The sequence below is a fragment of the Serinus canaria genome, chromosome 25 (assembly GCF_022539315.1).
Source record: "Serinus canaria isolate serCan28SL12 chromosome 25, serCan2020, whole genome shotgun sequence".
Taxonomy (NCBI): domain Eukaryota; kingdom Metazoa; phylum Chordata; class Aves; order Passeriformes; family Fringillidae; genus Serinus; species Serinus canaria.
In genome coordinates, this window is record NC_066338.1 from 12,560,188 (window position 1) to 12,695,779 (window position 135,592).

The 135,592-nt window shown below is 54.4% G+C and overlaps 10 protein-coding genes across 18 annotated transcripts; 3 read left to right on the plus strand and 7 right to left on the minus strand.

Annotated features, from left to right (window-relative positions):
• Nucleotides 1–7,381: 7,381 nt before the first annotated feature.
• TXNIP (thioredoxin interacting protein) lies at nucleotides 7,382–10,558 on the minus strand. The gene is given in 9 exon segments (XM_018924268.3): nucleotides 7,382–7,967; nucleotides 8,049–8,197; nucleotides 8,291–8,447; nucleotides 8,538–8,627; nucleotides 8,629–8,795; nucleotides 8,886–8,988; nucleotides 9,265–9,412; nucleotides 9,504–9,576; nucleotides 10,100–10,558. Coding segments are annotated over 9 exon segments (1,359 nt in total). The 5' UTR covers nucleotides 10,350–10,558; the 3' UTR covers nucleotides 7,382–7,745.
• An 11,597-nt stretch (nucleotides 10,559–22,155) lies between these two features.
• On the minus strand, nucleotides 22,156–26,330 carry HJV (hemojuvelin BMP co-receptor). The gene is made up of 4 exons (XM_009099216.4): nucleotides 26,023–26,330; nucleotides 25,186–25,329; nucleotides 23,562–24,067; nucleotides 22,156–23,058 (listed from the first exon to the last, which is right to left on the minus strand). Exons 2-4 carry the CDS (start codon nucleotides 25,283–25,285, stop codon nucleotides 22,432–22,434), a joined length of 1,233 nt encoding a protein of 410 aa, XP_009097464.3. The 5' UTR covers nucleotides 25,286–25,329; nucleotides 26,023–26,330; the 3' UTR covers nucleotides 22,156–22,431.
• A 2,606-nt stretch (nucleotides 26,331–28,936) lies between these two features.
• On the plus strand, nucleotides 28,937–30,406 carry BOLA1 (bolA family member 1). Of its 2 annotated transcripts, none has more exons than XM_050984605.1 (2): nucleotides 28,937–28,999; nucleotides 29,968–30,406. In XM_050984605.1, the coding sequence occupies exon 2, from the start codon at nucleotides 29,978–29,980 to the stop codon at nucleotides 30,389–30,391; it is 414 nt and encodes a 137-aa protein (XP_050840562.1). In that variant the 5' UTR covers nucleotides 28,937–28,999; nucleotides 29,968–29,977; the 3' UTR covers nucleotides 30,392–30,406. The 2 variants fall into 2 exon arrangements, with proteins under 2 accessions (XP_050840562.1, XP_050840563.1); XM_050984606.1 differs by having other exon boundaries at nucleotides 28,989–29,039.
• Nucleotides 30,407–32,750: 2,344 nt separating this feature from the next.
• SV2A (synaptic vesicle glycoprotein 2A) lies at nucleotides 32,751–42,074 on the minus strand. Its single transcript, XM_050984412.1, is given in 13 exon segments — nucleotides 32,751–32,934; nucleotides 35,577–35,736; nucleotides 36,303–36,362; nucleotides 36,365–36,505; nucleotides 37,138–37,271; nucleotides 37,366–37,530; nucleotides 38,061–38,149; nucleotides 38,229–38,339; nucleotides 38,736–38,825; nucleotides 39,283–39,416; nucleotides 39,494–39,645; nucleotides 40,656–40,836; nucleotides 41,495–42,074. Coding segments are annotated over 13 exon segments (2,181 nt in total).
• A 4,729-nt stretch (nucleotides 42,075–46,803) lies between these two features.
• Nucleotides 46,804–53,015, minus strand: SF3B4 (splicing factor 3b subunit 4). The gene is made up of 6 exons (XM_050984460.1): nucleotides 52,909–53,015; nucleotides 52,391–52,519; nucleotides 50,773–51,315; nucleotides 49,156–49,350; nucleotides 47,671–47,841; nucleotides 46,804–47,113 (listed from the first exon to the last, which is right to left on the minus strand). The coding sequence occupies exons 1-6, from the start codon at nucleotides 52,940–52,942 to the stop codon at nucleotides 46,929–46,931; spliced, it is 1,257 nt and encodes a 418-aa protein (XP_050840417.1). The 5' UTR covers nucleotides 52,943–53,015; the 3' UTR covers nucleotides 46,804–46,928.
• A 282-nt stretch (nucleotides 53,016–53,297) lies between these two features.
• MTMR11 (myotubularin related protein 11) lies at nucleotides 53,298–58,438 on the minus strand. The gene is given in 18 exon segments (XM_050984821.1): nucleotides 53,298–53,603; nucleotides 53,923–54,092; nucleotides 54,095–54,182; nucleotides 54,398–54,513; nucleotides 54,516–54,588; nucleotides 54,777–54,947; nucleotides 55,017–55,192; nucleotides 55,259–55,329; nucleotides 55,528–55,591; nucleotides 55,681–55,802; nucleotides 55,884–55,972; nucleotides 56,055–56,142; nucleotides 56,226–56,473; nucleotides 56,573–56,715; nucleotides 56,804–56,876; nucleotides 57,233–57,424; nucleotides 57,572–57,761; nucleotides 58,362–58,438. Coding segments are annotated over 18 exon segments (2,247 nt in total). The 3' UTR covers nucleotides 53,298–53,507.
• A 330-nt stretch (nucleotides 58,439–58,768) lies between these two features.
• Nucleotides 58,769–82,282, minus strand: OTUD7B (OTU deubiquitinase 7B). Of its 3 annotated transcripts, XM_050984397.1 has the most exons (12): nucleotides 82,172–82,282; nucleotides 76,423–76,546; nucleotides 75,474–75,644; nucleotides 73,682–73,900; nucleotides 69,169–69,270; nucleotides 68,206–68,333; nucleotides 67,304–67,416; nucleotides 65,286–65,413; nucleotides 64,539–64,688; nucleotides 63,987–64,101; nucleotides 63,231–63,315; nucleotides 58,769–62,710 (listed from the first exon to the last, which is right to left on the minus strand). In XM_050984397.1, the coding sequence occupies exons 2-12, from the start codon at nucleotides 76,493–76,495 to the stop codon at nucleotides 61,421–61,423; spliced, it is 2,574 nt and encodes an 857-aa protein (XP_050840354.1). In that variant the 5' UTR covers nucleotides 76,496–76,546; nucleotides 82,172–82,282; the 3' UTR covers nucleotides 58,769–61,420. The 3 variants fall into 3 exon arrangements, with proteins under 3 accessions (XP_050840354.1, XP_050840356.1, XP_050840355.1); XM_050984399.1 differs by lacking the exons at nucleotides 73,682–73,900; nucleotides 75,474–75,644; nucleotides 76,423–76,546; nucleotides 82,172–82,282 and adding an exon at nucleotides 73,621–73,661; XM_050984398.1 differs by lacking the exons at nucleotides 73,682–73,900; nucleotides 75,474–75,644; nucleotides 76,423–76,546; nucleotides 82,172–82,282 and adding an exon at nucleotides 73,438–73,555.
• Nucleotides 82,283–86,002: 3,720 nt separating this feature from the next.
• VPS45 (vacuolar protein sorting 45 homolog) lies at nucleotides 86,003–99,736 on the plus strand. 5 transcript variants are annotated; one of them, XM_050984431.1, is made up of 16 exons: nucleotides 86,003–86,044; nucleotides 86,075–86,216; nucleotides 86,312–86,446; nucleotides 86,748–86,808; nucleotides 87,252–87,331; nucleotides 87,987–88,055; nucleotides 88,819–88,956; nucleotides 89,713–89,823; nucleotides 91,069–91,203; nucleotides 91,486–91,599; nucleotides 91,848–92,015; nucleotides 94,264–94,437; nucleotides 95,387–95,494; nucleotides 95,717–95,838; nucleotides 96,815–96,946; nucleotides 99,250–99,736. In XM_050984431.1, the coding sequence occupies exons 2-16, from the start codon at nucleotides 86,124–86,126 to the stop codon at nucleotides 99,338–99,340; spliced, it is 1,731 nt and encodes a 576-aa protein (XP_050840388.1). In that variant the 5' UTR covers nucleotides 86,003–86,044; nucleotides 86,075–86,123; the 3' UTR covers nucleotides 99,341–99,736. The 5 variants fall into 5 exon arrangements, with proteins under 5 accessions (XP_050840388.1, XP_050840389.1, XP_050840390.1 ...); XM_050984432.1 differs by having other exon boundaries at nucleotides 86,005–86,014; nucleotides 86,076–86,216; XM_050984433.1 differs by having other exon boundaries at nucleotides 86,021–86,216; nucleotides 99,253–99,736.
• A 2,182-nt stretch (nucleotides 99,737–101,918) lies between these two features.
• On the plus strand, nucleotides 101,919–112,016 carry PLEKHO1 (pleckstrin homology domain containing O1). Its single transcript, XM_030232607.2, has 6 exons — nucleotides 101,919–102,290; nucleotides 103,056–103,202; nucleotides 109,380–109,520; nucleotides 109,767–109,871; nucleotides 110,646–110,747; nucleotides 111,039–112,016. Exons 1-6 carry the CDS (start codon nucleotides 102,264–102,266, stop codon nucleotides 111,807–111,809), a joined length of 1,293 nt encoding a protein of 430 aa, XP_030088467.2. The 5' UTR covers nucleotides 101,919–102,263; the 3' UTR covers nucleotides 111,810–112,016.
• An 11,142-nt stretch (nucleotides 112,017–123,158) lies between these two features.
• ANP32E (acidic nuclear phosphoprotein 32 family member E) lies at nucleotides 123,159–132,193 on the minus strand. 2 transcript variants are annotated; one of them, XM_050984569.1, is made up of 7 exons: nucleotides 131,942–132,193; nucleotides 130,299–130,448; nucleotides 129,721–129,843; nucleotides 128,970–129,132; nucleotides 128,149–128,303; nucleotides 127,241–127,292; nucleotides 123,159–125,758 (listed from the first exon to the last, which is right to left on the minus strand). In XM_050984569.1, the coding sequence occupies exons 1-7, from the start codon at nucleotides 131,993–131,995 to the stop codon at nucleotides 125,694–125,696; spliced, it is 762 nt and encodes a 253-aa protein (XP_050840526.1). In that variant the 5' UTR covers nucleotides 131,996–132,193; the 3' UTR covers nucleotides 123,159–125,693. The 2 variants fall into 2 exon arrangements, with proteins under 2 accessions (XP_050840526.1, XP_050840525.1); XM_050984568.1 differs by having other exon boundaries at nucleotides 123,159–125,761; nucleotides 131,942–132,191.
• Nucleotides 132,194–135,592: the final 3,399 nt, after the last annotated feature.

Genomic DNA, 135,592 nt, shown 5'->3' on the forward strand with positions numbered 1-135,592 from the left:
CCTGTGCCCTCCCTGTGTCCCCCTGTGCCCACCCTGTGCCACCCCTGTGCCACCCCTGTGCCACCCTGTGCCCCCCTGTGCCACCCTGTGTCACCCTGTGCCCACCCTGTGCCACCCTGTGCCACCCTGTGCCCACCCTGTGCCACCCTGTGCCACCCTGTGCCCACCCTGTGTCACCCCTGTGCCACCCTGTGCCACCCCTGCCCACCCTGTGCCACCCTGTGCCCCCTGTGCACCCTGTGCCCACCCTGTGCCCCCCTGTGCCACCCTGTGCCACCCTGTGCCACCCTGTGCCCACCCTGTGCCACCCTGTGCCCCCCTGTGCCCCCCCTGTGTCCACCCTGTGCCCTCCCTGTGCCACCCAGTGCCACCCTGTGTCACCCTGTGCCACCCTGTGCCACCCTGTGCCCTCCCTGTGTCCCCCTGTGCCCACCCTGTGCCACCCCTGTGCCACCCCTGTGCCACCCTGTGCCCACCCTGTGTCACCCCTGTGCCACCCTGTGCCACCCTCTGCCCACCCTGTGCCCCCCTGTGCCCCCCGTGTCACCCTGTGCCACCCTGTGCCACCCTGTGCCCACCCTGTGCCACCCTGTGCCCCCCCTGTGCCACCCTGTGCCCACCCTGTGTGACCCCTGTGCCCCCCCTGTGCCACCCTGTGCCACCCCTGTGCCCCCCTGTGCCCACCTGTGCCACCCCTGTGCCCACCCGTGCCCCCCTGTGCCCCCCTGTGCCCCCCTGTGCCCACCCTGTGCCACCCTGTGCCCACCCTGTGCCCCCCTGTGCCCCCTGTGTGTCCACCCTGTGCCACCCTGTGCCACCCTGTGCCCCCTGTGCCCACCCTGTGCCACCCCCCCCCTGTGCCCACCCTGTGCCACCCTGTGCCACCCCTGTGTCACCCTGTGCCCACCCTGTGTCACCCTGTGCCACCCTGTGCCCACCCTGTGCCCCCCTGTGCCACCCTGTGCCCACCCTGTGCCACCCTGTGCCACCCTGTTGCCCCCCTGTGCCCCCCTGTGGCCACCCGTGCCCCCTGTGCCCCCCTGTGCCACCCTGTGCCCCCTGTGCCCCCCTGTGCCCCTGTGTCACCCTGTGCCCCCTGTCCCCCTGTGTCACCCTGTGCCCACCCCTGTGTCCACCCTGTGCCACCCTGTGCCACCCTGTGCCCACCCTGTGCCCACCCTGTGCCCCCTGTGCCCACCCTGTGCCCCCCTGTGTCACCCTGTGTCACCCTGTGCCCACCCTGTGCCACCCTGTGCCACCCTGTGCCCCACCCTGTGCCACCCTGTGCCACCCCTGTGGCCCACCCTGTGTCACCCTGTGCCCCCCTGTGCCACCCTGTGCCACCCTGTGCCACCCTGTGCCACCCTGTGCCCCCCTGTGCCCCCCTGTGCCCCCCCTGTGCCCCCCTGTGCCACCCTGTGCCCCCCTGTGCCCCCCCTGTGCCCCCCTGTGCCACCCTGTGCCACCCTGTGTCACCCTGTGCCCCCCTGTGCCCCACCTGTGCCACCTGTGTCCCCCCTGTGCCCCCCTGTGCCCCCCCTGTGCCACCCTGTGCCACCCTGTGCCCCCCTGTGCCACCCTGTGCCCCCCTGTGCCACCCTGTGTCCCCCTGTGCCCCCCTGTGCCCTCCCTGTGTCACCCTGTGCCACCCCTGTGCCCACCCTGTGCCCCCCTGTGCCCCCCCTGTGCCACCCTGTGCCACCCTGTGCCCACCCTGTGCCCCCCTGTGCCCCCCCTGTGCCACCCTGTGTCCCCCTGTGCCCCCTGTGCCCACCCTGTGCCACCCTGTGCCCCCCTGTGCCCCCCCTGTGCCCCCCTGTGCCACCCTGTGCCCACCCTGTGCCCACCCTGTGCCCCCCTGTGCCCACCCTGTGCCACCCTGTGCCCACCCTGTGCCACCCTGTGCCCTCCCTGTGCCCACCCTGTGCCACCCTGTGCCACCCTGTGCCACCCTGTGTCCCCTGTGTCCCCAGGAGCCCGACTATGTCCTGTCCTACTTCGACAACGGCGAGAGCTTCGCGCCCGACAGCGACGGCGACGGCGACGAGGCCGTGTACTGACCCCGTGGGCACCCCAAACATGGGCACCCCAAACATGGGCACCCCAAACATGGGCACTGACCCCTTGGGCACCCCAAACAAACATGGGCACCCTAAATGGCCACTGACCCTAAATGGCACCCCAAACATGGGCACTGACCCCAAATGGGCACCCCAAACATGGGCACTGACCCTAAATGGGCACCCCAAACATGGGCACTGACCCCAAATGGGCACCCCAAACATGGGCACTGACCCTAAATGGGCACCCCAAACATGGGCACTGACCCCATGGGCACCCCAAACATGGGCACTGACCCTAAATGGCACCCCAAACATGGGCACTGACCCCGTGGGCACCCCAAACATGGGCACCCCAAACATGGGCACCCTAAATGGGCACTGACCCTAAATGGCACCCCAAACATGGGCACTGACCCCAAATGGCACCCCAAACATGGGCACTGACCCCAAATGGGCACCCCAAACATGGCACTGACCCCAATGGGCACCCTAAATGGGCACTGACCCCAAATGGCACCCCAAACATGGGCACTGACCCCAAATGGCACCCCAAACATGGGCACTGACCCCAAATGGGCACCCCAAACATGGGCACTGACCCCAAATGGCACCCCAAACATGGGCACTGACCCCAAATGGCACCCCAAACATGGGCACTGACCCTAAATGGCACCCCAAACATGGGCACTGACCCTAAATGGGCACCCCAAACATGGGCACTGACCCTAAATGGCACCCCAAACATGGGCACTGACCCTAAATGGGCACCCCAAACATGGGCACCCCAAATGGGCACCCCAAACATGGGCACCCTAAATGGGCACTGACGAGGCCGTGTACTGACCCTAAATGGGCACCCCAAATGGGCACCCCAAACATGGGCACCCTAAATGGGCACCCCAAAAATGGCAGTGACCCTAAAATGGGCACTGACCCCAAAAATGGCATTGCCCCACAGCCCTGGCACAGCAGGGGTGCCCTCACTCCCAAGGGGACACCCTGATACCCCTTGGGGACACTGGGGTGACATCGGGGTCCGTGCCCCTCCCTTGAGGACATTGGGGTCCCTGTGCCCCCCATTGGGGTCCCTGTCCCCCCCTTGGGGTCCCTGTCCCCCCCCTTGGGGACACTGGGGTGACATTGCGGTCCCTGTCCCCTCCATTGGGGACACAGGTGGCATTGGGGTCCCTGTCCCCCCTTGGGGACACTGGGGTGACATTGGGGTCATTGGGGTCCCTGTCCCCCCCACTGGGGTCCCTGTCCTGCCCTTGGGGACACTGGGGTGACATCGGGGTCCCTGTCCCCCTCATGGGTCCCTGTCCCCCCCCTTGGGGACACTGGGGTGACATCGGGGTCCCTGTCCCCCCCATTGGGGTCCCTGTCCCCCCCATTAGGGTCCCTGTCCCCCCCATTGGGGACACTGGGGTGACACTCGGGGTCCCTGTCCTCCTTGGGGTCCCTGTCCCCCCTTGGGGACACTGGGGTGACATTGTGGTCCCTGTCCCCTCCATTGGGGACACAGGTGGCATTGGGGTCCCTGTCCTCCCCATTGGGGTCCCTGTCCCTCCCATTGGGGACACTGGGGTGACATTGGGGTCATTGGGGTCCCTGTCCCCCCCATTGGGGTCCCTGTCCTGCCCTTGGGGACACTGGGGTGACATCGGGGTCCCTGTCCCCCCCTTGGGGTCCCTGTCCCCCCCTTGGGGACACTGGGGTGGCATTGGGGTCCCTGTCCCCCCCTTGGGGACACTGGGGTGACACTGGGGTCCCTGTCCCCCTCATTGGGGTCCCTGTCCCCCCTTGGGGACACTGGGGTGACACTGGGGTCCCTGTCCCCCCCATTGGGGTCCCTGTGCCCCCCATTGGGGTCCCTGTCCCCCCCTTGGGGACACTGTGGTGACATTGGGGTCCCTGTCCCCCCCTTGGAGGTCCCTGTCCCCCCTTGAGGACACTGGGGCGACATTGGGGTCATTGGGGTCTCTGTCCCCCCCATTGGGGTCCCTGTCCCCCCTTGAGGACACTGGGGTGACATTGGGGTCATTGGGGTCCCTGCCCCTCCATTGGGGTCCCTGTCCCCTCCCTTGGGGTCCCTGTCCCCCCATTGGGGTCCCTGTCCCCCGCATTGGGGTCCCTGTCCCCCCTTGGTGACCCCGCTGTCCCTTCCCTGTCCTTCCCTTTGTCACCACCAGGTGGCGCCGGTGCTCCAGGCCCGGCCCCCCCCGGGACCCCCCCCCCAAATTTTGGTTTTTTTTTTTTTTTTTTGGGTGGATTTTGTGTAAATTTAAAATTATTTTTGGTATTTCTGGGTCCGTTTTTGGTGTTTTTTAGCGCGGGGGGGTTGGAGGAGGGCGGGGGTGTTCCAAATGGGGAAGGGCTTTGGGGGGGGGTATTAATAAAATGGGATTTTTGAGGTGAAAAATGGTGTTTCTATAAGAGAAAAAAAAAGCGATATTTTGGGGGGAAAGGATTTATGGGGAGGGGAAAGTGGCGGGTTTTGGGTGGAAAAAATTGGATTTGGGACATAAAGTTTATTTTTTTGGGAAAAGGGATTTTTGGGGGTGGGAAGGTGGGATTTTTGGGGAGTAAAAGTGGAGTTTTGGGGAGGGAAAAGTAACTTCTTGTGGGTCAAGATGCCTCTTTTTGGGGAGAAAAAATGTATTTTTAGGGTGGGAAAAATATTTTGGGTGGAAGGGGAATTTTTGAGAGAGGAAATTTTGGTTTATTGTGGAAACTTTGGAGGGGCAAGATGAATTTTTAATGAATATTTTAGGGCATAAAATGGATTTTGAAGGCCGGAACATTCCAGCAATTCTGCATTCCCAAAGCTTTGTTTATCCTTTTTTTATCCTTTTTTTATCCTTTTTTATCCTTTTTTTATCTTTTTCAGATATCAATCTGCACCTTTTGGGGGTGGGATTTATCCCCCAGCTGCGTGCCTCAGTTTCCCCAGGGTTTTGGGGGAAATATCAACAATTTCAGGGGAAAATCAACAAATTTCAGTGGAAAATCAGCAATTTCAGGGAAAAATCCATCATTTCAGGGGAAAATCAATAAATTTAGGTGGGAAAAATCAACAATTTAAGGGGAAAATCATCAAATTTCAGTGGGAAAAACCATAATTTAGGGGGAAAAGCAATAATATAGGGGGGAAAATCAACCATTTAAGGGGGGAAAAAACAACAAATTTTAGCGGAAGGGAAATTCAATAATTTCAGGGGGGAAAAAATAATTTAAGGGGGAAAGTCAGTAATTTCAGGGGAAAAATCAACAATTTAAGGGGGAAAATCAACAATTTTAGGGGGAAAATAAACAATTTTAGGGGAAAATCAATAATTTCAGGGGGGAAAATCAGCAATTTAGGGGGAGGAAATCAAGAATTTCAGGGGGAAAAAATCGATAATTTCAGGGGGTGGGGTGGCCAGCAGGGGACTGGGAGTGTCTCCCTCATTTTTTGGGGCTCTCTGGGAATCTCTCTGTATTTTTTGGGAATCTCTCTGTATTTTTTGGGGCTCTCTCTGTATTTTTTGGGAGCTCTCTCTGTATTTTTTGGGGCTCTCTGTATTTTTTGGGAGCTCTCTCTGTATTTTTGGGGCTCTCTCTGTATTTTTTGGGGGCTCTCTCTGTATTTTTTGGGGCTCTCTGTATTTTTTGGGGTTCTCTGTATTTTTTGGGGGCTCTCTGGGAATCTCTCTGTATTTTTTGGGAATCTCTCTGTATTTTTTGGGGGTCTCTCTGTATTTTTTGGGGCTCTCTCTGTATTTTTTGGGGCTCTCTGTATTTTTTGGGGTTCTCTGTATTTTTTTGGGGCTCTCTGGGAATCTCTCTGTATTTTTTGGGAATCTCTCTGTATTTTTTGGGAATCTCTCTGTATTTTTGGGGGGCTCTCTGTATTTTTTGGGGCTCTCTGTGAATCTCTCTGTATTTTTTGGGAATCTCTGTATTTTTTTGGGACTCTCTGTATTTTTTGGGGGGTTCTCTGTGAATCTCTTTGTATTTTTTGGGAATCTCTCTGTATTTTTTGGGAATCTCTCTGTATTTTTTGGGGTTCTCTGTATTTTTTTGGGGCTCTCTGTATTTTTTGGGGGGTTCTCTGTGAATCTCTCTCTGTATTTTTTGGGCTCTCTGTTCCCCCTTTGTCCCTTTCTCCCAGCCCAGCCCATCCTGGCCCAGCCCGGGGTGACCTTTTCCCTCCTTGGCCAGGACCCAGAACGGCTCCAATTCCAAAAATAAAAAAAACCTCGGGATAAAGCGGAGGTGGGGGAGGGGCTGGGCCAGCGATTTTTGGGGGGGCTCCAAGTGGGGGAGAGGGTGAGGAGCAGAGCCAAGGTCGTGGCCTCGATTTTGGGCAGCGGGACCTTTCCCCCAGATCCCAAAACTGAGCCAGGGCTGCTCCAGCAGGGCCAAAAAAAGGCAGGAAAATTAGGAATACTCCCCTGCCTGCCTCAGTTTCCCCTCTCTTCCTGTTTTTATTTCTGGGCCTCAGTTTCCCTGCTTTACACTGGTTTTTTTTTTGTTTTTTTTTTTTTTTTCCTGTTTTTTTTTTTTGCTTTTTTTCCCTGGAAAAACCACAAAAAGCCCAGGAGTCCCTCAAAAAAAAAAAAAAAAAAAAAAAGGAAAAGCAGTTCCTGCCTCAGTTTCCCCTCTCTGCCTGTTTTCATCTCTGTGCCTCAGTTTCCTTTCTTTGCACTGATTTTTGCTCCATTTTTTTGCTTTTTTCCCCTGATAAAAACAGGAAAACCCTTCCAGGGCTGATCCCAGAAAAAAGGCAGGAAAAGCAATCCCTGCCTCAGTTTCCCCTCTCTGCCTGTTTTCATCTCTGTGCCTCAGTTTCTCTTTTTGCACTGATTTTTGTTCAGTTTTTTTTGCTTTTTTTCCCATGGAAAAACCAGGAAAAGCCCAGGAGCCCCTCAAAAAACAAGGCAGGAAAAATAGGAATAGGAAAAAGGCAGGAAAACAGGAGCACTCCCCTGCCTGCCTCAGTTTCCCCACTCTGTTTTCATCTCTCTGTGCTTCAGTTTCCCTTCTTTGCACTGAGTTTTCTGCTAATTTTTTGCTTTTTTCCCCTGAAAAAAACAGGAAACCCCCTCCAGGGGTGCTCCCAGAAAAAAGGCAGGAAAATAAATTCCTGCCTCAGTTTCCCCACTCTGCCTTTTTTAATCTCTCTGTGCCTCAGTTTCCCTTTTTTACGCTATTTTTGTGCTTTTTTTCCCCCCTGGAAAAACCCTCCAGAAAAACCAAAAATGAGAGAAAATAAATCACCTCCACCCCGATTCCCAGGGGGTTCCTGCCATGCCCCCACCCCCAAGACAGACAAGAGATAAAGGAATAATTTCATTTATTTATTACAATTTTATTACAAATTTCGCCCCCCAGGGGCCACGAAAAAGTACAAAATTTGCATTTCTGTGCTTTTCCCCCCACCCCCCTCCCCGAAACGCTATGTACAAAACAAAGAGTACAAAAGGTCGTGACACCGATTTGTGTCGCGACAGGACGGATCCACCGCGGTCACAGCGCCCCCTCCTCCCTCGGCGGGATCGCCCAAAGTCACCAAAATCCAGATGGAATTGATTAAAAACCACAACTCCCTGCCTGGCCCCTGTCACGACAGAGCAAGGACCACGACAGCCGAGGGTCCCCAGCCGGATCTGCCTCATCTCCCCCCAGTGCTTGAGGGGTTTTTTATCCTCCAGATTTGGGATGGGGAGTGCAGGAATCCCTGGGGAAATGCAGGAACCCCTGGGGATGCAGCAGCTCCTCGGGAATGTGGCATTGTTCATTTTCCCTCTGCAGATGCGCTGCGGGTTTGTGGCACAGCGAGCCCAGTCCAGAGCCCGCGGCTGCGGAGCTCACTGGGTGATGCTGGTGGTGTTTGTTGTTGTTGTTGGACACGCAGGGATCCACCTGGGAGCAGGAGGAGGGTGAGGAATCCGGGCAGGTGATCCCAGATCCACCTGGCCCCTGCCCCGGAGCTGCCGTGCTCACCTCCGTGTAGGTGGGGGGAGGCATGAACTTGAACTCGGGAGCGTACATGAAGATGGGGCTGTCGAAGCCGTCGGGATCGTCCAGCAGGGGCGTGGTGGGGCTCTCCAGCCGGTGATCCTCGGGAACGATGTCCAGGTAGCACGGGGGAGCTGCGGGGAGGAAGCGAGGGATGGCTGAGCTCAGCTGGGCCGTCTCTGAGGGGCACCGAGCCCGGCCCACCCTGCACATCCCACCCCACTCACCCTCGGGAGCGTCGGGGAGGTTCAGGTCCACCCAGCTCATCTCGGAACTGGTCTGACTGGCCATGCTGGAGCTGCGGCTGCCGATGCCAGAGCGGCTCCCGATCACCAGGGGCAGCTCCAGGATGATTTTCTTGGAGCCTGGCACGCTGACGTAGATCTGCAAAAACAACCGAGGTTTAGTGGAGTGTGGAACACAACCCCAAGGTGAGGAGGATCCCAGAGGAGGATGAGGAAGACGAAGGCTCACCTGCAGGAAATACTCCACCCTGAGGATGTTGCAGCCCAGGATGGAGGGTTTGAGCTTCTTCACACGGATGGTTTTGCCTCGCCAGGACTCAGGAGGTGCCAGAGATGATGTGGTTGCCCCGAACACAGGAGAGTTTTTGGGAGAACACCTTGGTCTGCCCGTTGGCCAGGTAGGTGTGCTTGGCCACGATGGCTGCCTTGGGCACCACGATGCGTGAGCAGGTGTTCTCAAAGTCGGCGTTGATGCAGATCTCATCACCTGCAGAATAAAAAACCCCACTTGTTAAAGGTGTTGGGGGTTTCCTCACTGGTTCCCCCACCCCAGTTCCCTGCTCCCAGCAATCCTCACCTTCACAGAAGCCCTTCCTGTCGATCTGGGCGCTGACAGACACGCGGCCATCAGGGATGAACATGCACGACACTTTCTTCTCCTTTTTGGCCGCCACTGGAGACTGTGGGGAGAGGGAACACAGGGTCAAACACTGGCCCTATCCTGTCCTTCCCACCCTTCCTTCCTCCTTTTCTTCCTTCCTTTTTTGCAACCCAGCCTCAAATTCCCCTGGAGTACACAACACGCCCCACCCAGTGTCAGTTTCTGGAATTATCCACAACTCCTTAATCCCACCCTTAATCCCACTCAGCCCAAATCTGATTAAAGATACCACTGGTTTAGGCTGATCCTCCCCAAGGACTTTTGTCCCCAAGTTTTAGAGAAACCAGGGGCTCACCAGCAGTTCTGGGGTGTTCACATCCACAGGATCCATCACCTCGAAGCGTTTCTTGATCTGCTGAGCGGGGCAGGATGGGCGCTCCAGGGACGCCTGCACCCAGTAATCCACAGAGCCGTACTTGCCCTTGAAGGTGGTGCCCAACGGCCTAGAGACACACAGGGGGTCACTCCAGAGCCAAAACACGCATTTTCCAATTTAATTCCACCCTCCAGTGGCAGCTGCTGCCTCACACTCACCCCTGGGGCAGCTCGAAGCCGAATTTGTACTCGTACTTGTTGCCAGGTCTCAGGATGACTGAGCCGTCCTCATCTGGAGGAGGAAAGGGCAGGGAAATCATCAGGGTGGATCCTGAGCTCCAAGGGTGTTGGCCAACACCTGTCCACACCCCGGGAACCCTGTGTTCTCTCCCTTCACCTCACCAACAGCCCGCGGCACAACAGGGTGGCTCAGCGGCTCCACCCCAGCTCCAGCTCCCCCTTTATCTGCCAGCTCCAGCCCCAGGGTGTGATCCTGTCCCTGACCGTGTCACCAATGTGCCCAACCCCTGTGGAGTCACAACACCACAGCACCTCCCCAGGCTCTGATTTTGTCCTTTTTGCTCCCAAACTTCGAATTGGCTTGGCTGAGTTTTCTTGGATTTGGTTATTTATTCCAAGCTCCAAACACAGCATGAATGCTGTGCTGGTGATCAAGGGTTTCAGGGGTGCCCTTCCCAAACCCCCTACCCCAATCCAGCCCCACCACACCCCCTCTGTGCCAACCCCTGACTTGGGCTGGGTTTATAACCGGATATTTAAGGCCACTCTCTCCTTTCCCAGCCCTTTGCCCTCACCTGTGGGCTGCTCCTCCAGGGCCAGCACGTCCTCGAAGCGCAGGTACTCCATCTCCTGCCGGCACTGCGCCGGGCCCTTGGCCCAGGTCACCCTGGCCACGCCACACGCCAGCACCTTGACGGCGGTGACACGGGTCACCTCGGCCACCTCCACCAGCACTCGCCCGGCCACCTTGTCCCCGCTGAAATAAACCTTGTCGGGCTCGCTGAAAGCCACAGCGAAGTTCTTCACTTTCTTGAACATCACCATGGCTGAGGCGGGATGAGGACGAAGGGGTTGATCAAGCAAGGGCTGCAGGGTTTTATCCCCGTAGGGCAACAAAAATCCAAAAATCCGCCCGAGGCAAAAAAAAAAAAAAAAAAAACAACTAAGCGAGGGAAGGCTTTGTTGAGAAACGCTGCGAAGTTCCCACAGGAGCGGCTGCCCCGGGACCTCAGCGCTCTGAGGGTGCAGCTGCCTCCGCTGCCTTTTATAGGCTCGGGGCCCCGCCCACCCCCGCCCGCGCCTGTTGCTGCTCGGGGCCGCCACGCCGAGGGCGCGTGGCCGGGCGTGCTGCTCGCGTGATCAGCGCGCTCATTGGCTGCCGCTGCCTTGTTTACGGCAACACTGACCAATCAGAGCAGCGTCCGGGGAGCGTGGACAGCGTGTGAAGGAAAGCCGCGCGTGTTCAGCGGGGGCGGGACGGATGGGGGTGGAGTGACAGCTCGGGTGGCCAATGGGGAGCGAGGACGGGCGGCGGCTCTGGCCAATGGCGAGCTCGGAACACGATGTCATGTTCCCAGGCTGGGAGGGGGGGGGCGCGGGGGTGTCGGTCCCAGTTTGGGACGGGCCGCGCTGTACTGGGAACACTGGGAGCGGCCCCGAGGGGCCCTGAGGGCCGGTGGGGCTTCACCTCCTTCCTCAGAATCCTCCTCCCCACCCAGGGCAGCCTGGGGGCGCCTCCATTGCCCTCCTTCAACCCCCCCCTCCCCCACCCCGGGTGAACTCTCCCCTATTAATTTGGGGTTAATTAGGGCGGATTTGGGGTACGGATGGAAATGGGGGGATGCCTCTGGTGCTTCCATCCCCTGGAATCCTTCAGCTGGGTCTGAGGGGTCCCCTCAGCCCTCTGGGTGGTATTTTTTTTTTATTTGTTTTCCTCCCCCCCTGCACCACCCCCGCCCCCCCCCATATTGGGGTCAATAAAGGAAAAGGTGAATTGGGGGTCAAGCAGCAAAACCTGGACGTGTGGGGGGTGCCCTCTCCCGGTCCCCGTGTCCGGGTGTCGGTTTGGGAGTGGTTGTTTACTTCTCACTCGGGGGCCTGGAGACACTGCCCCTTCCTTGGCCCCAAACATCGCCCAACCCTCCCACAAACCCGAGCTCCAGCGCGATTTCAAACCCCCCCAGTTTCAGCCCGAAACCAGAATGCTCAACCCAGAATTGTCGGTTCGCGGCTTTTCTCTTTCTCCTCCCGTCCAAAAGAAGATTTTGACTTTCCCAGAAAACACATCAGTTTCCCTGCCGGGCCGCCCGTCATCGGATTGTACCGCCACAGCACAGGAATTGTCCCCCCCCTGCCTCCCCCTCCCCCCTTCCCCTTCATCATGGTTTGTGTTTTTTCTCCTCCCTAGTCCTCATGTTGTTGTTTTTTTCTGTTGGGTTTTTTGTTTTTTTTTTTCTTTTTTTTTTTTTTTTTTTTTTTCCACCTTTTTTTTTTTTTTTTTTTTTTTTTTTTTTTTTTTTTTTTTTTGTTTTTTTTTTTTTTTTTTTTTTATTTTTTTTTTTTTTTTTTTTCCCCTTTTGTTTTTTTTTTTTGTTTTCCTTTTTATTTTTTTTTTGGGTGTTGTTTTTGTTGGTGTTTGCCCAAAGTGGGGGGTGCTGGCCGCCCCCCCCAGCTCAGGAAAACACAGAGGAAAGGGAACAACACCCAAGGAGCCCTGGCCCTGATTCCAGCAGGGATTTGAGGAGTAAAACAGAATTTCTCCTCCCTCCAAAGGAGACTTTCATTTCCAAGAAACCCTCAGATTTCCCTCCCTGCCTCAGCATTACTCCACAACAACAATTTGCTTTTTTTCCTCTTTTTTTTTCCCCAATTTTTGGTGCTTTCCCGGCTCGGGAAGGAGCAGAGGAAGCGGAACAATGTCCAGCAGCGGGAGCGGGAGGGGCCGCCCTTGCCAGGGCGCTCTTGGTGCTGCCTCTGCTGGCGGTCTGTCCGTCCCGCAGGGCTGTCTGTCTGTCCTGCAGGGCTGTCTGTCCGTCCCGCAGGGCTGTCTGTCCGTCCCTCAGGGCTGTCTGTCCGTCCCGCAGGGTTGTCTGTCTGTCCCTCAGGGCTGTCTGTCCGTCCCGCAGGGCTGTCTGTCCGTCCCTCAGGGCTGTCGTGTCCGGCCTCAGGCTGTCTGTCCGTGCCGCAGGGCGGTCTGTCTGTCCTCAGGGCTGGCTGTCCGTCCCGCAGGGTTGTCTGTCTGTCCCTCAGGGCTTGTCCTGTCCGTCCCCGCATGAGCTGTCCCTGTCCGTCCCTCCGGGCTGTCTCGTCCCTGTCCCGCAGGGTTGTCTGTCCTGTCCCTCAGGGCTTGGTCCCTGGTCCGTTTCCCCGCGGGGCGGTCTGGTCCGTCCCGAGGGCTGTCTGTCATGTCCCTCAGGGTTGGTCCGGTCGGTCCCGCAGGGGCTGTCTGTCCGCCCCTCCAGGGCGTGTCCTGTTCCGTTCCCCATAGTTGTCTTCCCGTCCCAGGGCTGTCCTGTCCGTCCCTAGGGGATTTCCTGTCTGTCCCTCAGGCTGCTGGCCGTCCGCAGGGCTGGTCTGCTGGTCCGGCGGGCGGTCTGTCCGTTCCCGCATGGTTTGTCTGTTCCGTCCCTCAGGGCTGTCTGTCCGTCCCGTCCGGGCTGTCTGTCGTCCTCAGGCTGTCTGGGCCGTCCCGCAGCGGCCCCTGTCTGTCCGTCCTCAGGGCTGTACTGTCTGTCCTCGGCTGTCTGTCCGTCCCTCAGGCTGTTCGGTCCGTCCCCTCATGTTTTGTCTGTTCCGTCCCGCAGGGCATGTCTGTCGGTCCCCAGGCTGTCTGTCTGTCCCGCAGGGTTGTCTGTCTGTCCCGCAGGGCTGTCTGTCTGTCCCGCAGGGCTGTCTGTCTCGCAGGGCTGTCTGTCTGTCCCGCAGGGCTGTCTGTCTGTCCCTCAGGGTTGTCTGTCTGTCCCGCAGGGCTGTCTGTCTGTCCCGCAGGGCTGTCTGTCTGTCCCGCAGGGCTGTCTGTCCCGCAGGGCTGTCCGGTCTGTCCCCGCAGGGGTTTCTGTCTCCCGTCCCCCGCAGGCGTGTCTGTCTGTCTGTCCCGCAGGTTGTCTGTCCGTCCCGCAGGGCTGTCTGTCCTGTCCCGCCCTATTAATTATATTATTAATTATTATTATATAAATATTAGATTATATTATCTTATATTCTCTTCTCTTTCTCTTCTCTTATTTAATTAGAATTCAGTTATCTTATTCCTTATCTTATCTTCTATTACTCTTCTCTTCTCTTCTCGCTTCCTAATTCACGTATCTTACACTTATCTCCTATTACGTTCCGATGTCTCCTCTTCCCTTATATTCTATCCTCTTCCATTATATTACTTATCTTCTCTTATTATTTATTCTATTGCTATATTCATACGCATCTACTACTATTTTTAATAGAGGAAAAGAGGGGGAAGGAGAGAGACAGAATGCAGTGAGTGTTAGGTCTATGAGATGGGGGTAAGATTATAGTCCATTTATATTAAGGAGAGTAGAGAGTAGAGTGATAGTTTATTTAGAGATAGCTTCTCTCTCTCGGTTTGATTTACAGGCTATGAAATAGAAATGTGTAAATAAAATAAAAATAAAAATAAAAAATATATAAAAAAAAATATAAAAAGAAGCATAAATATAAATCTAAATTGTTTGGTGTTTGTAATATGAAAATGAATATGATGACTATGAATATGAATATAAAATATCTATCAATAAGAATAAAAGAATATAAATATAAAATATAAAAAGTAAATATCAATAGAAATATAAATATAAATATACTAAATATAAAAACAAAAAAATATAAATAAAATATAATTATTGTGTCTGTATATAAATATCAATATAAATATAGAGCAAAAATAAATAAAATATAAAATTAGGTAAAATATCAATCAACCTCTCCCTCTCCCTTCTCTCCTCCCCTCCCTTCATCACTCTTCCCCTTCCCCCTCCCCTCCCATCCTCGCTCTACCCTCTCCCCTCCCTCTCCCTCGCCCTCTCCCTATCCCTACTCCCTATCCCTCCCTCCCTCTCCCCATCTCCCCACCCCTCTACCCCTCACTCTAACTTCTCGCTCTCGCTTTCGCTCTCGCTTCGCTCGCCCCTCCTCCCCTCCCTCTCCCTTTCCCTCCCCTCTTCCCTCTCAGCCTACATCTCCCTTACCCTCCTAATATCCTCTCCCTCATTTTGTGGTCTTCTACTCTCCTCCCTCTCCCCTGTTGGCGCGTGCTGTCTGTCCCCCCACACCCACCCTCCTCGCCCCCTGCCCAACACCTCACCCCCCCCCTCCCTGCGCCCTCAGGAGGGTTTGTGGAAAAAAGAAAAGGAATGGAATTGGGAAAAAAAAAAATTGCTCCGAATTCCGCGGGGATTTGCAACTCCCGCCGGGAAAAGGGACAAGGGCGAAATGTTTCCACAATCCCAAACCCAAGAAAATCAGGAGAGTGGAATCACGGGCAAAGCAACGAAAATTTATTTTATGTATATTTTCCTTTTTCAAATTTTATATTTTTTATTTAAAATTTATTTAATTTATTTTAATTTTCCAAATTTTTGTTTTTTAAATTTTTATTCTTTAAATTTTATTAATTTTATTTTATTTTTATTCTATTTTCCAAATTTCGCACATTCAGTTTTTATTTAAAATTTTTTTTTCAATTTTTATTATATTTTGCATTTCATTTCAATCTCTACCAGCGCTAAAATTTTATTTTTAATGTCTGTTATTTATAATTCTATTTTATATTCGCATTTTAAAATTTTATTTTTATTAGTGTTTAAATTTTATATTATATCTATATATTCTACTTTATTTTTTTATTTTTAAAATTTTGAATTTTATTAAAAATTTTATTTTATTTAATTTTTTTTTTAATTTTATTGTATTTTATTTTATCTTGGCCGCTCTCAATTTATTTTACTTTTTTATATTTTAATTTTAACCCCCCTCCTCGCCCATGGGCTCCAGGGGGTCCCCGGTGGATTTTGCATGGGCACAAAATGAGAGGATCCCAGAATTTTTTTTTCCTGGAGGCCTCCTAAAGAAGAGGAAGAGATTTGGGCCAAGAAATTTGGATGATCTGGGCTTGGGGAAATATCAGGATTTTTCCAACAACTTGAAACTCCCAATTTTTCCCCCCCCATTATCAAACCCAAGAAACAAAATAAATCATGAGAGGGATCACCAACCAATGGCAAAAGCACTGAAATTTTATATTTTATTTATTTTAAAAGAAATTATTTTTTTATTTATTTTCTTTTAAAATTTTCTTAAATTATATTTTCATTTACAATTTTTATTTTATTTAATACTTTTTTTTTAAAAAAAAAAATAAAATTTTTAGTTATTTTTTAATCTTGCCATCACTAAAATTTTAATTCATTTCATTTAAACACTTTCCCACCCCTTACCCTCCCATGGGCGCAAGGGGTTTCCCCCATGGTGGGGGCATGGGCACAATGAGAGTATCCAGAATTTTTTCCTGGAGCCTCCCCTAAAGAAGGAGAAAGAAACCCCAGGTGGCTGTGAGGTTTCCCTTGAGACCCCTCCCCACCTCCCAAATTGCATGGTCAATCTGGAAATTCACCCCTCGAGGGGGTCAAGATTTCTAACTTATCCGGAAATTTCTGGGAATGTATTTGGGGGAGGTTGGGATTTTTCACTGGGAAAAGTGAAATTTTTTCCCCAATTTTCATAATTTTCTTTCCAAACAAGAAAATCAAGGAGAGAGGGGGGGAAAATCCACCAGGGGGGCAGGGACAAGCACGGATTTAAAAAAAAATTTTATTATTTAACATTTTAATTAATAAACATATTACAAACTTAAAATTTATTACAAACAACCCTAACCCCCCCCCCTCCATGGGGCTCAATTCAGGGTCCCCAGGTGTATGCATTTGGGCACACAAAAAAGCACGGATAAGAAAAACAATGAGAGAGCCAGATTTTTTTTTCCTGGAGCTCCTAAGAAGTAAGAAGAAGAATCCCAGGTGGCTGTTGAATAAAAATCCCTGAGGTTTTTTTCCTGGAGTGCTGTATAAAATCCCTGAGCTTTTTTTTTTTTTTTTTCTTTTTTTTTTCCTGGTGCCTGATAAATAAACAATCCCCTGGGGTTTTTTTTTTCTTTTTCCTATTTCTTGCCCCAGGGTCTCAGGGGTTGGTTTTTGCCAGCAGAAAGCAGGGGGCCGCAGCCCAGAGCCCCGGCGCCCCCACCACAACCATCCATCCTGGCCGTTTTGGTCCTTGCTCTGGTACAAAAAAAGCAGAATTTAGGATTCAGCTTGGGCGTAGGATAATTCCTCCCCCGGGTCCCTGCAAAGCTTCTCCGGTATGTTTTAATATCCATCTATAAATTTGTTATATCTTGCCCTGATTATTGTCCCCGAGTCCAGCGCCAATTTTATATCATCTATATTATTTATAAATTATAGAGCATTCTCAATTTATCATTTCGCCCCCCCACAAATCTATATACTCATTATATCATAATCATAATCTATCCCCCGGAGATTCATTTTATATCGCCAACGATATTTATTATCATATTTATATTATCCCCCGCCTATTATCTTAATATATTATCCCATATATTACATTTCCCGCCCCCGTTTTTCCTCACCTTATTATGTGGGGATCTATTCTTTTCCCACCGCCAACCGCTTACTCCCATTCTGTCCCTTTCTTTTGTTCTCATCCTCTTTCCCCTTTCGTTCACTTTTTCTTTTACACAACCCCCCCCGCCCTCCAACCCCACACACCCCCCCCCCCGACCGCCCACCCCCCCCCAAAAACCCCCTTTCCTCCCCACGCCTGCCTGTTTGGTTTTCCTTAACTGCCCCCCCCAGCCCCCCCACCCGCACCACAAACCCACCAACCCCTAGGCAAACGTGTTTGGGGAACGAGCCCCTGGGGGAAAAAAAAAAAAAAAAAGGGGCTCCTGGGACTGTGTTTTGGCTCCTGAAAGCAGCTGCTTGTCCCACAGTACTTAATAGAATTTATTATATTATTTTATATTTATTTATATTATATGAAATATATAAGATATATAGTAAGATATATAGAATTATTATATATATCCCATTACACGTATAAATATTGTTTTATTTCTACATTATAATATAATATATTATTTATTATATTAAATTTTATATTTATATTTATATTTATTTTACTCTTTCTCTTTCTCTTTCTCTTTCTTCTCTTTCTCCTCTGTTTTCCGTTATGCTTTCTCTTCTCTTCTCTTCTCTTCTCTTCTCGTCTCTCTACTCTTCTAATTCTCTTCTATTCTCTTCCCTTCCCTTCCTTCCTTCCCTTCCCCTTCTCTTCTCTTCCCTCCCCTCCCCCTTCCCTTCCCTTTCCTTTCCGTACCTTCCCTTCACTTCCTTCCTTCCTTTCCTTGCTTCTTCCTCCTCCCCTCTCTCCCATATCTCCTCTTCTCTCTTTCTGTCTATCCTTCTTCCTCTTTCTCTCCCTTTTCCCTCCATTCCCTCTCCCCTTTCCTTTTCCCCCCCCCTCTCCAGCGCGGGGTTCTCAGCACCCTGCGCGAAAAAGAAAAAGAAAGCGAATGTTAAGTAGAACAACACCCTCGCGGAAGGTGCGGGGGGGAGAGGGGTGTGTAAAACAACCTCGCAAAAACTAAAATCAAAGAAAATCAAAAGGGTTGAGAAACACCTCGCAAAATGGGGCCCAAACGCGAAGCCAAAAAAAAAAAAGGCAAGGGCCCGGGGGGGGGGGGGGCTGGGGGGGGGGGTCCCCACAAAGCCGGAAAAAGAAAAAACCCCACGTTTGTGAAAATCTGCAGGGTCAGGGGCCGGGTTCCCTCCCCTCCTCCCCCGGTGCCGCCCCGCCGCTCAGGGCTGGCCCTGGAGCATTTTTTCCTGTGCAATCCCATTTTCCCAGCTCCCGCTGGACACTGGGATGTGGAAGTTCTCCATCCAGCTGGGATTTCTCCCCTCCTTTCTGCCCAGAGGTTGTTTGTGTGGAGCAGGGAGGGGCAGAGAAGGTTCCAGAAGAGCCCAGCCGTCCATAAACAAGGAGGAGCTCAGATCTCTGGTCTGCACATCCCGTTTGGCATCAGTGACATCAGAGAGGGCCTTCCCCCCCAGGCAGCAAAAATGGGGAATTTTCCCTCCTTGTCAGCAGCAAAAACTGCTCCGAGCTGGGAGTGCCGAGCTGGAGGAAGAAAAGTGTGACTTGGAGCCATCTGGTGTCCAGAAGGTGCCATGAGCAAAATGATCCCGATCCTGCCTTGAGCGAGATCAGCTAGAAGGGATTTTCCAGCCAGAAGCAACCTGGAATTCTGTGATTCCTTGGTGGTGGGGGTGAGGAGGGAAATCCTGGGACGCCGGAGCTCTGAGTGTGCTGGAGTGCGGGTTCTGTGGACATCTGGAGGCTTTCCCAGGAGTAGCAGAGGATTCTTCATCTGTCCATCCATCCATCCATCCATGCATCCCCCATCCATCCATCCATCCATCCATCCATCCATCCATCCATCCCTCCATCCAGCATCCATCCAGCCAGCCATCATCCATCCATCCATCCAGCCATCCCCCATCCATCCATCCATCCAGCCATCCATCCAGCATCCATCATCCAGCCATCCACCCATCATCCATCCAGCCATCCATCCATCCATCCATCATCCATCCATCCATCATCCATCCATCCATCATCCATCCAGCCATCCATCCCGCATCCATCCATCCATCCATCCATCCATCCAGCATCCATCAGCCATCCAGCCAGCCATCCAGCCATCCAGCCAGCATCCAGCCATCCATCCATCCATCCAGCCATCATCCATCCATCCAGCCATCCATCCATCCATCCAGCCCATCCATCCATCATCCATCCATCCATCCATCAGCCAGCCATCCAGCCATCAGCCATCCATCCATCCACCTCCATCCACCCAGCATCCATCCAGCCATCCATCCATCCATCCATCCATCCAGCCATCATCCATCCATCCATCCAGCCATCCAGCCATCATCCATCCATCCATCCAGCAGCCATCCAGCCAGCCATCCATCCAGCCAGCCAGCCAGCCATCCAGCCAGCCATCCAGCCATCCAGCCAGCCATCCATCCAGCCATCCAGCCATCCATCCAGCCAGCCAGCCAGCCAGCCAGCCATCCATCCAGCCAGCCAGCCAGCCAGCCATCCAGCCATCCAGCCAGCCAGCCATCCAGCCAGCCAGCCAGCCAGCCAGCCATCCAGCCAGCCATCCAGCCATCCAGCCAGCCAGCCATCCATCCATCCATCCATCCATCCATCCATCCATCCAGCCATCCAGCCATCCATCCAGCCATCCATCAGCCAGCCATCCAGCCAGCCAGCCATCCATCCAGCCATCCATCCATCCATCCAGCCATCCAGCCATCCATCCACCATCCATCCATCATCCATCCATCCATCCATCCATCCATCCATCCATCCATCCATCCATCCATCATCCATCCATCCATCCATCCATCCATCCATCCATCCATCCATCCATCCATCCGTCCGTCCGTCTGTCCATCCCTCCTCTGTGTCACAGAGCCACCACCTCCTCGGGACACCCTGCAGAGCCTCAAACCCGAGCCGTAGCCAGGCAGGGATCCATCTAAACGGGGGAAAAGTGCCAAGCATGGGGTGGTCGTGGCCCGTTCCCAAATTATTCCACCCTGCTCCTCCTCAGAGCCACCTGGGGCAGGACTTGGCCTCTTCCCCACCCCAAACTCAGGAGCAGAACGTCGGCGCCAAGCCGAGTTGTTGATGTCAACAAAATTGTTTCCATTGACGTCAGCGGACTTTGGATCGACCCTTCCCCTCCCTGGCTGGTGTCACCTGCTAAAAAACTCCTCAGCCAGCTCCAAGAGGAGCCCACCTGGGGGAATTCACCATCCAGCTGGAGCTGAGGGGGCTCAGGGTGGTCTCCCTGAGGTTTGGGGTGGGTATTTTGGAGATTGTGTTCGTGGCGAGGGAGGTTGGACCTTGGAACCGTGGTGGATGTGTTCAAAACCAGGTGGATGTGGTACCTGGGGTCACAGGTCAGGAGTGGCCTTGGCAGAGCTGCGGAGAGTTAATGATTATTGATCTCAGAGTTTCTCCGACCTTAATGAGTCCATAATTCATCAACAACAGCAACTTCTCCACGCTGTAATCCAGTTGTCAGCAGTGTCCACGTTGGGCCACTCCTGGTGTAACTCTGGGCTGGGTGGAGCTGCTGAGCCTCCAAGGTGGAACCAGAGCTCTCCAAATCAGAATTCCTGGAACCAGAGCTCTCCAAATCAGAATTCCTGGGCATTTTCAGTTTGGGAGCTGCTCTCTAAATTTCAGAGGTGGCTCCTGAGAAAGGGCTGGCAAGGAAAGCTGCAGGCCCAGTCCTGGTGGTGCAGGTGATGGGCTGGCTGTTCAGGGGGAGGGAAGGTCTGCTTCCACTGGGAACCCTCCTTTCCCCATGGAATTCCCGTTGAGTGGCTCCACAGGCCAACAGCTAAAGGACAATCAGGTTCTGCACCATCAAATCCATCCCATTCCCACCAGGAGCTCCAACGCTGCTCCTGAGGATTTATCCCTACAGAGGATTTCATCCCCATGGAGAACATTCTCCCCACGGAGGATTTCATCCCCCAAGAGGGTTTTATCCCTCCCCAGATGATTTTCCTCCCAAAGGGACGCGTGGAGCACATCAGGAAGCAGATTGCTTCCCCTCCGTCCACCCAAAGTTCCAGGGGAGGAAGGAGATATTCTTATCCTCCTCTGCCACTGCTGCCCAAAGACATGCAGAGACAGATGACAGGAAACAGGGACTCAGAAATAAACCCTTTATGTCAAACCCACCAGGATTACCAGGAGCAGGGTAAAAAAACATGGAGCAGGTCTCCTGCTCCTCACTGCGTGCTCCGAGCCCCCCTCTGAGGGGGAACTCACCGTGATGTCCACGAAATTATTTCCTGTGTGTTCTTTGTGCTCTTGGCACAACAGAGTAAAGAGAGAGAAAACCCCGTGGATGTTTTGAAACTTGAATTGCAGAACCTCCCTCGATGGAGCCTCCGTGCCTGGAGGGACGGAAATTCCCTTTTCCCCCACGTCCACAAGCCCTTCCTGCAATTCTGTGGGACAGGGATGGCCAAGTCTTTAACACTTTATTAAAAATAAAGGAAAAGATTTCTGCTGTCGAGCTCCATCTGCTTTACTGAAATCCTCTGAAATAGCTGAAATTTGCCCTCCCCTCTGCAGTCCTGCACCTTCCACGGGGCAAACCCTGCCCCTCCGTGTGCCCAGCTGACTCTGCCATCAGGAATTCTGTTTTTTCCAAACAAAAAGCTCCAGTTTGGGTGGGATTTGAGCAGCGACAGAGAATCCAGACCCAAGGGAGAGAATTCCCAAGGGGTGTTTTGTCCTCCCTAAAACATGACACCGGTTCCCAAGTCCAGACCCGGCTAAGCTGAGTCCACAACAGGTGCCAAGAAAACAAGGAAAAACAGCAACAGTGGCCTGGGATAGAGGAGATCTCAAGCTCCACAGCTCCCACTGCTGGAGATTCGCTTGTTATTTATCCTGGAAGAGGAGCACATGGACAAAACCGGCTGATTTCTACTCAAAATTTCTCTCTTGGTCACAACGCTCCCCAAAATTATTTGTGGCCTTGCTGTGCTTTGGGAGCAGCTGAGTGAAGGGTCCCAAATCCATTTAAATAAAAAAAATTACTGCTAAAAATTGGGCTTTGGGCTCCGAGTCTGTTATTTCTGGATCTGTCGGGTTCCTGAGTGGAATTCTGCTGGATTAACAGGGGGAGAAAGGTGGGAAGTGATTTATGGAAAGGCTCTGAGGGACAGAGGGGGTTGCTAACCCTGGGGGTTTATTTTTCTTCGATGCACCGCAATGCCAAATCCTCAGGGGAAAAGGAACATGTCAGAATGGAACAGAGAAATCTGGAACTGCCTTCAGGAGAGGAGCTGGGAGCAGCTGCACCATCCATGTGAGACCGGCGGGTGCAAACCAGGGGTGCCTCTCTTGGGTCTCTGAGACACCTCCTTCAAGGTGAGGAACCTCCAAGGTGGAGCCAGCATCTCTCACAGGTTCCCTACGGAGCAGGCAGGGCTTAAAAGTGCAACAAAACAGCCCAAAGTCCACACGGGAGGAAGAAGAGGAGGAGGAGAAGCGATGGAGAGCTGAGCCGGCAGCCTCCCCCAGCCTGGAAGATGTGGAGCTTCTCAGCATCGGGCAGGAAGAGCCGAGCATCCTCCAGCGCCCCGTGCGCTGCCATGGTGAAGTTGGCATCCCCTGAGGTGACCACGTCGAAGACACACGACTGGAAGTAGACGTCCTCCACGGGCAGCATCTCCCGGCAGAGCGCCCGCGCCGTCTCCGCCGGGACGCGGCCGCGCCCGCGGGGGCTGCGGGACATGCGCTGGCTGCGGGGACAGCCACCCACGCAGAGCTGCAGGTCCTGCTCCTCCGTGAAGGCCCTGGCCACCTCCTCGGCGGCGCGGATGGAGAAGGAGAGCTGGCGGCCGGCCTGGCGCACGGCGATGGTGGTGCCGATGTAGCCGGCGCGGATCTCCACGTGCCGGCCGGGGCTGCGCTCCCGGATGGACAAACTGCTCCCGCCGGGACGCGCGCCGCCGTCCACCGAGCCGTCCTGGAAGGCTGCGGGGAGGTTGTCCAGCTCGGCCTGGTAGACCTTCTGGTCAATGCATTCCTTCATGTTTTTGAAGATGATGGTGAGCTGTGGGGAGTGGGGTGGGAGGGGGGTGAGTGTGGTGGGTGTGGTTCCATCCCAGGGGTTGGGGGTATCTCAGGATGGAGGTCCAACCTCACCTATCCATCCTCAAACCACCCCTGCCACAGTCCTCCCTTCCTCCCTATGGAAAACTCAGGTGGAGCCAAACCCAGCAAGATTCCTCCAGGCACCCCATGCACCACAAGATTCCTCCAAGATTCCTTTGGGCACCCCATGGACCCCAAGATTCCTTTGGGCCCCCCATGGACCCCAAGATTCCTCCAGGTACCCCAAGATTCCTTTGGGTGCCCCTTGCACCACAAGATTCCTCCAGGTACCCCATGCACCACACAGTCACCTGGCAGCAGCAGGAGCTTTTGAGGGTCCCCTCAACAACCTTCACCACTGTTGTCCCTCCTTCCTCATCCCCCCTCAGGGCATGAAGTGTTTCCAAGGATTTTGGAATCCCGACCCTGGATTTGCCCCCCATGCCTGTGCGCTGGCCTCACCTTGCTGGTGACCGTCGCGTTGGACCCCTTGGCCACCGGCGAACTGGTGGCTTGCACAAACAAGTAATCATTGTCCAAGAGCGGCCAGGAGCCCTCCACCCGGCAGGTGTGGAAATCGTGGTGAAAGGTTCGGATGTGGGGGTCCCCAAAAGCAGCGCAGTGCTGGAAACCGGGGGGCCGGCCGTGCTTGTAGAGGAAACTCCTCTCGTAATCGCAGATGTCGAGCGCCTCGAAGCCGTGCGCGGCGTTGGGCGCCGCCGGCCGTGGCCGTGGCGGTGCCGTGGGCCCTTCCTTGGAGCAGTTGTTCTGGATCATGAGGTCCTCGATGCCGTGCACGGCCGAGTGGAAGGCCAGGTCGCCGCGGCAGGTGCGGGCGGTGCGGCGGGTGCACAGCGAGTAGGAGCGCAGCGCGGTGCAGAAGGCGGCGCCGCGCTCGGGCCCCCGCAGGTGCAGCGTGGCCGCCACGTACTCCGAGTTGCAGCGGAGGATTTTGCACTGGGAAGAGACTGGGAGAGAAGGGATGGGGTGGGGAAGGGCAGCCTGTCCTCCCCTGGTCTGTCGCCATCTGCGTGGCAGTTGGCTTTGGTCCAGTGGGAAGTTTTTCCGTATCTCTTCCACAATTGTGGGGATGTTCCTCACTCGGGGTTCACCCAATGTGGAATTTGCAGGCAACCCCAAGATGGGAAGAGATGAAATCTCCACTCCATGTTTCTGAAGGCTGATTTATTATTTTATAACATATATTGTCACCAGGATATTTTCTGAAATTCCCTTTGCCAAGATTTTTCTCCTGAGAAGCTGAGAAGCCTCAGAGGGAAAAGAAAAACAATAATTATCTGCTGCTGTAAAATGTAACAGGTGCATCTTTGATTGGTGCATGTTGGTTGTTTTTAATTAACGGCCAATCAAAGTCCAACTGTCTCAGACTCTCTGGTCAGTCACAAAATTTTATTGTCATTCCATTCCTTTCCTTTTCAAGCCTTCTGATGAAATCCTTGCTTTTATTCTTTGAGTACAGTTTTAATATAATATATATCATAAAATACTAAATCAGCCTCCTGAAACACAGAGTCAAGATTCTCATCTCTCCCCTCGTCCTGGGACCCCTGTGAACCCCAGCACACCTTATCTCTTCCACAATTGTGGGAATGCTCCTCCCTTGGGGTTCACCAAATCTGGGATTTGCAGGCAACCCCGACATGGGAGGAGATGAGAACGAGGGGAGAGGAGTGATCCATCTGATTCCATCTTACCAGAAGGCTAATTAATTACTTTATTATGCTATTATTCTATATTATGTTACACTGTAGGACTTTACATCCAAACTGAATCTGTCTGCAAATAAACAGACAACAAGACAGAACTCTCCTCTGTTTTAATGACTTTTAACTAGCTAAAACAATAAAATTCCCTAAACTATAGGGTTTTTTCCCCTTTTCTTTAAACCTATTTAAACCTGCTCTAAACTAAACACCCAAAAACCACCGACAGCTCACACCTATAACCCCCCAAAATAAACCTAAGCCACAACATTCCCCCCACCATCCAGCTCCAGATTCTCATGGAGATTGGATTTTTTCTCCTGATTTTTACAGGGAACAACCCTGCCCATGCTGGTCCTTACCATGCCTGAGGAGGAAGAGGAGCAGGAACGCTCGGAGGAAGAGGTCGGGGTTCTCCAGCTGCCCTGAGCTCCTACTGTGGGCAGCTCTCCCCATTCCCATCCATGCAGAGCTTGGGGGGGGTCTCTCACCCACCAGCAGCTCCCCTGGAAGCAGAGGGTGGGATTGGAGAGGTGGGACTGAGAGGGGCCCTTCTTTAACACCATGGAAAACTCAGGTGGAGCCAAACCCAGCAGGATTCCTTCAGGTACCCCAAAATTCCTTCAGGTACCCCATGGACCACAAGATTCCTCCAGGTACCCCGAAGATTCCTTCACGTACCCCAGCAAGATTCCTTCAGGTGCCCCTTGGACCACAAGATTCCTCCAGGTACCCCAAGATTCCTTCACGTACCCCAGCAAGGTTCCTTCAGGCACCCCTTGGACCACAAGATTCCTCCAGGTGCCCCAAGGTTCCTCCAGGTGCCCCCAAATTTCCTCCAGGTACCCCATGGACCACAGGAGCAAGTCCAACCCAGCGCTCCCAAGGCCACCACTTGTCCCCAGGTGGCTTTGAACACCTCCAGGGACGTGACTCCACCTGGGCAGCCTTTGCCACACCTTGACCACCCTTTCCATGAGGAAATTTCATCACCCTGAAATTTTATCACCTTAATTTCCAACCGAACCCCCCCTGGTGCTGCTTGGGCTGTTTCCTCCCAGGGGTGGCTGTTGAGAGTGTCACTCTGTCCTCACTTTGGGGGACACCACCCCAAAGTGGTGGGATCAGAGCCTGGAGCATCCCTGGGTGCCAAGGACACCCTTGGACCTCTCATTCCTGCTTTCCCACCGCCCCCTCACCTGGATCAGCCTCCTCAGGGAGCTCCTTCCCCGCGTCCTTGTCACGAGCTCTGCCCCGAGTGGCGGCCACAGAAACCCGTGGCACGACCCAGGAAAATTCCAGCCCCCCTGGGCTCCTCCATGGTCCTGCTGATGGATGAATTTGGGGTCCCACGAGCCCCTCCAGGGGACAGAGAAGGGAGCCCCCCGTGGCTCCTCGTCCCCGGCCACCTTTGCTCTGTCCTTTCCCCCCGCGGGGCACAGGCGAGGGGTTGAAATCGATCCCTCTAAATTTAGCTGGGCTCTGCTCCAGCCCGGAACAACGGCCAGAGAGGTGGAGAAGTGGGGCACGGCAGCTCCAGGTTTGGGGAGCCCCCAAACCCTGAGCAATGAGGGAGCTTCCCTGGATTTTCCTCCTTGGAAACTCCTGGGCACCACCGGGGGTGAATCCCTGTGGAAAAGCTTTTCCCCGTGGGATGTGTCCAGCAGGGAAGGGGATGTTCCCTGACAGGGAGCACTTTTCCAGCGTTTTATCTCCTGGGACACAGCCAAGTCCTGAAGGCAAACATGGCACGGGCCAAAGTTGGCCAATGTCCCCAGGGGTCGATGGCCAGTGTCCCCAGGGCTGGTGGCCAATGTCCCCAGGGGTCAATGACTGCCAGGCCGTGCTGGCTGCGCTCCTGAAATCCCGAAATCAGGATTTGAGCACCAGCCCCTGCTCCCTGCAAGGAGAAGGAAAGGGCAGGAATGGTCAGGAATGATCAGGAATGGTCAGGAATGGTCAGGAATGGTCAGGAATGGTCAGGAATGGTCAGGAATGATCAGGAATGGTCAGGAATGTCCAAACTGGGATTTTCCAGGTCCATTCCCACCTGAAATCCCACCTACACCTGCAGGAAGGGCTGCACCAACCCCTGCAAGGAGAAGGAATGATCAGGAATGGTCAGGAATGATCAGGAATGGTCAGGAATGGTCAGGAATGGTCAGGAATGGTCAGGAATGGTCAGGAATGTCCAAACTGGGATTTTCCAGGTCCATTGCCACCTGAAATCCCACCTACACCTGCAGGAAGCGCTGCACCAACCCTCCAGAAATAAATTAAATAATCCCATCTCTCCATAATAAATAAAGGAAATAAATCCCATCCCTCCAGAAATAACGGAAATAATCCCATCCCTCCAGAAATCAAGGAAATAAACTCCATCCCTCTAGAAATAAAGGAATTAAATCCCATCCCTCCAGAAATAAAGGAATTAAATCCCATCCCTCCAAAATAAATAACAGAAATAAACCCATCCCTCCAAAATAAATAAAGGAAATAAATCCTGTCCCTCCAGAAATAAAGGAAATAATCCAGTCTCTCCAGAAATATAGGAAATAAATCCCAGTCCTCCATAATAAATAATGGAAATAAATCCTGTCCCTCCAGAAATAAAGGAAATAAATCCCATCCTTCCAGAAATAAAGGAAATAAACCCCATCCCTCCAGAAATAAAGGAAATAAATCCCATCCTCCAGAAATAAAGGAAATAAACCCCATCCCAAGCACAAATAAAGGAAATAAAAATATGAAAAATCCCATCCCAAGCCCAGATCCCATCCCTTCACCCCACACCTCATCCCAGCCCTCCTCTTACCCCCGAAAATGCCCCGGGATGGGCACCAAATCCCCCCAGGTCCAGAGGAAATTCCCGGTCCCTGCCGGGGTGGGGATGGGGAGGGAATCCCGGCTGTTGCCACCCAGGCTGGGAGGGCAAAAAACAGCTGAAGATCGTGAGAGGGGAGAGCAGGAGCTGAGTGGGCTCCGAGAGCACTTTAAAAATAGCCAGGGGGGGGAATTTTGGATCCCAAAAGGCGAATTCCAGTGGGGAGGGGGAGGGAGAAGGGAGGGAGTGGGGTGAGGTGGGCAGGGGGTCCCTGGGAGCTGCCCACCCTGGGGGGTTCTCCAGGTGTGGAAGGAATTTTAGAGGGATTTTTGGGAGCTGTGGAAGTTTGAGATCCAGGTTCAACCCCCTGAAAGGATTTCCTACCCAGGTCCTGGATACAAAAACCAAGGAAAAAAAAAAAAAAAATAAAATCAAAATATTTTATCTGCAGCTCTCTGTTCCAATGAGCAATTTTTTGTTTCTTGCGAGCCATAATTGTAAATTTACAATTTGTAAGAAGGTATAAAAAGCATAAATAGAATAAAAACAGGTTTGGAGGCTACTGAAAATGGAGTGTTGCTTGGTGTGGTGGCCATCTCAGCTAGGACAGGGATTTTTTGGGAGTTTGGGGATTTGGGGAGAGGTTTTACAGAGTCGGAGAGAAGTTTGAGAAGAGGATCCGTGCCACGAGGTGGCAGCAGGAGTGGCAGGAACCCCAAAAAAGTAAAAAAAAAAGTAAAAAAGGGCGAAAAGAACCCCCTTGTTTTAGTATTTAGGGCATCTCATAAGGGAGAAATTGGAAAATGAGGGTGAACCTGGAAAATTAAGGATGGTCTGGGGAAAATCAGGGTGAAAATGGGAAAAGGATAAGGGAAAAAATGAGGAGAAATAAAAAATGAGAGTGAATTTTGAAAATATGAGGGCGGTGATGGGAAAAATAGGGGTGAATATGGAAAAATCAGGGTAAAAGAAGGAAAATTAAGGATGAACCGGGAAAAATCAGGATGATCTGGGAAAAATCAGGATGAAAATAGGAAAAAAATGAGAAGAAATAAAAAATGAGAGTGAATTTTGAAAATATGAGGGCGGCGATGGAAAAATAAGGGTGAATATAGAAAATGAAGGATGAACCTGGAAAAATCGGGGTGAAATTAGGAAAAGAATAAGAAATAAAAGGAGAAATAAAAGCACGCCTGGCCCCGCCCCCACACCGCAGGCTCCGCCCACATAACCATATAAGGATAACTGGGGGCGTGGTTTATGTTTATGGGCGGTGCCTACGCCGCCGGCGGGGATTGGGCGGGTTGAGTCACGTGGGGTGGCTGCGGCGGTGTCACGTGACGGCGGGAGCGGTGAGGGCCGTGAGGGGAGCGTGAGGGGAGCGGGGGCACCGTGAGGGGACCGGGGGTACCGGGAGGGCACCGAGGGCACCATGAGGGGATCGAGGGCTTTGGGGACTCCGGCAGCATCTGCCGGTGCCGGGGGGTGCCCTGTGGGAGGATCGCGGGGTACCCTCGGAGGACAGGGGGGTTCTGAGGGGGCTCAGGGCCTTCCCGAGAGCTCCCCGGGACACCCCTGTGCTGCCCCAGACTCGCCTGTCCCCAGCACCGCCTTATTCCCCCTTCTGTCCCCTCAGCACCCCCTTATTCCCCACCCCAGCCCCCCCTTATTTCCCCTTCCGACACCCCCAATAACCCGGCAGAGCCCCCCCAAGTCACCCTTACGTGTTCCCCCCTCTTGAGACCCTCAATCCCCATCCCTTTCCCCCCAACCCCGCCCTCTCCTCGAGCCTCTTCTCCCTCTCAACCCCCCCCCAAAATCCTCAAATCCCTCCGGTGCCGTGTGGGGACTGGGTGGGGGGCATCTCCTCCTGTACCCCCCAAATTCCCTCTCCCTCTTTCAGTCCTTCCCCGATGCTGGGGGTCGGGTGGGGGGCTCTCCCCCTGCACCCCCCCTCTCTCTTGAAGTTCTTCTCCAATGTGGGGTCCTCTCCTGGGGTCTGGAGGGGGGGGGGGTTCTCTCCCTGCACCCCCCAAATCCCCCTTCTCTCTTCCAGCACTTCCCATATCCTGGGGGTCTCTCCATGCACCCCAAACCCCCTCTCTCTTTCAGCCCTTCCCCTCTCCTAGGGGTCTGGGGGTCTCTCCCCCTGCTCCCCCCCAATTCCCCTCTCTCTTCCAGCCCTTCCCCTCTCCTGGGGGTCTGGGGGTTCTCTCCTGCCCCCCCCAATTCCCCCCTCTCTCTTGCAGTCCTTTCTCTCTCCTGGGGGTCTGGGGGTCTCTCCCCCTGCCCCCCCTGAATTCCCCCCTCTCTCTTGCAGCCCCTCCCCGATGCGGGGTCCCCTCCTTGCGGCCGCCGGCGCTGCCATGGGTGGCACGGGCGGTCCCTTGGCCCGCACCATCCGTGCCAAGCTGACCGCAGCTCTCCAACCCACCCACCTGGAGATTCGGGATGATTCCCCCCTCCACGGGGGTCCCCCCGGAGCCGAGACTCATTTCGGGGTGCTGGTGGTGAGCGGGCGTTTCGCGGGGCTGCCGCCGCTGCAGCGGCACCGCCTGGTGCACGAGGCGCTGCGGGCCGAGCTGGCCGGGCCCCTGCACGCCCTGCAGGTCACCGCCCGCACCCCCGAGCAGTGGCAGAGCGACCCCCAGAACCCCCCCGCGCCCCCCTGCCTGGGGGGGTCCAAGAGGGACAAGAGACGCGGGGCTAAGGAGGAGCAGGAGGAGGAGGCGGGGAAGCAGTGAGGGCTCTGGGAGAGCCTCGGGAGCAGCGTGGGGCTGCCGGGACCCCCCCCCCAAAAACTGTGGGGAGCTCACGGGACCCCCCCAGGAACAGCGTGGGACTGCCGGGACCCCCCCCCAGGAACAACAGGATCCCCCCCAGGAACAGCGTGGAGCTCACGGGACCCCCCCCAGGAACAACAGGATCCCCCTAGGAACAGTGTGGGACTGCCAGGACCCCCCCAGGAACAGCAGGACCCCCCCCCCAGGAACAACAGGGGACTGCCAAGAACAACGTGGGGCTGCTGGGACCCCCCCCACTAAGAACAGTGTGGGGATTCCAGGACCCCCCCAAGAACAACGTGGGGCTCATGGGACCCCCCCCAGGAACAGCAGGATCCCCCCCAGGAACAGCGTGGGACTGCCAGGACCCCCCCCAAAAACTGCGTGGAGCTCATGGGACCCCCCCCAGGAACAACAGGATCCCCCCAGGAACAGCGTGGGGATTCCAGGACCCCCCCAGGAACAGCAGGACCCCCCCCAGGAACAACGTGGGGCTCACGAGACCCCCCCAGGAACAGCAGGACCTCCCCAGGAACAGCGTGGGGTTCACAGGAGCCCCCCAGGAATAATGTGGAGCTGCCAAGACCCCCTCTAGGAACAGTGAGGGGGGGGCTCCTGAGACCCCCCCCCAAGGAACAACATGGGGCTCATGGGACCCCCCCCAGGAGAAACAGGACACCCCCAGGAACAGCGTGGGGCTGCCAGGACCCCCCCAAGAACAACATGGGGCTCCTGGGACCCCCACCCCGGTGTCAGCATTGGGAGGGGGCAAAAATAAAGGGGGTCACCCCCTCCCCCACCTCCCACAGCCCCCCCAGGCTGGACCCACCCAGCAGCCCCTCCCTGCTCCCACCCTGGTGGAGATTTTTGGGGTGTCCCTCCCATTGAATCTGAATTAATTTAAATAAATGTGTTCTGTGGGCAGCAGGGGCTGGAGAATCCTTTTCTTTTTTTTGGGGGGGGGGGGGTTGGTAAATATTTTTTTGCCTTTTTTTTTTTTTTTGGATGGGTTTGTTTTGTTGGTTTTTTTTTTTTTTTTTTTCCATTTTAATTAATTTACAAACACCTGAAACTACAGCACGGCACGACAGAGCTACAGGGGGGGGCCGGGGGGGGCCCCCCAAGGACCAGCTACACCAAGGAGGGGACAAAGCACACGGGGGGGGCTGCTTGGAATTGGGGGAGGGGGGCTGCCCTGGGGCTGGGGGGGCTCCCCAGCTCTGCCCAACCCTGTGGGAAAGGGGGCAGAGCATGGGGGACCCCCCCAAGCCCCAAATTAGGAGGGGGCAGAGCACTGGGACCCCCCCTGAACCCCGATTTGAGCACTGGGGACCCCTTGTACCCCAATTTTTGTTTTTTGGGGGGGTTTAGGGGCTGTTTGTGCTTTGCAAACCGCTGGTGGTTTTGGGGTGGGGGGAGGTAAAAGGGTGGGGGGGCAGGGGATTGTGAAGGGGGGGGATTGGGGTGCAGGGAGGGGGAAAAGGGGGTGCGGGGAGCCCCCCCAACCCCCCCTCACCCACAGCCTCAAACAGGGGAAAATCCTTTAAAAATCAGTTAAAAATCCCAAACTGGCAGTTTTGGGGGTCCCCCGCTGCTGCACCCCAAATGAGACCATTGGGGGGGAAGGGGGGGGGGGGCTGTGCTTTGCACCCTGAAAATTGGGGGGGGGGTCACCCAAAATGGGGCATCCTGGGGGGGGGGTATGTGCTTTAAGGGGGGGCACCCTAAAATTGTCGAGGGGATTCTGCACCCCCCAAAGGGACCTGCACCCCAATATTCTCTGCTCCCCCCCACCCCCACCCGAGGCACCCCAAGGGCTCTAACCCCCCCCCCCCCCAAAAAAAATCTGCTGGGGATGGGGAAACTGAGGCACAGGGGGTTCCCCCCCTGCTTCATCCTCCTGCTCCTTGGCTCAGCAGGGATTTGGGGGTTCACAGAAATGGGGGGGGGGGGGGTCAGAGGGTCGGGACCCCCCCTAAATCCTGTCCCACAGCCCCCCAGGAATGAGCAGCAACTCACACAGGGGGTGACACCAAGAAAAGAAACTGGGGGGGCTCTGAGGGGGAGAATTGGGGGTCAGGGGGGGATTTTAGGGGGGGGGGTAAGGAGGTTTTGGGGGCACAGAGGGATTTTTTTTTGGGGGGGGGGGGAGGGGTCCAAGTGCAAATGAAAAAGATCCCAAATGCTCCAAGAAGACGTTTCACAGTGTCTAACGCAGAACTAACCCCGGGGGCACGAGGAGATGGAGGGTGGGGGGGGAAATGCTGGAGTTTGGGGGGTACCCCAGGGAAGGGGGGGGTCCCTCTCCCCCAGCCCCCCATCACTGCAGGACCTGCCCCCTCGTCTCGGGCAGTTTGAGGGCCAGGGAGCTGCCGAGGGCCAGAGCAGCTGAGGCAAAGAGGATGGGCACGGCCTTGGTGATGCCCACGAAGGAGGTGAAGATGCTGATGCCCAGCACGGCTGCCAGCTTGCACAGAGCGTTCAGGAAGCCAAAAGCTGTCGTCCTGGGGAGGATGAGGAGGGTTGGGGTTGGTGGGAGAACCCCCCGGGGGTAAGGGTGGGTGCTCAGCCTCGGGGGGGGCACCTGCAGAGGGGCAGGTGGTGCCATGAAATTGGCACCTGGAGGGTGGAAATGGGCACCCGGCACTCCGAAATGGGGATTCAAAATTCTTAAATTGGCACCCAGCACCCCAAAATGGGAACTCCAAACCCTGAAATGGGCACCCACCACCCCAAAATAGGTACCAGGGCTGGCAAGCAGCACCCAAAAACAGCTGGGAACTCACAGCTGGCACCCAGCACCCCAAAATGGGAATTCAAATTCTTAAATTGGCACCCAGCACCCCAAAATGGGAATTCAAATTCTTAAATTGGCACCCAGCACCCCAAAATTGGAACTCAAACCTGAAATGGGCACCTACCACCCCAAAATGTGTCCCAGGACTGGCAAGCAGCACCCAGAAAACAGCTGGGAACCCACAGCTGGCACCCAGCACCCCAAAATTGGAACTCAAACCCTTCAATGGGCACCCAGCACCCCAAAATGGGAATTCAAAATTCTTAAATGGTCACCCAGCACCCCAAAATTGGAACTCAAACCTGAAATGGGCACCTACCACCCCAAAATGTGTCCCAGGGCTGGCTAGCAGCACCCAGAAAACAGCTGGGAACCCACAGCTGGCACCCAGCACCCCAAAATGGAACTCCAAATCCTTAAATTGGCATCCAACACCCCAAAATGGGAACTCAAATCGTTAAATGGGCACCCAGCACCCCAAAATGGGAACTCAAAATTGTTAAATTCACACCCAGCAGCCCAAAATGGGAATTCAAAATTCTTAAATGGGCACCCAGCACCCCAAAATTGGAACTCAAACCCTTCAATGGGCACCCAGCACCACAAAATGAGAATTCAAAATTCTTAAATTGGCACCCAGCACCCCAAAATGGGAACTCAAACCCTTAAATGGGCACCCAAGCACCCCCAAAATTACAGGGCTGGAAAACAGCACACCCAGAAACAGCTGGGAACCCACAGCTGGCACCGCACCCCAAATTGGAACTCAAACCTGACATGGGAACCTACCACCCCAAATAGGTCCCAGGGCTGGCAAGCAGCACCCAGAACACAGCTGGGAACCCACAGCTGGCACCCAGCAACCCAAAATGGAACTCCAAATCCTTAAATTGGCATCCAACCCCCAAAATGGGAACTCAAATCGTTAATGGGCACCCAGCAGCACAAAATGGGAACTCTTCCCTTGGCCCCCCGCCCCCCAAAATGGGAAACTCCAACCCCTTTCTTTAAATGGGCACCAGCACCGCAACCCAAAATAGGTACCAGGGCTGCAAGCAAAACAGCCACCAGACAGAAAACAGCTGGGAACCCACAGCTGGCACCCAGCACCCCAAAATTGGAACTTCAAACCTGAAAATGGGCACCTACCACCCCAAAAATAGGTCCCAGGGCTGGCAAGCAGGAGCCCCAGAGGAAACAGGTGGGAACCCACAGCTGGCACCCAGCACCCCAAAATTGGAACTCAAACCCTTCAATGGGCACCCAGCACCCCAAAATGGGAATTCAAAATTCTTAAAATGGTCACCCAGCACCCCAAAATTGGAACTCAAACCTGAAATGGGCACCTACCACCCCAAAATGTGTCCCAGGGCTGGCTAGCAGCACCCAGAAAACAGGCTGGGAACCCACAGCTGGCACCCAGCACCCAAAATGGAACTCCAATCCTTAAATTGGCATCCAACACCCCAAAATGGGAACTCAAATCGTTAAATGGGTACCCAGCAGCACAAAATGGGAACTCAAAATTGTTAAATTCACACCCAGCAGCCCAAAATGGGAATTCAAAATTCTTAAATGGGCACCCAGCACCCCAAAATTGGAACTCAAACCCTTCAATGGGCACCCAGCACCACAAAATGAGAATTCAAAATTCTTAAATTGGCACCCAGCACCCCAAAATGGGAACTCCAAACCCTTAAATGGGCACCCAGCACCCCAAAATAGGTACCAGGGCTGGCAAACAGCACCCAGAAACAGCTGGGAACCCACAGCTGGCACCCAGCACCCCAAAATTGGAACTCAAACCTGAAATGGGCACCTACCACCCCAAAATAGGTCCCAGGGCTGGCAAGCAGCACCCAGAAACAGCTGGGAACCCACAGCTGGCACCCAGCACCCCAAAATGGGAACTCCAAATCCTTAAATTGGCATCCAACACCCCAAAATGGGAACTCAAATCGTTAAATGGGTACCCAGCAGCACAAAATGGGAACTCAAAATTGTTAAATTCACACCCAGCACCCCAAAATGGGAATTCAAATTCTTAAATGGGCACCCAGCACCCCAAAATGGGAACTCCAAACCCTTAAATTGGCATCCAACATCCCAAAATGGGAACTCAAAATTGTTAAATTCACACCCAGCACCCCAAATTGGGAATTCAAAATCCTTAAATGGGCACCCAGCACCCCAAAATGGGTCCCAGGGCTGGCAAGCAGCACCCAAAAAACAGCTGGGAACCCACAGCTGGCACCCAGCGCCCCAAACCTCCCTCCTTGCACCCAAATCCTCCACTCAGCACCCAAAATTTCACTCCTTGCACCCAAAATCCCCCTGCCCGGCCCCCACCTCTTGTCAGAGGGGTAGAGCTCCACGGTGAGCACGTCGAGCGCGTTCCAGGAGGCGATGCTGACCCCCCCAAAGAGGCAGAGCAGGGCGATCATGGCAGACTCGCTGTTCCCAAAGGACAGGAAGAAGCAGCTGATGCAGGACATGACACTGGAGCCAGCTGGAGGACACGTGGACACGTCAGAGTGCGGGGAAACTGAGGCACGGGGTGGGACTTGGGGGGCTGACAGTCCCAAAAGGGAGAGGGAGGTGGGGGGGACCAGGAGGTCACCAGAGATGGAGGTGACGGGTGGGAGGAGGATCAGGAAAGTCCCCAAGGGGTGATGGATGGAGATGGGGTGGCCCACCAAGGTAAAGGTGATGGTGGTGGGTCAAGAGATGGGGGTGACCTATCAGGAGGTCCCCAAGAGGTCACCAGAGGTGGAGGAGGATCAGGAAAGTCCCCAAGGGGTGATGGATGGAGATGGGGTGGCCCACCAGGATAAAGGTGATGGTGGTGGGTCAAGAGATGGGGGTGACCCACCAGGAGGTCACCAGAGATGGAGGTGACCAACAGGTGGGAGGAGGATGAGGAAAGTCCCCAAAGGATGATGGAGGTGGGGTGACCCCCCGGGGCAGAGGTGATGGTGGTGGGTGAAGAAGACCAAGAGCCTGGTTTGGGCTGGAAGGCCCCTCCAGGACCCCCCAGCCCCACCAAGGCTGCCCCAAGCCCCTCCTGTTGCCCACCCAGCATGCGCAGGCGGCCGATCTTGTCCATGAGCAGGGCCGAGACGATGTTCCCGGGAGCACGGCCAGGGTGCCCAGGAAGCTGACAAAGTAGATCATGTAGGCGTTGTTGTCGTCGCTGAAGTCCAGCTGGCAGCCCTCCTTGTTGTGCAGGAACGTGCTGTTCACCACCCGGCTGTTGATGAACTTGTACTCGAACAGATCTGGGGGGACAGTGGGGCCACGGGGTCACCCCATCTCCGTGCGCACCTGCTGGCCCCTCCCACCCCACCTGGTGGGTCCACCACCCCCTTGGGGACCACCCTGGTCCTTATCTCTGCCACCCCAACTCTGTCATGACACTGGGGACCTTCCTCCAAGCTGCCGGCCCACCCGCATCTCCACCAAAATCCTGGGGGCCACCCTGGTGGGCAGGTTATCTCTGCCAGCCCCCCAACTCCATCGTGTCACTGAGGGCTTTCCTGACCTTCTTCCACCCTGGTGGGCCAGGTTATCTCTGCCAGCCCAACTCCATCATGCACTGAGGGCTTTCCTGATCTTCTTCCACCCTGGTGGGTCAGGTTATCTCTGCCACCCCAACTCCATCGTGTCACTGAGGGCTTTCCTGACCTTCCTCCACCTTGGTGGGCCAGGTTATCTCTGCCACCCCAACTCCATCATGCACTGAGGGCTTTCCTGACCCTCCTCCACCCTGGTGGGCCAGGTTATCTCTGCCACCCCAACTCCATCGTGTCACTGGGGGCTTTCCTGACCTTCCTCCAAGCCGCTGGCCCACCCTCATCTCCACCAAAATCCTGGGCCCACCCTGGTGGGTCACCCCCTCCCATTGCCCCACCTGTGTTGTAGAAGACGGTGGAGATGAAGGTGCAGTTCTTGAAGAAGGTGTTGCTGGAGGTGATGTCCTCGAAGTAACACTCCTCAAAGAGCGAGTCCTCGAATATCACCGACTTCATCTTCAGCCCGATGAACCTGCACGGGGTTGGGGGACAGGAGGGAGACCCCAGGTGCCCCCCAAGCTCAGCCCCGAGCTCAGCAGTGCCAGGCTCAGCCTGCCCTGACTCACTTGTCGTTGAAGTACTCCCCACCGCGGTGCACTTGGTTCTCCAGGGTGAAGTTGAAGGTGAAGTGCCGAACCTTCTCGCGCGTGAAGAGCTTCGTGCGCGACGCGTACTCGATGCTCTGCAGGTGCTTGATCATGTCCGGGAACCACACGGTGAGCCCGTAGTAGCTGCGGGGACAGGGGTGAGCGGGCACCACACACCTGGGCTTGCCAGAGCTGCCCCGGGGCTCCCAGGGCTATGCCAGGGATGCTCGTTCCATCCCATCCCACTTGGTGCTGCCCCATCCCATCCCATGGATCCCATCCAATCCCATTCCATCCCATCCTCACTGATCCCATCCCATCCCATGGATCCCATCCTCTCCCATCCCATACAATCCCATCTCACTGATCCCATCCCATCCCACTGATCCCATCCCATCCCATGGATCCCATCCTCTCCCATCCCATCCCATCCATCCCATCCCATCCAATCCCATCCCATGGATCCCATCCTCTCCCATCCCATCCCATGGATCCCATTGATTCTATTCCATTGATCCCATCCCATGGATCCCATCCCATCCCACTGATCCCATCCCATCCCATCCCATCCAATCCCATCCCATCCCATCGATTCTATCCCATCCCATTGATCCCATCCCATCCCACGGATCCCATCCCATGGATCCCACGGACCCCACCCCACCCCGCAGCACCTGAAGGACATGGTGAACCACACCGCCATCATCATCAGCGTCACCCGCCGGTACTCGGGCACGAAGCACTGCTGGAAGTTGCTCCAGACCTGCGCAGGGACACGGGAGGTGACAAGGACACCGGCGGTGACAGGGGGCACAGGGAGCCCTGGGCGGCCCCGGCCTCACCTGCTGGGACAGGTTGAGACATCGGACCAGCCAGCGCCGGTACCACGTCCCGGTGTCCGACTGGATCTCGATCAGCTCGTCCTCCCTCTTGATGGTCTTGATGTGGGTGACCTGTGGGTGGCACAGATTGGGGACACCAGGAAGCCACCAAGAACTTCACTCCTTGCACCCAAAACCTCACTCCTTGCACCCAAAACCTCACTCCTTGCGCCCAAAACCTCACTCCTTGCACCCAAATCCTCCACCCAGCACCCAAAACTTCACTCCTTGCACCCAAAACCTCATCCTTGCACCCAAAACCTCCACCCAGCGCCCAAAACCTCATCCTTGCACCCAAAACCTCCCCCCAGCGCCCAGCTGTGCCTCAGTTTCCCCACCTGTCACAGCAGCATTCCCCTGGTGGTGCTTTTCCCAGAGGTGGGAATTGCACCCCTGCTCCAGGAGGACACCCCACCCTCACTTGGGGTGCTGGGGACCCCAGGAGGGTCATCCCTGGGGGGTCCTTACCGAGAAGACCCTCTCGGGGTGGCCCTTGGCCCTCATGTTGGTGTCATGGACCTGCTTCAGCACCATCCAGGCCTCGTCGTGCTTCCCATTCTGTGAGGGCAGGGACAGGTCACCCCGGGACACCCCAAACCTGGACCCTGACCCCCATCAACGGTGCCTGCCTGGGTTCCACCACCCACCTGGGAGCCTCCCACCATCTTCATCACCTTCTCAGGGTTCCCCCCATCCGTCTGGGTCCCACCATCCACTTGGGGGGTTCCTGCTCAGTTCCACCCCTCTCCAAAACCCACTGGGGTCCTGCCACCTACCTGGGGATTCCTCCATCATCTTCATCTTCATCCCCTCCTCATGGTCTCCCCATCCCTCTGGGTCCCACCATCCACCTGGGGGGTTCCTGCTCAGTTCCACCCCTCTCCAAAACCCACCTGGGGCTTCCTGTCCAGGCCTCACCACCCCCTGTGTGTCCCTTCCTGGGGACCCTCAAGCCACCCCCCACTCCAGGTCCCCGATGCAGCCCAGGTTCCCCCCATGCCCCCCCAGAGCCCACCTCCAGGTAGAACCGCGGGCTCTCCGGCATGGTGGTGAGCGCCCCGATGGCGAAGACCGAGGGGAAGGCGCAGACGAGGACGAAAACCCTCCAGCTGTGGAATTGGTACGCAGAGCCCATCTGGAAGCTCCAGCCTGGACAGGGGACAGGACACGGTGGTGGGGCCGAGCCCCGGCTGACCCCCCGTGTGCCACCAGCCCAGGGCTCCTACCGTAGTGGGGGATGATGGCCCAGGCCATGGCGGAAGCGTAGATGCCCCCGATCATCCAGAACATGCAGAGCCAGCTCAGGTGCTCCCCGCGCTTCTCCTGCGCCAGGAACTCCGAGAAGTAGGAGAAGACGATGGGGATGGAGCCGCCGATGCTGGGGATGGAAGGGAGGGAGCAGCATCACCCCCCGCCCCACCACGCACGGGGGGGAGATCAGCCCCTGCTCTGGGGGTCCCTGCGTGGCTGGTGTGGTGTTCCCATTCCCTGGGAAAATCCCTTGGCCCGGGATTTCCTCTGAGAAGGCTCAGAGGAAAAGGAAAACAAGAATTCCCTGATTTGCTTCTGCTGTGTTTTGCTGCTCTGGAATGTGGTTGGAGGTTGATTACCCCCAGGTGGTTGTTTCGTTGGATTTGCTGTGAGTTGTTTTGACTCTTTGGGCAACTGGGGCCAACTGGGGACTCTGGAGAGAGCCACGAGTTTTTCATTATTATCTTTTTAACCTTCTGTGAGTGTCCTTTCTGTATTCTTTAGTATAGATAGGTTAATATTAATGTAATATAGTATAATATAATATAGTATCATAAAATAACAAATTAGCCTGAGAGCACGGAATCAGATTCATCATTCCTTCCTTCATCTGGGGGGGAAAACAAATGCAACAGCTGAGCCACCCCTGCCAGTGTCCTTTCTGTATTCTTTAGTATAGTTAATATTAATATAATATAGTATCAAAATATAATATAGCATCATAAAATAATAAATTGGCTTTATGAGAACATCGAGTCAGATTCATCCTTCCTTCCTTCCTCTTGGGGGCACACAAATACAACAGCTGGGCCCCCCCTGCCAGTATCCTTTCTGTATTCTTTAGGATAGTTGATATTAATATAATATGGTATCATAAAACAACAAATTAGCCTTCTGAGGACACGAAGTCAAATTCATCCTTCCTTCCTTGTCTTGGGGGCACACAAATTCAACAGCTGAGCCCCCCCCGCCAGTATCCTTTCTGTATTCGTTAGTATAATATAGTTTAACATTCTTTAACATAATATAGCATCATAAAATAATAAATTAGGTTTATGAGAACACAGAGTCAGATCCACCATTCCTTCCTCAGTCTGGGGGCCGAAGGAAGCAAACCCAAAGCTGGCCCCCCCTTACCCCACGCCCGAGAGCAGGCGGCAGAAGAGGAAGGTGCCGTAGCCCTGGACGAAGGAGGAGAAGAAGGCGAAGACGCTGTTGACGGAGAGGGAGATGAGGAGGCACTGCCTTCGGCCCAGCCGGTCGGCCAGCCCGCCCCACACGAACGCGCCCACCATCATGCCCAGGTACACGATGAGCCCTGGGGAGGGGGGGACACACAGCCAGGTCAGTGCTGGGGGACACAGGGACCTGCACCCCGAGTCAGCCGGAGGAGGGGGAGCACCCTCGGGTCTTGGGCAGGGACCCTCTCCTCAAAACGTTGGGTGGCCTTGAGGGGAGGGGACACAGTCCACTGTTGTCCCCCTGCTCTGCTCAGGGTCTGTGGGACATGTGTCCCCTCACCCCTGTCCCAAGAGTGTCACATCTCAGGGACGAGGGGTGTCCCCTGGGGTTTGGGGGGTGTCAGGCTCTGGCAAGCATCGCAGAGAAGGGGGAAGCCATGGGACAAAGCCCCCCACAGCCCCCCAAACCCAGCCTCAGCATCCACTGCCCAAATTTCAGCCATTGCTCATGTGGGGACCTGTGTGGGACTGGGAGGAGGACGGTGGGAGCCCTCACCAGGGGATCCTCGTCCCCACATCCCTTCCTGGACCCCACACCCCGCGGCCTCGTGGCCTCCCAATTCTTCCTGTGCTCCCCCATAGCCCCTGTGACCCCCATGTCCTTCCCCATCCCCACCCTCCCGTGCTCCTCAATGTCCCCCTACATTCCACGTGTCTCTCTGCACCCCCACACCTCCCAGTGCCCCTCCACGACCCCCAGCCCCCCTCCCTGCCCCCCCGTGCCCCTCTCCTCACCCAGCATGCCCTTGTTGGAGTCGGACAGGCACATGTCCTTCTCGGCGCTGGGCAGGACGAAGCCCACCACAAAGATCTCCACGCCATCAGCCATCAGGGCCAGGCCCAGGACAAAGTAGAGGGTCCACTGGAAGCGGCCATGGCCACACTCCTGCAGGATGAGCTCGTACTGCTGCGCCAGCTCCTCCCTGTCCTTCCTCCGCTGCCCCTCGCTGTCGTCGAAGGCTCCGGCGGCCGCCGCGGCCCCCAGGCGCTCCCCCCCCTTCAGCGACTCCTGCCGGGGGATCCCTTGGTATTCGCCCTCGTAGATCTCATCCTCCTCATCGTGGCCTTCCGTGGCGTCGCTGGACACCCCCTCCTCCTCGTTGGCCCCCTCGCCCCCCCGGTAGTAGCCGTCCTGGGGCGCGTAGTCTTCATCATCCTCCTCCTCCTCGAAGCGGGTGTAGGAGCGGCGGGTGTACTCGTCCTGCACTCGGTCCATGCCCCTGCTCACCTTCTTGGCCGCGTGTTTCTTCACCTCCTTGGCGATGTCCTTGGCGCCGCGGATGAAGGCGGTCCGGTCCCGGAACGACTCCTCCATGGTGCCCTCGGGGCTGGCACGGGGCTGCTGGAGGTGCTGGGGGGTCTCTGCTTCAGGGGCTGCGCCCTCAGGCCCGGGGTGAGGGGAGAGGGGTGGTGGAGACACCCATCCGTGGAACGGGGGGTGGGAGGACCCTGGATGCCAGCCTGGACCTGGGAAGGCCAGACAAAAGCAGGCTGAGGTCAGCGGGGGTGGCCCTGAGGGTCACTTTGCACTTTTTCTCCGTCTCGGATGGAAACAGGAGGATTAGAGGACACAGGCTCAAGCTGCGTCAGGGAAGGTACAGGCTGGATATTAGGGAAAAAATTTTTCACTGAAAGAATAATAAAGTACTGGAATGCTCTTCCCAGGGAGGTGGTGGAATCACCATCTCTGGATGTGTTTGAAAAGCCTGGCCATGGCACTGGGTGCTGTGGTCTGGTGGAGGTGTGAGGGCACAGGTTGGATGATGATCTCAGAGGTCTCTTCCAACCTCATCATTCTGGGATTCTGGGATTTGGGGACCCCTCAGTGAAGCAGCAGGTGGGGGCTGGGGTGGGGACATGCTGAGAGAGGCTGGCTCCATGACAGCCCCCTTCCCCTCACTCAGGGGGCTCCAGCTGCCACAGCTCCCTGGGACCCCCCAGTCCCCCTGGGTCCATCCCTCCTGCCCCCATCCCAAAGCACAGGGGAGCTGGGGGGACAGCAGGGACACTGAGCACCCCCAGGACTGCGAGTCACCCCAAAAACAAGGCCATGATCAGCTCTGGACCAAAGCTCCTCATTCCCCTGGGTGCCACAGGGAGGATGAGGGGGTCAGGAGGTCCCCAAACCCTCCCAGCACTGCCCTGGCTGGGTGGCTCAGGGTACAGGAGCCCCTCAGAGGATCCCTGGGGGAGTCCCTCGAGTGACAGTGACCCGAGTGTGCCAGGCCATGCTCACTGCAGGAGCTGCCAGGCAGGATTTGCTGCAGGAGATGCCAGCACTGGCAGATGCTGACCCGGCCAAAGTGGGCTGGGGGCTACCACGAGCTCCCCGGGGGGAGGAGAGGGACATTCAAATACCTGGGGGTGGCATCTCCTTGTCCCTTCACATCCCAGCATCCCACCCCCTCTTCCCCACACCCACTGCACAGAGCCCGGCTCAGCTCGTGACAGGGACGGACCCGCAGCCCCCAGCCCCCGATGCTGCTGCTCCCCCACCCTCGGGGGCCATCGTGACCCCTCCCCAAGCGCTATTTTTATCTCTGGCCGGGCTGGAAGGAGCTGAGAGCAGAGGGACGCAGCCGGCGACGTGTCCCCCCCTGGCCAGGCGAGGGGACAGGGCACGCAGGGACGCTAAATTTAGAATGGAGCGATTTGGGAAGCCTGCAGGGAGGGGGGCTGCGGCACAGCACGGGCCCCCACTCTCGAGCAGAGGCAGGCGGGTGGTTTGACAGGATTAAAATGGCAAATTCCCCCCCCCCGGCTGCAGGGAGACCCCAGTCCCCACCCCGGGGCTCCTGGATCCATGACCAAGGTCATTTTGCTCCAGCCAGGCTGGAGGTTCCCATTGGAATCTCCCCGTGTGGGGCCGGCATTGCACAGCCCGGGAGGTGTTTGGGGCTGGGGGAGGAATGAGGGAGCAGGGAGAGGCTGGGAGCACGGTGAGGATGAGGATGGGCTGGAGGAGCAAGGTCACGGCTGGCTCCGTGATAGAGAGCGGCCGTACAAACCGGGGGGAGCCTCGAGCGGCCGAGCCGACGCCAGGAGCCGGAGCTGGCTGAGATCGGGGGTTTGATCCCACAAGAGAGCCAGAAATCCCCCAGAGCACCATCCCTGAAATGCGGGAGTCAGGGAGATCCCCAAAAAATGCCCGTCTGGGGGCCGAGCACGCCGCTGGCCCTGCAGCCCCGCCGTGGCGTTGGACAGCTCTGCACAAGGTTATCGGCGCTGGCTCTGTCTCCTCCTGCCACGCAGCCGAGAGGAGCCGAGGATGGATGGAACCGCGCACCCCAAAACCCCGGGAGTCCCACACTGGGGGGGCTGCATCCCCCCTCCACACCATCCCCCCCATCCCCCGCAGCCCCCAGCCTCCCTGCGGAACGCCAGGAACATGGCGACAAGGGGGAAGAATTGGGAATAGCTCGTGTCCAAGGTCACCCCCCAAAATCACCCCCCGCTACCCCTTCCCCAGAAACCCCCCGGTTCCCCCCTCCCATCCCTGCGGAGAATCCCGATCCCCTCCGTGCGGCCACAGGCGCGGGGGGGGATGAGGGCAGCCCCCCAAAAACGCACATCCAAAGGCAGAGCCGGGCTCCGGAGAAGGTTTTCCAGGACAAAATGGCCACAGCAAGTGGGGAAGGGGAAGCCGAACCCCGAATCCATCAGCGCCTCCGAGGACGCCGATTAACGCCGCGGGGAGGGGGGGATGCGGGGTATAAACCCATTTTTTGTTGCCCCTTACCTGGCTCAGCGCTCGCCCCGCTCCAGCTCCTTCCCGAGGGATGCTCCGGTGAGGAAGGATGCTCGGGAAGGGATACGGAGATGAAGGAGGATGCTCCGGCAGCGCCGGCAGCTCCCGGGTACCAGCGCTAGCGCCGCAGCCTCCGCCGCGCACACGGAGCGCTGGGAGAGTCCATCGGCGCAGCCCCGGGAAGGGAGGGATCAACCACGGCACGCGGAGAACCGGGGGGGCTCGGCGGGGGCGGGGGGCTCGGCCCACCGTGGGGGGAGAGCGGCGGAGCTCCCGGGATGCGCAAGCGGAGCTCCCCGGGATCGGGGTTGCCGTGATGGAGCTGCCGGGATGGAGCCGCTCCGGAGGCTGCGGGTGGAGGGGAGCGGAGGGTGGGGTGGGGGGCACCAACCCGGGGCCCCCCCGGAGCTCTCGGTGAAGCTCAGCCCGCCCCTACCCCGCGCTGCCGCCCCCCGCCCCCGTCACGGCTGAGTCACGGCCTCCGCGGGGCTGGATTGGGAATTTTTGGGATCAAATCGTCCCCGCCTGGGCTGGTCAGACTCGGCCCCGAGGCGACAACGCGACACAAAAAACCCCCGATGGATTTTTTTAGGGAATTTTTAGGGCTGGAGATGCACGCTGCAGCACGGGATGTCCAAAGCCACCCTCATTTCCCATGGATGGATTCCCGAGGGTGGGAAATTGGGAGCTGCAGCTCTCCAAGCCCCAAACCCTCCCGAAAAAAAGGCTGTGGGGTGCTCCTGGGACTGGCTGAGCTCAGAGTGGGGGGAGTTTGGGGTGACCCCACAAGCAAGATCCTCTCTGACCCCCTTCATCCTGCACCCCAACTTTCCCTGAGCCCCCCTCCTCCTGCATCCCTCCCCAATTTCCAGGGTGCCAACCCCAAAGCCTCACACTCTGTCAGGATCCAAGATCAGCATTTCCACCCCTGAGACTGGAAAAACAGCGATGGGAACCTGCACTGGGAAGGATTTAGAAATCCACTGAGAAGCAAATTGTGACATTGATAGTTGGGAAAAAAAATCCTAAAAGAGGGGTGGAAGTGCAGGGCAAGGCTGGCAGTGGAGGAAATGGGAAGCACCAGGATCCAGGCTGTGCCCTCCAGGGATCACAGGGGAGGGGACAAGGAGTGCCACAGCCTCAGGCACCTGGTGACTCACGTGCCACTGTCACCACAGAGCACCCGGGGAGTTTTTGTGGATCATCGGAGGGAACAGGCTTGGCAGAAGGACAGAGAATGGCTCCTCTTGTCCTGAGAGCCCCAATCCAGCCCAAAACGTGGGAAAGGGATAAAAACATGGATAAAATGGGAGGAAAGGGGAGAAAATCAGGGCTGACAAAGGATTGTAGTCAGGGGGAAGAGAGGATGTCACTGGGAATGACAGGAGAACACAGGGATGAGGGGATAAAATGGGGTGACAGTGGATTCCTCCAGGGGAGAAGGGGATGACGATGATGATGATGATGATGATGATGATGATGATGGTGTCCATGCAGGGAGATTGGCTGCCCTGGGGGGATCCTGGTGGTTTCCAGAACTGAGGAGCAGGGAAATGCCACCCTGGGGCTCTCTGCATCCAGACAGGAATCTCTGGATACCGGAGATTCTTCAGCCCCTTGGCTCAGCACCACAGGGAACCCCCACTGCCAGCTCTGACACCTAAATCCACTCACTCCAGCAGTCCACGTGGGGCTCTCCCCACATTTCTGCATGTGAAGGATCAGGAAGGAGTTCCAACCTTCCCTTCTATCCCATCCAGACCCAGGGCTCCCACCTGGCTGTAAAATGAAGAGATGAAGAAGGAAGGAAGCAGCAAATTCCCACTTCTGTGTCCCCCCACAAACTCCCAGCTCTTGGAGTTTCTGGCACTGCCCAGGGGCAGAGAATTTTGAAGATCTCCCAGGGGAATGTTCGACTTTGGCTAAACCTTGGCACCAAAATATTCCACAGTCCAACCTCAGCTCCCTGGATTTGGGCAGCTCAAGAATGGGAATGCAGACATTCCTTGGAGCAGCTGAAGAGAGCACACTGTTCCAGGCTTACAGGCAGAGCAGGGATCAGAGCATGGCTCAGCTCTGCCCCAAATCCCTCCAGCCTGGTTCTTCCCAATGGTCCAAGCAGGGAAGAGATCTCAATCCCAATCCAAAAAGCCTTTTGGTTCCTAAATCCTTTATTTGCAGGTGGTTGGCCACTGCTTTCCATATAAAACCAACAAAATCCAGTAAAAAGGAGCTTGGGAAAGCTTCCAGGGGAAGAGAACCAGGAGGAGATGGGGAGAGGGAGGAAAATTAACACTATAAAAACAAATGGGGGGAAGAAATGGGGAGGGAAGGGAGGAGCAGGGGATGGCCCCCAGCCCTTTGCAGGAGTGGGAATGTTGAGGGCTGGAGAAGGATGGGGAGCAGAGAGTCCCCCCCCTCTCAGGGCAGGGGTCCCCGCAGGGGCCCTCGGGGGGGGACTCCAGGGGGTCTCTGAGCTGGTCGAGGGGGCAGAGGGACCCTCTGGTAGCCGTAGGGGGGGGGCCTGGGGGGCCCGTTGTAGCCGTGGGGTGGCATCAGCGGGGGAGGCCCGCGGAGCCCGTGGTGCGGCAGCGGCCCGGGGTGACCTGTGGGGGACAGGGGGGGTCAGTGCCAGGGGGAGAGGACAGAGCCCCCCAAAACCCCTGGAGGAACGTGATCCACCTCCCAAAATTCCCCGGCAGTGCCCACCTACCCAGGGTGGCCACATGCAGCAGGTGCCCCCTCCCAGCTTGGCAAACACTCCCCCGGATCAGGAACAGCTCCAAAAACAGGGGGCAGGGGGGGGTCAGTGCCAGGGGGAGAGGACAGAGGCCCCCAAAAACCCCGTAGGAACATGATCCAAACCCACCTCCCCCCAAAATTCCCTGGAGGTGCCCACCATACCCCGCCCCCATCCAGCTTGGTGCCCCCCCTCCCAGCTTGGCAAACACTCCCCAGGATCAGGAATTTCTCCCAAGACCCCCATGGGCACAAAGGGCATCCAGAACCACCCCAAATCTCCCCATGGGGGGGTTGCAGGGTCCCAAATAGGAAGCCCAGTGAAGACCCCAAAGTGGGGAGGGTGCCAGATCCCCCAGGTTTGGCTTCACACCCCTCCTCCTCCTCCCCCAAAGCAGAGCCCCCCAAAGCAGACCCCACTCACCCATTGGAGATCCAAAATGTGGCCCCCGAGGGGGGAGCCCCATGGGGGGGGGTCCTGGGTGTGGCATTCCTGGGGGGGGCCGGGGGGGTGGCTGCCCTCCAGAGCCTGGTGGTCCTGGGTGGTGCTGCCCCATGCCAGGTGGGCCGTGGTGCACCTGCATGGGTGGCATTCCTAGGGGGGAGGAGGGAATTAGGGGAAGGAAGCCCCCCCAAGAACCAAAATTCCAGCTGGGTCTGGAAATCATGGGGGCAGAGGGGGCTTCTGCTGCCAAGAAGGGGTGAAAGAGAAAGGAACACCGAGTTTACAGCAAGAGGAAAAGGCTTGGATGCAAGTGGGTGAGAAAAGAGATGGGACAGAAGAGTGTGTGCAGTCCTGGGACAGAGAGGAATCCCCATCCCTGGAGAATTTGGACAAGTTCCCAAAGCAATCCAAAGCTGGAGGCTGCCCTGCTCTGACTGGGGCAGCCAGGGTTCCCCCAAAGTTCCCTTTCTCCCAATTATCCCATTAAAAAAAAATCCCAAATAAATGATTATTTCCTCCTGAGCCTGGTTTTCCCTGGCCAGGTGTAATTGGCTCTGCTCAGGCCCTGCAGCATCTGTTCCTGGCATGGCCAGAGCAGGATCACACAAAGCTCCCTAATTAGGGTGGCTCTGGAGCTACAGGATCAAACAAATCCCAGAGAATCATTAAACTGCACATTTCACAACATTTGTGCTTTTGAACCCAGGGCTGAGCTGCAGACACAGCTCCTTTCCAGGACCACAGGGCCAAAAGGTAGGGAATAAGGGAAAAAATGGTTTAATTTAATTATTAATGCCAAAATCAGCTCTTGCCTTCCTTCTCTGCATCACTGCCTCCCACACCTCCCTGCCCAGCTGCCTCCCAGACAGCACCAACCTTCTGAACTCCCCAGATCCTTCAGCAATCACAACCCCCACTCAGACTATATCTCACTATTTCGATAATTATAAAAAAACTACTGGATGCCACGTGCTTAATTCTTTAAATGGAACAGTCAGTTAATTAGTTCTAATTCAGAAATGAAATAATTTATGTTTGAAGTGTCACTGTCTAGCAGGACTTGCAACTGTAGGAACAGAGGGGAGGTAGGGAGGGAGGGAAGGGGAGGGTGGGAGGGGAGGTGATAGGCGTTACTAGTGGACGTGGAAGGGACCAGTGCAAATGACAGGCAATTGCAGGAACAGGGACTTACTGTCCAGTTCATGCCTTTTGGCAGGGCAACACGGTCCGTGGCCATTGCCGGCCGGAACCGTCCTGTTCCTGGGCCTGGTCCGGGCCGCTGTCCGTGCCCCTTCTCGTTCACCAGGCCTCGCTTTCCCCTGCCCCTTTCCCTCCCCGTTCCCCCTTACTCTTTCCCCTCCTGGCCACTGCCACTGTCCACCTTTACGTTCCCTGTCCCCTTTCCCCGTCCCAGTTCCCTATCAGCCCCGTGGCAAAAGTAAGGACTAGAGGAGATCCCCGTACCTGGGTGGTGCATCCCTCCTGGCGGGAAGGGGTGTGGGTGAGGGGGGTGTCCCCCAGCAGGGGCAGCCCCCGAGGGTGGCCCGGGGGCTCCGGCGCCCGGTGGCATCGGCGGGGGGGGCATGGCCGGGGGCATCCCGGGGGGCAGCGCCCCGGGCGGCGGCACCGGCGGCGGGAAGGAGCCGGGGGGAGGCAGGCCTGCAACACAACAGCAAATTTCTGTGACAGGAACCCCAGAACCAGGCAGGCAGGGGGTGAGAGCTCACTGCTTCCCAGAGGAAGTCAAAAAGCCATCAATTCCCCACCTTATTCACCCCTAAATTCTGTATTCAACTATATTCTTTATAGAATACATGCTATATATTCTATATTCCATTCATTATTATCTTTTAGCATTCAGTATTTCTTCTGTACTTAGTATAGTATTTCAATATATTCTAAATTCTGTATTCAACTATATTCTATATAGAATACATGCTATATGTTTATATTCCATTCATTATTCTCTTTTTAGCATTCAGTATCTTCTTGTACTCTTAAGTACAGTATAGTATTTTTAATATATTCTAAATTCTGTATTCACCTATATATTCGATATAGAATATATTTATATATTCTATATTCAATGATATTCAATGATGTGACTGATATATGATATGATATATCATGGTAATGACACGATTATGAACAATATATGATATATTATATGATATATCATATATTATTATGATATATGATATATATTATATATGATATTATATATATGATATACGGTATATGATATACTATATATGGTATATGATATGATATAGTATGATGAGATATGATATATGATATATGATATATGATATAGTATGATATGATGATAATGACATGATTATGACACGATATATGATATTATATGTGATATATCTGATATATATACGATATATGATATGATATACGATACATGTGATGTGATATGACATGTGATATATGACATGTGATATACAATATATTATATTATATATTATGTGATATATGATATGTGATATATGATATGATATACTATATTATAGGATATACTATATGATATGACATACTTATGACTACATATGATATAGATATAGATATGATATGATATATGATATGATATATGATATGATATATGATATGATATATGATATGATATATGATATGATTATGATATGATATATGATATGATATATGATAGAATCTGATATGATTGATGATATGCGATATGCTATGATCTCTGATCTGGCTCTATGCTATGATGATCTGATATGATGACTCTGATATGATATTGCTCTCTGCTTGTTCATGCTCTCTGCATCTCTGCTCATCTGCTCTGCTCTCTGCTCTGCTCTCTGCTATGATTCTCTATGCTCTCTCTCTGCTATGCTCTCTGCTCTCTCTCTGCTATGCTCTCTCTCTGCTCTGATCTATGCTCTGTATCTGCTCTCTGTCTGCTATCTGCTCTGCTCTCTGCTCTGCTCCTGATCTGCTTATCTCCTATCCTTTGAGACCACGGAGTCAGACACATCATTCCTCCCTTCACCGAGGCACCCCTGAAAACACAACCGGGCCGGTGCCAGCCCCTCACACCTGTCCGTCACCCACCTGGCGGGGTGACGCCCGGCCCCAGCGCGGTGACCACGGGCGCGGGCACGGAGGGCGGCGGCGGCGCGTCGGCGAAGAGCTGGTGGGGCCGGTCGGCCTGGGACAGGGGGTTCTGCGCCGCCAGCAGCCGCTCGGCCGCCGAGCCGTGCCGCTCGCCCTTGGAGTCCTTCTTGAAGGCGTAGGAGACGGTGATGGGCCGGTTGCACAGGTACTGCCCGTTCATGGCCTCGATGGCCGCGTCCGAGGCGTCGAAGCTGGCGAAGTTGATGAAGGCGTAACCCTTGGAGTTGCCCGTGTCGGGGTCCCTCATGATCTTGGGGGTCTGCAGGATGACCCCGAAGGCGCTGAAGGTGTCGTAGAGCAGCTTCTCGTCGATCTCGGGGTCCAGGTTGCCGATGAAGATGTTGGCGCCCACGTCCAGGTTCTTGTTGTGGGCCGAGGCCTTGTTGACCCGGATGGGTTTGCCGTAGAGCTTGATCATGTTCATGATCTTGATGGCGTAGTCGGCGTCCTCCTCGCTCAGGAACTCCACGAAGCCGTAGCCTGGGGGACCCCAAAGGGGCTCAACACACCTCAAAGGGATTTTAAGGGACCCCAAAAGGATTTCAGGACAGAAATCCTGCACCCCAAAAGGATTTCAGGAGAGAAATCCTGGAGAGAAATCCTGAACCCCAAAAGGATTTCAGGAGAGAAATCCTGGAGAGAAATCCTGAACCCCAAAAGGATTTCAGGAGAGAAATCCTGGAGAAACTGACCCCACGGAGAAATCTGACCCAAAAGGATTTCGGGAGAGAAATCCTGGAGAGAAATCCTGAACCCCAAAAGGATTTCGGGAGAGAAATCCTGGACAGAAATCCTGGACCCCAAAAGGATTTCAGGAGAGAAATCCTGGACCCCAAAAGGATTCAGGACAGAAATCTTGGACCCCAAAAGGATTTCAGGACAGAAATCCTGGACAGAAATCCAAAAGATTTCAGGACAGAATCCCCCCACTGATTTAAAACCCCAGATCATTAAAAACCCCATTTAATTATTCACTGAAACCCCCCTGGTTTTATTTTAATACCACCTAATACTTGATTTAATCCCCACTTTATTTAAATCATGGCACCCTCATGTAGGAATGTGCCCTTCCCATTGATGGAGTGGCTAAAAAATTCTTTGCCTGCTAAAAAAGGGAAAAAAACCCCAGAAGTTTCTCTCCTCAAGTTGGTAAAAATACACCTCATAAGACTGTTAAGATTTCACCCCAGACTTAGGGCTGCTAATGAGACCTAAAAAATCCCACCTAAGTAATTCACTAAAAAAAGAAGAGAACAAAGGAAATAATTGACTTTGTGGAGTGTTTAGCAAGAGCAAGAACCTCTTACCCTTAGCTCAGGTTTTCCTCTGTAAGAGCTTTGTTATTTTGCCTTTTTTAAACCTTTTTTCTGTTTCCAACACTACCTCAAGAGCCACCCCGTTAATTTCATGCAGCACAGCTGTCTCAGGTGTGACAGATTCTGAGAGCTCATTAGACCTAGCTGAAGAGAAACCCACTCCCGAGGGACAGAGGGTGATCCCCCCTTTTCCACACCCCCATCCCACGCCCAGCTCGGTGCTTTTGGGGCTCCCTCACCCTGGTGCTGGCCCGTGACCCGGTCCTTGGGCATGTGCGTGTTGACCACCGGCCCGGCCTGCAGGAACAGCTCCCAGAGCAGGGGCTCGCTGACCTTCTCGTCCAGGCCCCCCACGTACACGGTGGCATCTGCGAGCAACCCAGATCAGAGCCGGGACCCCCCCGAACCCGAACCCCCCCTTCCCCATCAGCCCTTAATCCACGAGGCCGCCCCCAGCCCTTCTTTTTTCCTTTGGGAAAAATAAAACCACAGCCCACCGCAACCCCAGAGCTCCCAGCGCCTCTCTCCGTGCCCCAGGGAGCCCAAAATCCCCTCCAGCCCCTTCCAGGATACACCAAGGACCCCTCATCCCCCTCAGAACGCCCCTAATGTACCCACAGCACCCCCGCGCTCCCCACGCACCCCTGGCGTGCCCAAGGCCTCCCCAGCACCCCCGCGGTGTCCCCCCGAGTGCTCACAGCCCTCCCCCAGTCCCGCCGTGCCCCCGGTGCCGCCGGGCCCGTCCCGCCGCTCCCACCCTGGTTCCTCTCCGAGATCGGCCCCGCCGCCATCTTGTCCCGCTCCGCGCGCGAGGCGCCGCACGCACGTACGCACGCGCGTGACGTCAGCGCGCAAGCATGGCGTCAGCGGGACGGGGCGGAAGCGGCGCCGTGAGGGGAAGGCGCGGCCGCCATCTTGGGTGTGGGCGGAAGCCGCTGCCCTTCTTTGTATCGTGACATGGACCTTATGTCGCGACATGGCCTTTCTTTCGCGACACGGCCCTCGCGGCCCGGAGGGCCCTCAGTGCCGGAGGTCCCAGATCTGGGCTCCCGCAGCGTCCCCATCCCATCCCCAGTCCAGTCCCCATCCCCATTCCAGTCCCCATCCCCATTCCAGTCCCCATCCCTGAGCTCCTGGAGCCTCATGGAGGCAGCACAAATTTAATGGAAAACCGAGACCCCGCAGCGTCCGTCCAGCATCGGGGACACCTCGGGAGCCGCCGCTCCGCCCTTCCCGGCTGTGCCAAGCACCCAGAGGTAGCCGGGGGCAGTTGTGGGGAGTGGATGAAGGCACCGGGCGGTTCAGAGCCCCCAAGGCCCGAGCGATCCTGGGGTGGGCTCAGGTGACCTCGGGCTCTCAGTGGGGTCTCCGCAGGTTCCAGGCCCGGAGCCGCTCCTGGAGCAGCTGCAGCTCCTCAGCCAGCCCGGCCAGGGATGGGGCCAAGCGCCCACGCTGCAGGGAGAGCACAGGGCAGGGGACAGGGACGGGAACATGGGTGGAGTGTTCATCATGGGACAGGGACACGGGGATGGTAACACGGGGCAGAATGTCCAGTGCAGGACAGGGACATGGACAGGGTAGGATGGATGGACATGGGATGTGTCTGTCCGTCCATCCATCATCCATCCATCCATCCATCCATCCATCCATCCATGGACACAAATCCATCCTCACCTCCAGCCCAAACATCAGGACAGGGCTGGGACCCCCCACACCAGGACCCCCCCACACCAGGACCCCCAGCCCCCCCCGTGCCTCAGTTTCCCCGTACCTGTTCCTGGGGCAGCCCCCTGAGGTAGCAGCGGTGCCAGAGCCGCACGCAGGGCCCGGCGGTGCAGGGCAGCAGCAGCCCCGGGGGGGGCTGGCGTGTCCCCAAGAGCCCCCCCTGTGTCCCCTGGCTGCCTGGGGGGGACCCCCGGAGTGGGGGGCGCGGGGGGGGCGGCTCCACCAGGGCAGGGGCTGGGGGCACAGGGAGCCCTTAGCCAGAGTCAGCACCAGCCTGGGGCCCCCCCACGGGCAGGGGTCTGTGGGCTGGGGAAGGAGCAAAACTGGGATTAGGAGAAATTAGGGGCAAACAAAAAGGGGGGAAAAATCCCTTTTGGGATTTTCCTGTGAAGGGAAAACGGGAGGAAAAATGGGGTGAAAAAATAGGAATAAAAGGGGCTGAAAGAGAGAGGAAATGAGGGAAATAATAGGGATTGAGGGAAAAAGGGAGGGTGCAGCCCCCCCAGGCCAGCCCCACTCACCGTGCCCGGGCTCAGGGACCCAGCAGGGCCCGGGGGTCCCGCGGGGTTCCGGAACTGCTCCCGCTGCTGCCGGGTGTAGCGCCGGCCCCAGGCCCACACCGGGGGGAAGCTGCCGGGGCGGGGTCTCCCCTGGGCCCCCCGGGGTCCTGCCAGCCCCCCATGGGCCGGTAGGTCTGGCTGGGGAGCCGGGGCTGTAGGGGAAGGGTTGGGAAATCAGTCCCCTGTTTGGGATGGGGAAACTGAGGCACGGAGGGGGAGAAGAAGGGAGATCTGGGGGTGCCCGTGCCCAGTTTGGAATGGGGATGGAGAAACTGAGAGTGAGGAGAAGGAGGGGTGGAATGGGAGGTTTGGGGGTGCAGCATTGCTCCCTGGCCCTCACCAGGCTGCTGTGGCCCCGCTGGCGCTGGCAGCTGAAGCGGAAAGTGCTGAAGTAGGGGCTGAAGCTGCTGTCGTGGAGCGCCAGCAGAAAAGCCTCGGTGAAGCCAAAATCCGCCGGGAATTGCCACAGCAGCTGCCACGTGCAGTCCAGGAAGAGCAGGAACACGGGGGCCTGGGGGGAAATACAGGATGGGGTGGTCTCACCTGCTCCCAGGGTTAGGGACAGGAGTGGGGGTCTCACCTCCTCCCGGGGGCTGTCCTGGCACAGCAGCCCCAGGCGGCGTGGGAAGGGGTGCCCGGCTGCCACCCACTCCCGCTGCACCAGGCTCTGGAAGCCGGGCAGGGAGCGGGCGTGGGGGTCCCCCAGGAGCTGCACCAGAGAGGCCAGGAGGCAGTTCAGGTCCCGGTCCGAGGGCTCTGAGGGGACAAAGTGGTGAGGGGGGTTCCCTTTGCAGCCCCCTCCCAGCCTTTTCCAGCCCCCACCTTGCAGGACCACGGAGCAGCGCTTCCCTGCCAGCAGCGACGCCACCTCCGCTGCTTTTCTCAGGCACGAGCTGGGGGACAAAAGCAGGGGTTTAGGGCACCCCAAAATGTCACAGTCCCCCATTTGGGTGGCTCATGAACCCACCACAATGCCCCCATCTCCCCACGGTGCCTGGTGGGCTGTGGGGGACATTCCACCGTGGGATTTAGGGTGAATTTTCCCCAAAATACCTCCCTACACCCCAAAGTCCCCCTTGTCCCCTGCTCACCGGACGTGGTCCAGCCAGCGTGTCCCCTCCAGGGCTGAGAGCCACTTCTCCTCTGCCACTGCACCTGCATCCCACGGGATGGGGTTTCAGAGGGGGGGAAGCCCAGCCCCCCGGGGGTTAGGGGGTCCCCAGGGTCCCCCTGGTGCCACTGACCTGGCAGGCAGAGTGCCCGCAGCCTCAGGTGGGCGAGCTGGATGTCGGCCAGCGTGGGCAGCTCGGCCGTGTCGGCCAACACGCAGGGGCCACGGCCCCCCAGCAGCAGCTCCTCCAGGCACCTGGGGGGCACAGGGAACCCCAGGTGGGCCCAGCCCGGGGGCACACCCTCAGCCCCCCACTCCAAATCCCCTGGCACCCACCTCACGTCCTCACTGCCCGGCTCTGAGGCTGGGTGAAAGCTGGCAGCTCTCAGCAGGTCCCCCCCAGCCGGGTGGTGCCAGCACAGGCGCTGCAAGAGAAAGGAGGTGACACCCCCACATCTCCCCCTCCCCAGTGCCCCCCACCCTGCCAGGGCCTGCCCAGGCACTCACAGGCACCCGTCGCTCCTGGAAGTGGGCAAAGGTTCGCTTGAGGTCGTGGTCCAGAAGCCCACTGGGCACCCAGAGGTACTGGGGGAGGCTGTGGGAAGGTGGGACACGGGCTGGGGTCCCGCAGCTCTCAGGTGCCGTTTGCAGGGGCTCAGACAGCGCTGGGGGCTGTACCTCGGGGCCATGTCGAAGCGCTCATTGACGGCGCTCACCCTCCAGCCCGCAGCACCCAGACGCTGCAGCTCCTCCTCCCAGTCCCGCAGGCTCTCGAAGAGCAGCGTGGTGGACGAGCCATCCTCCCCATCCTCATCCTCATCATCCTCCTCCTCCTCTGGCGGGGCTTCGCCAGGGCTGGCCCAGCCATCGGCAGCATCCCCCAGCCACGCAGCCGCCTCCCGTGCCTGTGCGATGGCATTGGCCACCTGCGAGGGCAACCAGGGCTGGGCTGTGAGGTGGGAGCCCCCCGGGCTTCCTCGGAACCGCGGGGTACCCCCGAGCGCTTCTGCCCCTCCCTGGCGTACCCGGAACGCCTGCGGAGCCAAGCCGTTCTCGGGGAAGGAGAAGTGGAGCAGGCGGAAATCCCGGCAGAACACGGCGAGCTCCTCCGGGATGAACTTGAGGGTGGAGGCGGCCGTCAGTACCTTGGGCTTGGAGAAGCTGCTGGCTGGGGTCGGAGGGATGAGGCTGTCAGGGCCAGCTGAGCTCCGAGACCCGCCCAGCTCATCCCTCGTGTCCCCAGGTGTCCCCAGTACCTGCCACCAGTTTGTGGATGCAGCGCAGGGCCACCTCGTCCTCGGAGTGGAGGAGGCCACGGGAGCCGGGAGCCTGCGGGAGAGAGGGGAGGGCTGGAGACTGCCCCGGAGTGTCCCCCCACCCCAGGAGAGGTGCTGGGGATGGATCTGGGGGTGGGACATCTGGACCTATGTCCCTTGTCCCGCGCTATGTCCTGCAGTGAGGAGTTCCCAGGGTGAAGGAGTTAGGATGGGCTGGGATGGGAGGCAGGAGTGCGGTGGGCTCAGGCTGAGCCGAGGGTCGGGGTACGGTGGGATGGGGTCGGAATGGGATCGGGATGCGCTGGGATGGGATCGGGATGCTCTGGAATGGGGTCGCGCCGGGGCAGGGATCCCCCCGGACAGGCGGCGCGGAGCCCCGCGGTCCCGGTCCCGGTGTTCCCGTCGCACCTGGCCGGGCAGGAAGGCGAGGCGGTGGCTGGTGCAGAGCAGCGTCCCCGGGACGGAGCCGCCGCCGTTCCCGCGGCGCTGCCGGGCGCCCGCCGCCTCCTCGAGCACCCGCTCCCCTGCGGGGACCGACACTGGGTGCGGGGCTCCGAGCGCCCCGAGCCTCCCCAAAACCCCCGGCCCCCGGCCCCGGCCCTACCTGGGAGCCCGGGGAAGGTCGGGCGGCGGCCGCCCGGGGCCCCGCTCATGGCGCAGGGACTTTGGCCGGGCGGGCCCCGAGCGCCGGGGCCGGAGCGGCCCGGGAAAGAGCCCCGAGCGCCCGGCCCGGCTCCGGCATCCCGCCCTCCACTCCGGCATCCCGCCCTCCCCTGGCATCCGTGCCCCGGCATCCCGCCCCTCGGGGCCCGGGATTCCACTCATCCCGACCCCTCGGATCCCGGCATTCCGCCCCGCGCCGTCCCGGTACCGGCGGTGGGAAAGGGTGGGAGCCCGGGGCCGGGAGCTCCGCAGGCGGACGGGGACGGGGGGCGGCCTGAGGCACCCCAGAAGTTCAGTGTTGGGGTGGGGGTACAGACCCGGCCACCCCGTCAGGGACGGGCGGTTCTGGGGTCCCGCAAGCGCTGCCCAGTGCGGGGGAACCCCCAAACCCCGTCGGCAGCGGTGCGGGAGGGGGCCCGGGGCCCCTCCGAGCACACGGCTGGAGAAGCTGCTCGGTGACTCACGGCAGAAGCACGGAGCCTTCCCCTCCCAGCCCAGCACCGGCTCCCAAGCCAAGCTGGCCCCGTCCCTGCCTCGCCGAGCCCCCCACCCCACAGCGGGCAGCAGGTGGATGGTGGCCCCGGAGCTACCTGTGCCAGCCCTCGGTGCCACGAGAGCTCCGGGCACCCCAAAGCTCGAGGCAGCCGAGGTGGCAGTGCCAGCACGTGGCAGGATAAATCCTGACACAAGCCAGGGACTCGGAAAACTCAACGGAAACCCCAGTTCCAGCTCTGATTCCTGGTGTATTTCCCCCCAAATTTTTGGGGCAGTCCCAGCTTTGGAGGCTGCAGCTCGTGCACCCCAATTTTCCTCCTGCACCAGGATCACCTGGCAGAGGTTCCCGGGGGCTCGGAAAAGCTTTTGGCTCTGGCACCTGGCAGATGAGAGGAATTTCCGGGAGGCTTTGAGCCCGGAGCTGCTCCAAGCCAGGACGGGGTCAGTTGAGGCCATGGCAGGAGGGAAGATCCTGGAGGAAAATCATCAGAGATGGAGCTGGGCACGGAGTGTCTGCCCACAGTGCCGGGAGGAAGGAAAAACAGGGAGCTGGGAGAGAAAATCCCAGTGCCAGAAATCCCAGGGAAACTGTTCTGGGGGTCCCATCTTCCATGGTCCATGTCCAACCACCCCCAAACCTCTTTTTCCTCTTTCATTTAAAGCTTCAGCATCCAGATGGTCCATGCTGGGTTTTATCTGCAATTTTGTCCTGAGACTCAGGTACCAAAGGGAGCCCTGGGATGCAGTTGGGGAAAAGACCAGCAAGGACAGACAGAAACAGGGAGGGAAGGGTGTCTGAGGGTGTTCTTTTTTAAATGAAAGCCAAGAATTAGTACCAAAATGGAATCACATGATAAATAATATAAATAATAGCCCCAAAATCCCAAAAATTGGATGGAGAAGGGGATGAGGAGCAGCCCCAGGAGGGAATTGGGGATGCCCAGAGCCCTCAGGGGGAGGGGATGAAGGAGCCTCAGGTGCATCAGCTGAAGGTTTTTATTGTCAATGAGTCTGTGGTGCCACAACGAGGCCACAGGTACAGCCCAAGTGCAACGCCCTGGCCCTGTTCACCAGGAGGCCAAATATCACCAATTAATCTGGAATTAATTAAAAAAAAAGGAGTTTTTTCGTGAATAAACCACTGCAGAATTAATTCAGGTCACTCGGTGTCGCGTTAGTGAGACCCAAAGCTGCCCCGGCCTCCTCCGCCCAGGGGCCGGGGAATGGCGAGGCTGAATCTCATTTAATAAAATCAAATCAAATCTCATTAACGGGTTTTACACACGCTGAAAGACAAAGTTTTCCTCCACCAGGATCGATTTGAATTCCAACCACACCAGTAAGTGCACTTAGTTTGACCTTGGGGTCACACCACAGTCTCCCCTCCTGCGGGCAGGTCTGGTGCTTCTCCAGTTTTGGGGTTTTCCCTCCAGCACTGCTGCTTTTCCTACAGATTTTCTGCCTTCTCCCTCTCCCCTCCCAGCGAGGGGGTCTGGGGGCTTCTCATCCCCACCCAAGTCCAGCCTCCACTGGGATGGAGCTACCCAAAAAGGGGAGAAATTCCCCCAAAACTTGAGAGTGCTGAAGCATCACCTCCCATGCCCTGGGGCATCCCTGCTCCAGAGGATATTCCCAACGCCAAAACGAAGCTGCTGCTCCAATTTGGGGAAAAATAAACATCAAAAAGTGGAATTTAAACCAAGAGCCCGTAAATAGTGAAGGGTTTGGGTTGGGTTTTAACCATCTCAGCTTCAAATTTGGGGTGAACCAAGAAGGGGCAGAGCTTGTGCTGCTTAACCAGCAGTGCCTGGGGTTGAAGTCCATTGGAATTCCTGCAGTTTGAGGGAGAAACGTGGAATTTGTTCCCAGCTAAGAGGAGCCAGCAGGAGTGGGTGTCACACCCTCCCCTTCCCACAGCTTCAGCCACGTTTGGGGATTTTATAAAACCAGGGAAAACAACTTACACCGGAGTGAAACCATCCCTGGGGTGTGTGAGATTTGGATTTGAAAATCTGCAGACAAGGAGCTTTGCTGGCTGGACCCAGAGTTGGGATCCCAGCAGGAAAGGCCTCGTTTGGGGGCATTTAGGTGAAGGAAAGGCCTTAACTCTGGGGGCTTTAGGTCTAAATTAACATTTTTAGGGCCAAGTGTAAGGCGTGGGGTGATCCCCCGAGCTCACTTCCAGCTCCTCTGCCTCATCCCTTCTCCTGGCAATGGCCATGGGCAGGAAGGGGTTGCATAGTTTGATACCTTCTGGAAAACCAACCCAAAAATAGAAACGAGGGAATGTTGTAAAGCTCTGGCTGAAGGATACAACTCCTCTTTTATTTCCGTGTGATAGGAAATGCTGCACCTCACCCCGTGCAGGACCAGGCCCGGTTTGGGAGCTGCAGTAACCAAAAAAAAACCAACCAACCCCAAGGAATTCTGTGCAAACATCGCAGTGCTAAAGTGAATCCCACCCTGGGAGCCAGGGGGTCAGGAACAACACGGGAGGATTTTACCTTCTTGTTCTGCTTTTTTAGCCCTGTTATCAAAAAATATGGATTAATTCCGCAGCCTAAAGGTCAGTCGGTGGCTCAGCACAACGGAGCCGAGTTAATCAGGATCAGAGGTAGTACAGAGTAGCTGTGCTCAAGTAGGAGTTACATGGGGCTGGGGGTGCTCTGGGACCCCTTTCCAGTGGGAATTCCTGGGGGATTTGCCCCAGGCTCACTGGGAATTCCCGACCCAGGATCTCCTGTGGCCTGGGGGTTCTGCACAGGAAGAGAAACCTCCAATCCCTTGAGCTCTGGGAGTCCCCCCTGCCTCAGAAAGAGTTTAAAAACAACATTTTAAAACCAGAGTTCAGCTCATGGGGAGGAGAGGAGGAGACAGAGCCCTGAGCCTGTCCTGGTGCTCGGAGTCACCCAGGACTGGGTGGGGGGCGTCCAACCCACCTCACCTCATCAATGTCCAACTCCAACACAGTGTCGCTCAGTACCAGCAAGAAGAAATACAGAATAAAACCAGTGTTAAAAAACTCCATTAAAAGGTTTGTGACGCTCTAAATGGGGCATTTTTGCTCCGTCCCAGGTGGTCAGGAAGAGGGAAGGACCTGGTGGGAGCTGCTCCCCCTGCCCACTCCCAAAGCTTTGGTCTGGTTTATTGAGTTTTTGAGGAATTCTCCCCCCTCACCCTGTGCTCCGACCCGAGCAGCCCCCCTGGGAATCCTTCTCCTCCCCTGCAGGGGCTCCAGGAAGGCAGGGGCTGCTTTCCCCCCTCTCTCCCTCCTGCACCCCATCAATCCCACCACTCCCAGCCCATCCCAGCAGGCCCAACGCCTGCTCCCACCTCCTGCAGAGTGGGAGAGGAGCGTGGGTGGGTGTAAAAACCAAACTGGATCTCTGTTATTGCATTCCCCACGTGCCAGGGGTCCGGATCCGCACAGGGGGAGCCTCAGAACCGGTGCACCAGTGCCTCCCTCTCCCTGCGCCGCAGCTCCTCCTTGTAACAGTAGGAACAGAAATTCCCAGTCTCTGGGTGTCCATAAAAGCTGCAGTTGGGCTGTTTGCACTTGGTCTGCTGGATGTTGTAGAGGCCTTGGCTTCTCATTTTATCCACTGTTCCTCCCTTGTCCTGCTCCAGGAGCTCCCGGCAGCCGTTGCTGTGCGGGGGGAGGCAGCCGGAGCCCTCGCACTCCGAGGGGAAAGGAGGCTGGATCTCCATGTCCGTGGGGGAGAATCGGCCCAGGTGGGCAGGGCCGGGGGGGCAGGGCCCGAGCCGGCCCTGGTGGTGCCGGGGCAGGGTGGCATAGGGGGGGAGGCTCCCACAGGGCCCCCCCGCCAGCTGCCGCCGGCCCTCGGGGCACGCGGGTGGGTGCAGCCCCTCGGCACTGCCCATGGAGGGCCTGGGGAAGGTGAAAACGCCGGAATAGCCAGCTGGGAAAGCAGCTATTTTAGCACCCACTGCCACCTCCAGGGGCTGGGGGGGGTAGGTGGGGGGCGGCTGGCAGAACACGGGGCTTGGCATCGCCTCCTCGCTCCGCTGGGCACCCACCTCCCCTTCCGGCCTCTTGGCCGGGGCAGCGCTGCCCAGCGCCTTCTTCTCGGCCTCCTTCTGCCTCTGCTCTGCCAGGAAACGCTCCTCAGCATCCAGGAGGTACCTCTGGATCATCTCCTCCTGGAACTGGTGCCGGGTGCTGGTCTTGAGGTGGCTGGCGAAGATGAACTTGCGCTCGCCCTGCATGGCAGCGCGCAGGATGCTCAAGCTCAGCCGCACGTCGCTGCTGTACTTGGAGGGATCCGAGGGCTTCTCCAGGGCTGCTTTACCTGCACAAGGCTTCTCTGCAGGAGCCAAATCTCCAGGGGAACATTCCTCCTTGCTGTCCTTCCGTGCCTTCAGGGATCCTTTCTTCTTCTTCTCCAGGGTGTCTCCCTGCCCGTTGCTCACGCCGCCCTTCACGGCTTTGCTGTGCATCAGGCCCCCCATGTTCTTTTTTAGTTTGCTGCCCAGAGTCTTCCCGAAGCTTCCCAGCTTGTTGGCTACCGAGTCTGCTCGTTTTTTATCCTTTTCCTTCTCCTTTTCCCGCTCTTTCTTTGGTTTCTCCCTGTCCTTGCCTGCCCTGGTGCCCCCGTTGCTGGCGGAGCTGCTGCACACCGACTCCTTGTCCGACTCGCCCGACTCCGCTGCCGAGCGAGCGTCATCGCCCGCTGAGGCCGTGGGGGATTCTGGCTGAGCCAGAGGCGCCTGGGGAGGAAGGAAAGACAAATATCAGAGTCTAGAAACTCCTCAGGTAAAGATTTTCAGGTGGAAGGTGAAGCAAAGGAGGTGGTGTTGCTTGGAAAATGGAGGGGACATGTCTGGACACACTCAGGGCATCCTGCACATCCCTAAACATCCCCGTGGCAACCTGGATAGTCCAGGATCTTCTGATTCTATTCTGTGATTCTCTGATACCTCCACTTGCAAATCCAGTGAAGAGGAGGGTGAGACCTGTCCCAGTCTCGAGGTGGCCACAAACCAACAGCTCCCATTTGTTTGGGTGTCCCTGAGAGGCTGCTGGGTCATGTGAAGGCTGATAATGGACACGCAAAGCTCTGGGGAAAAGGTGCCCACATGCAAAACCGAGTCAGTTCCCTGCTCTCTGAGCAGAATCAGCCACAATTCCTGTGGGCACAGAACCCCTCATGAGGCCCTACAACAGCTTCCCTGTAGGGAGGAGGGTTGAATAATTCATAGGTAAAGAAGATCCCCCTGGTCCCTTTACCTGCATGTCACAAGGCAACGTGATCCATCTGACATTCATGTAGCTGTGCAGCAGGTGCAGTTTGGCTTCCAGTGACAGTGTCACGCTGGCATTGGAGGGGGGAAAAGCCACAAGTCAGAGCCATTTCCCACCTGGAAGTATCTGTCCCCATATTTTCATTATTCCCTGTGCGGTGTATTTCAATGGGTGTTTTCCAAGGGTACAAAAGGGATAATTATGCAGCTTTCCTTTCAATGAAAACCCAAAGGGAGAAATCAGATTCCTCAGTGTTGGAATCACAAACGTTTCTGCCTCAGCCATAGGAAGTGCTGGGACCAAACCATGGTGAAATCTGCCCAAAGCCTCACCCAGACCAGGCATGGTCTGGTGGGCACCACCCTCCCTGGTGGTGTGGGCCCAGGGACCCACACCACCAGGATTTGGTGGCAAATGTTAAAAAATAGACATTTTTTGTGCTGCTGTCACAGGAGATCCTCCACTGCTGCTGGTGCCTTGAGCTACACCCAGCCCAGAGCTCCAGGATCTGGAGCATCATCACTTAGATGTGGGAATGAAGCCTGTGAGATGGCACAGCCCCACCCAAATCACATCAAAATGAAGGAAAATGAAGGAAAAGCTGAACAGTGCCAGTCCCTGGGCACAGCTTTCATCCAGCACACAGAAAACCCAGCTGGGGTCAGGACTGACCCCTCCATCTGTGACCTCTGTGCTCTGCAGATCACCCAGCCCCTCAGTGGAGCCCTGCAGGTCACCAACCTGGCCAGCTTGACATTGTCACTGTCATCCTTCCCCCACTGCCACTCCTTCCCCGGGTCCACGGCGAAGTGCACGGGGAGCAGTTTGTGCTCAGAGTCTGTCAGGGGGATCACAGCTGCCACAAATGGGACAGAAATGTCACATTTACAGCCCAGGAGGACAAATATTCCACACTTGGAGCCAGCCCTGACACAACACCCACCAGGAGCATTGTCACCTCTGATGGGGACAGCCTGATGGCAAATCCCAGAGCCTGGGACCATGGAATTGTCAGAGCACCACGACCCTCCCAGGGAGGAGTTTCTCCACAATATCCCATCCAACTCTGCCCTGTGTCAGTGGGAATCCACTCCCTTTGTCTTGTCACCCTTGTCCCAAGTCTCCCTCCAGCTCTTGGAGCCCCTTTGGGCACTGCAAGGGCTCCAAGGCCAGGACACTGCTGGTTTTCTGGGCTGACAGTGCACCTTGATGGGTCCTGGCCAGCTCTTCCCCCCCCCAGCAGCCCCAAATCTTCCTCCTCCTCACTTTGTTCACCTGAATCTCATCACTCACCTTGATCTTTTGTGTTTTCCTTCTGCTCCATGGAGACCAGGGCAGAAAAATGAGCTTGGTCATAAGCCAGGACCAGTGGAGACCGGTGGCATTTGTGGGCTGGGACCTCCAGGGGCAGATAGATCCCTCCAAAGGGAATTGGGGCAAACGCTGGGAAAGAATTGAGAGAGGTTAGTTCTGACCACAGGTTCAAGAGTTCAGAGTTGTTTGTGCTGCAGCTGCTCCAGAATGAGCCCTTTGCCTCACTTGAGGGCTCACCTGCAATTATCTGTCATCTCAGGGGACATTAAACAAAACCACAACCCAAAATAGATGTTTATTTTACATCAGGAGGATTTAAAATGTAGAATGAAGTGGTATTTTCTATAAAAAGCCTTCCTCTTCACTCCCCCACAAGACAAACTTTGCTCACAGAACCATGGAAATTGATTAACCTTCTGTGACAGGAAACTGAAGGTGATGGAGGAAAACCCACCACCCAGGGAATGGAATTTCTCACCTCCAGATGTGTGTGTAGGGGCAAAAGAGGTAAAAAAAGGAAAAAAAACTCGTGTGGATGCTCTTAAAGCAGCAGAAATTGGGTTGGGAGCCAAGTTTGACCTGGCCATCCTCACCTGTAACAGGTCAATTTCCCCTCTGCACCACTCCCAACTCCAGGTGCAGCTTTGACAGCAAAGAGGCCCCAGAAAGGGTGGAAAGGAAAGGTGGAGAGCTCAGAGAGGCTTTGGGAAGAGAGGAAGGTCTCACCTTCACCACCTGAGTCCCGCAGCATCGTGTCTGCCACCACCACGATGGGTCTCTTCAGCACGTGGGCCAGCACAAAGACATGGAACTCCTCCAGGCTCTCATACACTGGCTCCTCTGAACTCTCCACCCTTGGGCAAAGGAGAAGCTGAATGTCACCCCTTGGATATTCAAACATTTGCTTTGTGACACCAGGAGAGGTTTCACAGCCAGCAGAGCTGATCTCAGCACTAATCTGAGGGTGGAGGTGTGGATTCCCAAAATGTCCTGCTCCAAGACAAGGCTTTGTGCCCAAGGAATGCCCAGCTGCTGCCTGGCATTGCTGGGAGCCCCTTATCTGAGGAGCTGGACAGGGAAGTGTCCTTGAAACAGAAGGGAGATGGCAAAAACTCTCAGCTCTGGGTTATTCTCTCATTTCAGAGAAGCACAAGAGAGCACAAGGAAAAGATTTATTCCCTGCCCAGTCCATGTGCTGCCCCACAGAAGAAGCCCCAAATCCTTTCCTGGGATGCTCCGTGTGCCTTGTGCTTGCTCAGGATCTTTGTCCTTCCCCTGAAAGCCCAACCAGACCCACACAGAGCTGCTGCCCTGCCCTGGGGCACCACGAGAGCTGTGTCGGAGGGAATTGATTCACTCCCTGTCCCACCCCTGGGTGTAGATTCCTCCCTGTAGTACCCCTGGGTGTAGATTCCTCCCTGTGGTACCCCAGGGTGTAGATTCCTCCCTGTGGTACCCCTGGGTGTAGATTCCTCCCTGTGGTACCCCTGGGTGTAGATTACTCCCTGTGGTACCTCTGGGTGTAGATTACTCCCTGTGGTACCCCTGGGTGTAGATTCACTCCCTGTGGTACCCCTGGGTGTAGATTACTCCCTGTGGTACCCCTGGGTGTAGATTACTCCCTGTTGTAGCCCTGGGTGTAGATTACTCCCTGTTGTAGCCCCTGGGTGTAGATTACTCCCTGTTGTAGCTCTGGGTGTAGATTCCTCCCTGTGGTACCCCTGGGTGTAGATTCCTCCCTGTGGTACCCCTGGGTGTAGATTCCTCCCTGTGGTACCCCTGGGTGTAGATTCCTCCCTGTGGTACCCCTGGGTGTAGATTCCTCCCTGTGGTACCCCTGGGTGTAGATTACTCCCTGTGGTAGCCCTGGGTGTAGATTACTCCCTGTTGTACCCCTGGGTGTAGATTACTCCCTGTGGTACCCCTGGGTGTAGATTCCTCCCTGTCCCACCCCTGGGTGTAGATTGCTCCCTGTTGTAGCCCCTGGGTGTAGATTACTCCCTGTTGTACCCCTGGGTGTAGATTCCTCCCTGTTGTACCCCTGGGTGTAGATTCCTCCCTGTTGTAGCCATGGGTGTAGATTCCTCCCTGTTGCAGCCCTGGGTGTAGATTCCTCCCTGTGGTACCCCTGGGTGTAGATTACTCCCTGTGGTACCCCTGGGTGTAGATTCCTCCCTGTCCCACCCCTGGGTGTAGATTACTCCCTGTTGCAGCCCTGGGTGTAGATTACTCCCTGTTGCAGCCCTGGGTGTAGATTCCTCCCTGTTGTACCCCTGGGTGTAGATTACTCCCTGTGGTACCTCTGGGTGTAGATTCCTCCCTGTGGTACCCCTGGGTGTAGATTACTCCCTGTGGTACCCCTGGGTGTAGATTACTCCCTGTGGTACCCCTGGGTGTAGATTCACTCCCTGTGGTACCCCTGGGTGTAGATTCCTCCCTGTGTAGCCGCTGGGTGTAGATTACTCCCTGTTGCAGCCCTGGGTGTAGATTCCTCCCTGTGGTACCCCTGGGTGTAGATTACTCCCTGTCCCACCCCTGGGTGTAGATTCCTCCCTGTTGCAGCCCTGGGTGTAGATTACTCCCTGTTGCAGCCCTGGGTGTAGATTCCTCCCTGTTGTAGCTCTGGGTGTAGATTACTCCCTGTGGTACCCCTGGGTGTAGATTCCTCCCTGTAGTACCCCTGGGTGTAGATTCCTCCCTGTTGCAGCCCTGGGTGTAGATTCCTCCCTGTCCCTGCCCCGTACCCGCCGCAGCCGCCGCCGTTGGTGCCGTAGTGCACGCGGGGCTCGCTGGACGCCAGCTTGATCAGCTCATTCCACTCCTTCTGCCACTCCTCCTCTGTGTAAACCAGGCCAGACTGAAAAATGGCAAACAGAATTCCAAATCATCCAAGTAAAGCACTCCCAGTTGCTCCAGAGCGGGTTTAAAACCACAGCACAACTTTTCTCTATGGGTTTATGCAAAAAAAATCAACACATTTTTCACCATGTCCTCAAAAGTGCTTCCCAATATTCAACCAAACTTCCCCTCTCAAGTTAAATCCATTGCCCTTGGCCTGTCACTTGTCCCATGTAGGAATGTGCTCTGTGCTGATGGAGTGACAAAACCATCTTTTGTCTCTTTAAAAAGGAAAAAAGTCCAGAAGTTTCTCTCCTCAATTGGGTAAAAAGACACCTCACAGAACCTGGGGGACTTCACTTCAAACTTAAGGATGGCCAATTGGACAGAAGCCAAAAAGTCTTGCCTAAGCAATTCACTAGAAAAAGAAGAGAACAAAGGAACTAAAGGCCTTTGTGAGGTGTTTTACCAGCAGCAAGAACCTCCTGTATCTGGCTTGGTTTTTCTGTAAAGAAGAGAATTTTGCCTTTTATTAAAACTTGTTATTTTGCCTTTTAATAAAACTTTTCTGTTTCCAACACTATCACAGAAGCCATCCTGCTGATTTGATGCCTTCTAAGGTAGCTGAGCTCTCTTGGCTGTGATCTAAATCTCCAGAAGCTCGAGGAGACCCTCGTATCAGTCCCTGCATTTTGCTGCAGCTCTGACCACAGCCCAGCCCAAAATTCCAGGCAGGAAGCACCTCCCAAAGCCCCAGGATGTTTTCCCAGGATGGCAAAGAGGGCCCAAACCAGCACTGGGCTCCCACCTCCTTGTTCTGCTGCGTCTGCTGCCAGCGCCACCTGCGCCTCAGCGCCTCCCGCTCGGCTCCCTTGTCCATCAGGGTGTGCAGGGACTTCCTGAGCATCAGATCCCGGTCATGGAAACCCCACATTCCTGCAGGGAGGAGGAACAGCAAGGTCAGGAGGGGCTGCTCTGACTCTCTGAGCCACTGAGGTCGCTGCCAGAGAAGGGAAGGTGTGGTATTTTCGGGGTCCCCCGTCGTTGGGAGGAATGAGTGAATGTGACTCCATGTTCTCAGATGGCTAATTTATTATTTTATGATAGATATTATATTAAAGAATGCTAAACTAAACTTATGCTAAAGAATACAGGAAGGATACAGACAGAAGGCTAAAAGATAATAAAGAAAAACTCGTGACTCTTTCCAGAGTCCCGACACAGCCAGACCATGATTGGTCATAAAACAATTCACATGATGGATAAACAATCTCCAACCACATTGCATAGCAGCAAAACACAAGAGAAGCAAATGAGATAAATATTGTTTTCCTTTTTTTTTTCCTCTGAGGCTGCTCAGCTTCCCAGGAGAAGAATCCTGGGCAAAGAGGATTTTCCAGAAAATATGACTGTGACAAGAAGGGGCTGCTCCATTATCCCACATTTCCTTCAGGCATCCAGGGAAACTTGCACAAATCAAACTTGCACAAATCACAATTAAACTTGCACAAATCAGAATTACACACAAATAGGAGCCAGGATTTCCACCCAGAGCAGTTCTCCTCTATTTATTTTCCCCCCCAGCCCATCAGAGGGGGAGAAGAATTTGAGAAGCTGCTGGCAGCCCCTTCCCTCGAAGCCACTGCCACTGCTCTTGCACAGCCAGGAGCAGCAGCATCCAGAATGGGTGGCTCCTGCCCCCAAAGGAGGATGGTGGGATCTTACCCAGGGACTTGGTGGCTGTTTTCTTGGGGATTGAGCCAAATCTTACCCAGGGAGGCAGCGTGGAGCAGGCAATTCCCATCCCCAGTGGTGGCCAGGGGCAGCAGGCGCTGGCAGCTCGGATCCACGCTCACCCACCAGTTGAGACGCCCTGGGGAGAATTGGGAGAGTGTGAGACCATGGATGGCACTGGGGGGGGGCTCTGGGGGCACTGCAGGCTGTGCTTTCAGCCCTTCTGAGAAAAAAAACAGCTGAACAAACAGTTTAGACAGGGTGGAAGGAGCACCTGGACAGGTGGGAAGGTACAGACCCAGCCCAGGACTGGGTGGGGAAGAGTCAGGACAAAGCAACAAAAAAGAGGAGATTGGAGCTGCAAAACTCCCTGAGGATGCCAGGAAAAGACTGGGCTGAATTTGGGGCAGAATTACACACAAATAGGAGCCAGGAATTCCACCCAGACCAGCTCTCCTCTATCTGTTCTCCCCCACCTCCCTTATTTCCCTCCCCACAGCCCATCAGGCTGAAAATGCCACCAGGAGCACCCAGCACAAACAATTTCTCCAGGGAAAATCAGCTTTTTGCTGCTTCTTGGAACCAAATCCCTCCAGTTTCAAGTCTCTCATGGCCACTTTTCCCTGCTCACTGTTTTTTTAGGCAGAATACTCCAGGATTTCTGCTGATCCCAGCAGCTTTCCTGCTGCAAATGCAAACTGACAGCTCTTTAGACTGGGAGTTTTGGGTCACTGTGGTGATTCAAGTCAAGAGCAGCTAAAAATAGAAGGGAGAAAGAAATGCCCAGTGAGCCCAGAGATTCAGCCCTTCCCAAGGGAGTGAAGCTGAGCTGGATCAGGACTTTGAACCCCCTGTCTGTGTCTTGCCCTGCCCTCAACATCCCTCCTTGGCTGCCAGATTTTCCAGGGGTTTTTTGGATCCTGTGCAACAGGCAGGTTTTTGGCTGGATGAGACTGTTTAGGCTTCCAAGTTGTATTTAAATTGCTCCTGCAGGAAACCAGCCCTTTTCCTTTCATTTTCAGAGCCTCTCCTTCCTCTGGAGCATGATCCCTGCCGGGGATCCCAGTACACAGACACGGGGCTGCTGGAAATGCTTTGTACAACCTCAGGGAGAGCAGCTGGAGAGGAACTCAAGGCAGAAACCAGAGGTTAAACCATCCCCAAACAGCAGAAAACAAAACCCACGCAGTTCAGTGTGACACAGGCAGGTCACTGCTGCTCCCAGAGGCAGGAAAGGGACCCAGCAGAGCTGGAAGTGTTCTGCACTGAGCCTGGGGACAATGGCTCTGCACAGAGCAGCCTCCTGTTCCCTGAGCAGAGCTCCTGGCACGGCCAAGCTGGGAGCCTGGCCAAGTGGCCCAGGGCCAGGGGCTGCTCACAGGAGCTGTCCCACCCGTCACACTGCTTGGAGCAGCACCTTCTTCTCCATTTCCCCTCACTCCTGCAGCATCTCATGCTCTCTGCACGTCTGGCTGGTGTTTGGGGGTTGTGCAAGCTGTGTCCCAGCCAGCTCTGAGGGGACACACCTTGCAGAGGTATTTCTGTGCCCCAGTGTTTGCACTGACTGCGATTACGCAAGAGAAGTTGTCTCCAAAGGAACCACACGCCCAACCCAACCCAACCCTCCTGCCAGTGTTTTGCTCCTGCTGGAAAGGCCAAAAGGCTGCCCAGAAGTGTTGAAAACAATGTCAGAACCCAGGGAATTCCTCTGGCTGCCCTGGAGGAGTCGAGACCCTGGCAGGGGGCTCAGAGACCTTGGCACAGAAACACCTCTGCCTTTGATTTTAACCCATGGAAACAACAGTTACCAACTTTGTGTGAGCCACAGGAGTCTGAGCAGTGCTAGTGAATTTATCAGGGGGAAAATGTCGAACTTTGGGGTTTAAGAATGGGGGATCAGGAGGCAGGATGGAGGGATTTGGGTGGAAATTCCTCTGACTGCCCTGGAGGACTCGAGACCCTGGCAGAGGGCTCAGAGACCTTGGCACAGAAACACCTCTGCCTTCCATTTTAACCCATGGAGAAAATTACCAACTTTGTGTGAAGATTTACAAGCCAGGAGAGTTTGAGTAGAATGAGTTAGTTTGTCACAAGGTGGTGGAAAAGTGGAATTTTGGGGTTTTAGAGTGGGGGTTCAAAAGCCAAGATGAAGGAATCTGGGCATGTCCCATCCTTCCTCTTTCTTCTTCTTGGCCTCCATCTTCTGGGTGATGGTGGCACTTTTGGATTGGTTTAGAGTAGAGAGAGACTGTCTGACATGGGTGATAGGTATTGGGAAGTTATTGTAAATAAAGTACATGTAGTTTTTAGTATAAAAAGATAACACTGTCCTGAGAGCAGTCAGTGTGCCATGAACCAACTTGCTGGACAGACCTCAGCAGGTCAGAAAAAAGAATAAAATAAATAAAAATAAACAAACTTGAGAACCACAGCTGAGAGATCCTGACTCCTTCTTCAATTGCAGGGCTGGGAAAAAGAGACTTTGCAACACCTCAGGGTCATCTCGACCACAGAGACTCCAGGAGCTGCCCAGAAGTGTTGAAACCAACACATTTCTCTCTGTGTGTGGCTCTTAGGAGAGCTCTGCAGGGCAATCAACTGGATTCAGGAGCCTGAGGGATCTTTTTAGAATAGTCATGGCAGCAAGAGATCTGCAGAGAGGAGAAGGGCACTGGCAGCCAGAGGCTCCCTGTGCCCCCAGAGCCACGAGCCTGTGAGACCCCACAGAGGTGTTTGGGGAAAGGCCCTGTCTCCTCCAGCAGGAGCCACCTGAGCAGGTCCCAGCAATGGGAAGGAACTGCTGCCTCCACCCAGCCTGAAGGGAGGATTGCCTCATCCAAGGCAGAAATGGCTTCCCCAAGGCTACCAGGAATCCACTCTGCCTTCCTGGCACAGGGATGGCTCCCCAGGCCTTGTGCTCCAAGGGGTCAGGATCTTTCAGTTCTCCATGATTTTTATCCCCAAATATCCTCAGGTGAGGCACCAGGGACTGCTCCTCCCTGGGTGACACAAACAAACCCTCTCTGCAGCTTCCCAGCTCGGAGCACGGCCTGATTCCTGCTCCACAAGGGTTTGTGACAAAGGATACCAGGGCTCCACTGGAGACAGAGGTTTCAGCTCCACCAAGACCCCTCCATACCACTCCAAGCATTCCCAGAGGATCTCATTGAAGTTTAGAGCCCCTTTGAGAGTGTTCACTGGTGTCACAGCACCTCTGAATACTTGGGGAAATGGATCTGAACATTTATTGGGCTATAAAATGTATTTCCTTAATCCTGGAGATCACAGCACCATGCTCAAAACCCTACTTGGAATATTTCACAGCTGCACTACAGCCCTTTTACAGACAGAACATTCATTTCTAACAACCCCCAGACACTCAAGGCTCCAAAAAGCATTTTCTAAAACTCAGAATTTCTAAATTCCTTCCCATTAACACACCTGGAAGTGCCCCCAGCCTCCAGAGGAAGCAGCCAGCAGCCCCCAGCCCCAGATTTGATTTGTGCTGGGACAGAGGGAGCCAAGCCCTGCTCTGCTGGGCTGAGATCTGGGGTTGATCTGCAGCAGAGGCAGCAGCTCTGCTGTCACCTCCCGGCGTCGCCGTGTAATGGGATCACTGGGATCAAGTGCTCATTCCCAAAACATGAGAATATTTCTTACAGCAACTCCTGAGCAGGACAGGGGGAAGCTGGGCCCTCAGAGTGTCTGTTATCCCTAAGGATAATGTGTTTTCTGGTAGGTGCAGCACCACAGAAACAGCAGGAGTGTAAATGTAAACCCTCCTGAGATCCCTCACCGTGTCCTGGCACTGCCCACGGGAACCTTCCTGGTGCCAGGGATGTTTTTCCTGCCAGCACGGATGTCCCCCTCATTCCCTCATTTATAAATTCCCTGGATGTCCCCCTCACTCCCTCATCTACAATCTCCTGGATGTGCCCTCATTCCCTCATTTACAATTCCCCTGGCAGCTCTCCAGGAACCTGCAACCAAAGCAGGGGGTTCCTCCCCAGCAGCAGCATCCACCTCCAGACTTTATCAGCAGGAATTTATCAGACAGGAATTCCCTTTTCCCTGTCTCTCCACAGGCAGGATGGAGCATGGGGTGAGACCATTCCAGTTTTGGGGTGTTTTCCCTCTCAGCTGTGAACAGGGATAACAGCCCTGGGTTGTTTACACTCAGCTCCCATGGGTGAAGGGAAGCAGCTCCTACTCAAACCTTGCACCAGGTCTTAAAAATGATGGAATAATTCCCTGCTGGATATGCACCCATGTGATATCCCAGGGTGTTCCTGTGGGTGACACTCACCAGCCTGCTCCAGTGCCACCAGCATGGGGCCAGCACTCACCAGTCTGCTCCAGTGCCACCAGCATGGGGCCAGCACTCACCAGTCTGCTCCAGTGCCACCAGCATGGAGCCAGCACTCACCAGCATGGGGCCAGCACTCACCAGCATGGGGCCAGCACTCACCAGCATGGGGCCAGCACTCACCAGCCTGCTCCAGTGCCACCAGCATGGGGCCAGCACTCACCAGCATGGGGCCAGCACTCACCAGCCTGCTCCAGGGCCACCAGCATGGACTGCTCGATGAGATCCCTCTCGATGAAGCTGCGGAAATCCTCGGAGTACACGGTGAGGTCGGGCAGCTGGAAGGTGCAGACGGGCATCTCCAGCAGGTGCTCACTGCTGCTGCCATTGCTGGAGACGTGGGAACGGGCCAGGGACACGATGGAGGAGCTGGCATGGGAGATGCCTCGGGACAGGCGCTTCTCTGGGGGGAGGAAGGAAGAACAACCAGCAAAGTGGGGCAGGAGCGGTGCAGGAATGTGCCCCTGTCACCATCCTTTGTCCCCTTGAAAAGGAAAGAAACCCAGAAGTTTCTCTCCTCAATTAGGTGAAAAGGCATCACATAAACCTGGGGGACTTCACCTCAAACTTAAATGTCACTGTCCTTGGGACAAGCATTTCTCTGGGGGAAAGAAGGAAGAACAAAAAGCAAAGTGGGGCAGGAGCAGTGCAGGAATGTGCCCTCTGTAAACCCGTGACAAAACCAACCTTTGTCCCCTTAAAAAGGAAAGAAACCCAGAAGTTTCTCTCCTCAATTAGGTGAAAAGGCATCACATAAACCTGGGGGACTTCACCTCAAATTTAAAGTGATATTAAGTCATATTAAGTGACTGTGAAAATTGATTAGGTCACTGTGAAAATTTTATGAAATCCTTTTGCTAGGATTTTCTCCTGAGAAGCCTCAGTTCTTGTTTACATTTCTTTTCTATCTGCTGTGCTCTGGGGATGGTTTACCAGCAGGTGCATCTTTGATTGGTCTCAGGTGGATTGTTTTCACCTGGTGACCAATTGTGGTCCAGCTGTGTCAAGGCTCTGAGCAGTCACAGATTTTTATTATTCATTCCTATCCAGTTTTCTGATGTATCCTTTCTCTTTTTCTTTTAGTGTAGTTTTAGTATAGCATTTTTAATATAATATCATAGATAAAATAATAAATCAGCCTTCTGAAACGTGGAGTCAAGATTCTCATCTCCTCCCTTGTTGGGGTTGCCTGCAAATACCACACTTAAGGACAGGAACCAAAAAGTCCCACCTGGATAATTTACTAGAAAAAGAAGTGAACAAAGGAACTAATCACTTTTGTGAGGTGTTTTACCAGGACCAAGAACCTCCTGCACCTGGCTCAGTTTTTCTCTGTTTGTTATTTTGCCTTTTATTAAAACTTTTTTGTTTCCAACACTGCAACAGAAACCATCCTGCTGATTTTTATGCTTCCAAAGGTAGCTGAGCTATCTTGGGTGTGATACAGACCTCCAAGAGTTTATGGAACCTGGCTCAAGGAGGTTCCTGTATCAGAGCAGCAAATCTGGCAGTGAGCAGCCAGGTCAGCCTGGCACAGGAGGGGCTGGGAACACAAACCCTGTGAGGAACGTTTGAAGGAGCTGGGGGTGTTCAGCCTGGAGAAGAGGAGGTTTAGAGGTGACCTTATTGCTCTCTACACCTTCCTGAAGGGAGGCTGGAGACAGCTGGGGTTGGTGTCAGAATCAGAGGACACAGTCTCCAGCTGTGTCAGGGAAGGTGTAGGTTGGATATTAGGGAAAAATTTTTAAAAAAAGAATAATAAAGTACTGGAATGCTCTTCCCAGGGAGGTGGTGGAATCACCATCTCTGGATGTGTTTGAAAAGCCTGGCCATGGCACTGGGTGCTGTGGTCTGGTGGAGGTGTTAGAGCACAGGCTGGATGATGATCTCAGAGATCTCTTCCAACCTCATCATTCTGTGATCCTGTGACCTGACAGGACACTGCCCACCCCAGGACACTGCTCCAGGACACTGACCTTGCACGAGGTCATCCTGGCGCTGCAGGGGGGGCCTCCCTGGCCGTGCCAGCTCCCTCTCAGGGGCCCGGGCAGCCCGGCCCTCGTTGAAGGAGGGTGGGAGGTTCCCGGCGTGCACCTGCCGCAGCTGCTCGAAGTCGCTCAGCGCCGCGCTCAGGTCCCAGTTCTTGCCTGCACGGGGAGGTGGAGCCTCCATTTTTCCTGTTTTCCACATTCCATGTGTGGAAGCTGAGGAGTTTCCCCCATTTTTTCCCATTTTTCCCGGAATTATTCCCATTTTTCCCCCACATTCCAGGTGTGGAAGCTGAGGAGCTGGTGCACAAGGGGAATTATCCCCATTTTTCCTGGAATTATTCCCATTTTCCCCATTCCAGGTCTGGAAACTGAGGAATTTTCCCCATTTTTCCCTTTTTTTCCCATTTCAGGTGTGGAAGCTAAGGAATTTTCCCCATTCCAGGTGGTGTAAATCCCCAGGTGGTGGAAGCTGAGCAGCTGGCATAGAAGGGGAACGCCGCGTTCCCACACACCAGGAATTATCTCCATTTTTCCCAGAATTATTCCCATTTTCCCAATTCCAGATGTGGAAGCTGAGGAATTTTCCCCATTTTCCCCCATTCCAGGCGGTGGAAGTCAAGGAGCTGGCATGGAAAGGGAACACAGCACTACCACACATCAGGGATTATTCCCATTTTTGCTGGAATTATTCTCATTTCCCCATAGCAGGTGGTGGAAGCTGAGGAATTATTCCCATTTTTTCCCCATTTTTCTTATTTTTCCCAGAATTATCCCCATTTCCCCATCCCAGGTGGAGCAGCACCGCTCACCCTCACCCACCACAGAAACAGAGGCACTTCCTAACATCTTTGTTGGAAACTATTCCAGCCCTCACCTCCCTCACCTTTCTCCTCCCACCCTGGGCATCCCCATGAAGATTCCCAGTTTTCCATACCTTCAAGGAGGTCTCTGGCCAGCCCTGGCTCTGCCCCCGTTGAGCGAACAAAGTCGGACAGGACGATGTCCATAGCCAAGGCCAGGCGGAGTCAGCGGCACCAGATCGGCTCCTGGGCATCAACCTGGGGGTGGAGAGCACCAAGAGCACCCCTGGATTGCACATCCCCAGCTGGGAACGAGCTGAGGGCTCAATGAACCCTCCCCCAAAAATTCAATGTGCTCCAGGACTGGTTCATTCCTTGGGAGCACAAGACTCACTTGGCTGTAACCAGCAACGAGCATTTCCTTGGGAAATTCAGGAGCTAAACCAATTCTCATCTCAAAGGTGGTGGAGATTTTCTTTCCAAATTAGGAATAAATGATATAATAAATATAATATTCATATAATAAATGATTTTTTTTGGGGAAGCAATGAGAAAGCAGAAAGTTTCTCTTGGGCATTCACAGGGAGTAAATCCCTGCCCCATCCCACCCCAGCTGTGAGGCAGGGAAAGGGAATTAAGGATAAAATGCTGGAATTAGGATGTGTTCTCAGCAAAATACATTTTAAAAAGGCCCTTTCAGATAAAAAAACCCCAAACTAAACAATCCCAATTGCTCTGGCAGACAAAATCAATGTCCAGACAGAGCTCCTTTGCACTCCAGAGCTCCTTTGACTCCCCAGAGGGGCCCAAAACCTCAGATTTCTTCTGTAAATCTGGATTTTGTTGGGTTCTGAAGGCGTGTGCTCCTGCCATGCCTCCAAATCCTGATTTTCTGCATTCCTCAGGGCAGAGAGGGAAAGGAAGAGCAGCCTCATCCCTGGGAGTCCAGATGGGCAAAGTGCTCCATGGGATTTGCAGTTGTTAAAGGCTGGGATAAAAATTCTGCCATCAAGGAGCAGGAAAGAATGGGAAGAGAATTTATGGGGAGCTGAAAATCTGGAAGGGGAAAATCTGGGAAAGCTGGGAGAGGGAGGTGCTGGTGTATGAGGTGTAAGAGCAAATGTCAGATTGTGTGGAGCATGAACAAACCTGGTTGTTCTTTTGGAGACTGAAAAACAAAGTCTCTTTTTCAGGATTATCCCTACAGACAGGCAAAACCCCCCTGGTGCCTTGAAATGGTTTTTTTTTTCCCAAGATTATCCTTAAAGGTGGGTGAAATTCCCTAACAGCACAACTCCTCACAAGCATCCAGACTTGAACCTGGAATTTCTTGGCTTTGCTGGAGAAACACCATTCCCACAATGGAGTTGTTCAATTCCTCCTCCCAGAAAAGCTCCCAGAAGAATCGATGCCAAAGCCCAGCACATTCCTGGAGCAGGATTTGGCAGCAATTCCTGCTCTTACTCCACCAATTTAGGGAACATCCCTAATTAGGAGCTGCACTTTTGGATCCTCTAATCCCTGGCAGGAGTTGCAGGAGCAAGGAGCAGCTCCAGGGTGAAGCTTCCTTCAGGTGGGTGTGGAATTCCAATGCAAATGAAAACTCAGCAGAGGTCTGGGGAGGGAACAAGCAGCACATCCCACCCCCTCTTCCACTGCATTCCAAACTCCCTCGTGCACAAAAATGCCAGGGAAAACACAGATGGGAAACTCTGGGGCCAACGAGGATTGTTGGGGATTTATTGAGGGATTGGACAGAGAGATGTCCCCACCCCAGAGTTATTGATTATTTCCTTTCCCTGTGGAAGGGAAATGCTCTCCCCTCTTCCCTCCTTCCAGAACAGGTGGGAAATATGAGCCCAGGGAGGAGGAAATCCAAGCCCCAGGAGATCCACAACTGCAAATCCATCCCCCAGCCATGGAGCAGGCACTGAGCACCCCCCCAAAGCCCCCAGGAGTGCGTGGGGGTGAGATCCAAAGTGAGTGTTCCTGGCACATTCCAACCAGAAATGTGGGGAAAACCTGGATTTGGGACCAAGCCCAGCTGTTGCTGTGATCCCAACAGCTCTTTGCAGGCTTTTCAGGAAATGTTTCACCAATATCTCCTCACACCTGCCCAGGGTCTGAGCACAGAAACGCTCCTGATGGGAGTGAGGAGTGATCAGTGCAGTCACACCTCCCTGGAGCTCCGTGCAAACAGCATTCCATGGTCACACCCCCATGGGAACCCAGTGAAAGCTGCATTCCAAAGTGCCAAAGGATCCACCCAACACTGACAGCAACCTTCAGCCTTCCAGGCAGAGGAATCTGCCCAGTTCCACCCTTGGGACCCGACTAAACCTGGGTTTAGTCCTTGCTGGCAGCCTGCAAATCCTTCCTAACTAGAATTCAGACCTTTCACACCAAATGTCCACCCAAAATAAGGGGAAAATAAAATAAAATAAAACCCCCTGGAGCCTCCTCTCTCTTGCTGCCTACAGCCTCTCCCAGGGCAACTCCAACTCCATCGAGGTTTGGGAAGGGACTCACCAGGAGCATCCCAGCCCCAACACCATCAGAGAAGTCAGGAAACTGAGGGAGGAATTCAAAACACAAGGTCCAAGAGCTCAATGTCTCCCAGCTCCATCCTGGTGGGAAATCAACCATTGGTTCACCAGAACCAAGTGTGGAGCAGCAAAACTGGATCCATTTAAAGTTCCAGACTGGAATTTATGGGGCTTTAATTCCCTTATTTTGTTAGATTTCAATCCTGCTGAACATGCTGCAGAAAGAGGAAATAATTCTCTTTGTTAGGGCCAAATCCTGACCCAAGGTCAGCCACGACCTGTGGCTCCACTGTGTTTATAAAATACTTCCAGAAATATTTTAGGAGCAGCAAACTCTGACGTCTCTCCCCCGGATCTGCCACGTGATGTTTTGCTGAGGGCAGGAACCAAGCTGGGAGCCAGGACTCCACTCCCAAGGCTCTGCTCCTCATCCCTTCCCCACAGGGACACAGGGAACACCAAGCCAGACCCTCAGGGAGCTGCAGGTGAGGCAGGAGGTGCCCAAATCCATGGGAAATTCAATCCTGCCAGACCCACGTGGATATTTTCACTCCCACCACCAGGGAGCTGCAGCAGAGTGGAAAACCAGCACAAATCCAACCCCTAAACCCCAAATCCTCTCAAAACCCTGAAATTTGGGAGCACTCAGGGGGGTCCTGAGGGGAAAGGCCACGCTGGGACCTGCAGGTGGGACATGGGAGCAGCTCCACTCAGAGGCTATGGGAAAAATGAGCTTGGAGTGAGCATGTCCTGATGCTCCTGAAGGAGGTTCCTGATGCTCCTGAAGGAGGTTTCTGGCTTCCTCCTGCTCCCCAGACCAGTGGGGGCTGCCCCCATCCCACCCCACACCCCTGTCCTGGCCCTGCAGGTTACCTAACACCACCAGGATTAGCAGCACTCATCCTGACCTGACACCTGGGCTGTGTCACTAAGCTCCAGCTGGAAGTGCTGGGTGGGACAGAACCAAATCTGCTTCCTCCAGGATGGGAATCAACCCAGCTCCTCATCATCATCAAAAGACCAGGTATTCCTGATGAATCTGATGGTGCAGGACACCCTTGGAGTGCTGGGTGGGACACACACCATGCCTGCTTCCTCCAGGATGGGAATCAACCCAGATCATCATCATCATCATCAAAAAAACAGTTATTTCTGATAAATCTGATGGTGCAGGACACCCTTGGAGCCCCTCAGCCCACAGGAGGGGAGCTGTGAGTGTAGAAGGAAGCCAGTCTGGCAGGGAAGAGCAGGGATTTTGGGGAACACATGGCACAGGCAGTGACTGAGGAATTCTCCCCATTTTTCCCAGAATTATTCCCATTTTTCCCCATTCCAGGTGCTGGATGTGGCTCTGTGGCTGCACCTCAGGCTCACCAAGATTTTCCATTCTGGGAACTTCTGACAAAGTTTTAGCACAGTCCAAAAGGACAGCACAAAATCCTCACTAAAGAGCTGCTCCAACAGGGAAAAAGGCTCCTAAAGGGGCTCCTAAACCCTCTGGTGCTCAGGAGCTGGAGCAGGAGTGAAGTGAAAGTTATGGAAATCATCCCATTTTTATAAAGCTCAATGAACAGCTTTATTCTGGTTTATTTTCCAGAGCTCCAGCTGCTCCCCAGTGCTCCAGACCCAGCTGGGCTCCTCCCAGCACCCAGCTCATCCCAAACCTTGGGCTGAAGAAACCACCAGAACCTTCCACTTTATCTCCAAAATAAAAGCTCAATCATCTCCAGCAGCAGCAGCTCCATTTAATCCAAGCTCTGTCCCACCATCATCATCATCACCATCATCATCATCATCATCATCATCCCTCCTGCTCCCAAAATTCCAGGATTCTCTAATTTCTAATCACAGGATTCTCTCCTCACTGACAACAAACTCAGTTCTCTCAGTGTCTGCACCAAAGAAATTCCCTCTGAGCCAAGTTCTGCTTAAACCAGGCCATGATTATTTCCAGCCTGAGCTCTGGGCCTGGCACATGCTGTCCCTGCCTGTATCCCAGGGGATGCTCCAAGTGTCCCCTCTGCAATCGAGGCCACGGCAGCTCCAGCACCAATTCTGCTCCTTTTCTCCCCAGAATGTTTCAACCCAGTGCTGCTCCTGCCAGGACAATCAATTTTCAGCCTCTTGCAGGGATGAGTTTAGGGTGGAACTCAGGACTGGGAGAGCTGAAGTGAAAATTGAGGGCCAGAGCATCTCCCAGGGAGAGCAGAGCCACATCCTGGCACAGATTCACCACCAGCACCAGCAGAAAATTAAATATATTCCAACAAAAAACTGAACCAACCAATCCTGAAGAGCAGAGTCCTGGATTTTTAAGCAGTTTGGGCACACAGCTCCTTTTCCCACCCCCAGCTGGGCTCCATCCCAGTGGGATCTGGATGCTCATCCCACACCAAGGCTCTCCCAGCTGAAGCAGGCACAGGGGATGCCTGGACCCAGCTGTTCATCCTGCCAGCCACATCCAACCCTGCATCCACAGGTGGCCACATCTCCACTCCAGAAGCTCCTTTAGCACAAAACCATCTTTAAGTAGCTTAAAAATCCAATTTTCCCCCAAAAAACCAACTCAGCATGGACGTGTGCTGGGTCAGGAATATAAAACCCAGCGGTGTCAGCGACTCAGAGCGTAGAACCCCGGCTGGAAGTTTGGACTTTCCAGCTCTGTGACTTTCAGGAACCGGGAGATGCCGGGTCCCATTTCACAGCCAGGAAAGCCCCGCAGCATTCCCGGTGTACCGGGATCCAACACAACTCCCGGGAGGCTCCGTCCCCCTACCGGGAGTGAGGTTCTGGAGCTGGGGACGGTCGGGGCACGGCGAGGCAGCCGGGAATCAGCCAGACGAGAAAGAAACTCCCTCTCCTCACTCCAGGCTTCTTTCTGAGCTCGTTTTTCGCTCGACAACGGAGCGACCCCAGCCTGGACCGGGCAGCCGCGCGGAAATCCCGGGGCTCCGGGGGAAAACAACCACCAAGAGGAAAATTATTCGGGACCAAGTCGCCTGGACCAGGAAAATGTCACTCCCCGAGGAGCCCCGACCCGCGGGGGTGAAGCCCGGGGAGCTCCGCACCGGCAGCGGGCGGGGGCGGCCCCGGAGCGGCCCCGCAGGCCCCCGGGCTGAGGAGGGACCCGCGGCTGGGACCCGCACCCCGCAACCCACCCTGGTACCCCGGGACAACCTCCGGGAGCGACCCCGAGAGCCGCAAACCGGGAGCGACCCCGGGACCCGCCCCCGCCGCCCCCTGAGGCCGCGCCGTGACCCCGCGGGCGCCGCCGACGCCGCCCCGAGGCCCGGCCCCGCCAAAACTTTCCCGAGGCCGAGCGGGACCCCGCCGTTACCTCCGAGAGGCTCCATGGGTGGCCCGGCGCGGCCCGGCCCGGAGCGGCCCCCGGGCCCTCCCGCCGTCGTCGCCGCCGCCGCTGAGGCCGCTCCCGGGGCGGGGGGGGGAGGGGGAGCGAGCGGGGGGGGGAAAGGCGGAACGGAACGCGCCACCCGGAACGCGCCGCCACCCCCGTTCCCGCCCGGAACGCTTTGGCGGGCGCACGCGGCCGTGCCGGCAGGGGCCAATGGCGGAGCAGGGCCGGGCCAGGCCACGCCCACCTCGGGAGCGGGGGGAGCAGAGCGCCCCCTGGCGGCGGGACGGGGTGCGCGGCACCGGCACCACCGGGAGGGACCCGAGACCCCCGGGCAGAGGCCCATGACCCCCTGTATGCGGCCTGAGACCCCCTGTATGCGGCCTGAGACCCCCTGTATGTGGCCTGAGACCCCCATGAGGGGCCTGAGACCCTCGTGAGAAGGCCCAGGATCCCCAGGAGGGGCCCGAGACCCCATTTAAGGGGTCGGTAATTCACCGTGGGGCCTGAGACCTTGAGGGGTGTCCCCTTCCATGGGGTCAGTACCCTCAGAGCGGGGCTGAAATGCCGGCCCTGGAGGGTGAGGGGTCAACACCCGCTCCCTGAGGCTGATTCCCTCTGGGGATCCTTTCCCCAGCATCAGGAATGTTCCTGTTCCTCACCCACGGCCCGGGAACAGTGCAGAGTGGGGCAGCAGCCTCGGGGCTGGTGGGATGGCACCACATTCCCTGGGACATTCCCCATTATATTCCCTGTGCCAAGGGCCTGGAATTCCCTGTGCCATGCCCTGTCACATTCCCCGTTCCAAGGGCTCCACATTCCCTGTGCCATCCCCTGTGCCATTCCCTGTCACATCCCCTGTGCCATCCCCTGTTCTAAGGGCTCCACATTCCCTGTGCCATCCCCTGTTCCAAGGGCTCCAAATTCCCTGTGCCATTCCCTGTCACATTCCCTGTTCCAAGGGCCCCACATTCCCTGTGCCATTACCAGTTCCCAGGGCCCCACATTCCCCATGACATTCCCTGTCACATCCCCTGTGCCATCCCTGTGCCATTCCCTGTCACATCCCCTGTGCCATCCCCCGTGCCCCAGGTGGGCCAGGCCCTGTGCTGGAGCAGTGGCCAGCAGGGGCCGGGGGCTGCAGGGGCTGGTGACAAACAGGCCACCACGTCATGTCCCCAGCTCAGCTGATCCCGAGGCTGAATCCATCCTTTGTGTCCTGCCAGGAACCTGCCCTTGTTTGTGTCCTGCACAAAGGGATTGTTTGTGTGCTGGGCAGGGAAATGTCCAGCACAGAAAGGACAGGCCCGGGGTTTGTCCCTGCTGGCTGCACAGTTTGTCCTCACTGCGGATCCTGCCTCAGGTCTCTGGAGGCCGGGGCTGGAGTCCCTGTGCTCCAGAGTGATCCCTCTGCTCCAGAGTGATCCCTCTGCTCCAGAGTGATCCCTGTGCTCTGGAATGTCCCTGTGCTCCAGAGTGATCCCTCTGCTCCAGAGTGATCCCTGTGCTCCAGAATGATCCCTGTGCTCTGGAATGTCCCTGTGCTCTGGAATGTCCCTGTGCTCCAGAGTGATCCCTCTGCTCCACAGTGATCCCTGTGCTCCAGAGTGATCCCTGTGCTCTGGAATGTCCCTGTGCTCCAGAGTGATCCCTGTGCTCCAGAGTAATCCCTCTGCTCCACAGTGATCCCTGTGCTCCAGAGTGATCCATGTGCTCTGGAATGTCCCTGTGCTCCAGAGTGATCCCTCTGCTCCAGAGTGATTCTTGTTCTCCAGAGTGATCCCTCTGCTCCACAGTGATCCCTGTGCTCTGGAGTGATCCCAGTTCTCTGGAATGTTCCTGTGCTCCACAGTGATCCCTCTGCTCTCATGTGATTCTTGTTCTCCAGAGTGATCCCTGCTGTCCACAGTGATCCCTGTGCTCCGTAATGTTCCAGTTCTCTACAGTGATCCCAGTTTTCCACAGTGATCCCAGTTCTTCACAGTGATCCTTGTTCTCCACAGTGATCCCCACTCTCCACAGTGATCCCAGTGCTCTGGAATGTTCCTGCTCTCCACAGTGATCCCTGTGCTCTGGAATGTTCTCTACAGTGATCCCAGTTCTCCACAGTGTTCCTTGTGCCCTGGAATGTTCTCCACAGTGATCCCTGTGCTCTGGAATGTTCCTGCTCTCCACAGTGATCCCAGTTCTCCACAGTGATCCCTGTGCTCTGGAGTGATCCCTGCTCTCCACAGCAATCCCTCTTCTCTGGAATGTTCCAGTTCTCCACAGTGATCCCTGTGCTCTGGAGTGATCCCTGTTCACCACAGTGATCCTTGTTCTCCACAGTGATCCTTGTGCTCTGGAATGTTCTCTACAGTGATCCCTGTGCTTTGGAGTGATCCCTGTTCTCCACAGTGATTCCCACTCTCCACAGTGATCCCCACTCTCCACAGTGATCCCAGTTCTCCAAAGTGATCCTTGTTCTCCACAGTGATCCCTGTGCTCTGGAATGTTCTCCACAGTGACCCCTGCCCATTCCCTGCTGTTCCCCCCTGCTCCTGCAGGAGCCAGGGCCAGGGGTCAGCAGGATGTTAAACAGACATCAAATCCCATCTCATTGCTGACAGCTCCACTTAGGAACATTCCCAGAGTGAGCAAAAGGATTTTGGGTGGATTTACCCCTGAGGAGCCAGGGGAGGCCTTGGTGCTGCTGCTCCCTCCAGAGCCACACGCAGGGCAGGGCAGTGCCCACACAGGGATGGCACAGGCTGCCCTGGCTCTTTCTCCTTGGAATCAGCAGTGGAGAATCCATTGTTGTTGAAATAATCAACACCAAATTCAATCCCTTAAAATAGCAGTGCCATAATCCCAGACAATCCTATTGCCTCCACTTAGGGACCAACGTCTGTCCTCATGCCTGGGCAGTGGTGGCAGGCCTAGGGCAGTTATTGGGGAGCTTAAATCAGGGATCACTTTGGATATGAGTAACAAAATCTGGCAAGAAATTTAAAAAGCAAGAAAGAAAATACTGGAATTGTATTTTTCTAGGCAAATCCCTATTGAAACCACTCAAATCTTTGGGGTTTGTACATTTCCAGCCTCTAGAAAAGAAGCGTTTGGAAGTGAAAAATAAAATCTCGGCAGGAAATTGAAGGATTAAAGACGCCAAAGGTGTCTGTCACTCTGAGAGGAACCAGGGAGCCGCTTAATTGGAAGTGAAAGGCAGGACACACTCATTAATTAATTGTTATCCCCCGCTATAAATAGGGCTTCGGCAGCGGGGGAGTGCCCGGCCCCGGTCAGCTCCGTCCCGCCGGGAATAGCTCCTAATCCCAGCGTCCTGCTCCGGGATTAGCGCGGCCGGGCTGGTCCCGGAGCGCTCCCCATCCCCAGTTCGGTGGAACCGGGTCACGTCCTTTGTCCTTGAGGACCCCAGGGGACCCTCGGGTGTGCCGAGCTTTCATGGAGGCTTGGGATGGGTCAGTGAGGATTTGGGGATGTTTGGAGTGGGTTTGAGTAGACCTGTAGGGGGTTTGTGTGTGTTTGGGCTGGGTTTAGGTGGATTTGGTTTGGTTTAGGGTTGATTTAGTGCGGGTTGGAGCAGGTTTGTGTTGTTTTAATGTAAATTTGGGTGTGTTTAAGTGTGTCTGGGGTGAGTTTGCTTCGGTTCAGTATCAAACTGCTCCGCCCTCCAGAGCCACTTCCACTGCTCGGGTCCCCTTGGGAGAGAAAGGACGGGCCGGGGGCTGCGGGACCGCTCCCGCTGCCGGACTACAACTCCCAGCAGGCGGCGGGGCCGGACACGGAGGGGCGGGGCCGAAGCGACGCCGAAGAGAGCCGAAGCGGGCCGAAGGGGGACCGGAGAGGGCCGAAGCGGAGCCGAAGAGGGCCGAAGGGGACCGGAGAGGGCCGAAGCGGGTGAGGGGCAGCCCGGTAGAGGAGCATCCCCGCCAAGATGAACGCGGTGCTGGCGGTCCGGCAGTACGTGTCCAAGATGATCGAGGACAGCGGCCCCGGTATGAAGGTGCTGCTGATGGACCGGGAGACGGTGAGGAGCGGCCGGGCCGGGAGCGCGGAGGGCGGCGGGGCCGGGAGCCGGGCCCAGGGCCGCCGTGACGGGCGCTGCCCCCGTGCCGCCCGCAGACCGGCGCCGTGAGCGTGGTGTACACCCAGTCCGAGATCCTGCAGCGAGAGGTTTATCTCTTCGAGCGCCTCGACTCGCCCAACAGGGAGCCCATGAAGCACCTCAAGGCCATTTGCTTCCTGCGGCCCACCAAGGTACTGAGCACAGCAGGGGGACACGGCCTCAAATCGTGCTGGGGAGGTTTAGGTTGGATATTCAGGAGAATTCCTTCATGGAAAGGGTTGTCCAGCCCTGGCACAGGGCAGTGGTGGAGCCACCATCCCTGGAATTGTTCAGATCCGTGGGGATGTGGCACTTGGGGACAGGGGTCTGTGGTGGCCTTGGCAGTGCTGGGGGAATGGCTGGACACCAAGATCTCAGAGGTTTTTCCAACCCTAAGGATTCCATGATTCCTTATTCCTTAACTCTGCTCTCCCTGGTGCTGTTTCCATCCAGGAGAACGTGGAGCTCCTGGTGCAGGAGCTGAGAAGGCCCAAGTACAGCGTCTACTTCATCTGTGAGTATGAAGAGCCCTGGAGGGGTCCTGGAGCTCCAGAAATCTGGAATATCCCAGTGTGGATGGGACAGGCTCCACACCTCAGTGCACCTTCCTGTGCCAGGTGTATCAGGCAGGGGTTTCCCACCTGTCCTGCATGTTCCATGGGTTTGGGAATGAGGCAGAATGACTCCAGCTGCTCTGGGGTTGGAGTGCAGTCCTGCAGGCCAGGAATTAATCCCTAGGATGGCAGGAGCTGGGTGAAGTGGCCTCTAGATGTCATTGTGGCTCTGCAGGACGCTGGGGAGATGGGCAGGGAACGAGTTGGGAGCATCCCTGGGAGGTGGCTCAGGGTTCCAACACCTGCAGGGTTCGAGGGGCTCTGTGGGATGTGCTTCTGCTCCAGAGGGGATCACACTGCCACCCCACATAGTCCCCACTGTCCCTTCCCTGTTTCCTCCCAGATTTCAGCAACGTCATCAGCAAGAGCGATGTGAAGGCCTTGGCTGAGGCTGATGAGCAGGAGGTGGTGGCTGAAGTCCAGGTGAAGTTTGGATGTTTTAGAGAGATCCAAAAGCCAAGGGAAGGTCCAGGCTGCCAGACACTGGGAGCAGGAGGGCTGTTCCCAACTGGTGCAGGCCTGGGAGGAGGGATGGACACAAATGTGGGATGAAGAGATAAAAGACAGAAAAGGTCCTTTCCATTTCTCTGTGCTCTGGGCTCTCACAGCTGCTGCTGGTTTTGGTGTCTCACAATTTGCCCAGTTCAAATCCATGTGGATGTGGCACTTGGGGACACGGGTTAGTGGTGGCCTTGGCAGTGCTGGAGGGACAGTTGGACTCAGTGGTCTCAAAGGGCTTTTCCAAAGTCAGCAATTCCATGGTTCCATGTTTGTGGTGCTGATGAAGAGCTGGCCAGTGGAGCAATGCTGGGGAGGTTTAGGTTGGATTTTCAGGAGAATTCCTTCATGGAAAGGGTTCTTCAGCCCTGGCACAGGGCAGTGGTGGAGCCACCATACCTGAAATTGTTCAGATCCATGTGGATGTGGCACTTGGGGACAGTGGTCTGTGGTGGAGGGGAGCTGTCAGTGGGATTTAGGGTGGAGGAAGGCAGGATGATCTGAACCAGGGGGTGGTGGGGCTGGGTGGCCAGTGCTGGCCCATGGCTGTGACACAGAACTGTCCTGCTCCCCTCTCCAGGAGTTCTATGGTGACTACATTGCAGTGAACCCACACGTCTTCTCCCTGAACCTGCTGGGCTGCTGTCGGGTAGGAACACAGCGACTTCTTCTTGCTTTTGGTAATGTCTTGTTCCTCTGACTGCCCTGGAGGACTCAAGACCCTGGCAGGGGGCTCAGAGACCTCCAAGAGTCAAAAACACCTGTGCTTTCCATTTTAACCCATGGAAACAATTACCAACTTCGAGTGAGGAGTTACAAGCCACATTCTACTCATTCCATTGAGTAGAATGTTAGTGAATTTATCACAGGGTGAAAAAGTAGAATTTTGGTGTTTTTAGAATAGAAGTTCAGGAGGCAGGATGGAGGAATTTGGGTGTGTCCTGTCCTTCTTCTTGTCCTCCATCTTCTGCTGTGATGGTGGCACTTCTGGATTGGTTTAGAGTAGAGACAGATTGTCTAACATGGGTGATAGGTATTGGGAAGTTGTTGCTGGACCACCTCAGCAGGTCAGAGAAAGAATGGAATAGATAAGAGAAAATAAACAACTTTGAAAAGCAGAGCTGAGGAATCCCCACTTCTTTGAGGAAGAAGAAGCTGGGAAAAAAGACTTTTAATACCTCAGGAGGCATTTCAGCAACAACAAACCCGACAACATTTAGCTCTCATAACCCAGGGCACTGGGGGGCTGCTGGGGGGGAATGGACCTTGGCAAGGAGAATTTGTGTTCAGCCCCTGGGTACCTGCTGCTCCAGCACAGCTCTGCTTTCCTGTGACACTTCAGGACTTAGAAACAAAAATGTGGGAAAGGTTGGGGCCAGTGCATCCATGTGAGGTGCAGCTTTTCCTTCCAGGGCCGCAGCTGGGACCCAGCTCAGCTCACCAGGACAACCCAGGGGCTCACTGCTCTGCTCCTGTCCCTCAAGAAGTGCCCCATGATCCGCTACCAGCTCTCCTCAGAGCCAGCCAAGCGCTTGGCTGAGTGTGTGAAGGTGAGAGCAGCTCACAGCTCATCCCTTTAGGATGAATTCAGCCTTGGTTAGTTTTTTACATGTGGAGGGAAACAGCTGTTTGGCACCGTCGTGTTTCCTGGAAAAATCTCTTTGCCAAGATTTCTTCTCCTGGGAAGCTGAGAAGCCTCAGAGAAAAAGGAAAACAGTATTATCCATTTGCTTCTCTTTGTTTTGCTGCTTTGGAGATTGTTTATCCAACAGGTGGTTGATTGGTTTCATGTGAATTGTTTTAACTTAATGACCAATCACAGACAGGTTGTGTCGGGACTCTGGAAGAGGTCATGAGTTTTCATTATCATTCTTTGTAACCTTCTGTCTGTGTTCTTTCTCTATTCTTTAGTGTAGTTTAGTATAGCATTCTATCATATCATATATATCATATCATATATCATAATAAATTAGCCTTCTAAGAACATAGAGTCAGATACATCATTCCTCACCTCATCTGGAGACCCCAAAAATACCACACCTGTTTTCAGTCAATTCCTGTGAATTCCATCAGTTGCTCCAAGGCCCAGCCCTGGGCAGGTCATGTCCTGCTCTGTTCCCAGTACAGCACTCCTGGAGCAGTGTCCCCCTTCCCTGGGGCCTTCAGCTCCTCCCTGGCAGTGCAGACAAAGCAGCACAGCTGGGCTTTCACCCTCCCTTCCCTCTGTGCCTAAGTCCATGCTGAGAGGAAGCCTTTTCCAGGATTTCAAGTGGGATTTTTCCTGCTTTTCCCCCATTTCTCCACAGCAAGTGATCACGAAGGAGTACGAGCTGTTTGATTTCCGGCGCACCGAGGTCCCTCCCCTGCTCCTCATCCTGGACCGCTCAGACGATGCCATCACCCCCCTGCTGAACCAGGTGAGTCACAGCCAGGTGTGCCAGGCTGGGGCAGGTCACACCCAGGTGTGCCAGGCTGGGCAGCCCTGCTGCAGCTGGAGTTCTGCCCCTGGCAGGTCATGGCTGGATGGAGGAAAGTGTTGCTTCTCACCTCCAATCCCTGCAGAATCCCTCTTTTATCCCCTGGCTAGGTTTTCCAGACCTGACTGGGGGTTGTTTGTGTTGACTTCAGTGGCAGATGGACCCAGTACCCTGGAAAATGGGGCCACCAGCACTTCCATGTGGCTTCTGGAGCCCCAGTGCTTTGCAGGGCCTTTCCCAAGGGTTGTTAGTGGGGCTGTCGAGTGACCTTGCCCTGCTGAGTCTCCCTCTGTTATTGATGGCTCCTGGATTTGCTGGGAGCTGTTGGATTTATTTGTTCCATGCTGTGCTGCAGATCCTGGCAGGATCTGTTGGTCTCCCTTTGTTTCTGTGGGGCTCCCTTGGAACCTGGGGATCAGGAATTGCACCTGGGTGGGATCAGCAGCTCCAGAGGTGCTGTAACACCAGTTCTGCAGGAGCTGGAGGTGACATCTGTGTCACAGAGAGGTGTGGCTGTCACAGCCCAGCCCACACCTGGTTTGTGGTGTTCAGGATCGTGCTCAGCATCAGGCATTATCTGCTGTTTCAGGATTTCCTATCCCAAAGAGATTCCCAGGGATGTAAATGGAGTGTTGGGCACAGCAGGGCTCTGATCAGCTGTCACTGTTCTCTCTGGGTTATTATTAGACTTCTCAGGATAAAATAGAAACTCCTGATGTGCAGAAATGCTCGTGCCAGTGGAGCATGTAGGGAATTCTGCAGTGCAACTGTGGGATCTCTCCCTGCCTGGGCAGAAAGTTGGGGGGTTTGGTGGCCAACAGAGGTGATGGAACAGGAATGTTAATCCCCATCACTTCCAGTCCATTTTGAAGGTACCTGCAGGAATTCCTGATCTGGTGGGAGATATCCCTGCCATGAACAGGATGGGTTTAGTGTCCCTTCCACCCCAAATCTGTGATTCTGGAATGGCCCTGGAGGGGGGCAGTGTCTCCCCATCTGATTATTTATCAGTGATGTTTGTTTTCATCACAATGCCCTGGCTGCTCTGAGGGACACCCTCCCAAACTCTGCTGCGTGTCCTGGTGTAGCAGGAGCAGCTCTGGCTGGGTTCAGCTGAAATCCATTGATTTCCCAGTGCTGTGTCTCACCAAGGTCATCCCTTTGCCTCCCTCTGTCCCCTGGCAGTGGACGTACCAGGCCATGGTCCACGAGCTGCTGGGCATCAACAACAACCGCATCGACCTGTCCCGGGTGCCGGGGATCAGCAAGGACCTGCGGGAGGTCGTCCTGTCAGCTGAGAACGATGAGTTCTATGCCAATGTAGGTGTCCAGGGGGCTTCACCAGCACCCACATCTCTGGGTTTGCCACAAGAAAGGAGCTTCCCTGTGATTTGGGGGATTTTGGCACCCCTCAGGGTGGGGATGTGCCGTTGTGCAGCAGCAGTGATATCTGATGTGAGATAACGTCCTAGAAAATGTGTTAGGAGTTTGATTTCAAAGCCTGCTGCAGGTTTTGGGGGATGGAGCCACCTTCTCCCAGCTGCTCAAGGCTCTTCCTTGGTCAAATCAGTTTCCCTCTGCTTCCCATCTTGTTCCACACAGAACATGTACCTGAACTTCGCCGAGATTGGCACCAACATCAAGAACCTGATGGAGGATTTCCAGAGGAGGAAGCCAAAGGAGCAGCAGAAGCTGGAGTCCATAGCAGATATGAAGGTATAGACAAACTCCATCCCAGCTGTGTCCCATCCTTTAATGTTAGGAGTAAATAAGAAGTACATCCTTCCCAGAAATCTCCTGGTAGTGAGAGAAATCCTGTGGGCCCCTGGGCTCAAGGTGTCTGATCCTCTGCACACCTGCAGAGAATTGCTGGCAATTTGTACAATTTATGGCTGGCTGCACCCATCTTCTGCTGTCTCCTGTTTTTCCCTGGAAGCCCCCACTGCCTCAGTTTCCCCTCGCAGGCCTTTGTGGAGAACTACCCTCAGTTCAAGAAGATGTCAGGCACAGTGTCCAAGCACGTGACAGTGGTGGGGGAGCTGTCCCGGCTCGTGGCGGAGCGGAACCTGCTGGAGGTGTCAGAGGTGGAGCAGGAGCTGGCCTGCCAGAGTGACCACTCCAGTGCCCTCCAGGTACCCATCCTGGCTCTGGATCAGGGGGGTTCCATCCCATTTCTCCCTAGGGAGGGGGGTTTGATACTGGGAGGCAGTGGGAGCTCCCTGTAGGGAGGGGCACTGCGTGTGGAATTGCTCCTCGGTGCTCGGCTCAGATGGGAATGAGTCATGGTTAATAACTGGCTTGAGAAGCATCTTTGCAAATCCTGTCCTTACATCCCACAATCCAACATTCTTTCTTTATATTCAGCCAGTTGGTTTCTGGCAGACACCAGGATAAAACAACCTCAGATGCTGTGCAGGAGCTGATGTGTTTGCTGGGTAGAAGAATCCATGGAATTGTCTTTACCTATTTTTTTAAGAAAAGCCACTAGAAAGACTCTTAAACCCAAGATTTTTTTGGCAGAGAGGCCTGGAAAAGCTGGAGGGAGGCTCTGTGACAGCTGAGTGTGGCCCCTTGTGCTGTGAGCAGAGCGGGGTCTGGCAGAGTCAGTGGTGATGGATTTGGGCTGGTGTTCAACAGCAGCTCAGAGCAGGGTTGGAGAGTCCCACTTCTCACTTCTGAGAAATGATTCCTTGATTTCCAGTAGGGGAGGGGGATTCCCAACACTTAACAGACCCTTGCATGGCACTGGGGAAGCAGAGGGACTGGGAAAGGAGGAAAAGCCTCTCCAGCAGGTTTGAGATCAGTTCCTTCCTCACCTCTGTGACTCTGAACTGCAGGTGGAGGCAGAGGGGACAACACTGGCCTGTCCCCAGAGGTGGAATGTGCTCCCATCCCTCTGGAGCAGGGAGTGTAGGGCTGGGATTCCATAGCTGGTGTCTGGCAGGATTTACAGGGCTGAGTATGGAACTGGGAATGCAGCCAGAAATGTGTTTGCTGGAAGCAGCCTCTGAGGTCCTCCTGCTGTATCACTGTCTCCAGCTCAGGTTATTGTGGTTTAAAAGTCAAATATTCCCAGTCTGCCCCCTCCCTGTGCTGTGAGCCGTGATTTTTGATGGAATATACACAGCACAGAGCTGGTGCCAGGTGAATCCTGGTGTTCCTGGGGTCACCTTGCTCCTGCTCTACACAAACAGCATTTCTGCAGTTTTAGAGCAGAAATGCTGCCTCAGTTTCCTTCCAGCCCTGTGCCTGAAGAGCCACTGGGAGATTTGCAGCAGCTTGGAAGTAAATGGAAACCCCTGCAGGTGGGATCTTTGTCCCTGCAGCCACCCCACCCTGGGCTGTCCCTGCTGCAGCTCCCAGTGGCAGCAAGAAGGGCAAGGCCACAGGACAAGAAGCAGCAGCCAAAGTCTGGAATAAGGGTGGAATTGTTCTCCCTGATGTCACTTCAGGGATTGTTGGATCTCTGGTGGCCTTGGCCCCCTCCAGTCTGGGACATTTGGGTTCTTCCTCCCCTGGGCTCTCATTAACCCTGACACAGAGCATGAATGGAGGGTTGGAATCCCAGCTCCTCCCTTGGACAATGGGTGTTCTGTTCTCTGCTTCCTGCTGGTCCTGGCACTGCCAGTACAGGAACCTCCCTGGGGCTCTGGCTCTCCCTTCACAGGTGAATTCCTGACCTTGAATGGTGAAATTCCTCTTGATCCTCCTCACAGCCAGGATTTTATGCTGTGTTTTTAGTCAGCATCAGTTAAATAGATGCCAGCAGACATCTGGGCCAGGGTGGTGAATCCAGCAGCAGATCAGGAGTGATAACAGATCCCTGCTCTTCCCTGCAGCTGGGATCTCTTTCCATGCTTTAATTCCTTCCCTCCTTTGTTTCCAAATGTGCAGTTTATTCCTCCTCATCTCACATCCAAAGCTTTGCTGAGACTTTGATGCCTCTGCCTTGCACCTTCCAAAAAGGAAATGGAGTTGGGGGAATTGCCTGAGGGGTTTTTGTAGCCAGTGTCGTGGTGGGACCTTTGGGGTGGCTCTGCTCCAGCTGGGAACACCCAGGCAGAGCTTGGAGGTGTCAGTGCCTGTGCACAACTTCCCCCTCCTGCAGCACCACAAGGGGCTCAGGACCCATCAGAGGTGGGTTGTGAATTCCCAGTTTCACGGAAAGACCTAAAACCAACTTGTACTCCAGTAAATCCTCCTGTGAAACACCCGAGAAACCAGGCCGTGAGATTTATACCCCAACTGCATCCTCTTGCATTGCCCGTGGCAGTTGCTGGGCAGCGAAACCCGAAACCCGTCTGATAAGCGATAAATGACTGATAAATGACTGATAAGGCAGTGACACCAATGAAGGTGTCTTGTCACCGTGTCCCCCAGGCTGAGCAGTGCCGTGTATCCGCAGAGCGTGCGGCGGCTGCTGCAGAGCCCGCGGCTGTCGGAGCTGGACGCGGCTCGGCTGGTGATGCTCTACGCGCTGCGCTACGAGCGCCACGCCAGCAGCGGCCTCCCGGGGCTGCTGGAGGAGCTGCGCGCCCGCGGCGGCAGCGACAGGTACCGCAAGGTAACCCCGGGGTGGGGCGGGTACCGCAAGGTAACCCCGGGGCGGGGCGGGTACCGCGGGGTAACCCCGGGGCAGGGCAGGTACCGCAAGGTAACCCCGGGGCAGGGCAGGTACCGCGGGGTAACCCCGGGGCGGGGCAGGAAGGGGGACAGGTACCCCGATGTCCCACAGGATGGGGGAATCGCTGCTGTTTGGGGTGAAACCTGCCTGCTCCGGGTCAGCCCAAGGCTGTGTTGTTGCACAGAGCTCTGAGCTGGGACCTGTGGGTGTGGCTTTTAAAGGTGTTTTAAGTAAGTGACTCGATTTCCGTTTCCTAAATCAGTGGAAATGAGGCAGAATGACTCCAGCTGGTTTGGGGTTGAAGTCCAATCCTGCAGCCCAGGAATCAGTGGGTGGGAGTTGGACTCCAGAGGTCCCTTCCACTCCTGACTAGTCTGTGATTCCATGATATTATGAAGGATTTCATAAAGAAGGGATGGCAGGAGCCTGCTGGGAGGGGAGTGTGGCACCTCCATGGGCCTGGGATCTGCTTCCTCTCTTGTCTTCCTCCCCCACTTTACCCAGCTCCTGCAGCACCAGGCAGTGGCTGCAGCGAGGGGCTGGGGATGGAGAGAGCTGGCAGGGAGGGAACAGGCAGCAGTGCCAGGAGCAGCTGGGGAGGAGGTGGAGGAGAGGGATGATGTCACCTCGTGTGGAGGAGCTGAAGTTGCTGCTGCAGGCGATGGAGATGGAGATGAAACTTCTCCTCAAGCAGGAGGGTTGGGGTGGGCTGGGGGCTGTGGGGGTGCTGCTGCTCTGCCCCTTCACCTCCATGTGTGGTTCCATTGGGATCATCTCCATGGCTCCTTGTCCCCTTCCACACCTCCATGAGGTGTCTGCACCTCACCACAGCCTGGAGGGAGTGCCAGGCTGATGGGGCTCTGCCCTCTCCCTGCACAGCTGGTGTCTGCCGTGGTGGAGTATGGAGGGAAGCGTGTCCGAGGCAGTGACCTGTTCAGCCCCAAGGACGCCGTGGCCATCACCAAGCAGTTCCTCAAAGGCCTGAAGGTACCAAGATTCCTTGGGGAAATGGGGACAGACTCAAAACTGCAGCCCAGAGGGAGGAGCAGGGCTGGCAGGAATGCACTCAGTGGCTTCAGGGCCTGATTGCACTGAGAACAGGAGTGAGCTGCTGGAGAACTTCTAAATTCAGGGGGAATACCTGCTGTGCCTCTGCTGATCCTCCTTCCTTGCTGGGCCACTTCCTCAAGAGCTTCTCTCTGGCCACAGGGCATCGAGAATGTGTACACCCAGCACCAGCCCCTGCTCCAGGAAACCCTGGACCAGCTCATCAAGGGAAAGCTCAAGGACAGCCAGTATCCCTACCTGGGCCCCAACACACTCCGGGACAGGTACATGGGGCCTGCACTGGGACACACCAGCTGGGACATCCCTGCTGTCCCCAGCACTGTCCCCACAGTGGGATGGGACTGATGGTGAACAGAGCTGGGGCTTGGTGCAGAAATCTCTTGATTGTAGAGGTCTTGTATGCCCAGGAATGTTCCCAGGACTGGGGTGTGTCTCATCCTGGCTCGGATGTGCCATTCCTGATGGGCAGCTCAGGTGAAGGATGAAGCCCTCGCTCATCAGAGGAGGCAGGAGCAGCTTTGCTCCAGGTCATTTTGTCCATGCAGTGATCCAAGAAGGAAATCCCTGATGTTGGTCCTTCCAAGGGATTGGGAGGGTGGTTACAGGAGAAGGAAGGAGCAGCTCACTTGAAAGCAGGATGTGTACAGCACACCTGAGTTTGTGTTGGGATGGAGGAAGGTGCTTCCCTCCTTTCCCCCTTTTGCTTGGCTTCTCTCTACCATCCCACATTTCCCTGCTGGCTGGGAAATGTCCCCTCAGGTGAACTGAGGCAGAAATCCTGGCAGTTCCTGATCAGCCTGGGAGCTCCAAGGCAACGCTGTGTCCTTGCCTGACTCCAGAATCGATCCTGATTTCCCAGCCCCAGCAGATCATGCATTAAACATGGCACATGGATCCATGGGATCGGGGTGGTGCTGCTGCTGGAGGCTGCACAGAGCTCTGGATGAAAGTTCAGGAGAGCTTTGGGGGATTCAGTGGGTTGATTTCAGCTCTGAGCCTAGAATGTCACAGGGATGAGGGAGGGTCTTGAGGAGGCACCCTCAGGATCCTGGATCACTGCCTCCAAGGTGCAGAATTTATCCTTGGCTTTGTCTGATCCCAGCTCAATCTTTGTGGCTGCTCCATCCCAGAAAGTGTCCAAGGCCAGGTCAGTTAGGGCTTGGATCCAGCTGCTCTGCTAGGTGTCTCTTTTAGGTCTCTTTAAGCCAAACCATTCCATGATTTGTGCTTTTATCCCAGGCCTCAGGACATTATTGTGTTCCTCATTGGAGGGGCCACCTACGAGGAGGCTCTGGCTGTGTTCAACCTGAACCGCTCCAACCCCGGCGTCCGCATCGTCCTGGGTGGCACCACCATCCACAACACCAAGAGGTAAAATCCCCCCTCTGCAGAGCCTGCCTGTGGAACTGCTGCTGGCACAGCAGGAATTTGGGATACCTGGGGGATCCCCACGTGGAAATGGGTGTCAGTGCTCTGGAGCCAGCTCTGCTCGTGGTGGCTCAGGGACAGATCCCTGAGCTGAGGTGTAACTTGAATTTCCAAGAGTTCAAAGGCAGGCAAGGAGAGTTTTCCACTGAGTTTTTGGGAAGCCAGGGCAGCACATGGGAATTCAGCTCTGAATGAACCTGCAGCTGCTTTGCTGAAGATCCCTGTAAGTATGGAACTCCCAGTGGGAAATGTCTGGTTTATAAAAACAACTAACTTTTCCTGATCCCAAATTATTCACTTTGGGCACAGGACAGAACAGAGGCCACAGTGGGAATTATTTCCCATTGGCACAGCTTGCTGCTGGCCAAGCAGGAGAGCAGGAATTCTTTCCAGATTCCCAGTGCTCAGTGTGGGATGGTGGGAAAATCCTGAGATGAAGCTCAGGATCTGCAGCTCCATCATTGGATCTGCTTGGATTGGTGCTGCTAGGAGCCACCCTGGCTGGTTTGGACTCTGCTGCTGTGCAGTCCCTGAATTATTCACAGAAAAGCTGGGATTCTGTATCCAAATTTGCATTTCAAAGAATGAAGTGGTGGGGGGGGAAAAAGGAAAATAAAAGGAAGGGCTGGATGTGGCCTGGTCCTGCCTGGGGAGGACAGCAAAGGGCCTGTTCTGAAACAGCCCTGTCCCAAATGATCGATTTTCTCTTGGATAAGGTTTCCCTGAGCATGGAAGGACAATAAAACTGTCTCCTGTCCATTGTTATCCACGATTCCAGCACAGTGCCCTAGGATCAGGGGTATCTCAGCACATCCATGAGGTGTCTGATACGAGGAAAGCCAGGTTTTAGTGTGTCCCAGCCCCTCACATAATCCATGGCCTTGCTGATTCCTGTGGGATTAGGGCAGATATGTCACCAGAAACAAGGGGATTTGGGTGTTAATGCACCAAGCAGCCATGTAAGCACCTAAATCCTGCTCCCATTGTTCCTCCTCCCTGCTGGAGCTGGGACCAACATCTGTGGGCCCAGAGGGGTGGCCCAAAGGATGGAGAATTCACTCTGCTCCCAGGGATTGCAGAGCAATTCTGCAGGGTTTAGAGGAGGAAGGGTTACAGAGGATCAATAATCGGATCAAAAGGGTTGCCAGGAACATCTGGTGCTGGGGCTGACTCATCCTGGGCAGGTTGAGACAAACCTGCTGGGACTAATCCCAGGATGTGGGGCCTGACCCAGTTACCCACTTAGAGCTACACTGGTGGCACTGGATCCTCCTGGGGACCCTCCTGACTGCACAAGGCTCATTTCTCCTGGGACTTCCATCTCAGGCCCTGGTTGGGTGGAGCAGCTGTGGAGGTACCTGCAGATGCCTGTGCTGGGTCCTCAGCTGTGCCTGCAGGATCTGCAGGGTCCTTGAAGCTGCAGCCTCAGCAGTGGGGGGGTTGTGCTGTGGTGCAGCTCATTTTTGGAGGGCAGGTGGGAGTTTGGCTCTTGTCTCCAGTCACTCCAGCCTGGGAATGTGCTCAGAGAGGCCGTGCTGAGGGACCCTGAGGTGTCACTGGTCACAGGCACAACCTGCTCCAGACAGCACAGAACCCTAAAAGCACCAGTCATTCCCTGCCAGAGCTCAGTTCTGCCTGGTTCTAGTGCCTAAAAATAACCTGGAGGAGGGAGAGCACAGGCTGGAGCACAAAGCCAGGTGCCAGAGCCTGTGCCAGAGCTGGTGCCACCGTGGGCAGTGCCCTGGCTGTGCCCACTCCCAGCTGTGTCTGATGGGACTCAGAGCTGGGTGTTGCTGCAGGGTTTTGCAGGAGATTTGAGGGTTTTACTATTTTTCAAACCCCTCAAGATTCACAACCTGAGCAGGAAGAGCTGCTCCAGCCCAGTTTAGGGGAATCCCATTTCTTTAGGATTTGTGGCATCTCTTGGTTTGTATTTCTTTATCTTTTGGGGTATTTTTTGAAGCATTGCTGTTGAGATCACCTGATCAGCACACTGAGGGATGAGTCAGCCTGGGAATGGCCGTGGTGTCTCATTGCCAGAGGAACCATCCTCGGGCAGCATCCTTCCAGCTGGGAGCATCCCTGCCTTTGGGAGCTGCTCCCAGCCATGGGTGGGTGATGCCAGCAGGCCTGAGGCTTGTGTTGGGGACAGTCACAGCCCCTCTGGCCTTGGACACCTCTGGGACAAGTATCAGGGTGCCATGAGCCCCTCTGGCCCTTGTTCCACTGACCTGAAGCTTTCCCAGCAGCTTCCTGGAGGAGGTGACAGCCGCAGGATTCCGTGGTCGAAGCACTGAGAGCTCCCAAGTTCCCCCAAGGTCCAGCAGCAGACGGTGAATCCTGAAGAAATGAGGGGTTTGCTTTACACATTCAGAGCTTCCCAGAGCAGAGCAGAGCAGGATGTTCCTGCCCTGCAGCTGGAGCTTCCCCTCCACACCCAGAATGGCAGCGAATGCTGGAGCTGGCACTAACCCAACACCAAGGATGTGCCCCCACTGCAGCTCCTCATTGTCCCCTCACAAACAGCTCCAGGACTGGGATGGTCACCTTGAGGAGAGCCTGGGAAAGGCCCTGAATCCCTGCAGCTCCTGGCTCTTTACAGGACACATGGATGAGTCCCATGAGGAGCCCCATGCAGGGGGAGCAGCTGTGGCGGTGTGGCTGGTGGGCACAGGAGCCCTTTGCTGTTGTCTGTATATGTTGAATCCTATTAAATCCCCCACTTTGGCCAAATCTGTCTGCTAGATGAGTCCCACTTTCCCTTTCCCAAGGCCACAAGGTGCAGTTACAGCCTGAGCCTCCATGGGAGCTTTTGCTCCCCTCCAGGACCACACCAAGGAACCTGCAAGTGTGTTTCCAGCTCTGCTCCCTGGCCCTTTAATCAGCACTTGATTGGGAATTAACAAGCCAGATCAAATGAAATGAGCTCCTAAATCCCTGGGAATTATCTTGGCATCACAACTAAGTCCTGTTGATGTGGGAGAGAGCAAAGCCCTGCAGGGAGGAGGGGACCTGGCCCCGGGGGTCCTGGGCAACTCTTTGGGGAAGAGAGGGGAGGACACAGCCTGTGCTGGGGGGGTTCTCTGCCCACAGCCAAGGGTGGAACTGGGTGGGCACCAAATTTTTGGTGTATTTTGGGTCGTTGGGACAGGCAGAGCTGTAAGAATTTCCCCTTACAGGTGACACAGGTGTGTGACAGGCTGAGACCCCAACAGAGGGGAGCTGAGTCACAGCTCTTAGAGGACACTGGGCAGCCCCCTGCCCCACCCACTCCTCCAGCAGCCCCTTCCCCAGACACCAGTGATGTAACTGTTGTCAGAGACACAGAAAAGCATGTGTCCTATTAAACTTCCAGGCAGCAGCTTCACACTTGATATCCAGAGGCAAAATGCTGTGTGGGGGGTGTTAAATACATAAATAAACCAAGAGTTTGCTGATCTGCTCTGCTGGGAGAGGAGATTTTGGCAACTGTCTGTTAAGGAGCAGCACAAGGAGCAGCTACAGCTGCCAGGGGTGGCAAAAGGGGCATGTGAATATAGGGAGAGACACAAACACACCTTGGAGAGGCTTTTCATTCTGCCCCCAGGGATGGGGATGGGGATGAGAAGCTGCACTGACCGTGTCACCTGTCCCACTGGGGAGCAGCCTCACTGCTGGAAGTGCAGCCTCCTGAAGAATGGTACAGACATGGGAGATGGGTTCCCTCCTGTCTCCTTCCTTCCATGTAAAGTGTTGATGTTTCCAGCTCTGAATCATTGGTCACATCCTTCACAGCGTGACTCACTGGCAGAACAGCCTGAGGATTCCAACTGCAGCCGAATTCCTGCTCCCAGGGATGTGTGCAGGTGTGTTACCTGCTGGGGCTTCAGGGCAACTTCCCTGGCACCAGAGGACATTTGGGAAGAGCGTGGGCCCTGTGTGCAAAGGGCACAGCAGAGCTGTCCTACTGCCACCAGCACTGTGCCATCTGCTATTGGCCATCAGCCGGGGCTCTGCAGGCCCTGGCCACCAAAAACAGGATGTGAGGAAGGACAAGTCCAGTTGGAAGGCAAAATGTCATTAAATAAACTGGCAGGTTCTGTGATGTCCTGGGGATACACTGGGGGCTCTGGGCAGCCAGTGTGGTTCGTCTGTCCCTCTGCCATCAGCCCTGCCTGGACCAAGCTTTGGGGTAAAAGGGGAAACTGAGGCACACAGATGGCAAATTCTGCTCCTGGACCCTGTGGAGTTCAGGATTGCAAAGGCATAGGAGGAAAAGGCAAGCCCTAGATTTGCTGTGGAGAGTGATTTGTGTCTCTGTCCCAGGTATTCTCAGGTATGCAGTGCATCCACAGCTCATGGCAAAAATTCCAGTGCTCAGAATGGGATACAAACACTCACAGAAGCTCTGGAAATACTCCAAGTACATCCCTAGGACTCTGGGTGCATTAATTCCAGAGTTCTGGGGTGAAACTACAACTTGAAATCAGGGCTGGGGGATGTCCAAGGACAGGATGGACACTGTCATTGGAAAGCTGATCCACTGAAGGATGATGGATCAATGTATTTCTTGCAAGACATGGAGGAGACAGGCAAAATAAGCCAAATAAGGGCATGTTTTAGGAAGCTGAGTGTCTCCTCACTTTTGGAAACCGTGCTCTGAATCCAGCTGAATCCTGGCTGTCAGACCCTCCGTGCTGGAAGCGACCCCTCCCCAGGAAATCTCCCAGCTCCTCTCTCCAGAGGGATTTTTCCCACTTTCAAACACCTTTAGGGCACAAAACCCTCCCAGTACCACCCGGCTGCTTTTCCCTCTCCTAGGAAGTTTCCCGGTGACCCACGACACCGCCGGGAACGCGGCTGTGCCCCGTTGGGAAACACCAACCGAGCCACCGCCCGCCCCTCTCCCGCTTCCCCACGGCCCCGTGGCCCCGCTTGAGTCAGAGACAAAGAAGAAAAACCCTCGTGGGCTGCGATTCGCCCCGTGCCGCGAACCCCGACGTCACGGGCGTGCGGCTATAGATGGAGCTCGGGAGCCCGGCGCAGCCCAGCGCAGCCCCCCGAGCTGCGGGATGGTGGCGGCGGGGGGGGACGCGGCGGCGGCGGCGGCGGCGCTGGCGATGGCTCAGAGCACCGGACCGGGCGCCGTGTAACGGGAGAGGGCCCTGAGGCTCGCGGGGCGAAGGCAGCGCGGATCCCGGGTGTTCCCCCGCGCCAGGAGGCCGCGGGAGCCCCTCTGCGACCCCCGCCCCAAAATCGCCTCGGAGCGCACCGAGGAACGATGAAAAAAAATAATTCTGCAAAAAGGGTGAGTAGAGAATCGCTTCTTGGCCGGAGTGAGGGAGGGTGAGGGAGGCTCCTGGATGTTTTGGGGAGGGGGGGATTGTCTTGTCTCTTCGCTTCGCCTCTGCTCCCCCCACCCACGGAACGCGCGCAGACCCCCAAAGAGACCCAAACCCTGCTCCAGGCCCTGCTGCTGCCCCTCCTGCCTCCCGCAGCCGCCACAGACACTGGGTGATGTAGGCAGGCAGTTTTCATCTTGGAACACAAGGAAACGATAAAATCCAGAGGCACCATCAATCCGTGTCTTTGCCGTGTTCTGTGTGCTGCACCCAGCCATCCGATCATCTCTGCCCACGGAGACACCTCTGATATAACCCACCCATAGATTTCACCTCTTGAATTAATTGCTGATAAAAAGCTCCAAAATGCCATTTTCACCGCAATATAAAACCCCAGCTGGTTTAAATTCCGCCCATCCCCCTCCTGTTCCCCTTTCCATGGGTAAATGCCCGTTGGATGAGGCGATAGAGACGCCGGCCTGGCTTATATAACCGCGGAGAGAACCCTGCCCGCTGCTCGCAGCGTCCTCCCGATGCTGCTCCTGCACAAAATTCCCCGTGGAGCGACCCCGGGGAAGGACTCGGTCCCGGCGTCGGCGGAGAGAGGGGCCGGAGGGAGGGGGAGACAAAAGTTGGGCAAAGAGGGAAGTGGGGGGGGAGGGAGAAAAGGAGTGTAAACCCAAGAATAATCGCGTTTTTCCCCCATTTTCTTCCCTCTCGCTTTGTGTTAGGGGAACCAGGATGGAAACCAGCAACCTGCGCAGCCGGAGAAGGTCGGCTGGGTGCGGAAATTTTGCGGAAAAGGCATTTTTAGGGAAATCTGGAAAAACCGTTATGTGGTTCTGAAGGGAGATCAGCTTTACATCTCGGAGAAGGAGGTAGGATCGGTTTCAGTTTCCTTTCCCATCCCCCCCTTCCTCTCTTTGCATATGAAAGGCGCAGCCCCGGCCCTTCCCAGCGCCAGCCGGGCCGAGGGGGTTCCTCGGGGGCTTCTCCTCCCCGGGCTGGCGCCGGCGGCACCCGGCCGGGGTCGGGGTCGGCTCTGACAGCTCTGCTGGGAGACATTCTCCCAGTGTGGAGACACGAAAGGATTCACTTAGCGAGAATTAAGCCCTCCAACATCTTTACAGCAATGCCGGCTCCTTTCTGTGCCTGTCCTCCGTCCTTGAGCCCAACACTGCCTTGTTCCCAGCTGCTCACTCTCTGTTGGGAAATAACTCCACTCTCCCGACTGGAAGCGAGCCATTTACAGGTCGATCTCTTGGATTTTTCACAAAATTTCACCCCGGATGGACATCCTGGTGTAACACGTGCCCTGCCCCTGGTCTCCTTGCTGGGCTTTGGGGTTTAACGTGCTGTTGACATTGGAGGTAATCGGATGTGACTGTCAGGCTGAGGCAGCACCTGGCTGTCCTTGCACGCCCCCCCTGTGCTTTTTGTCTCCATAAATCCATCAGGGAGAACTCCCCAGGCCAGAGCCTTCCTCCTTCCCATCCTCTGTGACATCCCAGAGCTGTACTAGGCAGAGTGGTGCCCACAGCAAGTATGGAGTTTGCTCCAGCTCAGGGAATTTGGGATAAAATCCTGGTTTCTCTGGGTTTCCCCCCTCAGTGGAGGTCATTTTCTGACAGTTGGATGCCTGGCTGCCTGGCCTGGCTCTGTCAGCACCTGGAGTGAGGAAGGGATAATTTGATTTAAGGCTAGTTGAGCCATGGACGTGGCACAGGCAGAGGGTCAGGGCTTGTTACAACAGAGAAATGGCTTAAAAAGTGCATTGAGTGCCCAGGTCGTGCTGAGCTGCATTCCAGAGCTTGCTCTCATCAACCTCCTGGCTGCTCCAGAGCCAGAGGGAAACACAGGAACAGGCAAGAGATGTCCAGGTAGCTACAGATCAAATCCAGGTGTGCTAGGAGCCCCAGAGAGGGATGAGGCTGGAGGGGCCATGCAGAGCCTGCTCTGAACAAGAAGCTCTTGTGTTTGTGTTTCATAGGGGGAAAACCTCACAGGTTTTGAGGTTGAGGCAGCCCTTGGGCTCCACATGTGTGTGAGGGACCATAAATAACCTGCAGCAGCCTCTGCTGAGGCTTTATATGGAAGAATCTGTGGCCAGCAGAGATGACATCTGGTGCTGGTGTGTGCTAAAGTGACTCTGTGCTGGCCATGGAGGTGACACGTGCTGCTGGTGTGCACTGAGGTGACTCTGTGCCTGTGGCAGGGGGTCTGGCATCCCAGGGGTCTCATTGTGGGGTTCCTGAGGCGTCTCAGAAGGTGTGCTGCAGGGTTTGATGCCAACTTAGCAAAGCCAGAACCCCTCCTGAGCCCTTGGGAAGGCAAATATGTGGCTCCAGGCTCTGCTCCCACAGCACCTGCTGTTTCCTGGCAGCTCATCTCATGCTCAGCACCTGCTCCAGAGGTGGTTCTGCAGGTGAAGCCACATTCCCAGCTCTCCCCACCATCTCAGAGCAGAAAGGGTTAAATCCCGAGGCTCCTGGAAGCTCCTCGGCTCATGTTAAATGAACTCAATCCAGACATTTATTTACTTTTGCCTGAATTTCTCCATCTGGGAAACCGGGCAATGAATCCCATCTCCCCAGAGCACGTGGGGACAGGGAATTGTGTGTCCCACACCAGAATCCCTTGGGAAGCAGATCCCCCTTGGCTGGGGGCAGGTGTTGAACTGCTCAGAGCTGAGCACGGGCTCAGGTCTGGAGTGGGGAGATTTCCAAAATTCAAACTAACAAAATCCCATCAATATCCTCCTGGGAATCTGTGTGCTTTTCCACTTGTCTGTCTAGGACCTTGCAGGTCAGAGACCAGCCCTGACTATTCCATTTTGTCAGGAGAATTTGGGGATGCCTGACAGGAGCCTGGGCTTCTCCCTGGCAGAGCCAAGTCTGTAAGGAGAGGAAATGTAGTTTTTCAGCCCAGATGATGGAAAATGTTAACAGGGTGTTCGAGTGCTGCCCTTTGAAAGCTGTGGGACTTGTCTGCCACTTCCCGAAATGGGAGCTTGAGGCTCTGGCCGTGCTCACTCCGCTCCCCCACGGCTGCTGAACTCCGTGAACTCACACCAAAATCCTCGGTTATTCAGCGTTTGGTCATCAGCCAAAACCAGCTCTGTAGAGATGAGCTGCAGCGAGCCGAGCTCTGCTGAGCACACCACCACCACCTTCTTAACTCACTCCTGCATTCTTTCCCCTCGGTCCCTCTCCCCCGGCACATTTCTGGGAATTGTTCCCTGTTCCTGGCCCGGCTTTGTCCCTGCCTGCGCCGGGGAGCAGCGGCCGAGCTGACCCAGCCGGGCTCGGCACTTCCTCGCAGGAAGCCGGGGGCTGCCAGACAGCCCGAGCCCGGCTGCCCAGGGGGATGAGGAAACGCTTCTCTCGAGCTTTCGTTTGTTTGCTACCAAAGGCATCGGCTCAATTAGCACAAGAGCACTCGACGAGGTGCCGCTCCTCGCCGAGGGGGCTGCGGGTGTGTTTGCATACTCGGTTCTCTAATGCTCCACGGGGCTGCTGAGCACTGCACAAAGGGATTTTGGGAAGAAATTCATCCCTGTGAGGGTGAGGAGGCTCTGGCACAGGCTGCCCCATCCCTGGAAGTGTCCAAGGCCGGGTTGGATGGGGCTTGGAGCAATCTGGGCTAGTGGAAGGTGTCCCTGCCATCAATTAGATGAGCTTTAAGGTCCCTCCAAAACCATGTCATAATTCAGTGATTCTGGGGACCTGTGTCCCTGGTAGCCTTGGTGTCTTTGGATAAGGGATTGAAGCAGCCACGTCCTGCCACCATCCCCTGATCAGCTAAGGGCAGTGTCCTGGCCATGACGAGGACTGGACAGTCGCAGTGTGCATCCCTGTCCTAGTGACAGCCTGGCTTCAGCCAGGTCTGCAGGAACCTCAATCCCCTGCTGAAGTAGAGCTGCTCAGCTGGAGGAACTGAAACTTTGGTTGTACCCTACAAGGGGAACTGTCTGTCCCAAAACTGCCCATGTTTGGGTATTTGGCTGTACAGAGAGTCTGGAGGTTTCTGGTTACATCCTGAGCTACACTTGACCCCCTCCACCCCAAGTGTCCCATGGCTGTCTTGTGATTTTCTGTACCTTCCTCATTTTTCTGTGTCCCATTGCAGCAGGGAACTGCTCAAATCATCACCAAAAATCCCAGACTGGTGTGACTGAGCACCTGTGTATGGTTTGGCCCCAAAACACAGCCCTGAGCCGGGTCCAGGAGGTTTGGAGTCACTGCAAGTCACAGCTTGATGAGGAAATTCAAACTCTCATCAGTGAGAGACCTAAGGGTGGTCAATTAACCCAGGTCAGAGACCCTCCCACTGCCAGTGCACTGCCATGAGCCTTCCCAGAGCAGACCTTTGGAAGCACAAACAGCTGTGACCCTCTGGAGAAGGGATCTGGATGCCATGGCTGGTGTTCTGACCCATTACATGCCCACATCTCAGGGGCCAGGGAGTGCTGGGTGCCCCTAGGGCCAGCCTGGGCAGGCAGCAGCTGCGGGGGAAGGAGTGCAAGGAATGCAGCTCCACTCCTTGGATCCCAGCAGTGTCAGCACTGTCAGCCTTGGCACAGGCAGTGACACCCTGAGCAGAGCAGGGGCAGCTGCCAGGGGTGTGTGATCTCATGGCTGCAGAGAAATGTTCCCTCCTCTAGGGTTGGGGGATGCTTCTGATTCCTTTCCATGCCTCAGTTTCCCTTCCCTCACCTGGCCACAGGTAGGAGGCAGGTGGAACTGCAGGGCGAGGTTGTTTTGCCTGCCTCAAATAGGTACAACTCAGCAATGCCAGCAGACAGCCAGGGCAGCACCTGCTGGGATTGATTCACCTTAATCCTTCCAATCCTGAGCTCCCCACAGGGCACAGAGAGCAGGACTCACTTGTTGGTGAGGCTCTGAGATCCCTCAATTCTTAAACCCTTGGCAGCTGTGGGGAAGAAAAGACTTGCTGGAAACCTCCCAGCAGGGAATGGTTTTGCCAAAATCAACCACCAACCTCTTGCTTCATCCCTTCCTACTGAGAGCTGATAGCAGAGGCTGCTTCCTCCTGGGCACTGCCCGAGTGCTGGGACACATCCAGCCAAATCCCCTCTGGAGAAGCCTGGAAGGTTTGATTTGGATGGCCCCTAGCTCACTGAGAAGGTGGAGGAGGTGACACCTGCAGGTTGTCACCCACCTGTGATTGACACAGTGGGATTTCAGCTCTGTTGGCCACATGGCTCCTCAGGGGCTGGTTTTGTCCTGCTCTCACAGAGAATGGGCTGCATTACTGTCCTCAGCCTCTCCTACCTCTGAGGCTGCTCTGAGCTGCCTCTCCTGCCACCACCTCCCTTCTTTTGGCCTCAGGAGCCTCCCACGAAGGACAAAAGAGCTGGCAAGTGCCTCTGGAGTTGCCTTTCACCTTCCTTGTCCAGTTTCTCTCTCTGCACACTGGATACTCTGTTACATGAGCATGAGAGGGGGCTCAGTGGGAGAGACACCCACTGTTCTTCCTGTGCCCCCTGGAATTTCTGTGCCACCACAGCCCAGGCTGCTGCTGACCCTCTTCCCCCAGGAATCCCACTGTGGATGTTGCTTATTTCCAGTTTTAAGCATTTTGTAAGGGGTCACATACAGGAAGGAGCAGGATCCCCTCAGCGTGTCCCAGTGCAGTGTCAGAGCCCTGGTGTCATCCAGAGGTGTTTAAAGGACCAGCTGCACCTGCAGGGTGTCTGTCTGAACCAAAGACACCTGCTCTGTCCTGCCGCCTCCTGGGGATGCTCCTGCAGGCAGGAGGTTGAGTTCCAGCTGTGTGAGCTCTGAGGAGGAAGGGGAGGGCTGGGGAAGCCCCAGTGACCCACATGAGCAAACATCTGGAGCAAGAGCTCTGGTCACAGCCACAGAGCACAGCTGGGGGCTGGGAGGGGGATCAGCTTTTCCTGCTGCAAATGAGTCAGGCAGAATTCAGCTGAGATTCTTGGAAAGAGGTGGATTGGAGGATGGGAGTGGGAAGAGATCAAAGCAGATTAGCAGCATGGGGAGGATGTGCAGCCAGACAGTCTCTGTTATCACACCCAGACACAGGGGATGTGTCACAAGCAGGAACCAGCTCCGGGATGGCAGTGCCGGTGATTGTCCTGTGGATCCTGGGGACGCAGTCAGGATGAAGGACAGAGGGGAGCTGTTGTCATCAGGCAGGGCCAGATGGTCAGTTTATCCATGCCCCTGGTTAGGAAGCTGGTTTAGTCACCCTCTTTGATTAAATTCTATGGAAGAATCATAGGGAGTTCCTTCAGTGCTTCCCAAAACTGTGGAGGAAATGTATGAAATGGGGTGGAGTCCCTTCAGGAAATCCAAGGGCTCAGAGCTCAGCACCATCTGCCTTCCCAGCACCCGAGTTACACACCCTGCACCACTGATGCAGCCTGGGATGACTGGCTGGAGTGGGATTAAGCAGATGGATGTAGATTTGAGCCTGCTGCAGTGTCTGTAATGGACATCCAAACCCTAATTCCTTGTGTTGACCGTGGAAGAGCAGAGCTTCCCTGCTGAGGATGGTGCATTAGGAGAGCCATGAAGAGGAAGGGTACAGAGAGCTTTTCTCCAAGTGTCCCTGAGGGATAGCACTGTCACAGGTCAGCATCCAGACCTCTATGTGCCTCTAGATCCCTGGTGTCCCCCAGTGCAGCTGCAGCCTCAGTGACCCTGTGCAAGCTCCATCTTTCATCTGAGCCTCTGTGACACTGATCCATCCCATGTCCCTGTCACACTGTGGCAGTGCAGAGTGTTGGGGAACACACCTGGAAAATGGGAGATCTTATAAAGTGGTCACTCAAAAGGACTCTTTAAAGGACACTGAGAGCCTCATAACAGCCTGGCAGCCCCTGCCCTCTGGGGGTAGAAGAGGCAGGAATTAACCTGACAAAGTGGGATTTCCTTGCTATCCTTCTAAATATGGCCCCTCATTCCAGAAGAGACAAGTCAAAACCCTCATGTTGAAATCATGCTGCCTGAAGCAGCAGAGTCTCTGTCTGACATCTGCAAAGCTCTAATTTTCTTGCTGTTTTGCAGGTAAAAGATGAAAAAAACATACAGGAAATGTTTGATCTGAGTGACTACGAGAAATGTGAAGAGCTCAGGAAGTCCAAAAGTAGAAGCAAAAAGAACCACAGTAAATTTACTCTTGCTCACTCCAGGCAGCCTGGAAACACGGTATGTGGGGCTTGCACAGATGCAGCCAGGCCAAGAGCCACTGGCTCCAGGGTTGGGCTGGGATGTGGATGGTCCTGGGGGATGCAGGGGAGGGAGGGAGGGATGTGGGTGGTCCTGGGGTTTGCTGTGTGGGGCAATCAGGGCTGGAGGCTCAGCTCTGCTTTGCTTTCTCTGTGGAGGCCTCACATTGGCCAGGGCCCTTCTCTGTGTGAGTTCCAGCACTGACCTGACTTCCCTCTTTTGCAGGCACCAAATCTGATCTTCCTGGCTGTGAGTCCAGAAGAGAAAGAGTCCTGGATTAACGCCCTCAACTCTGCAATCACACGTGCTAAAAACCGGATCTTGGACGAGGTGAGCAGATTCACCCTGACTCAGCCCGGGTGAAGGTTTGAGACTGCTGGGAACAGCCCTGCCTTGGGGATACATCCACACAAAGTGTCTCCAGCAGAGCTCATCCCCCTTCTCAAGGGGAGTGTGAAAGTCCCAGTTCCACAAAGCAGCTTCTGCCAGGAAAAATAACCGGGCAGCCCCAGTTCAGCCTCCTTCTGCGGACTCAGGGTATACTCAGAACACCAGGTGGGCTGGCAGAGGCAGGTCAGGGTGAGCATTCCCACAGAGTTTCCTTCAGTGGGAAGGAGAACCTGCCTGGAACAAGCTGTGCCCTCGCTCCAGGGCTGACTTTCACATTAATGTTTCATGGCAACCCTTCCTCAGCTCAGACCTGTCTCAGATCTCCTATTCACACTCAGCTTCCTGCAGCGCCATGGCACTGCCAGGAGGCTCTTTGCTCTCCTGGATGGCAGCACAGAGCCTGAAGTGAAGGAAAACCAAGGTCAGACTATGTGAGGGGTTTGAGAGCAGGAGGCAGCACAGCAAACACCAGGAGAGATGGCTTCCAGGAGAGCCTGTCAGAGGAGTCTTTGTAAACAGGTTCGGTTGTCAGGAATGAGTCGAGCAGATGTAATCCCATCACAGCACAGAGGGGAGAGACCAGGCAAACACTGGGTCGCTTCCAAGGCTGGACTCCACTCCCATACCCCATTCCCTGCCAGCCTCCTCCTGCTTCCAGCTCCAGGAGCTGGGAATGGCTCCTGTTCCCTGCTCACAGCCTGTGTCACCCTGCAGGTCACTGTGGAAGAGGACAGTTTCCTTGCCCACCCGACACGTGACAGAGCCAAGATCCAGCACTCCCGGCGCCCTCCCACGCGGGGTCACCTCATGGCTGTGGTAGGTAAAACCAATCCCAGAGAGCTGCTTGGGTGAAATTCCCCTGGAGGAAGTGTTCCATTTGTAAGTGGAGTTGTTGGAGCTCCATCCTGAACTGAGAGTTGCCATGAGGACAGCTCTGGGTCAGCTCTCATCCTCTGCTCTCGTGGACCACTGCACTGTAAAGTCCACCCCTGGGCTCTGTCTCTGAGTGAGGGAGCATTTCCCCTCTCCTCCCTGCAGTGCAGACACCCCTGGAAGCAGGGACAGCCATTCTGGTGCCAACTCAGCCTCTGCTTTCTGCTCCTCCAGGCATCTACCTCAACCTCTGACGGAATGCTGACCCTCGACCTGATCCAGGAGGAAGACGCCTCTCCGGAGGATCACGGCACCTGCGAGGAGAGTTTCCGGGTGGATCTGGACAAGTCCGTGGCACACCTGACCGCGGGGCGGCGCCGCTCCGACTCGGAGAACACAAAGTCATCGGAGAAAGTGCGGACAGGGAGCCTCCCCCGACAGGAGGTGACCCCGTGGGACAGAGCCGGGCAGCGCAATGACTCCTTTGACAAAGGGACCATGTACACACCGCAGGTCCCCAAAAAGCTCTCATACTCAGAAAAGAATAAATGTGCCTCCATGGAAGAAATCCTGTCCCGACGGGACTCTTCCACACATCGGGCGGTGCTGAGGAAGGGGCTGGAGGCTCAGTTTGCCTCGGCAGAGCCGGAGCAGCTGTCCCGGATACAGGAACTGGTTGCACTGAAACTGGAAAAAACTCAGGAACTGCTGACAGAGGTGAAGGGCTACGGGGAAGGCAAGAAAAAGACCAAGGACTCCAACACCAGCACCACCATCACCACCACCTCTTCTTCTTCCTCATCATCTTCCAAGTCGGACTCTGAAAGGATCCTGCAGGAATCTGAGAGGCTGCTGGGGGAGGCTTCCTCCACCTGGAGCCAAGCCAAGAGGGTGCTGCAGGAGATCAAAGAGCTGAGGGACCTGTACAAACAGTTTGAGCTGCAGCAGTCAGACTCGAAGCCCAAACAGAGCTCACAGTCGCAGTTTAGGAAGAGCATGATGTGAAGGCAAGCCTTGGGATGGGAGGGAGGGACTGGGAAGGGCGGCCATCTGGTCTTTTTTTTAATTATTATTATTATTTACGGTGTTCAAAAGAGTGAAAGGTGCCTGTTCTCACCCAAATTTGCTTCTCAAAGCTTGGACCCTTCCTTTCCTCCATCGCATCCCCTGGTGAATCAACCCAGTGTTCCAATAAATCAGTTGCAGTTTATACCTCCTTTGTAAGAGCTCCCTTTGCACTGCAGCTCCTGTCCTGCTCCAAGGACAGGAGCGAGTTCTGGTTCCTGGAACTGCCCATGTCTGCCTGGAGCATCCTGTGGGATGAGCACTGGCATTGCTGCTCTCATGTTTGGGCTGAGCCCCAAACTACATCTCTTTCACTTGCCCTGTTCCCTCTCAGAAATAAATGACATTAAAAGGTCAAAAAAGGTGTCCATCCCCACCACTGCCTGCAAGTCCTCATGATCCAGGAACTCTCCTGAAGATGTGGGAAGTTCAGGCTGGTCTTCAGGCCATTGAGGCATTTGCTGGTGCAGCTCTCAGAGCTCTGTCCTGGCACAGTCCCCTAGAACACTTGGGGCTGGCAGCTGTTATTTTGGGGTGCACACAGAGCCCTCCAGAAGGGCAGAAGTGACACAATCATATCCACCCTGATCCTGAATGCTTCACAGGCCTCCTTGGCCCCGAGCAGTGGGAGGTAGCAGCGATGTGTCTTCCCTTCAGTGCAACCAGAGGATCAAAGCCTTGGATTTGACAGCCCACACAGGCAGCTGGGAGGGGTTTGGGCTTTTCCATTCTAATTTCTCTTTTTTTTACCTTTTCTTTGAGCTGAAAAGTCAGGGGGTGTGTGTGGGAGCCAGACACCACAAGCCAATGGCAGTTTTGGTAGGTTTGCTTTGCTCTCTCAGGTGTCATAGTCAGACAGCAGCAGGCTCTGCTTGGGCTGCCCAAGATCTGAATCAGCCCTGCTGGAAGGAAAGCTGAGCCCAGAGCAGAGCTCAGATCATCGGCTCACAGGCTGGCTCAGCTTTCCCACCCACCAGCAGGACGTGGCTGGGGCTCACAAGTTCACTCCTGGTAACATCCAACTGCTCCTTGTTTTTTAAAAGGAAACCTAATTCTTTTACCTACATGGCAAATAGTCCACAAAAATATTAAACCCACAGAGTTACTTCCTGGTCGTGGTCCTAGTGTTTTCTCTTTCCTGGCTGTGATGAGTAGATTTTCTAAATTAAAGGAAAAATAAAACCAAACCTCAAACCTTTCTCAATGAGTTTGGGTTAACCAGACTCCAGGGATAACTTTCCACGTTGATGAACTGGATTACTTCACAAAGTTTTTTGCAAAGAACCACTGAACCACCATTGTGACCTGCATCCAGGTAGTGCCAATCCCACACCAGCAACTCTCCTTGGATTTTGGAATGCTCGTTGCCATGCTGCTCTGAGCAGAGACCTTTGGAAGAGCCAGCACACACTCTGGGAAGGGCTGAAAGGAGCTGGTGCAGCCACCCCTGGCACACCTGAGCACCTGCTCTCTTCAGGGAGGCCCTGAAGCTCTTCCAGGCAGTTTTGGGGATCTTGCCTCTCTGCTCACCCCTGAGTTTTTCCCCTCTCTGTTTCCCTGCTGCCTCCTGCCAGCCCCCTGCCCTCCCAAAGCCTCTGGCACGGTGCAGGGAGCCCTAGGGAGCTACAAAGCCAAGGGCAGCACAGAGGTGGCTTTGTGCATCGCCCCCTGGCCGGTGGCTCTATCCATGCGGGAATAACAGTGCACAAAGGGGCCGTGCTGGCCCAGCAGTGCAGCAGCCGTCTGCCGTGCCCAGAAAGGGCTGGTATTGTCCACTGGGGCAATTATGTTGGGGCTGGAGACAAAACATTGGATCGTTACAGGAATACTGAGCGCCCTGGCCGGGCAGTGCACAGCAGACAAGTCTGAAGCCTGATAATGGCCAAGAATTCTGGGTTCTGCCCAACTGTGCCTTGAAAACACGCACAGAACGGGGGAAAGGGGGCTGGGAAGGGGATTTCCCATTACACTCCAGGGAGACGGGATTGGGACTGGATTCTTAAGATGTAGGCAAAGCGTCTCCTATAAAAATAGCTGCAATTTGCTCAACACATGCTGAGGAGTGGGCAAGCGTGTGCTGTGCTCGTCAGCTGGCACTCGGCTCCGGTGCCTGCACTCCCTGCCTGCTTCCCAGCACAGCCAATCCCCGGAGTGCTCCCGCTCCCAGCCAAATAAGGACCGCGGGGCGAGGATCCCCGGCTGCACGCGGCACTCAGGAGCCCACCCACCCTCCCAGCCAAAGCGCCTTTTTTGGATTATTTTCTCCCTCTCCGCTTCAAAAGCTTTAAGTAAACCCCCTCCTCCCTCCTCCCTCCCTCCCTCCATCCTCTGCCTTTCTAAGGGAATTAACAGAGACACCTTAGGATGGAATTCTTGGGAAGGAATTCCTCCCTGTGAGGGTGGTGAGGCCCTGGAACAGGGTGCCCAGAGAAGCTGGGGTGGCCCTGGCCCTGGGAGTGTCCAAGGCCAGGCTGGACAGGGCTTGGAGCAGTCTGGGATAGTGAAGGTGTCCCTGCCCATGGCAGGGGTGGACCTGGATGAGAGGTAAGATCCCTCCCAAGACCCAAACACTGTAGTGCCCTGATTCTATGAAACACTGGCACACAACACCCTGGGAGGAGAGGGCTGAAAACCCAACAAATCCCCACAAGTTCAGCCAGAGCTGACCCCACCCCAGAGAGTTCCTGCTCATGGAGCACATCTTGGGGTGCAGCCCCCCAGATCAGCCCTGTGTGACACAGGGCTGCCCTGAGTTTCACCCAGTGCAGCTCTGGGGACAAAGGGAGCAGCTGCAGTGGCTCTGCAGTGCTGAGAGGCCTCTGGGAAGCAGGAGCTACTGATTAAGAGGCTTTTGGTAGCTTTAAATAGAATTTACACTTGGAGGCAACTTTCACACTGCTGATGAGTGGCAAAACTCGGGTGTAGAGCAGAAATGGGTTCATGTTGTTCCAGTAGCAGTGGGCAATTCTGCAGGCTGGATCTACACCTAACAAAGCAGTTCACAGCAATAAAATTGGGCTGGATAAAGTCCAGTTCCTTCAGCAGTTTCCAACCTTGGAAAAAGCCCCTAACTCCCAAGTGGAGCAGGAGCACCAGTAACTGATGGCAGAGGGTTCTCAGGCTGAGGAGGGGGTGGATAATTACAATTTATCCTGCTGTGAAGAAGGATTTCTTGGAGTTACTGATGGAGAAAACTGCAGAAATGGTTGCTTATTTTGTTATTCTGCAATAAGGCAAATGCTTTAAAAAGAGAAAGTAGGATTTGTGTCCAGTGGTGGAAGGTGGGAAGCTGTAGACCCTCCAATATCCTAACTGAATAATATGTTCAGCATACCCTTATAACAATAATATAAATAATAAATATAATAAATTCCATGGGATCCCAAGGCACTCTGATATGTTATCAGAGCTGGGGGGATTTTTTCCTAGACATCTGTGTCAGCAGCTGTAGGTGAACACCTGGGGCTCCAGAATGCCACTCACTCACACCCTGACCCTGTCCCTCATCAGCTTTTACCCCCATGGGACAATCAGTTTGGACTCTTGAAATAAAATGGGAAATGTGGTGCTTCCTACCTTGGAGTGCTACAGGATTAAATCTTCTTCCAAGTCCCTAGAGAGGAAGAGACATAAAATAGTTTGACCCACATTTACAAGAATAATTATTGACTTAAAAGTTGCAACTGGGTTTTCAAATTAAAGCCTCAGCAAGAACAGACCCACTTCCCTTAAAAGAGAAGGAAAAGGGGAAAATTCAGTGGTTTTGTATGCCAGGTATACCTGTGTGCAAATGTATCCCTGGAATAAGCACATGTGGAGATTTGTGTGTCTTCCCTCTCTTTAGGAAGGAATTCTTTGGTGAGACACACACTAAAGTGCCTTGGATTTTTTTTCCCTAAATCAAATTTAAGCTGTCAGAGTTCCCCATCAGGCTCAGAGATCCCCACACTCCTCTCCTTGAGTGGCCAGAGGGGCTGGTTTGACACAACACTGGTAAAGTGACAGCACAGAAAAGGTGAATTCCTTCATGTTGGAAGTGTTTCCTGAGCCTGGCCCAGGAATATCAAATCTCTGCTTTGTTTGACTCTATAAAATGTCCTGAGGGACTGAAAACTACAGTGAGTCTTCCACTTCCTTAATTTGTAATGTGTTTAAAAATTTGTTGCTCTGTTTTGATACAAATCAACCCAGCTCAGAGGCAAGAGAGGATTTTAAAAACTTTCTAACATTTGGGAATGCTTGGGAGAGGCCAGACCAGCCAGAGTTCAGAGGGCAGAGCTCAGCCCCCTCCTGACACCAGTGGTTTGGGAGTTCTGCACTGAAATGGTGATTTCTCCTTCCAAACCCCTGCCCTGGGGCTGAGAGAAGAGGGCCTGTGGCTGGAATAAAGAGCCCATACATGTAGGACAGGAGGACAGAGGGAACCATTCAGAGCTGGAGGAATCTGTGCCTCACAGGCTGAGACTGGACAGCAGGCAAAGGTCTGGCACGGACTGGAATGAGCCAGTGGGGATGTGGACATCATTATTTAAAGGACTCTCAACAAATGGGCTGAGTCATTAATGACTTTAAACTGAAAGAGGGGAGGTTTAGATGGATTTTAAGAAGGAATTGTGGGAAGGTGGGCAGGCCCTGGCACAGGGTGCCCAGAGAAGCTGTGGCTGCCCCTGGATCCCTGGAAGTGTCCAAGGCCAGGTTGGATGGGCCTTGTGTGGAGGTGGGAGGACGGAACAGGATGAAGAAGAGCTGAGAGCAAGGGGTCAACCTGTGTGCACCCAACCTGCCCCTGGCACTGCCCAGGGCTCTCCTGCACCCCATTAGCTGCCCACAGGGCCAGCTCCACTTGCCAGGGCCACTGTGGTTTGTGCTGCACCATGAGACACTCGCTGGCTTTCTCCAGAGCAGTCTCCCTCTCTGTGCAGCCCAGTGTTTCTCCTCCCAGCCCACTTGCTGCTATATATAATCTGAGCACTGTCTACCTTTCTGCAGAGCTAGCTGGGAGTCATGCTTCCCAGAAATCGTGAGGTGGCATTCAGAACACTGACAGCTCCTGGAAAAGCCTGCTCCAGGCTGCTGCCTCTCTTGTCCTTTATAGGTCACAGGGTCACTCAGGTTAGGTCTGCTGGCAGTGCACAAACTGGTATAAAGTTCAAAAAACAGAGGTCTGGCTCATAAAAATAACATGTGGCCTCTGTATGTCAGATAGATCCTTCGGAAAATCAGCTTCTCTCTCCTTGCTCAAGTCAGATATTTGCTGCTGCCATCTGCTCCCTCCTGCCTTTCAGGGAAGAGTTCACCCACCAGCTCATCAATGAGAGCAAAAGCACAGACAAATCTGGCTGCTGAATTTTTGTTTCTTCATGGGCACAGCTCATCCTTCCCATGACGTGAGTCTGTGCTGCTGCAGCACTCCTCAGGCACCTCGTGACCTCAGTTATTCCTCACTTCTCAAAACATCACTGCCTGTATTTTCAGATGTTTTAAAACAAACTTCCCTTTTTTACAGTGCCATTGAAACATTTTTCTGTCATTTTCTTATTGCTCAGCAGTTTGGGAATGTTTCATTACACAGAAAAGTTATCTCAGAGGCTCAGCCCCCAGGATTTGGGCCCTCCTGAGTTATGGAATAACAGGATCAGAGTGTAACAATGAATCCAGAGCCTGTGAGGCAGGAAGAACAGGGCTGGTTGCTCAAACGCTGCCTCTGCCAGGTCCTTGGGGCATGATTTGGGATGAATCACCCTGTTCTGCATGCCCTCACCCCGTGCCAAGGGTGAACATGTGCTCAAAATAGGAAGAAGCTGCTCCTCCCTTGCAGTTCCCAGCAGGTGAGCTGCACCCTCCTGTGTCAGGGACAGGATTCCTGCAGGAAGGAAGCTGATGCCACAGGGCAGGAGGCACCCTTTCAATTAACTGATGGTACAAGTGACAGTGAGGGAAATATTCACTATTCCCTGGCACAAAACATTCCCACTTCATTTAAAGGGAAAACACAAATCAGCAGTGCCAATTGAGCTCCAGAGGGGAGAAGGGGGACTCCAAATGGGAACAGACCAGGTGCTCAGTACTGGGTAGAGCAGTGAGGGTGCCAGGGAGGAGGGAGCAGGGTAAGGAGGATTGTGAACATATTTACAGCCATCTGGCACCCTGAATTATCCAAACAATGAGGCTGCTTGAGAGCTCACTGAAACACAGAGAGGGAAGGAAGGAGTTTGTTTGGGCAGAGGCTCCTGAGGGCTTCATGCTTTCTGCAAATGTTTTATATCACTTATAAAATGATTTATGTTACTGGAGATGTAGGGAAATGAAATCAGAAGGAAATGGAAGAGCTACTCCTCCTGGCATTTTTCCTTCCAGGTTTCTAGAAATCGAGTCAAATTGGGAAATCTTGATTTCTTTGGAGGGATCAGAAATGAATCAGGAAAGTTTGTCATCACCAAACTTCCACGGTACCCAGTGCAAAGAACAGCACAAACCCACCAAGCTCAGTCAATTCTGTCTTTGATTCCTTCCTGTGCTTAACAAAATTCTTTTCACTCTTCTACCGGCATGCTCTTGATAATCCCAGAGCACCACAACTTCTGCAGGGCCTCGCCTCCCAGCACCTTCTGAAAGGTGCCATTTTAAGGAGTCACTCGGACTCTCACGAGTGGAAGGCAGCTCAGCGACAGCCGCGCTCTGCCTCCCCCTCGCCAAACCCGCGCCCGTCGCTGGTCGCGCTGTGCCCTCTAGTGCTCGTTCTCCCCGTCCAGGGCTCCTGCAATCCCGAGTTCCCCGCGAGGATCGGGGAATGCGTTCCTACGGAGTAGCCAACTGTGGAACTGCGGTTATTGAACTATTTCCCTTCCCTCGTGGGAAGGAGGAGCATGGATTGATAGGAAAACACATCCAAGAACAGCAAACCCGAGTGCCACCGGCTCCCACCCTGGCCAGGCAGCCCTAACTTTGGTCCAGACCTGTTTGATTCACACTGGAAGCACATTTTCCACACCATGAGAAATCCAGGTGTGTTGAAAGTTTAGTAAACACTTCCAAAACTTGCATTGAGATGCACATGAGAATTCCCAAATTTAACTAGATTGTGGGCATTTGATTGTTCCTGTCTTCTCTGGGATTCCTCACTCTGTTCTAGGAAATACTTTTTGATCTGGGAGTTTTCTTTGTAGTGAGAGTGCTTAACATCCATACAGAAATTCTGCAGCAACTGAAGCCTCCAGAACCTCAGAGCAGAGAGAGGTGAATATTCTTCCTCTTCCCATTCCTCCTGTTGCTTGCAGAGGAGTGATGTGGTCTGTACAGGGATGTGAATGAGGAGGAACTCTGGATGATTGTGGGAAATAAAGGGCTCTCTCAGGAATAACCTCATTAATTTGTGTAGTATGTTAATGTAAGAGATTTCATCAACAAGCAGCCTTCCACCCCCCCAGCTCTGCATGACTGAGATGGAAATAGCCCTCAGCAGATCATCAGAGAAAACATTCTCATCTCCACAAGTCTGTGCTTCAAAGCACACCTCAAACACAGAATTGAACAGCAGAAGCTTTTGGAGCTGCACGACTGCAGCAGGAGCACGGGGTGGGTGGGCACGGGAGGTGTGAGCACAGCCAGTGTTTGGCATTAAAAAGTCAGCACTCAATTACATCCTTAAATACACTTGCAACTGGCACAAAACAGGGCAAGACTTGAATTCCCAAGGCTGATCCTGCAGCTTTTGGTGTGGATCCCCCGACAGTGACGCTGATGAAAGAACAGACTGAAGATGTTCTTGGTTTCCAGGAACACAAATTACCCAATTCACTCCAACTGGGTTTTGCTGTGACATGGGAGCTCACTCAAAACACACGGGGCGTAGAAGAAACACCACAGCACACACTTTAAAGCAGGATAATTATGACTCATCATGGTGATGAAGCTGAGAGACAGAGATGTGATTCTGAAATGAGTGCAGAAAGGCACTTGCTGCAGGGACGCCTTAGCTTCAATTCACCATTAGCCAGGAGCTCCCTTCCAGCCTCAGATTCCTAATTAAACATGATTCCTGCATGTCCTCAACATTCCCAGGGACAAGGATGTGACCAAGCCCCTCACAAATGGCCAGAAGACATCAGTGCTTCACCAAAGCAATGCTGAGGAGCTCTGGCTGGCTGCTCCTCAGTCATCATCACGAGATTATTTTATTTGAATTAATTCTAGTCTAGCAGGAAATGCCCCTCAAACACCCTGTGTGAACACATTACATTCACATAGGAGAGGACATTCACATAGGAGAGATCAGCTCCTTTTCCAACATGAACCCACACTCTGGGGTCATTTTGTTCCTAGAACAGAATTCTTTTCTGAGTGCCAGGAGCTCCCAGCTTTAATATGCCCCGTGGTTTTCTGCTGGTTTGCTGTTGTGGCCAAACATTTATTTTTGGATTTGCCCTCATTTGTGCCAATTAAATTAGAAGCAATAGGAAGGACTTTCCTTGGGTATTTTTGGGGGTCATTTTTTATTATTTTTTTAATGAGACACACTCAAAGCAGAAACTGAGCATACTATGAAGTGTAATTTTAAAGTTTAAAACCAGAGGAGTGTTCCCCAAACTGTAGCTCCAGTGAGAAAACCTCCCAACAGCAGCAGTAGCAAGAGGAATTTCCCTGCCTCAGGCTCTGCAGAGGGACATTTTCCATGTCCTGCTTCAAGCAGCTGCTGTCCCTGACTCTTTCTGTCCCATCCCATGGGTTTTGGTACCCTGGGGGAGCTGCATTCCTCACTCTCCATTTGTGCCAGTCGATGGATGAGCAAATGGAGAACACGAGTGTGCACATCTAATGTGACGCAGCAACCCCTGGCACAACTGAGAGGCTCAGAAATGGATAAAAATAATTCAAGCATCGTTTTTACCTCATAAATTCAGATCTCGTTCTTTGCTTCAGACCTTTGCAATGGGTATGACCAGTGAAACTGGTGTATTTTTAGCATACAGCAGCTCTGCTGCCAAAATCAACAACAGCTCTGTTTGCTGGAAAATGGGGCAGTTTTCATTCTGAGATTTCTCATTACTCCATCAAGCAGTTCAAAGGATTTTACAGTTTTCTCCAAGGCCAAATTCCTGAATTCATGGGATTCCACGAGAATGTTGGCTTCCCCAATCTCACATAAAAATATAGATGAGTAAAGCTGAAAGTGAGCTGCCTGTGGGTTAGGCATTGGGAGATCCTTGGGGTTTATATCCTCGGCAGCATGAGGTTTTTAAAATTAATTTAATTAGAGGGAGAATAAAGTGGCAAAAAAGGCTAACTGGTCATTATGGAAAGTGCAGAAATGGCAAGAGATAGTTCTAGGAATTCTTGGTCACATTTCATACCAAAAAAAAGTCTCTTTTTTGGAAGTCTGATCTGTGGGAGCCCCAGACCTTCAATCCCCTGACCCAGGCACCTTGGTCACAAAAATAAGCCCAAATCTCTTCGGTACTGTGGCTGGGTTGAATTAACCTGGAAATGGGTAATGGCATGTAGGGATGTAATTGAAAAAGGGGAGGATTTGCCTTGGAACCTGCACATGCCACATTGCCCTGCGAAAGGAGTAATTTGGGGAAAAATTAGGAACTACATGGCAGCAGGAACTGCTTGAAAACACACACTTAGGAATTCCCTTGCTACTGGGCTTAACTAAGCAACTATTTTCGCCCGGTGCATTTTTACCAAATCCTGGTTGAATTTACCCTTCCTCACGCGACGTTGACAGCTACCTTCAGGATCACGCTTTGTATTTTCGGGTTTTTTTCTCCGCTTGGCCTCTGAACCGCGTTGTTTTCCATCACCGCAATGAAGTTCCCACAACCTGAGGGGAAAAGCCCCTCCTGAAGGCTTTGGGGTGGAAATGGGTCATTTCGGGTGGGAGCAGAAGCTGTTCTGGGGGTGGAAATGAGACTTTGGGGACAGCTTCTCCCTCACGGCCGCCGTGAGGGGTCTGAGGGGCTGTGGGCGGGGCGTCGCGCGCGCGGGTGGCGGGAAGGCGGAGGGGCGGAACTGCGGCAAATCTCAGCCAATCAGCGGCGGGGTCGCGGCTCGGCCCCTGCCGGCCGCAGCTGGGGAGCCCCGTGGGTCGCGGTTTCCCGCGCTCGGCGGCCCGCGCGCCCCCTCAGGAGGGTACCTGGCCTGGGGGAATGGCGCCCCGAGCCCTGAGGAAGGAAAAGGAGGGGAAGCAGCACCACTGTGAAGGGGAGATAAGGGCCGGGGAAGGAGCGAGAAGGGGACAACAGGACAAAAGCCCTGGGAGGAGAAGGAGGAGGAGGAAGGAGCAGGATGGAGGAAGCCGCCCGCCGGCACGGCTTCCCCTCACTGCAACAAAATGGAGGGCGGGGGGGCTGTGCAAGGCTAGGGCGCTGCTGGACCGCGGGTAGCGGCCGCATCCCTCGGTGCCTGCCCAGTTCCATCTCGAGACAGGTGCCTGGCGTTGTGGCAGCAGGGGAGCTGTGTAAGCCAGAGGCTGGGGCAGGGAGGGCCGGTTCCACATCATGAGGAGCTGAGGAACCCATCAGCCACCCAGCAGGTTTTTCCTGGCATTGAATGTGCCCACACACCACTGGAGCTTTCTCCTTTGCCCTCAAAGTACTGTGTGACAGACTGGTTTTATTTCACCCACCTGCAGCCACAAAGGATGGATTTAATTTGTTTAAAGTCATCCCAAAACTTAGGTTCTGTTTGGCCCCAGATCCAGTGGGAAATGGGTGCAGAGGGTAGAGCTGTGGGGCTTCAGCTGGAACAGCAATTCTTCTCCACCCTTTAAAACTAAATAAAATATCCCAGAAAGTCACCACCCATTTCTTGCCTAATTGCTCATCCAGCAGCAGAAAAGCCTGTTTGCCAAGGGCTTTCTCAAGTGCATCCAAGGGATTTTTGCCAGGAATGCTGGACTAATCCCAAGATAAAACAATGCTTTCTCTAGCTCGGGAGGAGCAGCGGGGTTTTTTTTAAACATTGTTCTTGTGTGAGGAATATTTCAGCACCAGACTTGGCTCAGGCTGCCAGGCACAAGGCAGGACCTGTGAAAAGCAAATCTCAGGACTCACCCAGACTGTGATGTCAATGACATCTGTGTTAAACTCACCTGGAAGCACTCAGGGAACCATTCGGGTTTTCCAGAACATCTTTCCTCGACTGTTCCAATGTTACCAAGGTCTCAAGTACCACAAGTCCGAGTTCCATCCCCAGAAACACACACCATTCTGCAGATTTCCACAACCAGAAAGAAAATTCCCTTACTCCATTCCTTCCCACAGGTGGACATACCCCGAGAAGTAATCCAATACAATAGTCTCGATTTATTTGAAATAATTCGGTTTGAAAACTTTTTAATTTAAAATTTACAGCACACATGGGGAGGAAACATGTTTTGTTACAACTAAAAGTTACCAGAAGAGTGCTGCAGGGCTGTTGTCTTTAATTTAACACTGTCATGGCTTTATTCAAAACACAGTTGCACAAAATCAGTTACTCCAAAGTTTCAGGAAAGAGTCGGAGAAGGAACCAAACCACACTATATACAGACTGCCATACAAAGAGCATTAAAATAGGACAAAACCTCTACAAAATATAAAACCCACCCTGACGTATTTGCATGAAAAGACCACCCACCAAGCAAAAAAGTTTCAAAAGTTATCTGGAGGCTCTGAATTCCTCATTAAAAAACGCTGTTGCTGCATGCCGAGCGGAGGACACGGGACCGGGGATGGTGACACTGGGACAGATTCTTGGGTTCGTGAGGGGCTCAGGTTCCACGTGGTGGAACTGTGGCTGTTTGGGAAGTGGGAAGTCTGGCCTAGGGAAGGGCTGTCACCCCTCGGAGCTCTGGTCTTGCTTATCCAAACAATCCCACTACCCACATTATTTTAATCCATCAAAATAGACTCTTTTTTTTTTTTTTCTTCCATTTAAAACTAATTTTATCTGCATCAGTTACAGACAGTTAAGTAAAACCCTGACATGGAGGTGCTCTAACATACACACTTATAAATAACAAGTTTCAATCTAAGGACAATAAGCAAAAGGATGGGAAAAAACACTTTTTCTCTCAAAGCTGAGCACGGAATGAGTGCCTCACCCAGAGCCTTCAGGACATGACAACCATGCACTGACCCAGCCAGGACTCATCACAAACACAGAACTTGGTTGTGGCTGCAAAGGAAGTTTCACCACAGCTTTTCTAGTGTCTTTAGAGATATCCTTTAAAAACCACAAAGCCCAAGGAGTCAGTTGTTCCCCAGTGTACCACCAGACTCCGCTTCGAGGCCAGGAAGGTTCAGGAGAAACCCAGAATTAAGGCTCTAGTTGGGGGGGATAAAAACCACACACACAGGGAGTGAGGCTTTGCAGAACTTCAACCCTGCACGATCTAAACTCCACCCAAGAGCTGGAGGTCACACTGAAATTCCTAAGGGACATCCCAAAGGGAACCAGGTGATGAGGGACTGACTCCCTTAGACCCAGCAATCTCCCACCTGCAGGCTCTCCCCAGTTTCTGGCAGCTAGGACAGCCAGGACAGATACAAAAATAAGTCTCTGCAATAAAGCTGTGTGTGATATTTGGTTCAGGACCGTTGTGAGACTGATGTCAGTCAGTGTGATACCAGGACTACACTGTGTGAAACCCAGGTCACGCCTGAAGGAGGAATGCTGGAAGTGAAAATTTGTTTCCAACAGGGTAAAATGATACATTGGGGCAGATTAGGAATTATAAAGGCTGCTAGATAAAAAGCCACTCAATATAAACCCCCAAATATTCCCAACTGTTACACACAAACTGAGTGTTTTACAGCCAGATTGAAACAGTTTAAGAGGTGAAGTGCAGAGAAGGGCCAGCTTGGGGTCATTCTTCCCTTCAACAGTTCTAGAAGAGCTGGGGGGTGGAAAACAACACGCTTGGAGGAGTTACCCGTTCACTTCTGCATCAGAAATGCATATTTCATCTATTTTATACATTTTATAGCCATGAGTGGTGCAGAATTCCCAGAATGACAATGCAAGAGCAAAGTGAGTGAAAGTTTAACAAAGATTTCTGGCAAAAAGGTTTAAAACTACACATTAATTGCTTTGTTAATACCTGCAGTGACAATGGACTTGGGGGGAAATTTATGGATTGCAACCCTGTAAGGATCACAACTCTTTCAGTTTGCCAAAATACACCCTTGAAGGAATCTAGTGAGTACTCCAAACACTGAACATTGGAGCAAGCAGGAAAACAAAAACATCTTCTGAAACCCACTGAGGCTTTACTCTGGAATACCCAAAATAGAGAAGAGCTTTCAAAAAGGAAAAATCACAGGAGTCACCTTTTAAAAAACTGAAACACGGGTGTCATCTAGTTGGGGGTTTCCAGTTGAATCCATGGAAAACTTGGCCTAGAGTCAACTGATTTAACAGAGAGTGGGGAATTCACTGTAGAGCACTTTTCAGTTCAGCTTTTTAAGCATAAAAACTTTAAAATCCTGAATGAAAACTCCCAGTATTAAACCCATGGGACATGGGGTTGGATTCAGGGCTAACAATGACCAACACAGCAAGATTGTACGAAATTAAAGAGCTCCAAAGAAAACTCTGGTGGGGAGAATTTGCCAATGGCTTCAGTGATTATAGGGCTGAAAATTGTTCTCTACAGAAGGTTCCCTATGGGCTATCAGAGCTTATCTGGAATGATAAAAGGGGCAGGAATAGTAAAACCACACTTCTGCTATAAAAAGTTAACATAGGATTTCTGTCAGGACATCTATGGTACATGGACATACAGAGCTGCATAATCACTATTGCGTCTTCCTTAACTGGAGAGTCTGGTCCTGCAAATTAATCCTCCTCTTCCTCGCCTTCATCCTCGGGCTCTCGTTTCCTCTTCTCCCCTCGGACACCCTCTGCTGAGGAGAGAGGGACACACACAGCCCATTATGGTCTGCCCACAGAGCACAGGAGGGGAGGGGAACAGGGAGTGTGTGGGGTGCAGGTGTGTTCCTGATGGAACATCCCAGCCCAGGATCCTGCACAACATCCCTGGGATTCTGTGCCAAAGGGCCAAAAAATCCCAGCCCAGGATCCTGCACAACATCCCTGGGATTTCTGTGCCAAAGGGCCAGAAGATCTCCAGCCCAGGATCCTGCACAACATCCCTGGGATTTCTGTGCCAAATGGCCAGAAGATCCCAGCCCAGGATCCTGCACAACATCCCTGGGATTTCTGTGCCAAAGGGCCAGAAGATCCCAGCCCAGGATCCTGCACAACATCCCTGGGATTTCTGTGCCAAAGGGCCAGAAGATCCCAGCCCAGGATCCTGCACAACATCCCTGGGATTTCTGTGCCAAAGGGCCAAAAGATCCCAGCCCAGATCCTCACACATCCTGGATTCTGTGCCAAAGGGCCAGAAGATCCCAGCCCAGGATCCTGCACAACATCCCTGGGATTTCTGTGCCAAAGGGCCAAAAGGTCCCAGCCCAAGATCCTGCACAAATTTTGCCACAAAATCCCTGGATTTTCTGTGCCAAAGAGCTGGATTTAGGTGGTGTGCTGTGGAACATCCTTGGTTTTCCTGTGGCAGGGGCTGATTGGACATCCTGTTTTTCTGTGCCAGGGCTGGGTTTGGGTGCTGTGCTGTGGAACATCTCTGGATTTCCTGTGCCAGGGCCTGGGTTTGGGACATCCCTGGATTCCCTGTGCCAGGGGCTGGCTTTGGGTGGTGTGCTGTGCGCTCTGCTGGTGGGAGCTCGCAGTGCAATGCTGCCCCAGCCAGTCCATTCATTCCCCAGCAGCCACCCCCTGGCCAGTGGCCCATCCTGACTCCAGGATTTGTACAAAGTGAAGAATTCACACTGCTCCTTCAGAAATACTGTTTTTGCAAGTGGAAAATCCAGCTCCCAAACCTGCTCCACTGAGCCCAGCATGTGGAGTAGATGGGAGCTCAGCTGGGGAGAAATTCTGGGATTTGTCTTTACAAAGACATGGAATTCTTTTAAATGAAAAAACTTATTAAAAAATACTCCAGTCAGCCACTCCTTGCAAACAGAACTTTGTCCCTGTAGCAGAATTGCTTATGGAGAAGCTGGATAAAGGGAAAGCTCCAGCTGCTCCTGCCTGCCAGGCTTTGCCAGCAGAGACTCTGGTGCACTTGAGGGATATTTTCAATGTATGTAAATAACAAAATACACAGCAGAGCCCCACTCCTCTCCACATCAAAGAACAATTTCCAACTGCACAGCAGACAGTGCCTTTCCTTTCAGAAAATTGTTGTTTTTTTCCTCACTTTTACTTGACTTTGGTTTTGTGTTAGCGTGCATGTCCCAAACCCACAAAGAATGATAGAGAATTGATTATTTCAGTCACAGCTTCAATCCTTGAGCACCTACCTTCTTCCTCCTCATCACCTCCTTCAACGTAGTCATCATCATCCTCTTCATCCTGTACAAAAATTGGGAGATATTTTTACAATTGCTGTTTATTGAAGTCTTGTTTCCACAATGATCCCAAGCAGAAATCCAGGAATTCCCTGCAATTTCCCCACCAAGACATCAGTCAGCCCCAGAGGCTCATTTCTTTGCTTTTCCCCACTGTTCACTTCTTTAATTCAGCTCAAGGTTATTGAAAAATTAACTGTGAGAGAGATGCCAGCAGCTCTAGACTTGCCTTTGAACCCACAGTAAGGGCCTGGAGGAAAAGGTGCATAACTCTGTGAAAACAAGTGAGGTTTTGTGTTAGTTTTTTTGTCTTGTTCTGAAGCTGACAGATGAGGAATGTAAATGAATTAACAATCAGCTCCAGAGAATTCAACAAACCCAAGTTTTGTTTTTATATCACTCTGCTTGGTGGAATTTTGTACACAGGGGAGTGTGACAAGTCAAGATGGGGAAACAAGCCTCTGATAGTGGCCCTTGGAATATTGGAATTAAACCCACTCCACATGAACTCCCTGGCAGGAAGCAAACTCTTCTCAAAGAACCAGCAGTGGCTGGCCACAGGATCCCAAATCCCCTTCAATCCCAGATGGGGGGGCTGCTCTGGGACACAAACCCCACACCAAGCACGTTCTCCTGTGGAGACCCTGCAGGAGGGGAGGACCTGAGCAGGACTCAGGGCTTCACTGCTGTCCTGTAATCTGTGTGATCAGTTTATAGCTACAAGAACTCTACTCATCACCTCCTGAAAGGTGGTTGTTTTCTGTTCTCTGGGAACTGTACCAGAACTGTTTTCTGTAACCACAGAAACCCACAGGAGCTTCTCTTTGCTCCCTGCACTTGGCAGCATTCACAAACTTTACCTGAATTTCTTCTTTCATCAGGTATGAAAGACCAACTTCCTCCTCCTCTTCACCTTCACCCAAATCTGAAGCTCCATCATCTTCATCATCTTCCTCTTCATATTCTCCTGGAGGCCCAGCTTCATTCTCATCATCATCATCATCTTCATCCCCCTCTGCAGTGAAGGACACACATTTAAGACCAGAAGTTCAGTTCCATTCTCTCTTCTCTGAGTATAGCAGGCTGGGCTTGCCCTAATAATTTTTCTCCTGAAGGATTTGGGGATTTTTATTTTTTTTTTAATCCAGGCAACACATGGGAAATGACCATGATTGTCACCAAGTTAAATTTTGTCATTTTTCAGGCAAAACTTTTGATGTCTGAAGCAGCTGCAAATACAAATTCCTGCCAGCCCTAGCAGCCCCCTTAAGGACTGCAACCAAGCTGGGACCAAAAGGAGCTAGGTGTACTTTTGGAACTAAAATTTGTATTATACTGAAGCAGGGGCCTGAAACCATTACAAAACCCTGTAAAATTGTAATTTTTTTTTCAGAACAGTGTACATGTCCCCTTGCTCTGCATCACTCAGTGGCACAAAGGACTTTACTGCTGCCAACAAGAATAATTGTGTCTTTGCAAAAGTATCTTTGGTCCAATTCCCTTAAGCCCAGGACTGGAACCCTGGTTTTTTTATCAGTGCATTAATACCAAACACACTCTGGACTCTGCTCTTCAGGAGCACGAGCAGAACTGCACTTGTGTGCTCAGGAAAACCCTGCACTACATGGAGATCTTTATCCCAGCATCCCATTCCTGCCCCCAGTTTGTTTCAGGAAGTTACCATCATCATCATCTTCTGAGTCTGGTGCCTCGTTGTCCTCCTGATCAAACCCATCCAGGTATGTGATCTGCTGCAGCAGCTCAAAGATGCTGTCCCTGTAGTCCTCAAGGTTTGTAATCTCACAGTTGAACAGGTCGAGACTCTTCAAATTCTTCAGATTTTGCTGAAAATAAATGAAAATATTTGGGTTCTGCCATGGTGCTACCAGATACAGCAGGGTGACAACCCAAGAATAACAGAATTTGCTTTATCTCTCATTTCTAGTTAGAATTTTTCTCCCTCAAAGTTCAGTCCAAGTTGCTGGCAGCAGCCAAACCCCCACCAAAGGCACTTGTGTGGAATAACTCCCAACCTTGGGGGTTGGGTTATGTGTGCAGAGCCCAGTTTTGGACAGAACCATCCAGAAAAACAGGTGAATGGATCAGCACTGGCAGCTCCCTCCTCTGCCTCACTGTCCCACTCCTGGCTGTATCACACCCATGTCAGAGTCCCTTCCCAGTTTAATGAAAACTCAGCACACAAACACACCTTGGCCACTTTTTCTCCAAAGACCAAACAAGCCCAACCATCTCTGATTTGGAACTCCCATCCCATTTTCCAGCAGTGGGGTTCCACACATGCTGTCCTATAACCATGGCACTGAGTCTATCAACCATGAGATTTTATCAATCCATTGCAAAAATATTAAGGGTTCTTGATAAAAAATAGTATTTATTACATCTCCCCAGAACCCCTCCCACTTCATACTCACAAGAGCTTCCACAGTGCCAAGATCTTTGATTTTGTTGCCACTTAAATTTAGATATGTGAGATTAGGACATCTCTCTGCAAGGACCTCCAGGCCTCCAGAAATGACATTGTCACTCAACTCCAGCTATTGGACAGAAAAAAAAAGGAATTAACAAATAGATTTTCAGCCTCAGATCCAGCTGCATCATTGTTAATTGTTCTCCCTTTAAGAATGTAATTACTTTTGAAGATTCACCCAAGGTAACAAGCTTTAGCTGTCCAAAAGTTCCTTTAAATTGAGAATTATAAACTGCTCCTTAAATCTCATGGGTTTGGGCACCTCAGTTTTAAATTACCAGGATTAGAGTTCATTGAGTGACCCAAGAACCTCCTACCAAAGCATAGCTGGACCTTCACAGTGCCCAAGCAGTTACTGCCCCAGAATCCCTGACCAAACCCAACTCACGATAATTAACTGCAAACACCCAAAATTCTTAAAAACACATTTCAGAGACCCACAAAGCACCTTCAGCACCACAGGAGTCCAACCATAAGTGCTGAAAGGTGCAACCAGAGCTCTGCCACCCCAGAGGTACCCACCTTCCGGAGCTTACTCAACGTGGGCAGCTTGGCCAGTGATGTCAGCTCAACGTTGGCCATGCTGAGGAACTGGAGCTCCTTAAATGAGTCATTGAGCCCCTCGATCTCCCCGTTGCTGGAGCGGCAGTTATCGAGCACCAACTCTGTCACCTGCAATCAGGCCAGTGGGTGTCACAGCAGCAAACTCACCTGAAACCCACCCCAGGGACTGGGCAGTGCCTGCAGCTTTGGGGTTTCATATCAAATCAGAGCAGATTTCTACCCTGAAATCACCAACACCCACCTCATTTAAAAATTATGCAGTAGTTTCCCGTTCTCTAAACATGCATTAAACTCTGCAAAAACTGCCACCTGACCCCAAAACTCCATCACACAGCTCCCCACAGAAGCACTGGAGCCAACCAACTGCTGACTTCTCAGGTCTCATCATTTAACTGTGCATAACCAAACTCATAAAACCAGTTTCTCTCTGAACCTAAAACCATCTGACTCCAGATTATTTTCCCAGAGAGTCCTAGAAGTTAATGGAGCCCAAATAAATAATTTCCTTGTGCCCAAGCCACTCAATAATCAATACAGGTCGTGTACTTGGAGAAGCAGCAACAAGAAGCAGCCAATTAATTTTAAATTATTTTATCTAGAGTGGAACATCCACTTGATAAAGGACAGGCACAAGGTGACTTCTTTTCCCTGCACACTAACAAAATTTTGGGAGTGCTGCCGACCCCAAGCACCACGAGGCCAGCTTCCCACTATTCCTTTATTTTTTCATTAAAAGACGCCCCTTATTCCATACAGACACCAAATTTTAAGGCAAGCTGCCGGGAGGAGAGGGAGGTTCCCAGCTTCATCCCCAGCAGCCGCACGCTGGCAGCGCGACGAGGCCTCTCCGAGTACCTGCCACCCGCAAACACCACCGGGCGCCTTAAACCAACACTTTCAGGCAGCTTTTTTCCCCCAAAAAACCCACGTGCGCCGGGTCAGGGAAAGCGAAAGTCTCAGGACTTTACTCTAGGGGTGAATCGGGCGGGGGTTTCCTCCTCGGCGAAGCGGGGAGCGATGCTCGGGAGCCCCGGGAACCGGCGGGGGCAGCGCGGGCCCCGCCGCGCACGTGCGCTCCCGCCGTGCCAGGCGCTCGGGTTTTTTTTTTTTTTATATATATATTTTTTTTTTTTTTTTTTTTGGGGGGGGGGGGGCTCTTTCCTAAGAAACGGAAAGTTGGAAACGCGCGGCGGGGAGGAAGCGGGAGGGTTATGGGGACCCCCCACGGCACGCTCGGGCGCGGGAAAGAACGTTAATTATACTAATTAAAGGCGCCGGGATGAGCGACGGGCCGCGGCCGGGGCCGCCGCCGTGACCTGTTTACTGCGGCCGGGGAAAGCGGCGGATTAATGTGGGGGGAAGCCGAGGCCGCCGCGCCCCCCGGGAACTTCGGGGCACCCCGAGAGAGGAGGCGGAGGGGGAATGAGGGGGGGCCGCGGGTCCCGGGGCCGCGCCGGAAGCGCCGCCCGCGCCCCGCCGGGCCCTGCGCCACGGCTGACCCAGATTCGGCAGCGGTGCCGCCGGGCCTGCGCGGCCCGAGGCGGCAGCGACGGCCCCACGGGGCGGGGGGAGCGCGCCCCACCGGCCCCGCCGCCCCTCACCTTCTCGGGGGCCCGGTTCCGCAACTCCAGGTTGATGCGCTTCTTCATCTCCATTGCCCCCCCTCCCGCGGTTCCGCACTGGCGAGGGAGGGTGGCCGAGAGCGGCCGCGAGGGTCGCTGCGGCTGCGGCGGGCGCCGGGAGCGCGCCGGGAGTGGGTCGGGGGTCGCCGGGGCCGCCCCGGCCGCGCCGCTCCGCAGCAGCTCCGGCACCGTCAATGGCCGCCCGCACACTGCGCCTCCATGACACGGCGCATGGCGCCCCCCCCCGGCCACGCCCCGCCCCGGGGCGGGGATTCCTCGCCCCGCGCCGTCATTGGCGCGGGGGACCCCGCGCTATTGGCCGAGCGAGCTGCCCGTCAGGACGCGCGGGGGCGGGGTTTGGGCTCGCGCGCGGGGGTCGGCGGGTGCGCGCGGCCAGAGCGGGAGGGGCGGAGCCGGGGGGCGGGGCGGGCCTTGAGGGGCGAGAGGGCCGGGCAGGGGCAGCGGCTGAGTGAGGGGGCCGCTTCTGAGGGGGTCGCGCATTGAGGGGGCGGAGGGGAGGTCGGGGAGGTCGCGGCTCTGAGGGGGCGCCGCACCGGGCCGGGGGGTCGGGCTTTGGGGCGGGCGGGGGTCGCCGGCCTCGGAAGGGCCTGCGTGGGCCGCCACCGCCGCTCCGTGTTCCGCGGGGCCCCTGGGGTGGTTCGCACCCCGGCCCGGTGGGACGGGACCCCCGCGGGGTTGGCACATCCCTAAGACCAGGCCGTGTCCCGGTGCGGTCCGGGGCTCACTCGCCATAGGGTACTGCGGCTTTTGCGAATTTGTGTTATTTTTGGTTCATTTGCTCGACGGCAGCGCTGCCAACGCATCGGGGAGGGCAGGCAGGTTCACACATCTGGGAATAGCTCAGTTCCTAAAATCTGAGCCACTCAGGGGGGATGTATGAGGCTCAAATCCCACTCTGTGTGGATACATGGGATTTGTTTCCCCCTCGGGTTGCATATATAGGATTTATAACCCCCTTGGGGTGGATAGATGGGATTTATATTCCCCTCTAGTTGGATATATGTAATTTAGATCTCCCCAGGTGGATAGGCAGGATTTATATCCCTATGGAAATTCTTTTCCTATTTAAAATTAATAATTAATGAATGTTTCTCTATTGAAGTTTTTCTCCTTGAAAAGAGCCTGTGAGCCACTGATATCCCTCATGCCCAGGCAGGACAATTCTGGGACAAGCAGTTCTAAATATTTACTTATTGACTCTTTTCACTTTGAAGACACAAATAACAGGAAACATTTTGGCAGCATGGTGACAGAATAAAAAAAAAAAAAAAAAAAACAAACCAACAACCCAACATGGGAATTTCGGGTTTGTTCCAGCTTTGTGTAAACTCCATGGAGAAAATATTTCCCCAGGATGGTTTGATAAGGAGCTGCTGGAAAACATCAGAGACCTGGAGAGACTTCTGCTTGCTTGCTACCAGGAGGTAACTGGGAAAGGTTCTCACAACTGCAGGGAAAATCCTCTTTGAGTTAAAGCTCCTTATCCCAGGGGTTTGGCAGGAGAGCTGGGTGGCTGCTCATGGAGACAGTGGCCATGGAGCCACCACCACCCTCTGAGTGGGGGAAAAGGGTAAATCTAGGAAAGGAACTTGTGAAAGAGCCAGGAGGATGGTGTCACTCTGGGACTAAAGAGGTTTGGGTGAATATTCCCAGCTTTGGGAGCAGAGAGGACATGTCCAGCTGTCCATCCATGGTGTGTTTGACCATTCCTGTCCCAAGACAACGCTGGAAGGTGAGGATTAGGTTTGAGGATTTGCTCTGGAAGGGACTGATTCAATTTATAGTTAGGTCAGATTACAACAAACTGGTTTATTTTCTGTGTCTGCATTAGAGGGATGGATTGTAGAAATAAACTCATAACCTTCATCCACATCTTTTATTTTCCTTTAATTGTTTTTACTCCACTCCAGGGTTGGAAATCTCACTGCTGTGTGATCCTGAATCATTTTTCTGGGGTGTTCTGGGCTTTTCTCAATCCACCTTTATGGCAGCACAAAGCCAGGAGGTGGCACTGCCAGGCAGCGCATCCGCTCTTGCTGAGCCCCTTCCGAGCCTTTTACCTTCTGTAGGAAACAAAAGTTTTCTTCTTTCCAAGCCCGGGGGTCTGGATATCCTGGGAATGCTGGGTCATACCTGCCCTGGCAGCTCCAGAGATTCCCCCAGGGCCTGGGAGGTGTCTGGAGGGATCCCAGGGCTCTGGGGACTTGTGACCACCAGAGTCTCCTGTTGGCTTGACTCAACATCCCTTGACTCAACCTCTTTTATCCTGGGTACACCTGGGCCAGTTTTCCATCTCCCTTCCTGCTAACTCTCCCAAGGAAAAGCAACAGGCACCGAGTGTGGGATTGCACTTTTTCTTCCCCAAAAAGGAATTTAACTCTGATTTCCTGACCAAAACCACCCATTTCAGTTTGCTCTCCATGGGGGGGCTGGAGTGGTGGGAGGTTTTCTGGTCCATCTTACCCCAGATATTTCTGGAAAATATGCAGTTGTGGAAGAAACAAAGTTGGAACTCCTGACTGGATTTAGAGGCTCAAGAAGATCCTTTTGATGGGACAAGCATTGCACTCATTGTTTGCATTTATTATTCCAGTTTTGGGTTATTTACCATGAGAGAACATGCACCAGGTGTTGGGGATTTTATTGGCAGAGGTTCTTATTTACAGCAGAATCTGAGGCCTGAAGGGTTGCTGAGCTCTCACCAAAACCTTCAGACACAAAACCTCAGCAGTTCTGGAACAGAGACAACACCTGGTGGAGAGGATGTCACCATCAACACCTGGCAACGTCCTGGTCACCATCCCAGCCACAATGTCTGGAACAAGGGGAAAAGGTGAGCAGAGTGTGGTGGGACAGGGCTTGGCATGTTCCTGGGATGTTGGAGAGCTCCAGTGGGGAAAGGCTGGCCAGGTGGGATGGAGCTTTGGAGGAATCTGGGCAGGAAGGTGGAACTCCAGCTGGTCTGTGAGGTTCATCCCAACCCAAACCATCCCAGGGTTTTATGGAGCAGGATGTTTGGGTGGAGGAGCAGAGGAAGGTGCCTGGTTCCTCACACCAGTGAAGGTCCCACTGAATGCCAAGGTCATTGGGCTGGGAAGCCTCTCCAGGCCATCACTGGAGTCACAGCTGGATGGGCTGTTATCTGCCTGGAAGGGCTTCTTATCTTTCCATTGTTTTGGAAAGTTGCTGCTTCAGAAGAATTGGATTTCCTTGGGTAAAAGGACACACTTTGAGTGAGTGTTGAAATCCCAGAGTACCTTTGGAGGAGGAGTCTGGGGGTCATAGCAGGAGACCCAGGAAGCTGAGGAGGATGATGAGGGTGAGGTGGCCCTGCAGGGATGATCCAAATGACTCCTGAAAATCCTGGTGAGTCAAGGAAAATAAATCAGTCAGAAAGTCCCATGTGCTAAAAGCCTGTGGCAGAGCTGACAGGCACCCACCTGACTGTCCTTAGCATCCCTAGAATCCCCTGGAGCATCTGTATCTGGTAATCCTGGAACACTGGTGGTGGCATTCCATTCTGGAAACCAATTCTCCCAATCCAGCTCTCCAGTGGTGTTTGTCTGGATGTGGAGAAAAAGAAATAACTGGTCTGTCACAGCATAGGAT

Coding starts and splice junctions, on each gene's coding strand:
- HJV (XM_009099216.4), bottom strand. CDS start 25,285: ATGGGAATGGGGAGAGCTGCCCACAGTAGGAGCTCAGGGCAGCTGGAG. Junction 24,068..25,185: donor CCTCTTCCTCCTCAGGCATG/GTAAGGACCAGC, acceptor CTTCTCTCCCAG/TCTCTTCCCAGTGCAAAATC. Junction 23,059..23,561: donor ACGCGACGGTCACCAGCAAG/GTGAGGCCAGCG, acceptor CACTCCCCACAG/CTCACCATCATCTTCAAAAA.
- BOLA1 (XM_050984605.1), top strand. CDS start 29,978: ATGCGGGGTCCCCTCCTTGCGGCCGCCGGCGCTGCCATGGGTGGCACG.
- SF3B4 (XM_050984460.1), bottom strand. CDS start 52,942: ATGGCGGCGGGGCCGATCTCGGAGAGGAACCAGG. Junction 52,520..52,908: donor GATCTCGGAGAGGAACCAGG/GTGGGAGCGGCG, acceptor GGTTGCTCGCAG/ATGCCACCGTGTACGTGGGG. Junction 49,351..50,772: donor GCCGGGCGTCACCCCGCCAG/GTGGGTGACGGA, acceptor GTTGTGTTGCAG/GCCTGCCTCCCCCCGGCTCC.
- OTUD7B (XM_050984397.1), bottom strand. CDS start 76,495: ATGGACATCGTCCTGTCCGACTTTGTTCGCTCAACGGGGGCAGAGCCA. Junction 73,901..75,473: donor CCAGGATGACCTCGTGCAAG/GTCAGTGTCCTG, acceptor TCCTCCCCCCAG/AGAAGCGCCTGTCCCGAGGC. Junction 63,316..63,986: donor GACAATGTCAAGCTGGCCAG/GTTGGTGACCTG, acceptor CTCCAATGCCAG/CGTGACACTGTCACTGGAAG.
- VPS45 (XM_050984431.1), top strand. CDS start 86,124: ATGAACGCGGTGCTGGCGGTCCGGCAGTACGTGTCCAAGATGATCGAG. Junction 87,332..87,986: donor AGGTGGTGGCTGAAGTCCAG/GTGAAGTTTGGA, acceptor TCCCCTCTCCAG/GAGTTCTATGGTGACTACAT. Junction 91,204..91,485: donor ACGATGAGTTCTATGCCAAT/GTAGGTGTCCAG, acceptor TGTTCCACACAG/AACATGTACCTGAACTTCGC.
- PLEKHO1 (XM_030232607.2), top strand. CDS start 102,264: ATGAAAAAAAATAATTCTGCAAAAAGG. Junction 102,291..103,055: donor AAAATAATTCTGCAAAAAGG/GTGAGTAGAGAA, acceptor GCTTTGTGTTAG/GGGAACCAGGATGGAAACCA. Junction 103,203..109,379: donor TTTACATCTCGGAGAAGGAG/GTAGGATCGGTT, acceptor GCTGTTTTGCAG/GTAAAAGATGAAAAAAACAT.
- ANP32E (XM_050984568.1), bottom strand. CDS start 131,995: ATGGAGATGAAGAAGCGCATCAACCTGGAGTTGCGGAACCGGGCCCCC. Junction 129,844..130,298: donor CGTTGAGTAAGCTCCGGAAG/GTGGGTACCTCT, acceptor TCTGTCCAATAG/CTGGAGTTGAGTGACAATGT. Junction 125,762..127,240: donor AGGTGATGAGGAGGAAGAAG/GTAGGTGCTCAA, acceptor CTCTCTCCTCAG/CAGAGGGTGTCCGAGGGGAG.